General features: G+C 39.0%; 2 protein-coding genes across 3 annotated transcripts; one reads left to right on the plus strand and one right to left on the minus strand.

Moving 5' to 3' along the window:
* The first annotated feature begins 19,725 nt into the window (after positions 1–19,725).
* On the plus strand, positions 19,726–21,156 carry LOC122301714. The gene has a single exon (XM_043113103.1). It carries the CDS (start codon positions 19,726–19,728, stop codon positions 21,154–21,156), a length of 1,431 nt encoding a protein of 476 aa, XP_042969037.1.
* A 5,589-nt stretch (positions 21,157–26,745) lies between these two features.
* Positions 26,746–59,036, minus strand: LOC122300130 (protein SCAI homolog). Of its 2 annotated transcripts, XM_043110556.1 has the most exons (10): positions 58,575–59,035; positions 57,038–57,425; positions 46,715–46,921; positions 43,960–44,181; positions 43,765–43,831; positions 42,074–42,298; positions 35,071–35,162; positions 28,951–29,133; positions 28,737–28,873; positions 26,746–27,244 (listed from the first exon to the last, which is right to left on the minus strand). In XM_043110556.1, the coding sequence occupies exons 1-10, from the start codon at positions 58,715–58,717 to the stop codon at positions 27,004–27,006; spliced, it is 1,905 nt and encodes a 634-aa protein (XP_042966490.1). In that variant the 5' UTR covers positions 58,718–59,035; the 3' UTR covers positions 26,746–27,003. The 2 variants fall into 2 exon arrangements, with proteins under 2 accessions (XP_042966490.1, XP_042966491.1); XM_043110557.1 differs by lacking the exon at positions 46,715–46,921 and having other exon boundaries at positions 58,575–59,036.
* Between the last annotated feature and the right edge of the window lie 85,143 nt (positions 59,037–144,179).

Below are 144,179 nucleotides of genomic sequence, written 5' to 3' on the forward strand. Positions count from 1 at the left end.
GCATTGCATGATATACCTCTTGTATGCTTGTGTTAACTGTGGTATGCTATGTGATTACTAACTGAGATTTATTGAAATCTCACTGTTGCAATTTTTCCACTATCATTCCTCTCTCGGAATGGTAGAAGTAGTTACACGTGCACCCAATAATCTTGAATCATGAATCTAGACGGTACCATGATAGTACACCATTTAGGGACATATATGCTATGCAACGGCTACGTTGGATTGCACTATTCCATTTCTCCAAGAATTATTGAAGGGTCTCCATGACCCTAATTTTGATGTTTTGCATTTGGATTCCTTATGGGTATTGAAGTTTTCATGGAACCTAGACCAAGTAACGCGACTTCTCAAAGAAGCTAGTGAGACCTACGTGGATGGAATGAGGCTCATTATAAAAATAGGACTTCTATTGCTAGAAATGCGGAAGTCCACAGGAACTTGCTTAATTCTATCTCCTGATGGATCCTTAATAATGGGGAGATTGCATAATGAGAACTTAGGAAGATTTAGGTGGCCTGCTCATTTCTATAAAAGAATATTTGGTCCCTTTTTTTGGGAGACACAGAATCGTATTTTGTTAAAAACTCTCTTTGTTTATGGATGACAATGATGGGACAAAGTTGGAAAAAAGTTTTTTTTTTTTTTTTACCATGTATGATGCAATTGCCTGCGGCATTGCTTAGATCTCTTTACCATTTTACTGTTTCTGCTAAACATTTATTACATACTACTAGAATATTAATATGAACCCGCGGGAAGAGAATCCCTTGAACCCACAATCAATTTGAAAACTTACCCAAGAACGCCAAACTCAAGTCTGTGGATGGAGAATTTAGACCCGTTGAGAACTCGTTTCAAGAACCTAGATTATATCAAAATTTAGACCCATTGAAATCCCGTCCCAAGAACCCAAATTACGAGGAGGAACACCGCAAAGGTTGTGATTTACCTTTGATAAGTTCAAGAGTTCAATTAAGAACAAGAGGAGAAAACTTACTCACAATTAAAATTCGAAATAAAATAATGTCTGCCTTGAAATGGCTGGTTACATCCTTTAAATACTCTCCCCAAAACATGATAAAACCCTAGACTAAAATTTGAGACCCTTTCTCTCAAAAATGCCCTTAGTGAACAGTAGCCGCGGTACTGTAGTGTGAACAGTGTCATGCTACAGTACTTCTAAACCCTAGTTCAAATAAGTAAGACATATTTGGGTTAAGCATCCTCAAACCCACTTATTCAAAACTAATAATAAAAATCATTTAAACAAATTGAAAGCCTTAATATCTAAAGGTCATGTTTCTAAGTCAAGTCTTCCACAGCTTGGATCAAGTGGATCAAAGTTGGTTCTTCTTCTTTCAAGCTCATCTTGAGTGTTGGGCTCTTGCTAGCTTCTTCCCAAGTGGTTTGTACTAATCCTTGCATTGCTTCTTTGATCTTCTTGGCTCTCGATCTTGTAATTGGCCCATCTGAAACTTGCAAAGGATCTTTCAGAGTAGGCCTGCCTTGGTTCCCATCAAATATCTAGGAGCATCGTAAATTATCTGTTATGTACAAGGGGTGTGTAGCCTTGTGTTACATGTCCCGGCATCTAAGTCACCGCCAAATCCTAAGTAGGGTCTAGGGGCACCATAGTGGAATTCATTGAGACCTTCCCTTATGTAATCAAATATAAACAAGGTAAGGAAAATATTGTAGCTTATGCATTATCAAGAAGACATACCCTTTTTTTTAAGAGCGGGTAGTCACATGTCCAATAGTAACCCCCTCTAATTTTATTGATAGCACCCTCACCTATGGCGGTGAAATACCGTGGTAACAAGCAAGGCTCATGGAAAAATCAACCATGGACCAAAAGACCAAAAAACTAAAAAAAAAAATAACAAACTAAATTAGCCTATGAAAACTGGCCTATGTAAACATCAAGAGAACCAAAAGCAATAAAAACTACGAACACCTTAAAGAGGGGAGCCCAGAGTAGTCCAAATGGATCAAGCCTCTAAGAGTTAGGGGCATGTTGCAAACATTATTGTAAATCAAATCTGTGCCTGAAGCACCTTTCTTGGCTAACCAATCAACCACCTTATTACCTTCCAGATAAATATGTTGAAAATGGCAATTTATAATATCAGTCAATCCAACAAGCTCTTCCTAGAAATCCTCCAGGTACCAAATGCCACAACGCCCTTTCTTCCACCAAGAAATAACCACCATCGAATCAATCTCTACCATCACAGTTGAAATATTTAAGGTTTTGCAAAGGCTCAAACCTCGAAGAAGAGTGAGAAGCTCAACTTTCTTATTGGATCCAAGACCAATAGAAAAGCCAAAATCCTGAACAAGCGACCTTGATCATTATGAATAAAACCTCCAATGCCACAAGAGCCCAGATTCCCTATGCCATTCCGTCCATATTCAACTTGAACAACCCAGACGGTGGTTTATGCCATTTAACCACTTTGCAACTTTTAGATTTTGGAATCATTAGGGAAATCCGCAAAGTATCAAGGAAGAAGGTATGCCCTTGTATCCACTTTAAATGCAAAGTTATTGGGATTTGAATATATTAATGAATTATATGCTAATGATGATGACTTTGCTAGTGTGTATGGAGCATGTGGGAAAGTAGTGTTTGATAAGTTCTATAGACTCGATGGATACTTGTTTAGAAAGAATAGACTTTCTATGCCTAATAGGTCAAAGCTGGAGTTGCCTGTGCGTGAAGCACATGGAGGTGGTTTGATGGGTCATTTTGGTTTAAGAAAGACTTTAGAAGTATTGCGTGACCATTTTTTTTTTCCAAAGATGAAATGTGATGTGGAGAGAGTTTGTGCTAGATGCGTACATGTAGGCAGGACAAATCTAGAGTCTTACCACATGGATGATACACTCATTTGCCCGTACCTAGTGCGCCTTGGGTAGATATTTCTATGAACTTTGTTTTAGGCTTGCCTAGGTCAAGGAAAGGTAGGGATTCAGTTTTTGTGGTTGTTGATAGGTTTTCTAAGATGGCACATTTCATATCTTGTCATAAAACTGATGATGCAACCCACATCACTGATTTGTTCTTTAGAGAGATAATATATATGGCTCCATAGTGTTTCTAAGAGTATTGTGTCTGATCATGATTTTATGTTCCTTGCCTATTTTTAGAAAGTCTTGTCGGGAAAGTTCGTGTGATAACCCAACATGGTGAAGCATGGGCCATAGCGTATTTTTAGCCTTAGTAATTGAGGGCCCAAGTGATTTAAGGGAAGAAGAGGCTTTATAAGCTTAATTGTGAATTTCAACCCTAAAAACCCTTAGTGTAATTTGGCCATAAGGAAAACCCAAGCCCATTTGGACTTGAGCCCAAGATTCAAGCCCTAACTGCATCTAGTCTTGATATTGGGCTAAGGTGGAGAGAAGAGTGTTCAGAAAGCCCAAAGGAAAGCTTGCACACCTAACCATAGTAGCATTGCCATTTGTCACTCATGCAAAGATGCGTCTAGAAGAATGAAATGATGAGATGCATAGGAAAAACCAAGAGGCACTCGGCCAAGCCATCCCACACACTTAGCGCCTTCTTGATTGGCACCCTTTCAATTTCCAAGAGAGACATGCATAGGGAAGTGGAGCATAGGGAAGACCAAAGGGATTTCCAAGAAGGATTTGTGGGGAAAGCCAAGGGACAAGAAGGATTTCAGTTTTCCTCCTACCACACGCCCATCCATGTGTTTTCTTAAATTTTTGCCAAGTGTCAATCATGCATTGAGCTTATAGAAGAAAAGATGAAATGACAACTACACAAAAGATCATCTTAACCCAAAATTTTCAGCCACCACACTCAAGGGCACACACTCACACTCCACTTGTCAACTAGGGTTAGAAAAGGACTATAAGGCTATAAGAAATGTGTAACGCCCGTCCTTGTGGTGGGTCCTTTAGAAAATGATTGTAAGAAAATAGGCGGGAATTACAGTTCCTTTTGAAATTTTCATTCCTTTCATGCCAGGATACAAAAGACTCCATGCTTATAAATAAAACTTGTTTTCTTAAATAAAAAGTTTACAGCGAAAAACATTAAATTTCATAATTAAAGTCTCTCGTACAAAATATCATGCCTAGGCTTTCGTGCTCTTCCCCTTGAGCTATGTCCATCTTGACGCGTCATGCTCATCTTTTCCCTAGGAGGGCACACATTAAAAATAAATGAGTCGATGACTCGTAAACATTACTTCATACAGTTAAAATATAACAACATAAGTTTTCAATCATGCATTCATCACTCCATACATATCATTACATATCATGCATAGACATTTGATTCATTTTAAAATGTTGTGAGGTGGGGTTTTTCTTTAGAAAAGGTTTTCTTTCATAAAATAGTTCCCCACGCCTCGCTGTCTTCATTTCTTAAAGAGTCTTTTCATGCATACATCTTTTCATACATACATGCATTCTTTCTTAACATGCATACATTCTTTCTTATCGCTTTCATTGGCCGTTGCACACTGTCGCGCCCCGTGTGCTGAGGTTAGAGGTTTTTTGGACCTAATTCATCCTGTGGCCACGGGTTGGGAATCCATTTCATCAGGATGTAGTAGCACTAAGTGCACTACCAGTACTACTTAACTGGCATTGGAATCTGCCTAGTCCATTCCTTCGGTAACTTTTCATTCCATTCATATGGACGTTACATATTTTCATACATTAAGCATTCAGTCCATTCATTCATTTTAGTCCTTTCATTCATTTTCAGTCCTTTATAGTCCTTTACAATTCTTTCATTCCTTTCTTTCAGTTCTTACGGTTCTTCAGTCATTTCATTCATAAAAGTCATTTTAAAAGCATGGGACATTTTAAAACAGTTTTCTTTCATGGCATCATTTAAAACGTCAGTTCATGCATCATTTAAAGCATCAATTCGTTTCATTTCGTGAACATACATACAATACGTACCACATATAACATCTATTTGTGAAGCATCTTAAAGAAAAGCATTTCGTTTTCATCTTCGTTTATTTAGAAAAACTCTAGAAGAGTATGAACACGATACTTACCTGGACTTCATGCCATAATCATTCCATGCAGTCCATTCATGTGCGTGTCAGATGGCAACCTACATGCATACACATAACCTTACGTCATTCTCTATCTAATGCACAAGCAATTATACTAGAAATAGAACTATACTTCACTTGGAACACTCTCCATCCATCCCTGGGCTCTTAAATGCCATTTACTATGCTAAAACCTTTAGGATCTTATTCATTAAAGTGAACCTTCGTGATTCACCTTAGGGTTAAAACACTAAGACTTTCATCTTATTCTTCTATCAACCACATGTCAATGCATGACTCATTCCCATCCATACATATCACATGATTTTAAGCCAACTCTAAGGCTTAAACATCGTGCAACCATGCTGAGGATAGATTACCCTTTACATATGCTAAACCTGTCTGGCACACGTGTCTTGCCAGAGGCACATGTACCTTATCCCTTTTTCACCTAAGATCAACTTATAGTTCAATGCATGCCCGCTTGTATAAACAAGCTCCATACTCCGATACCAACTTGCTTAGATCCGGTCGATAGGACTCTTCCTACTTCCCGACCATGTACAAGTTCATCCCAACATTTAACAAGACAACTATATCCACAAACACACCTCTCTCACATCACGTAGCTCGAGACAAATCTTGAGTCACGTCACGACACTCGTCATGCTTTCGCTGCACTACTCTTATACTTTTCCACCACTTCACACATACTCTCAGCCATAAGTTAACCACAAGGTGACACCCGTCACCTCGTACTACAGGCCATGTCATAGCTACTTCGGGACATTGTTACATAGTTTCCGACACTACACAATACACTCTACGCTCCTCAACTACGCAACCATCCTTTTATTTGCGACACACCATACAGTGCATCGCTACACAACACAGAGCACACTCCACATTTACTCTCTTCACTCTATGCTACACGTCACTACAGCATACACCTCACACCCATACTCATAGCACAGTCCACAACACTACACAATTATGCCCAACACTTTGTTACACAGCCACACTTCACTTCACAACTACGTAGTGAACTCCACAATTACTAACAACACAATCTATAGTCCAACCAACCAACTAACATTAATATAAATAATGAGAGATAGAGAGTTATACCATCGACGGGATAACCCGTGCGTTGCTCGCTACCCGTCACGATTAAGGCGTCGGAGGAGTTGTACATGGCAGTTAACACTGCGTACGGTGGCTGTTTGGGCTACTAGGGGTGGCTACGGGTGTGGATCTGAGCGGGGAAAGGTTTGGTCGTGGTCCTAGAGTGGTGGCCTCATGGCAGTGCTGAGGTGGCACATAGAGGAGGCACGATGGTCCATAGAGGTGTTTTGGGTTGTGTATGGCTAAACTAGGAAATGGAGAGGGAGAGCTAGAGGAGCTTGGCTGGGCATGGAGGAGCTTGAGGGAGGTGTGGTGGAGCTGTGGTGGTGAGGTGGTGGCTAGATGGTGGCTCACGGCAGCGGATCAGCCGTGAGTAGCGTAAACCGTGCATGAGAGAGTGGGGGAGAGTGAGAGCTGTGGGTAACTCGGTTGGACATGAAAATAGCTAGGGAAAGTCGTGGGTGGCTGAGAATCATGGTGGTGGTGGTAAGGTGGAATGGGTATCCGTGCATGGTGGAGAAACCGTGTGTGTGTGTGTGCGCGTGTGTGACCCATTGGAGAGAGAGAGAGAGAGAGAGAGAGAGAGAGAGAGAGAGAGAGAGAGAGAGAGAGGTAGGGGGAAGGAAGACTATAGAAATGAAGCCCATGGAGTGGGGATGCTGTTGGTGGTGATCGGGGGCCAAGCTAGCTATGTATGGTGGCGCTACGGTCGGGAAATGGGCTTGAAACCCATTTTGAATGAGATGCTGTGGGAGGAGGATGAGGTTGCCATGGAGTCCACCGGTGGGAGGAGGGACTTGCCAGTGGGGAGGGAGGTTGCCGGTGGTGGAGGTGGAGCTAGGTGGTTGGCGATGGCCCCGGCTAGGAGGAGAAGCTACATAGGTAAGGGAGAAGAAGAGAGGCATGTCGGGTTGGGAGAGAGAAAGGGGAGAGAGAAAGAGGAAAGGAAAAAGTGAGGAGAAAAATGTAGGGGCTTGTGTATTTAATCCAGGTCCCTCGTTTTAGGATCTTCAAAACGATCTAACGGTGAGTTTAAATACTGATTTGAAAACGCGTAAGTGTTTTAAAATAAAATACTGAGAGGAATTAAAATAGAATATTATTTTATAAACTAAAGTTTATAAAATAATATTCTTTCATCATTAATTAAAATGATGAAGTCACGTTAATCACTCGAAAAGAATAAAACTATTTAAATTAATTTAGAGTTGTTAACATAAATTTAAATCCCATAATACTTTTAAATGACTAAAATATTTAATTTAAATAATTTTTCACAATTATAATATTTTTGGAGCTCTTCAAAATATTATAATTATGTTATTTAAAAACAAGTTTAGTCCAATAACACTGAAAATATCACATATAAATATTTTCAGAATATTTAAAATATTCATAAGCTTTTAAATTATTTATCTTGTTTTGAAATCCGCTTGATATCTTTTAAAGCATGCCATCGAAACTCGGCACGTAGATCAAATCTCATAATTATATAAGCAAGAAGGAGCGGGTTATTACAAAATGTGTAAAATGAAAAGAAGAATAGTGTTTCTCTGAAAAGTCAAGCATGATTTTTTGTCACAAGATTTCTGTAACGTAAATGCATAAGTCAAGTTTTTAGTTCGAGTACAAGTCCATGCATACATTCTCATGGTTTGCCTTTATATGCTGATATTATCTGCTTGTATGTTATTTGAAGTTACTAAGATTTTCAAATATCTCACCATGGTAGTTTCCATTACCATTCCCCATCCAAAATTGTAGAAGTTGTAACACGTCAAGAAATCGAGCATGAGGAAACGCAAGAGGCCAGATCCCCTGGTAGTTAAAGAGGCCTCGAAGAGCCTTGAGATCTCAACGGAGCCATCTTTGGAGGATAGGCTAGAGGGAGCCAATCAGTTCATCTATGAAGTGCTTAAGTTGTTTGAAGACTTGCAAAAGATTATCAACAAGGATAAGGTGAAATAGACTCAAGAGGGAAATGGTTTATCTTGTGAACCCTCTTGTATTTAGCAATTCAAACAAACTTTAACTAATATGGCTGAAAGGTATCTCTTTAGTTCCCTTTCTCGCCATTCTTGACTTTAGAAAGGAAATTATATATATAATAATGTAATAAATAAATAAATAAATAAGAGAGAAAGAATTGGGAGTTGGCGCCTACTTGCTTGCTTACCAAGCCATCCTGGCAAACTCTTCTAGCTACATTAATAAACAATATACAAGTAGAGTCCCGAGGGGAAGCATGAACAAAAATAGTATGTTTTTGGGATCTCTCTCTTTTCCTCCTCCTCCGTTGTTGTTGTTGAGAGAGATATCTCTCTCTTTTCCTCCTCCTCCGTTTGTTGTTGTTGAGAGAGAGAGGGATATCGAGAAAGCTCAGCACGTGATCTCCATTGGGAACTTGAGTCTCCAAGTGCCCTACTAGGTCCTTGGACCTGTCGTAAAGGTCTATTGATGGGACATTAAATTTCGATAGGAGAGGAACTGCCAGTATCTCCCCAATGTATGTCCATCTCCTCATATTTTTCCATAAGGACCCACAGGCTTTTGTGCATCATATTCTTCTCCTCCTGGTCATTTTGGGCTGCCTCTCTTTCATTTTGGAACTCCACATCACACTACTTATCCCAATCTCAACCTCCCCTTCCATTGGATCCCACATCCTTTTGTTTTAGGGCTTCATTCCCCTATGCAAGTCCTTCATTTCCAGCATGATTCTTTGCAACCTTTTCTCTATCTCTGAACCTCCTATCTACTTCGCTCTTTATCTATCCATTCATCGCAGTCATTTCCTAGTCACGAATTGTGTGAGTGTGAAGTAGCAGGTATCCGAATCTCGCCTTACTAGTAAATGGATTAGTATACCATGATGCAATAGATAGTCTCAAATTGTTGATGCAATTTTCAACGATGCCTGCAACACACTCAACCAACCTACAACCAAAATATGAACTTTGTGGAACCCAGTGGGGGTTAATTCTACTGGTTAATTCATAAAGAAATTAACTTCTCTCGGTAAAGATTAAATAATCAGTCAATCATCCCTAGAAAGTATCTGGTTGGCTATTTATAGCTGTTGAGGTGTTCTACTATGGCATGACCCATTTTGGGGACATGATTCTTGGTGCTTAATATGGTATGTTACCTTCCAAAGCATGATTCTGATGTTGGGATATGGTTGGTTGAGTTTCCATGTTGAGCGTGGTGTCTTCCTGTGCTTTATCCCTTCACCCGCATGGTGAGTTTTGTATAGTTTTGTCCTTTAGTTGCCCTCTATCACATGAATCCCTTATGACTTTAGTTTCTACAAGCTAGCCTTTCCTTGCCAATGATAAATGTATTTGTGCCCAACATAAACCATTATTTTTATTCATATGGGCCAATAAATCAAAGAGCACAAGTGATTTTTAGGATGAATTATCAAATAGAGAGACTAAACTTTGAGAGAAAAATGATGAAATCCAGAGGAAATGTTATAAATTGCAAATGAGGAGGTCAAAGAGTATGAGTTACGAAAGAGTCTTGAGCTTCATGATAGGGAAGATGAGCTCCAAAAGCAAAAGTGTGAACAACTTGTAACATTGATGGTTTGATTTAGCTAAATGGCCCATCCAGAAGGCTCTTCCCCTTTAGCTATTACGGGTAATAGGTTGTTGTAAAAGAAGTGTGCTTTGCTTATATAAAGCATTGACTGTTATAAACTAAAGAGAAGTAGCAAAAGATTGAAAGATTGCAGAAGAGAAGAAGGAAGATTGAGAGATTGCAATATACTTGGATCTTCAAGAGCTCAATATCATTCACTACTCTTCTACTCTTGCATCTTACAAATAATCTTCAAGACATCCTTTTATAGGCAATTCCATGTTGGTTTGTTGTGCCAACCAAGTCATATGCACAACAAACCATCACATACACAACAATCAATTCACATGCACAATAACCAATTCACATGCACAACAGACTACACATGCACAACAAACATAATAAGGTGTAGTCTACATGGTTATCCACCAAATACATATATTTATAACACTCTCCCTTGGATGACCATATACAAAGAATATTCCTCGTTAAAACCTTGCCAAAGAAAACCCAGTAAGAAAAACTTGTGGAGAAGAAAACAAAGTACAACATTCTATGTGTCTTTGAATGCTTTAAGATTGCCACATTAAGATCTTGACAAGGAAAACCCAATGGAATAAAACCTTAATGAAGGAAAAAGAGTACAATCCATTTGATTATTTTCTCCCCCTCAAATGTATGTAGAGCTCCAATGTCTTTATAGTGAAAGGTCCTTGCGTTGATGCATCTTAATATTGTGTACCAACTCTTTAAATAATGTAGTTGGTAATGTTTTGGTGAATAGATTCGTCATATTAATTCAAGATCATTTTAACATTAAATTCACTACTCTTCTAGAGTTGTGCTCTTCTGAAGTTCTTGTCTATAACATAGTTTCGGTGAAATATTCACCTTTCTTCTAGAACCGTTTAGGCTAGACAAGCACCACTGGATATTCACTGCTCTTCTGGAACTGTTCAAGCCAGACAGGCGACGCAGGGCTATGAGGCTACCTCTATTGTCTCTTGATTTTTATGTGATTTTTATTACTCTTTTATTTGTGAAAAATGTCAGTTTTCCTTTAATTTTATTGATTTCTATACATTTTCCTTTATTTTCTTGGAATTGAAGGAATGAGAAGATTTAGTGCAAAAAGAGAGAATTTTGGTACAAAAGAAGGGACTACGGAGCCAAGGAGATTTTGTCCCACAAGTAGCAAAGAGATTTATTTGGACCAAAGGGCAAGAAGAATTACCTCTTGAGAGGTGTACATTTGTACTTCTCGTTATGCAAGAAGACTTGGTGACAAGGCTTTGGTGATTACATTGGGTGACCAGTCTAAACAACTAACTTAGGCAACCAGTCTAAACAACACATTTTGGGCGACGACTAGCTTGGCCAAAGAGACTTGTCGCTTGGTAGATTAGTGACAGGAGCCTATCATCCCAATCAAGAGTCTATCATCTCGACCAAGAAGCATTTCATCTGAGTCACAGGCAGTGCACATGGCATTCTACTCAGTGGGATCTTCCAGAGATCCTAGATTCTGCAAATCAAGTTGTTTATCACTGAATCTTCCATTTTTGATAACTCCATTATTTTTGGGATATTTTTCTCTTTTGTTAATATTTATCTTTAGAAATTATTTTCCAGATCTTTAGGGTAGATTGTCACCATAAGTCTCTGATTTTGTTTTTGTAAACTTTAACAGCTATTTAATCCCTGCTTGTGGGATGAATTAGGGGGATCTAAGTTGATTTTATTCTTCACGTTTCTTTCAAAGAGGCAGATCTGGAGAGCTGCATGTTTCATCAACCGACTCTAACATAGAACACTAGTTTTATTCCTTTCAATTTCATTATGAACTAATTTTATTTTCTAGAGCTTTGATGTGGTCAGACATTAAACACACAATTTATATTCCAATTTATTTTATTTTCAATATTTCCATGATTGAGTGTTCATTCCTTATTTTTAATACTTGTAATTTTCTAGCTAATTATTGTTTGATCTATTGAATCGCAATGAGACCGAGAGATGATTTGTGACTAGAGCACTAGGATTAAACACCATTAGTTGAGCGAAAGTAGAGATACTTTACCACGATTAGTGTGATTTTCAAGAAAAATCCAAAGAATTTAATGAGTCTCCAATTAGTTAAATTCACATACAGATATGGAGTTATTAGTTGGAGATATTTTTAATATTATTCGAGAGAAGATATTGAATAGTTAAGGGATTCTTTTTCATCAACTTGGGAAATTTAGAATTTTATAATGAGGAAGAATAAATTGTGTGGGATTTGCTAGGTGAAATCAAACTCTCTAGATCTATTTTTATTATCTTTAAAATCTTAAATTTTCCTTCAATTTAATTTAGATGTTCTATTCTTTAAATTTTAGTTTTCCAAATAGTAATTAGTTTAGTAAATTTCACTACTCAATAGCATAATTAATCTCTGTGGGTTTGACATCCATTTTCTTTAAAACAGTTTACTACCTGTCACAATTCTATACACTTGCAGATATTTTCACGTGAATATCTCTTGTAGATAGATTCAAATATGCCGCAAGGCTATGAGGCTAGCTCTCTGTCTCTTGTAGAGAGATTCAAATTCGTCCGTTGGAGACATTGTGTCAATAAAGACAATCTAAAGATTTTGAAAAGCTTTGGATTTTTATTTAAATGATTATCCTTTCTCATCAAAAACTCATGAGAGAAGGATATTCATGAGAGAAAAAATCCTCACATTGTTTCTTGATTTTGCCTTTGTTTATCCATAACAATATTATGGCTGGACAGTTTCTTTCCATCAATGTTCCAGATTTGAATCAGAAACCATTCATGCCTTAGCCTCCCATTACTCTCCTAAAGATGTTAATCTTATAATAGGAGCATAAATGCATTTTTCTGGAAGGATTGATTTTGATGTTTTTGCAGAATCAAGATTTCTTAGTGCTCAATATGATACCTCTGTTACGACCATGTCTTGGAGGTTATTAGCGAGAGTGAATAAGGTCAACCAACTCAATAATCAAATATCTAGGTTGTGTCAAAAGCTCTCTTTGAAGAGCCGTAAGAACAAGAAGCTAAAGCAGGAGAATAATGAGCTAAAACAGTTTGCAGAATGGTATGCCTATGATCTTCAGCCACATATAGAGAATCTGGAAAGAGAGGGGGCTCAAATACAAAATCAGTGGCGGCGGATATCTGAAGAAGTCCAACGTCTTAGAGAGTAAAGACAAGATGCATTTAATTTCACTACAAATATTTGAAGAAGTCCAACGTCTTAGAGAGTAGGGGCAAGCCGCATTTAATTTCGCCGACCTAGTAAAGAACTACAAGCTATCTGTGTTTAGCGTATCATGTATCAAGATATGTAATTTTGTTTTGCTTTCATGATTTTCTCTTTAAAAGAAGTATTCAACTCATTTTTATTTGCATCCCATCTTCTTTATTTTTTCTGTAATTAGTCTACATTCTTACTCTACAATTTCTCTTTGCATTCTTGCTCTATAATTTCTTTTGCAAATGCTCAGCAATCTTCTCATGATCAATATATGAGGTATTCTTCACCTCGGTTACCCGTTATTTCTACATCTGCCATTGGTGCTATAATGCAACATGAAAATGATTTGACATATAAGTCAAATGATGATGCAATCTACGAGTTTTTGAGTCTTGGTACCCAATACTCATTAACCATTGTTGCATTTTCTCAGCAACTACAATCCAGAGGTCGTGAGGTTGACAAACTCAACAACTTCTTCACGAGTCTAACATGAAGGTAGGAGAAATAAAACAAGAGAATAAGAATTTAAAATTCTTACTTGACTCTTCTTTTCGATTGCCTACTCCTTTAGACAAGGATAGCATACAAATCTATAAATAGCAAGATCGTTTAAAGAATGAGGCAAAGAGCCTCAAATCTTTGTAATTTTGTTTTGAGATAATAAAATAATATTTCACAAATATTCACATTGTGTTTCTATCTTTTGGTATATGTTTTGTGTGCTCCCTTCTATTTCTCTTTTAATCATACACCATTTCCTATAAAACTGTAAGATGAATCTAAAATACTAATTGCATTTAAGAAATAGTATTTTAGGATTAATAATTTCATTCATCTCCCCCTCAAAGCCTAAATGGTTTCTTATTTAGATTTTAAATATGTGCAATTATCATGAGCTTTTCTAGCGTCTCAATGACATTTAAATCATCTACTACAATAAAAGTTAACCTAGATACTGAAAATATATGAAAAACCAGATTATTCTTAAACAATTTGTTCCACTTGCATTTGGATTTCTTTAGATCATATAAGGATTTTTTAAACTTGATAGAATAAATACTTCGAGACTATATGATTCAAGCATTTCATATCTAGTGATCAATATAAATATGCAATTAATCATGCATACCCAATCTCTCTCTAACTATCAAGCTAATAAAAATCTCAATGTAATTTTATCCACTTTAGGAGCATATCAATATATGGTTTCTGCGAGAAGCCGAGTCGTGATTTATATATCATATTTTCATTTCCTTTGTACAAATACCCACTAATATTCAACAAGCATCACCCCTTAGGTGTTTGGACTACATGTCCATATATATCACATTTTACTAGTGATATCAATTATGTAGAAACTGTTTCTTTCTATTTTGGTCAATATTTCTACGTCAGTATTTTTCAATGGTTTCTTTGTTTATTTTTCATTATCACTTCTGGTTACATCAAATAAAAATATATTTTCGACAACAATTCTTATTTCTATCAAATATGTGACGCCCCGAAATCCCCACGCACGGACACGGAGAAATCGAGACGTCCGGATGATGACATCACGGGTCACCACCCTATCGACGAGTGCCAAGTGTGTGTATAAGCAACGAATGTGCACGAAGAAACACGCAGCGGATAACGAAAGTCATAACTAAGTACCAGAATTTGTCTTAGTTTAATACAAAGCTGTTTAAAATATACATAATAAAATATTGCATAACACAAATATTGTTCAAAACCAACAACATGGCATAAACTCCAACATCAGAACTCCGGCAGAGCTGCATCCTCGGGCTCAGCCTCCTCCTCCTCCTCGATCTCTGCATCAAAATCTACGGTACCAAAAATAGTGCCGCAGGTAATTAAAATCCAAACACCACTAGATAAAAATATATTAACTCAAACAACATACATGAAAGAAAAGCCAATGCACATGACCCGTAAAGCCATATTTTTACACGCACACCAAAAACCCATTTGGCCCAAAAACATATCGTTTAAAACCAAGCCTTGCCATTATCCCAAATAATGGCCCAAACCACCATTTTCCCAGAAAATGAATCACAAAGCCTCAAAACGAACCTCGCCATTTTTCCCGAAAAATGGCCCGTATCCGAAAACCATAAAACCAATCCAATTATCCATGCATCATGATCTCCCCTAGGGATCATTCGCACACCCTGGCTCTGTGCCACATCGCAGGTAATGACTACGCGTGTGACACCTAAACGAGTGATGCCCAAACTCGCGCCTAGCGCGTCCCTGGCCAGGCCATCCTCTAGTCCCCGCCACTCTAGGGATCACGGAGTCGACACGATAGCGTTACCGTATTGTGCGATCCAGTCGTCGCAGGGATGTCACTCAGTATTATCCACTCCCAAGTGACCAGAGGAGGTCCACCGAGATAATAACCCATTCCGGCTTGGGCTCGTGAGACACACGCACCCGAAATCCATTTACGCCAACAAATCACGATTTTCTCAATTAAAATAAAATGCACATGAATGCAATATATAAAGCACGCCTCATGGCACAAATAACCAACTAATCACAAACAACCAAAACCAAGCACTCCATCCTCAATCCATCCGACCCCCGAACTCCTCGAACTTAGTCCGGAATTAACCAACCAGCAGATAAATATTTATTGTAAGAGAAAAATACCTTTAAATCTAAAAGTAGAGTTTAGAAAAATACTTACAGCGCTATACGGTATTTTTCAAAAGCTAGCGGCGTTGCAAACGGTGGAGGAAAAGCAACGTAACAGTGTAATTTACACTACGGCCGTGGGTAATAAATTACCCACTTTCGAACGGGGTCAAACCAAGATACGAAATCGATAGGGAATGATCTTGAGATATTTATGAAGCTAAAGGAAGTGAGTTTTGGCCGTGGGTGGTGGTGGAAATGGCGGTGGAAGCGGAAAAAGGCCAAATCGGAGTTGAGCTCATGGGAGCTGCTCCGGCAACGGATCGAGGCCAGAAATGGGTGGTTAGGTCGGCAAGAGGTAGGGGAAGAAGCTATGAAGAGATGGTGGCCGGAGGTGGTGCGACGGCACCGGAATCTGTGAAAACCCGTGTGGCTTGGAGAAACTCGTGGCGGCTGACGGTGGCTCGGATGGAGGTGAAACGGCGGCCGGACGGGGAAGAGAATGGTGGGGATGATCACTGATGGGAGGGGAAGAGAATGGTGGGGGTGGTGCACTACACGACGGCCGGACGACGGAGAACCGGGCGGTCAAAGGGGAGGCGACGGTAAGGAGAAAAGAGAAGGAGCAGCGCGCAGGGAGAGAGGATTCGGGGAAAAAGAAGAAGAAAAAGAAAGAAAGGAAAGAAAAGAAGGAAAAGAAAAAGAAAAAGGGAAAAAGAAAAAGAGAAAAGAAAAGAAATGAGGTCCAATCCTCACTCCGGAAACCAAAAACCGATCCTCCAAAAACGATTTTAAAAACCGTAAAACGACTAAATAAATTAAACACAACATCAATTAAATTAAAATCAATTTAAAATAAAATAATTTAAAATAAATAAACCAATATATTAATTAAGGAACAATATATAAATAAACCAATATATATATTAAAAACCAATATACTCTTCAAGAGTTTCCTCTTCAGGAGTCTCCTATTCAGGAACACCGATTTCTTTTCTTTGTATTTTTCCTTTTTAGGATGTTTTATCATTTGTATCAATCGGTCTCACATGCTTTCAGGCGTGTCTTATGTTCATTCTATTACTAAATTTCTTAATTTTCCTACAGAGACTTCAATCATCGCTGGGATATTAGTAGCTAAAATATGAGACATTTTTATCTTCTTGCATCCGTCAATTAAATTACAAAGAATGATCATAACGTTGAATTATGGAAATACTTTATTGTAAAAGAATCTTTTGGTCTTTTAATGGAAGTCTATATGAAAATTATTCGATTTATCATAATTGATTTCAGATGATCAAGTTAATCATGAAAAAACATAAAAATATTTTGAATCATAGCACTTTTGATGCATCATAATATTTGATTTAATAGTTGTATAATATAATCCCAAAGAAAAAGCTGGCAGTTTTTCTAATAGGAATTTCTTGGCCAAAATCATAGAAGTAATATAAAGATATTCATTATTGCATTCATTGATGGTTTTGAAGAATATCTTTAAAACTTAGTAAATTTCTTCTAGATTTTAAAGAATATAAAACATTGTTAATACAAAATTTTGTTCCTTCTGGTAACATTATATTTGCTCTTCTTGAGTCTTTAGTTAGGTTCGAAGAACCAGATATGGTATTGACATTAGCTCTATTCAATGTTAAACATTGAAAATATTTCATATCTTTAAGAATTGTATGTGTGGTACAATTGTCTACGAGACATACATCTCCATTAATTTTCTTTTAATTGATCAACTCATCAATAAAATCCATGCTTCTTTATAAAAACAAAACACATATAAAACTTAATGAATTTAAAGGGGGAGATTACAATTGATCAATTTACAAAGAAATCAGAATCGTCCAGGTGAGTGAGTTCCATTCCATTTGGAGTATAAGTTGGATCTACTGGATTCTTGTGATCTAGAAAAATTCATTTCAATCCCCTTTCCTTTTTCTTTAATGGAGGTCTGATATAGGTCTACCAAATGTTTTGGTGTACATCAGGTACATGACCAATGTCCATTTATACCACATCTATAACAGTTATCTTCATATTTATTCGCAAGCTTATTCTGTAAGTCTTTATTTTCATTTTTTTTTTGTCTTTGTGTTGTTCCACTTCCGGTGGTATACTGAGTTCTTCTTTGAGTACTATTGAGTGCGGTATCCTTGATTCTTATAGCTTTTCCTACCACGTCCATGCCCCAGGTCACGACCACAATTTCCTTGATGATTATAAAATGAGGTTCCATTCGCTTCAGGGAATGGAGTAGAACCAGTTGGACAGGATTGGTAATTTTTCATTAAAAGCTCATTGTTCTGTTCAGTCACTAATAAACAAGATATTAGTTCAAAATATCTTGTGAATTTGCGCTCTCAATATTATTGCTGTAGGAGCACATTCGAGACATGAAATGTGGTATATGTTTTTTCTAACATATCCTCATCAGTAACTTTCTCTCCACATAATTTCAGCTTTGAGCTTATTTTAAAAAGTGGAGAATTGTATTCAGACACTGTTTTAAAATCTTGCAACCTCAAGTGCATCCAATCAAAGCAAGCCTTTGAAAGGATTACGGTCTTCTGGTGCTCGTATCTCTTTCTCAGACTATTCCATAGAATCAAGGGATTTTTTATAGTAAGGTACTCAGTTTTCAATTCTTCATGTAAATGATAGCAAAGAAAAAATCATTACTTTGGCAAGATTTCGGAGGGACGATTCATTTCCTTCTTGGATAGTATTTCAAAGGTTCATTGCATCAAGATGGATCTCAACAGTCAAGATCCAAAATAAGTAATTGTTGCCATAAACATCAAAAGCAACAAATTCTAATTTTGAAAGATTTGACATTATTTATAAAAAATATATATATATATATATATATTAAATATATAACTGGTATATAAACTATGGGAATAAAAATTCATCACAAATATGACTGGAATGTAAACTATGGGAATATTAATTTGCCATAGATAATAATAATCAGGTGGTATAACTGATCATATGCATAATATAATAAAAATTAAGCATAAAAGTAAAAAGCTGTAATTGAAAATACTTAATTGTATCTTACCAAAGATTAGATATCTGAAAAATACTACAGGTGGCTAGAGTATCGTGCTGATACTGTGTTATAAAACTAAAGAAAAGTAGCAAATGATTGAAAGATTGTAAAAGAGAAGAAGGAAGATTTAGAGATTGCAATATACTTGACTTTTCAAGAGATCATTCACTCACTACTCTCCTACTCTTGTATCTTACAAATGATTCTCAAGACATCATTTTATAGGCAATTCCATGGTAATTTGTTGTGCCAACTAAATCACATGCACAACAAACAATCACATGCACAACAACCAATTCGCATGCATAAAAAACTATCACATGTACAACAAACACAATAAGATGTAAATCTACATGATCATCCACCAAATACATATATTTATAACATTGATTACTCTTTATCGGTTTTGATATTTATGCAAAGTGAAGCTTATGCTAATGGCAATGTAAGACAAGAAGTGACTTTGGCCCACAAATGGGACATGGTTTTCCAAATTTAGGCAGACGAGAGAACTTTTTACATCCCAGGGTAGGAAGTTAGGCTTGGATTTAAGTCAACTCAAGAAGTATTATAAAAACAAGGAAGTAATCCTTCAGAAGGAATAGTGTGCTTGCGACGTTTGAAACTCGGGCACATCACCGGGGCCTACAGGACAACGTTGGCCCAAGACACAAAAGTGAGGGAAAATGAAGGTGACTACGACCAGAATCTGGAACTGTAGTTTGGTTTGATGCAAGAGCAACACATTCATTTATTACTATTTGTTCCGAAGTATAATATTAGGATTGAACTATTGAGTCAAGGTTTAGATGTCTCACCCCTTTCGGTATGTCTAGCTCAAACGAGCATAGGTCCCTCTCTCTCTCTCTCGAGAAAGTGTAGGGTAGCGTGCCACTGTCTTACCACATCCGGCGTGGTCTCACAGTTTGTGTGAGTTTTGTTTTAAAATTGGAGACTTGATTTCTTCTCTCTCAATCTTTGCAACGATGGCTGAAGAGGAGCTTACTAAACGATGGGAACGACTGCACCTGTCAAATGAAGAAACGACTGTTATTAAAATCCAAGCGGAAGACTCGCGCACCAAAGCTGTTCGAGAAAATGTCTGTGTGGTTGGCCGAATCCTATCCGAAAAAGGGGTAAACAATGAAGCGTTTAGAAATACAATGACCCAAGTCTGGCGTTTGGAAGGATGGGTGCGTTTTAAAGATTTAAATGATCAATGCTTCCTAATAGAGTTCCAAAAAATGCAAGACAAAGAAAAGGTGTTGAGCGGGAGGCCATGGTGCTTCGACAGAAACCTACTGACCCTCCAAGAAGTTGATGCAAAAACTTCAATCAATGCTACCCAGTTTCGGTATGAACCCTTTTGGGTGCAATGCCATAATCTTCCACTGGCTGTCATGAATGAAGATATAGGAGAAAAACTGGGCAATTGCATTGGACATGTAATAAGAGTTGACACAGATTCGGATGGCTTAGCATGGGGCAGATGTCTTCGGGTTAGAACTACCATTGACCTGCACAAACCCCTCCTAAGAGGTAAGTGGATGGAATTTGAAGGACTAAGGTATTGGATCTCCTTTAAGTACGAACGGCTGCAAGGTTTCTGCTTTCATTGTGGGGTATTATACCACAAAGGTAAAATATGCTCAAGATACAACCTTGAAGCCCACCCTAAGGAAAACCAATATCAATATGGGTCATGGCTTCGGGCACAGCCTATGAACTCATCTATTTTTTATAGGAGGAAGTATGGAGGCAATCAGGTAAGGGAGGAGATGAAGAACCAGAATCTCTCGACTAGGGAGGACAATGGGGAAAGGGATAGATGGGATTATAAGGAAATGAAGCAGGCCAGATCTAAGGAAGAGAGGGGCTTTAATCATAATAACTACGAAGAACCAGATTCAGTGATAGCAAAAACAGAAACTCTTGAGGGTGTGCTCACGGTGGATGAGGAACAAAGTATATCAGCAGCTATGAAAACCCCGTGTATAGGGGAGGACCATAAAAAGAGGCAACCCGAGGAAGATACAAAGAGGATGGGAAAACAAGAAGAAGAAGTCAATTTTCAAAAAATACCAAGCAATCAAGAGGCTCCACCTACTATGATGGAGTTGGATCTGAGTAGTGCTTCAAAGGATGTCTGTACTAAGCAAGAGGATTTTCCACCTACCAGAATTCTAACACCAACTAGTCAAAAGGGAGAAATAGGGGTCTCTGAACTTACTGGGGGCAACACAGGTACACCCGAACCCAAACACAACCCCTGTACTGTCAAGTTAGAAATGGGCCCAAATAGGACAAGTGGTGGTCTGGATGAGAATCATAAAGGGGGAAGATGGAAAAGGAAAGCACCGCGGGGGGGGGAACCTAGTCCTATTATTTTACAAGATGTCACCAACCTCCAAGTCTAAAAAGGCCCTAAAAAGAGAAGTCTAAGGGGTGACAAAGAGGTGAACCCTCTACAGAAAAAAGCAAAGAATGGTACTCAAGATCCCGAGTCCATAAACCTGAAGGCAGTGGCTGGTCCCCAGCACTGCCCTCCCCAATGAGTCTTTTAGTGTGGAATTGTCGGGGGCTTGGAAACCCTCAATCAATTTGTATCCTTAGGACACTAACTAAGGAGAAGTACCCCATGCTAGTTTTCCTTGTGGAAACGAAATGTAACAAAAGTAGGATGGAGGCCATTAGAAGATCTATAAGATTTGATGCATGTTTTGACGTGGAGAGTGTGGGGCTGAGTGGAGGAATTGCTCTGCTATGGAAGGAGGAGTGGCAGGTCAAAATACTTAATTATACACGATGGCACATTAGTGCAATGATCACTAGCAAGGACACAACAAGGCCCTGGTTATTCACGGGCTTCTATGGCCACCCTGACAAAAGGAAAAGAGATGGCAGCTGGGAACTCCTCAAGATGTTAAAACCTGACCCAAACACCCCCTCGTTGTGTGTAGGAGACTTTAATGAGATCTTACACTAGAGAGAGAAAGTTGGCGGCCCAAGTAGACCATATAAACAGATTGAAAACTTCATAAGGGTGCTAGAACAGTGTGAAATCAGAGATATCCCAAGTGTAGGTCAAAGTTTTTCCTAGTCAAATAATAGAAGAGGGGAAGGGCACACGAAGGAAAAACTAGATAGAGCTATGGCAAATAAACCATGGCTAAACCTCTTTAACGCAGCAAGATGTAATGTACTAGCTGCTGTGAAGTCGGATCACTCTCCAATCCACATCATCTTTCCAATTCAGGTCCAAAGAGAAAGGAGAAGACAGAAAATTTTCAGATATGAAGCCGCATGGGAGGTTAGTGAAGACAGTACGGCAATCATACAAGTTGAATGGACAGGAGTTTGAAGGGAAATAACATAGCTGAATCCATGAGAAAGAAGCTAGAAATGTGCCAATTGGGACTCATGAAGTGGAAAAGAGCAAAAAACCAGCAGGAGAACCAGGGTTTGAACCAAATCTGGGCAAAGATAAGCCATTTGTAAGACAAGGGCGACGGTAATCACGTAAATCAAATGCAAGTCCTGCAGAAACAAGTTGAGGCAGTCCTTGAGGAAAATGACTTAAAGTGGAAACAACGAGCAAAACAGCACTGGCTAAAAAATGGAGATAAAAATACATCATATTTCCACATGCAAACTACTTACCGAAGAAAGATCAACACAATCAAGTCCATCATTGGCCCACAAGGAAACATAGTCGTGGAAATGGAGGAGATTGGGTCAGCTTTCACAGGTTTCTTCTCAACCTTATTCAATTCATCATTGCCTACTAATATTGAGAGTTGTTTGTCTGTCCTTCAACCAAAGATTACAGCTGAGATGGAGGTACAACTATGTAAACAGTTTACTGAAGAGGAAGTAAGAGTGGCCCTTTTCCAAATGAACCCACTCTGGTCACCAGGGCCGGATGGTTTTCATGCACAGTTCTACCAGAGAAACTGGGACCTAGTAGGGAAAGATGTGTGCTAGTTTGCCCTACATTTCTTGAATCACAGTGGCACTCTAAAGGAAGTAAACGACACATATATAGCCCTCATTCCAAATGTCAAAAGTCCAAGAAGAGTAACTGAATATAGGCCAATAAGCCTATGCAATGTGCTGTATAAAGTGGTCTCCAAAACTCTAGCTAACAGATTGAAACAGATTCTACCTCAGCTGATCTCGGTAAACCAAAGCGCCTTCCTTCCTGGACGACTCATATCAGACAATACACTAGTAGCCTACGAGGTTCTCCACTTAATGAGTACAAGAATCAAAGGCAAAAAGGAATTTATGGCCCTCAAACTAGACATGAGCAAGGCGTACGATAGGGTAGAGTGGCCTTTCATGAAAGTCGTAATGACTAAGCTAGGATTCCCCTCTCGGTGGGTCCACCTAATACAAGAGTGCCTTAACTCAGTCTCCTACTCAATATTGGTGAATGGAGAGCCCCAACAAACCTTTAAACCTACTAGAGGTATTTGCCAATGAGACCCAATATCCCCATACATTTTTATACTATGTGCTGAAGCTCTATCAGCCTTACTACACCAAGCTGAAGAGAGAGGAGACATTTCAAACGTGCCTATTGGGAGAGGCCCAACGAAAGTAAGTCACCTGTTTTTCGCAGATGACAGCCTCTTGTTCTGCCAAGCATCCCCGCTGGAACTCACCAAAATAATGACAATTCTGGACATCTATGAGCAGGCTTCGGGACAAGTACTAAATAGAGATAAATCCTCAGTATTCTTCAGCAAGAACACCAAGCAAGAGGTGCAAAACAAAGTACTAAGTCAGATTGGAATGAAGTTCACAGGCAACTTTGAAAAGTATCTTGGTTTACCTGCTATGTTAGGAAGAACCAAAGTCAGAGCTTTCCACACCCTCATTGACAGAACTTGGTCTCGCATTGTAAACTGGAAAACCAACAAGCTCTCATCAGCAGGAAAATAAATACTCCTCAAAGTAGTGCTCCAAGCCATACCCCTTTATTCTATGCGCATGTTCTTACTACCTGAATCTATAACCACTAAACTAAACCAACTCCTTAGAAAGTTTTGGTGGAGATTTAATGAAGACTCATCCAAGATCCAGTGGGTCCCATGGGATTAGCTCAGCTTAGCAAAAGAAAAGGGAGGTCTCGGTTTCAGGGATCTCAAGGTCTTCAACCTGGCAATGCTTGCCAAGCAATGCTGGAGGATTATACAAGAACCTACCTCACTAGTGTCTAGAGTGTTAAAGCAGAAGTACTTCCCCACGGGTGGTTTTTTGGAAGCTAAAACAGGAGTGGGTCCCTCTTTTGTTTGGAGAAGCATCATGGCTGGATTGCAAACACTCAAACCAGGCCTAATGTGGAGAGTGGGTGATGGCTGCAGTATCAACATCTGGACAACAAGATGGGTCCCATCCCTCCCATACTACAGAGTGAGTTCATCAAGAGAGGAGGACTGCTGGTGTGAAAAAGTATCGGACTTGCTACTGCCTGGTCAGAGGAGGTGGAATGAAGATATGCTCAAGGAAATGTTCTCAGATGAGGAATGGAAGGCCATAACTTCCATACTGATTAGTACAAGGGGCAGGGAGGAAAGATTGACGTGCAGTTTGACAAACAATGGGCTATACTCAGTAAGGAGTGGTTACCATTTCCATCAGCAGCTGGAAGCAGACGAATTGGGCGAGAACTCACAAAAACAGGTGGAAAAAGAGATGTGGAAACGTCTATGGTCAATGAAGGTAGCTCCTGCAGTCAAGCACTTTGTGTGGAGAGCTTGTAAAGAAGCTCTACCCACCCTAGCCAACCTGAAAAGAAGGAAAGTAGTTGAAGAGAGTCTATGCCAAATCTGCAATCTGGAACCTGAAACATCTGGTCATGCACTATAGGGCTGTTTAGCAGCAAGAGACGTATGGAACTAGGGAAGTATCAAAACTCAGAAGATGTCCTTTCAACATGAAATGTGGTATATGTTTTTTCTAACATATCCTCATCAGTAACTTTCTCTCCACATAATTTCAGCTTTGAGCTTATTTTAAAAAATGGAGAATTGTATTCAGACACTGTTTTAAAATCTTGCAACCTCAAGTGCATCCAATCATAGCAAGCCTTTGAAAGGATTACGGTCTTCTGGTGCTCGTATCTCTCTCTCAGACTATTCCATGGAATCAAGGGATTTTTTATAGTAAGGTACTCAGTTTTCAATTCTTCATGTAAATGATAGCGAAGAAAAAATCATTACTTTGGCAAGATTCCGGAGGGACGATTCATTTCCTTCTTGGATAGTATTTCAAAGGTTTATTGCATCAAGATGGATCTCAATAGCCAAGATCCAAAATAAGTAATTGTTGCCAGAAACATCAAAAGCAACAAATTCTAATTTTGAAAGATTTGACATTATTTATAAAAAAAATATATATTAAATATATAACTGGTATATAAACTATGGGAATAAAAATTCATCACAGATATAACTGGAATGTAAACTATGGGAATATTAATTTGCCATAGATAATAATAATCAGGTGGTATAACTGACCATATGCATAATATAATAAAAATTAAGCATAAAAGTAAAAAGCTGTAATTGAAAATACTTAATTGTATCTTACCAAGATTAGATATCTGAAAAATACTACAGGTGGCTAGAGTATCGTGCTGATACTGTGTTATAAAACTAAAGAAAAGTAGCAAATGATTGAAAGATTGTAAAAGAGAAGAAGGAATATTGAGAGATTGCAATATACTTGACTTTTCAAGAGATCATTCACTCACTACTCTCCTACTCTTGTATCTTACAAATGATTCTCAAGACATCATTTTATAGGCAACTCCATGGTAATTTGTTGTGCCAACTAAATCACATGCACAACAAACAATCACATGCACAACAACCAATTCGCATGTACAAAAAACTATCACATGTACAACAAACACAATAAGATGTAAATCTACATGATCATCCACCAAATACATATATTTATAACATTGATTACTCTTTATCGGTTTTGATATTTATGCAAAGTGAAGCTTATGCTAATGGCAATGTAAGACAAGAAGTGACTTTGGCCCACAAATGGGACATGGTTTTCCAAATTTAGGCAGATGAAAGAACTTTTTACATCCCCGGGCAGGAAGTCAAACTTGGATTTAAGTCAACTCAAGAAGTATTATAAAAACAAGGAAGTAATCCTTCAGAAGGAATAGTGTGCTTGCGACATTTGAAACTCGGGCACATCACCTGGGCCTACAGGACAGCGTTGGCCCAAGACACAAAAGTGAGGAAAAATGAAGGTGACTACGACCAGAATCTGGAACTGTAGTTCGGTTTGATTCAAGAGCAACACATTCATTTATTACTATTTGTTCCAAAGTATAATATTAGGATTGAACTATTGAGTCAAGGTTTAGATGTCTCACCCCTTTCAGGTCCTATTACATGATGAGATAAAATAATTTGGAGTTGCCATATAATTGATGTAAGGACCATTTAGCTCTTGGAATGGACTTTGTTATCTACACACCTCGCCACCATTGATCATCAAAGGAAGTTAGTGAATCTCAAATGACTTGGAAAACATGTTAGTAAAATTTCTCATTTCTTCTCAATTTACGAAGGTCCTCACCCTTGAATTAAGGTTTTCTTTCTATCTTCTCTGTAAAATTACTCAAAATTTTCATCTCCTATACCCTAACTGTTACAAAAAGTACATCCCTCCTCTTGTAAGAACAAGATGAATGACCACCTTGTGGGTTCAAGATTTACTAAATGTTGTGTACTTTTTCAGATTTATTCTTCATCCAATCAGAAAACTTAGATGACTTCAAAATTTCTTTTGATAACCAATGAAACAACCTGAGCCGCTGACGACTATCATTGTAGGATACAGACTGGAATTCGACACCTCCATATCACAGGAATTAAATTGCAGATTTGGATACGGACTTGTAAGATGCAGTCATGTTGCAGTTTGCTATCTGCACCACCACTATTTGATCATCTACATTCTCTCACTTAAAATGACAAAATTGCTTATATCCTGAAGCATCGCCTTTTTTCTTTTAAATTCTGTTCGAAGTTTCGGAATATATAAACATCTCCCAGTTTTACACAAATCGCCAAATTTACAACCCAGATACTCAGTATTTGAGCAAGTATATCGCGCAGAGACCCAGAAACCCAAGGTACAACAAACATTTTCGTAAAAATATTAGAAACCCAACGAAATAAATACATATTTTTACATATCCAAGCTCATTCTGCCCCCGAGACGTGCTTTCAATAACTTGAAATCACATCCATATCATCACCATGTCTATTTTCAGGAAGCTTCACCCCTTCTGAGAAGATAAAACTGTTCACAGCACCAAAGATGTTTGCTATCTGCATTACTGCTATTTGAGAATTGATGGCTGTCGGCAGAACAGACGAAGGAAGAGGAGGCATACACATAGGATGGAATTCCTTCTTCTTGAAGGTTGGAGCATACAGCATTAGCACTGCCTGACAAAAGAGGAATCTGCACGAAACCCATAGGTTTGTAACCAATCTTATGTATAAAAGCAGTTGAAAAACACCGAGACAGAAAAAGGGGCAACAAAACGAAGGTAAAGAAAGAAAGAAGGAAAATGAAGGAGAAGAAACGACAAAAGCATTGTTCCTTTTAGAAATTCTTCTCAACATTATAAGCTTATACATATTTTGATGCATTAAGAGTTCAAGAATGCAAACATTCGTAACAAGAAGAAACTCATCATTCAAGTCATCAAAGATACTGATGAATCAATAAACTTCAAATCCAACAGGTTTTTTCTTCTATATTTTAGGTTTTCTATAAATGCAAACAATAAAATATGAAAAAGGAACTTTGTTTAATATCTGTTTCCTATGTTTCGGTCTTTTTTAATTTTTTTTTTTTTTTTTTTAATGTCAGGGAACCTCTCCAAGGCCAAGGGTTTTTCGGACCCACTCATGCAGAGTAAACCCTGGGTCCCGTGCACCGTACCCTCGAAACTTTCCCTACACGGAACTAGTTAAATCACTGGATTTTTACTAGGGGGTATGGCCCCAAAAGATTGTTTGCATCGATGAGGTATTGAACCTTGAACCTTGAAGGGAGTGATACCCCAAGACCAAGGCCTTCACCACTTGGGATTAAGGAAAAAATTATAACCTTAACTTTATATGAATACAAATAATATTTTCTTTTATAAGTTACATGCATTCGTTTGGATTTAGTGCACTTGGTTAAAAATACTTGAATTTGGGTATTTTTTGTAAAATGTCTCTTTTTTAAGATAGTTTTCTCTTTCCCCTCCCCTTTTTCCTCCCAAAATTATATTTCTGACCTCATCCCTGGTTGCATATGGATAACACTGAAAAACATGAAGCATCCACTAGAAGACTATTTTTTTTTTTATAAGTTAAGTGTACATAATCTATAAATACTAAAAAGGTTTCATTTAAAGTACCATATCAACTTACAGGCATTTCATTTCGAATGAGAGGTAATTATACCAATAAGCAAGTTTTATATTGATAGTCATGTACCACGAATTAACTTCAAATGAATTCAACTTTACATTAAATTAAAATAGGCATCATTTCCAGGTTGCAAGTAAACATTAGTATTTCTAGAGCTCATTCTTTCAAATATTCTTGCCCAGCATTTATAACCCAAAAGCATATAGTATCTAGTAAGTTCTAATAATACATAATTGGGAAAGCCAGAAATCACTCTTCAACTGAATAGTATTAATTCCTCAATCAGACAATAGTTACTAGAAATTTTCCATTTTGAAAAGTTCAGGGTTTGAGTCAGTTGAAAAAGGGGAAGTCTTAGAAAATCTAGCACCCCAATAAAGGAGAGAGAGAGAGAGAGAGAGAGAGAGAGAGAGAGAGAGAGAGCACAAGGGTCATGACGCTTTCTATTTTGTGCATTCACAAAAAAGATAAAAATGAAATAAATAAATAAATAATTGCAAACAAACATTATGAAAGAAAGAACACACCTTAAGAGAAGTCGTCTTAGGAATGGATCACTTAGTGTCTGCGCCCAAACTGGATTTAGGGTGTCTGACGTTGCCAAAGTCAATCCCCAGTCACTTAACGATAAGGAAAGCAGTTTCTCAGCCTCGTTGAAGGTGTCCTGAAACATTTCTTTCTTTATAAGTTAAAAAAAAAAAAAAATGCCAAACATAAAGGCAGAAAGTTGACAATACAGACCATCTCAATGTCAGAACCAGAAAGACCAAGCAGCAGACCAAAAGCCTGCAATGGAGCAGTGAGAAAAATTGTGAATAGGCTTCCATTTGGGTGATGAGATGAATCAGCGGCAGCAATAGGAGATGAAGAGCTTGGAGATAGAAGCATAGCAACTGGCTCTCCTTTTTCTGCTCCAACTATAGCCTGCACATAATTATGAACACGATGGTTACATTTCATATAGCTCTACCAATTAGTTGAAGGTGTATTCGAGATTCTAAGTATACAACATGAACATTGCTAGCATATAATGAACCACCAAAATGATTACTTTTTAAGGAAAATCATATAAATCATCTTTTAATGTCTTGAACTTCATATCTCATGTATCATCATCAGTCCTTGACTATAATTGCCCACTTGTCACCTGCCAATGATCACTGTTCCCAATAAATCTAGGGGATTGACTTTGGCAACATCATGATATCTACAAGATCCATAAATAACTCTTCTAACAGCCTTCGAGAATTTTCCCTTTAGAACCATTGGAATATCAATGAATAGAGCACCAACAAACCAATGTTTGCCAATAAAATCAAGTTTTTTTCTAGATAAACTAATACCATTCTTAGACCTAACAACTGCATAACATGAAAATTAAACTGCCTGCTTGTGGCCTGAATCAACGCTACAAAATCTTTTCACATCCTGGCAATACCTCCAAAGTCATTCCGGAAAAAAACGTGCAACTGTATACAAATAGAATACCAACTGATCTATCTGAGATTCTGAGATAAAGACAGAACTACAACTACTTAAGAAAATTTCCCAGACCATCTTCTCGATGATTATTTCAGGCCAAACAAAGCCTTCTCTAACTTGCAAACATAATCGCGATGCTTCCATGGAGCAATAACTCAACTAACCTCCTTGTTGAATTCCTCGTACAAGTCAGCGTTAAAGAATGTATTTTTTAACATTCAACTGAAGCAAAGGCCAGCCACAATTAGTGACAACTGATTTTTTTTTTTTGTCAAGTAAACGGTTATATTGATAAGAATAGGCATAATCCAAGTACACCGTATAAAAGACTTAACACCTATTTGGGAAGAAGAAATAGAAACAAGAAATTCATGAAAATCAAGGCCACTAAAATCTACACCTGTGGCCCATAGAAATATAGTGCTGACAAAAAGTAATCTATGTTCTTCTAACGAGCGCTCCTTGTCTTCAAACATCCGGTCATTTCACTCCTTCCGTAGGCACCACAAGATACAGATTGGAACCATTTTCCACACGGCTGTGATTTGTGGAAGAGAATATCTTCCCACAGGTGCATTCGATTTACTCCAAACGACAGCATCCAATGGTGGCCTACCACGTAGACCCCACATCCTCTCAATGGTGGACCGCACTGCAAAGGAAGAAAAAAAAATTCTGTCCCTCACTTCCATCCTCCCACCCTCCCTCTCTCTTTCCCCTTCCAAGGTTCGTATACCATCCACCAAAACCGCCTCCCTCTCGCTCCTGCCCTTTTCCTCTCTACATTTTCTCTCTCCTGGTTTAACCTTGGAGACTGACAGGATATCTTCCAGCATTGACTTTCCCCACTCCAGCTATCGAACTCACCGCCAGATCTATGAGCTCAATGTTTTTTTCTTCCTTACCATTTTTATTTCAGTTTTTAATTCATTCAGGTTTATCAAACCCCATTAAAGTTGTTACACTCCTTCCTTATAGCAAAAAGATTCCCTATAGAATTTGTCAATTTTTCGCCCCACAATCTTGGCCATTTAAAACGGATTAAATCAGCCAATTCAATACTCTCTTTTTTTTATCTCTCAGATGCAAGATAGTTGCTACTGTTTTGATTTTGTTTCCTTAAGTTTCTCATGCTTCCTTCAATGCTTTCCCTCGAGTAAAAGATAAAGCTGGCTTTTCCTGTTGAGAAATATCTGGGAAATGATTTTCCGACATTTATAAAGAAGTTTTTTTTTTTTTTTTTTTTGGGTTGTTTTCTTTCTTTAATCTTCTGTAATATAGATGAATGCCAATGCTTGGTGAAGGTTGTATGAGGGGGAAATGTGTTTGGGTGTTTTGTCAGGGTGGGTTCAGGCAAATCGTTTAACTGTCAAGAAGGGCTTTCAGAAGCCTCAGCTATTTGTCTGTTAGCTCCAAAATCCATTGGCAAAACTGCTGCTGATGCAAAATGTGGCTATTCTGCGGCTTACATTGCCTCTGCAAACAGGAATCCGAACAGAAGCTTGATCATGGCAGCAAATAGACCTCTAATTCCAAATTTGCATTCGCATTCTTAGTCTCAGCCTCAGCCTCAAGTTGATTGTAATCAGAAAGGTTCCATCTTGGGTAACATGTGGTTCGAAAACCAGAATCACTTGTCTGGTTCTAACTCATTGAGCAATTTGGCAAATGGAACTCTGTTTCCGGATATTCATTCTGAAGTTGACAACAATCAAAGAGATTCGGATTTTGCAAGTTTGTTTAATGCTAACCACAATCGGATTTTACGCCAGTCTGGTCTAGAGCTCCTCTTCTGGTGTGACGGTCTTACGGCATACTGCGGTGGGGTGGGTGCAAAGTGCGAAGGTGTCGAAGGGTCTCTATTCACAGGAAGAAAACACATACACGGGTGAGGGAGGGAGTTTTGCTTTTGATATGCTATGATGTAGTGCAAGAGTTTACTATGAGGAAGTCTGATGTGTCAAAACATTATTAGCTGCCGTTAAACCCACAACGTAGGAATTTCCGTTCCAAAGAGGAACTGTTTGTGGAATACCTCGTAAATTTGTCCAGCTGGCCACACGCACTCCCCAAGGTTCTAGAATAATCTTTGTAAGAAGAGGAAGAGAGAGGGTCAGCTATGGGCACAAACACACACACATGCCACTTGCCACATGGCAAGCATGCACACGCCTAACCCTAGGTTTTGGTTTATTTGTAAAAAGACATACATGCCCCAAAGGTTCATTGAACCTAGACACAAAGGGAGGATGCAAAGGGACTTTTAGGGTTTCGGAATTAGGGCAAAAACACGCCACTTGTCATGCATGATGAAGAGTCTTTCGGTTTTCCAAAGAAAAGCAATGATCGTGAGCGAAAGTGGGAAGTTTCAGCCAAGAGAGGAAGGGCATGCAACATGGCGCCCATGCACAGACTCTTGAGTTTCCAATGCACAGACTCTTGAGAAGTATATAAGGACTTCTTTTAGGGGCCACCGCCCTACACCCCACAAAGAAGTCACCCAAAGGTCATTTTGTGATTTTGCAAAGAGCTCCTCACCTCCCTTCTCTCTCAAGCACGTCCACCATACGGGGAAGAACAACTCATTTTTCTTTCACTTTCTCTCCAACCAAACATTACCGACGCCCATACCATCTCCATTGATCCAACCACAGTAGAAAAAGGGAAGCAAGGAGCCCACGTTAGAAGGAAATCCACACGGTAACAACCACTAAGTCTCTACTATGTTCATTTCTTCAAAGCGCACACGTTCACAAGGGTTCTCTTGGGAAGAAAGACCCCACTCTATCTCGAAATTTGAAGAAGATTAGAGTGTTTAAGGTTTTGTTTGGATTGCTGTCAAATCATGGAAAAGGGGGTTTTCGTCAAGAGGATAACCAACCCACCATTAGCAAAGCACAAGTGAACAAGAGACATATAGAAGGAAGAGATTTCCGGCCACCATTTAGGTCCAAACTAGGGTTTCCTTTCTCTATAAGGTTTCGGCCATGAGAGTGATGATCACCACACACAGCAACGCACACCACACACACGTCGGATTAGGGTTTATGATTTCCTTATGTCTAATAAGTTGAACAAACATTTTTCAACTTACTTGATTGTGTTCTTTACGTCGGATTTTGTAAGTTAGCTCTCAACCTACCTTTGTATAATGTTTGTATGTATTGTGTAAACTTTGCATGCTATCGAATAAATTGGGTTGTGGAATTGTTGAATGTCAAATGTTCTACATGCGAGTTCTCATGTCATTGCCATGCTTGCATGTGTTGTTCAGGGATATTGTGATACTCGGCCTAACTAGTTTGCCAAGATCCGAATGTTGTCGCTTATCATGCTAGGCACCAAACGTTGTTTTATATAAAGTATATTGTGTTCGAATGTTTTCAAGTCGTAAATGTGATATGCTTAAAGGTGTTGCATGAAATTGTGTAACTCATGACCATGCATGATCAGGTCTTTCATAAAAGAAGAAGAGTCAAAGTTCATGTCACATGCATTTCGGGTTGTGCATCATTTCTCAAAAGTGTCATTTCATGTTTTGTCACAACCCCAAATACTAGGATGGGGGAAATATCCTAATGGAACTCCTCTGTCTACTCTGGAGTGCATAAATTGGAAGTGGTAACCCCTGGTTCGACAATATATATAGCATTTTATAGCGTAATCCCAATTGCAATCACCCATTTGCTTCCAAAAGGGTAATGGAACAAAATCCCAACTTCCACTATGATGTCAAACATCCATTTTATATATGTTATGAAAGAAGCCTCTTGGTTTATGATACAACTATGAAATTAGGGTTTTCCACAACAATAGCAGCACAGATTTACTTCCACACACTCAATGGCAGCATCAAAAATTGGCAATGGCACACACAACATGCATGATTTTGCAATTACCGAGAATCGAAATGATAGCACACCATAACTAGCATGACAGGGAGGCCTGTCCACCACACTCATCGAACACAACCCTATAACAAACAACAGCGCAAGAATCAACTTCAATCACAGCAACTAAAACAACAGTAGGGCCTACCACACAGACAGGAGCCATGCAATAATGACGATGGTATCTTCAATTATGGTTGTCGACTTTGAGGGAGCAATCTTGGTAAAAGCACATTTAAGCGCATGTGCTTTCCTCACCAAAAGGGAAGCACATTTACAAAAGTGCACAGAGCACACTTTTTTGTCCTTTACTGGTTTCAAACAATTAGATAGAGATGGATAAAAAAAATAAATTGAACCTTCTTATTTGATTAAATAATTTAGTAGGGTGGGGATAAAGATTTGTTCAAGGGAGGATTGAGATTTTTTTTAGTTTTCACGAATCATAACTGAAAGAAAGGAATAGGATATTCCCATATCGATCAGGATCTAAACAAATGTTTTTTAAAGTAATTAAAAACACATCAACTATATTCGCTTCTATGTTAAATGCTTTAAGTTTGGAGATCACAAATTTCATTTCACAAAGACTAATAAATTCTTCAATTACAGAGAACAAGAAACAAGATGTATCCTTCTATTGTTTATAAAATGGTTTACATTATACTCCAGAGCGTTCTCTCTGTGAATTCCTCCCACTGTCAGTGGCCCAAGTCACATATGAGCTCATACTCCAAAAGAACTAGTAAATGTATAAAAGGAGCCCCTTGAAATCATTATAAAAGGCTTGAACTTCATCCTCCCAAGCAATGTCGTCTCAAGTTTCAAGCCAGGTGTTATGCTGAAAAACTCACCCTTGCCCTTCCCCATCCCCAAGCAAGCCAAAACCCTCTCACAACTTCCTCCAATGAACAAGACCAGAGAGATCAAAAACCGACTAACACCCATAGTGTACTGTACATGTAGCCTTCGAAATGTCATTCTCTCTGTTGAACCACCAAACACTACTACCTGCACGACTTTCCTTAAGTGCAACCCCAGCTTATATCCAAATGGGGCTAACCAATATACATGAACAGATAAATAAGTTCAGAAGCTAAACCAAATCCAACCAAAATAAAAGCAAGTTAAAGGCACAGATTTACCGACCACTCAAATCCAGCAAAAGTATCATCAATAGCAAAATATCCAATGGCCAATTTCAAATACAAAAAACCCACACATCAAAACTCATTGTTCCACCACCAAGTACATCCAACGGTATACCAGAACCACCCAAATAGACCAAATATCATCAATAAAAGAATGATAAATAACTGTGTTGTTAAAGAGAAAACCTCATTGGAAGCATGTCCTCAATAGGGTAACCTAAATTGCATCCACACACTTCAAATCAACAATGTAAAACTAGCAACAGACAACTATTAGTTCACTTTTGCAATATACAAGTAAAACTCACAAGCCCAAAAACTAGGAGTATGAGACTTGCCTTGAATGCTTCACTGTTGTCACTATCAATAACCAAAAATAGAGGTCTTCTTGTAAATGGAACAAAGTCACATGGGTAAATGTAGTTTAATCCTGGAATAAAAACAGCTGGTTATTGTAAGAAAATTGGTTGCTACTTTCAGTAAAATCATGAAAAATGCAATTCCATAGTTGGAAGATTTCTCATGCCAGTGACATTGAAAGCTACAATAATATTAATAAACATGGCTGGGAAAGTTAATAAGAATATTCTACTCTACCATTTCAACCTTTCCAGATTTATTCTTCAATTCAGCATAGAGGTATATCATTTTTTACTCATCCCATCAATGTCCTGTTAAATCTGTAGATGTGCAATAAGATTATCTTGTTGTAATTAGCACCATCAACATTATACCCAAGACATGACCAAACATCCAAGTCGAGCCATCTATTTTACAAATGATGTGACATGATACCGAATCCATATCGCTCTTACCCAAGCAGCCTTGCTTATCTATTCTTTATTTGCAAGTCAATAATTTAGGAGTTTCTTACATCCAATTTATCTTGGAGATTGTAACACTCCTAATTATTTTTAATTTCGTTGAACTTAATTAAAAGTGGATGTAGATTTTCTTAGGGCATTATGCGGTAAAATCATATTTAGATGCAATACCATAACAAGTAAAATCAAAGCCATTCTAAACCATTGTGGAATGACAAATTAACAACCAAAAAAATGGAGAACGGGATTAGAAGCTTAAAAGAAACTAGCCATAAGCATGTGGACAAAATTCTGGCCGGGACAGAGTTGACAAAGTAAACAGCCAAATAATACAGGGACAATAAGAGTTGTATCCTATGTATAAAACATAATTGCAGCCCTTGAACACGAGTGTGGACAGCTCAACATACAAGATAATTCAAGGAAAGGGTCCTTGGTAGAGTTTGGAAAAAAACTTGGCAATTACATCCCTCATAATTGCTGGGAAACATTCAAAACCGACGTAGATTCAATAAAATGGATCCAACAGTCGGTTATGTGGAGTGCTGGCATATTATCCCTTTTCTCTCCGTACACATTTAAGATGGAAAGTCTGTTCCAGTGACTCTTCGCCGGAATCAACCCTTATTAGTCTTTACGTTTATTTTACAGTTTTTGTGATAGGCATGTGTTTCCTCAAACATCTCTTAATAGAAACAAAAGTATTCCTTTTGTCAATGGAGGGTGGAAACTATTGTTGCATCACGGAGAGGGGTAGAAAGGTAACCAAGGAGATGATGCTCAACTATGCCAGTGCCTGCTGGCTGGCGAACACATTAGAAGAATGTTTATTTTTGGGGGGAAGGAAAGTTTTTACAAGACTTATCGGGATGGAACCAAAGCTTTGTTTGCTCATAGGCGCTCTAACGCGTATGGGCATTTCTTGGAAGTAACAGATTATGGTGGTGGCAGCGGAGGTCAATTAAAGATCTCATTCCTGTCCAGCACCTCAGAATATCCCTTACTCTTCCAGGCACAACCCATGCCACCCTGGTCCGATTAAAGATCTCATTCCATAAACACCAGGCCACCTCGCAATGTAACAAAAGATTATCCACTGATTTCCCATCTCTCTTGCACATAAAGCACCAATCTAACATGATGAGACCACATAAAGCACATAACTCCAAAGAAAGTTGCAAAAAGTTTTCTCAATACGAGAAGCCACACTTACAGGTAGCAGAAATAGGGATAGAAAATAGTTAGAGAGGTTAGATAAAGTGCTCTTGATGAGATTTAATCTACCACCCTTGGAGAAATCTATCCGTTTCCACCCAAACAATCTTCTTTTAACTTTTTCTAACACACCATTCCAAATAGATTTTTTCTTGAAAGCAGCCCCCAACCAAAGCCTGAGGTATTTCAAAGGCAGCAAAGCGACCTTACAGCCCAAGATATTAGCCAAGCCCTGCATATTGTTCACACCACCCACAGGAACCATTTCAGACTTCGAGAGATTTACCTCCAGGCCTGAAACCGCTTCAAAGCAAAGTAATACAACCCTCAAGTACTGCATATGATCACTGTCTGGCTCACAAAACAGTAGCATGTCATCAGCAAAGAGATTGTGAGCTATAGTAACACGTCCCACAGAAAATCCAGCAAGGAAGCCTCCATTAACCGCTGTTCTTAACATATGACTCAATGCTTCCATAGCAATGACAAACAGCAAAGGGGAGAGGGGATCCCCTTGTCTTAATCCCCTAGAGCTGTTAAAGAATCCTTCCGGTGCTCCATTCACCAAAACCAAATAACAAACTGTAGTTATACAATGTCTAATCCATGAAATCCATCTATCCCCAAAACCACACCTCCCAAGTAAATAACACAGAAAAACCCAATTAACATGGTCATAAGCCTTTTCCTTGTCTAGCCTGCACAGGTGTACCCTCCTTGATTCTACAATCGAGGCAATCATTGGCAATCAACACGGAATCCAAAATTTGTCCCTCCTTCACAAACACATTTTGAGATTTTGAAATAATACTACTCATACAAGTACTTACGCGATTGGCAAGCACCTCTGAGATAATCTTATACACTTCATTAATGAGACTAATAGGCCAAAAATTTTCGCCTCCACAACCCCAACTTTCTTAGGGATAAGAGCAATAAAAGACGCATTAATGCTTTTTTCAAATGTACCAAAGGTGTATAGCTCCTGAAAATCCTGCATACCATCAAGTTTGGGTCTCTAAGGGGATTTTTCAGCAACATCTTTGTAAAAATTGACAATATGTTCTTTGTAGCATAATAATTAGAGTAAACCTGTCCCTCAACCTGAAGCACCTCGATAGCATTATTCCTGCGATGAGAATGAGCCACCCAGTGGAAAAATATAGTACATCGGTCCCCTTCCTTTAGCCAAAGGGCTCATGACTTTTGTCTCCACGAGATTTCCTCCATAAGTAGCACCTTCTCCAGCTCCAAAGTGATGGCTAATTTCCTGCAGGAGTCCTTAGAAAGAGGAGCACTCACCTCCCTTTCCTCCAAATCCTTTAATTCCTTCATAAGAGGCCTTTTTTACTATTAATGTGTCCAAAGACTTCAGCATTCCACCTCTTCAAAGCTTTCAATTTCCCAGCCAATATAAAGCTTGGCGAACCCTCAAAAGAATAGGAGGACCACCACGACCTCCCTTTCTCCACAAAACCCTCAACTTTCAGCCACATATTTTCAAACTTAAAGTATCTTTCACCCTCATGAATGCCACCACAATCTAGTACAATGGGAAAATGATCCGAGCAAACTCTATCCAATCTCTTCTGTAGCAAGGTAGAGTAATGTGCACACCAAAAATCTGTCCAAAAGAGACCAAGGCCGATTATTAGACCAAGTGTACACGCCACCTACAAGTGGTAAATCCACCAGGTCCATATCAAAGATAAATTGAGAAAACTCATTCATTTCTTGGCTATACTGGCTTTCTCCCAATCTTTCACTAGGGAACTGAGTGATGTTAAAGTCACCACCAATACACCACAGTAAAATTCCACCAGCTGCCCAAACCCGCAAACTCCTCCCACAAAACCTTCCTATGTGTGTCCACATTTGGCCCATACACACCAGCAAAAGCCCAACAAAAACCATCCTCCACATTTTTGAACGAACACGCCCCAATATAATTTCCAGCACACACCTCGATAGATTCAAGCACCCTCGAGTCCCACATAATAAGAATAGCCCCGAATGCTCACTTAGAAGCAAGGTACACCCATCACACAAATTGACAGCCCCAAATGCTAGTGATGATGCTACAATCCATGAATTCCATCTTGGTTTCCTGCAAACACACAATATCCAACTTCCAATGGCATAAAATATTCTTCAACCGCCAACGCTTATTGGAATCATTAAGACCCCGAACGTTCCAAGAAAGAATTTTCGGCTTCATGGGAAGAAACAGCCTTTCCCTTGGATCTACCTTTGCTAGTGCTCCCCTCCCATCCGTCATAATTGACGCTTCAACTCCCTCTTTTTCCTAGAAGCAGATCTAGGGGATTGAAACTGACCCTCCTCAATAGTGATAAACAATGCCCTGAATTGCTCCCCAAACCCATCACAAGAAATCCCCATAAAAGATCAAGGTATCATCTAGAAACAATAGAGGAGAAATGTTAAACACACCAAGATCACTTGCCCCCACAGAAAAGCCAAAGTGAAAACCCTCATTGACTGGAGCTGCTAAAATCTTTCTAGAGTCTCCCTATCTCAAACCATGAGAGCTGTTGAAGAAGCTAGTGAGTGCCATTCACTAATATAGAACAGCTCTTAAGCTTGCGAGTTCCATTCACCAATATAGAAAAGTTCAGCATAGAAATATAATTTGCCATCCAAGAAAGAAATGGTTCGTAAACTAAAAAGATTGTTGTGAGTTTAACCCCTTAGGTTTCCATCCAACACAGAATGGAAACGCCAACGTGGAATGCCACCAAGTCCATGGTGAACATGTGACATGCCACATATTAAAAAGAAAAAAGATGAAAAAATAAAAATATATAAACAAAACTAAAGCACACAGAGAAAACCATCCCTTTGAGTTCCCATCACCCCTTCCCCTTGCCACCTTACTTGTGCAGGAGAGATGGAGGTGTTGCCAGCTCCACCCTACACACCACCCTACCAGGGAAAACCCCACTCCCGCTGCACAAGTGGGGTTAAAACTAGGGGAATGAGTTTTTTAAAAGAAGGTTAAACAAAGGGATTATTTAATTATTTTGTCAGTTTAGGGACCATTTTTTTTCAAAACCCAGAGACTATTTTTATTTTTTTTCATTTTTTTCAAGCTCCATTAGTAGTTTTCTATTTTAATTATATTTCTATATTATTTAATTATCTTAGGATTTGTAGGACTAGCAATAGCCTACAAAAAAAGCTTTCATGTATTATAGCAAAATAAATGATAAAGTATTTCTATGAAAATTTGACAGCAAGAACTTTGAGAGATATAATTCTTCCCAAATGGGTAATGCTACAGAAAGCTAGATGTGATGCTTCTGAAAACTACGTGTCACTCATAAAATCGTTCTTCTTGTTAGTCCTTTTTCCAGCAATTAGAATCCTTTCCAGCAAACCCATATATGAATCACTTTCCCCATCTGTCCTGAAAGCCCAAATATAGTAAACCCCCGGAACAATTCATCAATCAAAAAGCTCCCCCAACAACCCAAAAATTTCAATGGTCCAAGAATCCAAAATTTTACTGGTACTATTCACAACACCCATATCAACTACCTGGAAACTTAAATTCTCTTCTTTGTATTGCCCCCACAGCAAATGCACTGTTTTACTCCATGGTAAAAACCAAAATCCTTAAGTTTTCCTACATTTATCATCACAAACCTTAACTCTATTAGCTCTTCCTAAACCCCAAAAAATTGCTGTCAATAAATTTCGCCATTAGATTTGGTATCACAATCTTTATACTGCATCAAACTATCGGGTTTGCTACCTATCAAGTTCTTGAGAATCCACATAACACTATAAAATCTCATTTGGGAGGACGTAAATTGCAACTGTTAGAAGGGAGGGGGGTGAAAGGGATATACACAAACTAAACAGAAAAAATAATAAAATAAATTAGCTTCTCTGAGTTTTTAATTAAATTTCAATCAAATATGTAAAAGTAAAGCAACCAATCAGTGCTATCTGAATAATCTGATGGAATGATCTTAGTCACTAATGCTTCAAATCCATTAATGAATTTTCATGATCCTCAAAAATTGTTTCCTTTCCCCTCCCATAATAAACACTGCTTAAGCATACGTGGGAACACCTTACAACCCAAGACTATATAATGCTTGCTGAAGATCCCATCCCAACAGACCAATGTGTCAACCAATACTGGACATAACCCACATAACCCCATGTGAGAACATACAACAGGCCATATTCCCAGGCAACCAAACAATGAAGGAAAAACTAATTTACTAGCTCCACTATTTCACATACAACACCTCTTCCCACTAAGCTTAGATGCAAACTGATTTTTCTTCTGGTAATGAATAAATTCAAATTGGCAAGTTAAATCAGAATTTCCAAACCCAAAAAACTAAAACAAAATGAAGGACAGCTCATCTAATGAATTATCTTCTGTTTTGTATGATGGAGATTTTGAAAACGCTACAAAATGGAGCTCTGGTTGATATAGGTGATACTGCCAAGTTTCACTAAGAAAAACGGATATGTTTTTTTGCTAGGTAATTGAAGTTTTTATTAAAACTCTAAAATCAGAGCCCAAGTAGACAGGTAGCATACAAGAGGAACACCCAACTAGCAATGGAGAAGGAGACAAGATAATCATAGAAGCTCAGTCCATTACAACGTACATTCAAGTTTCACTAATAGAAAAGGATATATTAGGGTTTCTAACTGAACAAATTGGCAAGGTTTCAAGTTAATAAGTAAATGGAATTTTAGAAATCAAGCTGCTATTATGCCTCAACACCAGGAAACAAGCTTTAAGACACAAATGGTGTGACAAAGAATTGATAAAAAATAATTAAAAGATTACAAAAGAACAAAATTTTAATAAACTATGTGAATGAAGAACTATTTCTCTTCCTATAAATGATAAGCCTTTAAAATAGGGGAAGCCCAAAAACCCAATTTAAGAAGAGGGTTTGGCTGACTGTAAGAAATTCTGAAATGCTCAAATCTAATCTACAACTACATATTGACATTGAACATGAATGCCCATCATCCACCATGAAGATTCCCCAATTTCTCTTTTTAATTACATCAAAAATAATAAAGTCTAATGTTTTCCCTGCTTCTAGCATTAATCCATTATATGTCTCAATAATCAAATGTCATGCGCAAAAAGTTTGTGTGGAAGTTTCAAGGCTTTACAAAATATCACTTACACGACCTCCTAGATTTCCACCAAAGGCATGGTTTTTTTAAAATAATGCAAGGTTGAGAATGCATTTCGATAAATGGGATGTGATCTGGCATTCATTAAAGATCCAAGAAGTACCTCCATTTCCACGAGCTCCAAATTGTAAGCAGCCAGGGGAGTTCGTATAATCTCCTTGACTTCGCAGGGAAGAAGGGTTCAAGCTATCACAATTGAGGCTGAAAGGTGAAATAGAGTTTTCATCAGTATAGATAGCATCCGACTGAAACTTCCTGGCACAATTCCCTTTTGCGTCTACATAAGTTTCAGCACCCCTTGGAGATGAAATAGCAAGTCCACCACTTCCTGAAGCAACTCGAACAACATGAGAAGCATGTAGACTTTAAAGGCTTAAAGTGCAAATAAATAAAAAAGTGGAAACCATGAGTTAAGAAACAAGTTGAATTTAGGGTAAAATCCACCTGCACACAAATGGTTTGGGTCAATTCTATCAACACTCCTGGATTTTCTTATTTAACATCCTACAATATCAACTTTTCTTGCCAATTTACTCCATCCAACTTCTGTTTAATTATTAAGATCATTTTTTTCTATTCTAATTATCCTCACATCCAAATCCAACATTTCTACGTTTCATTCATTTTAAAGTTTAGGACCTCTCGAGGGGCATTAAATTGAGCAGATATTGGTAATGAAGGGCTCTTTTGATTCCTTTTCTGAGTTTGTGACATCACACCACAAAAGGCCCTCACAAAAAGGAACATGCAGGACACAGGCCACAAAGCTCACCAATTGTTCCATTCCACCAAAACTCTACAGCACACCCCACATCTCTCTCCTCTTTGCTCTCTCTTCTTTCATTCACAGTGTTGCTTTCTCATTACATAATACTAACTGGATTAACCCCCACCCCCCCAGGCGGCGATTAGCAATTTCTATTCAGTCTTTCCTTGGCTTGCCTCTGTTTTGTTGTGGCTAGATGTGTGCAAGTCATTTGTGGTCAAGGTGGGATATTGAGGGCTGGTTTGGTTATACAAAACCAAACTATCTCATCTCATCTCATCTTATATGATCATTAGAACTTTCCCAAATTCAATTCAACTTTCTCAAATCCCAAAACAAAACTAATATTAAAAAATTATATTATAACAATATTTTATTCAACTTTCAACAAAACATCTCATCTCATCTCATCTGAACTGTGTAACCAAACGAGCCAGGTTTATTTGCTGTAGATTTTCTGTGGTTTGATAATAAATTTGTTGCTTTATGGATCAGAAAGGAATGTGAGGATTAGGCTTGGGTTATTTTGGCTTCGATTTGTGCAGATTGTCACATGCAAATCTTTTCTTGGGTTTAGTTTCTGTGCATTTAATCCACATGATGTTGCTATCCCTTGGTTGTGTATTCGCTTGTCATGACCTTTGTTGTGGCTATAATTTCATTTCTGTGTGGTATGTTGGTGGGTGGAGTCAAGCTCTGTTTAGAGTGTTCTTTAGTGTTTTTGAGAACAAGGCAAAAAGTTGGTGATAATGCTGCCTTGGAAGTAAAAGATCATCCATTTTGATACGGTGGATAATTGAAAATTTGATACTTGGTGTGAGAATAACTGTAATGCAAAAACAAATGTTGCTACTAATATAACTTTTATAAGTATTGTTGCTAATAACAAAATGAAATGGGAATGGAAGTGGATCATTAGGAAAAGTTGATATCAAAACGGTGGAATTTGAAAAATTGAAAAGTTGGGAGGTGTTGATAGAATCGACCCAAACCATAGGAATTGTAATTTATCCTAAAATTTCAATAACCTGAAGCTGACAAATATACTAAGAGAATCCCATCAAGGGGGAGCTCCTCACAAACCGTGGCCAAAACCTGTCCAAAGAAAGCATAATCACATGAAACATTCTAAATGCTGGAAAAAGCATTAAACCTAAGCCTCCCAAAGCTCCTAAGCTAATATTTTTATCATTGTGCTAGATTGCATATAGCGTACTACTTACCGCAATGAAATGTGTCACAGATGGGCGGTACAAAACGGCTTTCCGTGGGTTAGGTGGCAAAGTAGGATCGGTGATATTCTGGGAATAGTTCATACGACAAGACCCTGGGGCACCATTTTGGCCCATTCTTGTACAACTCGGCTGGTATAAAGAGCCACTAGGCTCCCACTCCAGACACTGAAGCATCCTAAAAGTGTCGAGAGTAAGTTCTGAAAACTTGACCTGAGGAAGAACAAATACAATAAGAGAGAAATTAGAGCATAGCTTAGAATGCTCTATGGAGCGATAGTAGGAAAATTAATTTACTGAAAGGCATACATTATAAACTGGGGAAAATTATATCCCACTTTGTGAGGGGCCATTTCTAAGGACAACTACATAATACTTGATTGTTCATTTTTTTTATCAGTAACATAATATTTGATTGTTCCAATCACTGAAATGTGATAGCCAGACTATTTAATCCAACATACATTAATGAAATTGGTTGTTTCTATTATAATTACGGCCACAAGCCCCAAAAACTCCCATGGCCCAAACAACCCTCCAAAGTACTACAGCACATTGTTCTCCAGTTCCTACGGAAATGAGGGATGAACCCTACTCCCGCCTAACAACTTTCTCTTAACAGAAAGAATCCATTCATTTCAGAGGGGCACATCCCCCCGAGCCCCCTCCGAACCGACTTTACTGTGACACAATAAACAAAGCAGCAAGCCGGAGAGAAAGCAGCGAAGCATTTGCAGAGCGAATGGCAGGCAAAAGACTGAGTGAAACAAAGGCTTACGGGTAAACCGGAAGTTGATAGCATTGAAAAGCCCAAAATTCTAAAATCCACCATGGTCAGCACAAATCACTAACAAGAATCCCCATACACATAACTAATGCCACAAGCCATCCTTCTACCTTAAAAATATCAAATCTCCCCCATACAATATTGTAAATCCCCATATCACCCCCACCTAAATGTTGGTACCTAACCGAACCCACACTATCCAACAGCCAAGAGAAGCCACCCATACTTCTTGGACTCACACCCAAGGCCACTCCAACCTGCTATAGCCTGCAACAGCCACTATCCAGAATTTCAAAACATTCATATCCAAACATGGAAAACCCATTTAATTCCTAGCCACCAACCATTCATCCATCATTAACTGCTACAAAAGCCTCACAACATCCAAGCAAAGATGGAACCAAGATTTCTTATCATGGAAAGTTTTTTTTATTAGGGGACCAAGCCTCCTTAATTGTTGCTACCCCTTTAAGTTATTTCAAATGATTAAGAGTTACTAAAAAAATTATGGCTCATTTGGACAAAGATGAGACACAAAATCCTCAAAACTTCTCATAGTTTCATTCCCAAAAATACTCAAACATGAAACACTTTTCAATTTCAAATCTTCAAAACAAAACACAAAAACTAATACAACTTTTACAAACTTCAAAATAAAAATTATATTCAAACAATTTTTTAACTCTAGTAATTTTATTCAACTTTTTTCTCTCTTTTCCCAAAACCCAATAAAATATCTTAACTCAAACCATTTCACTACTATTCATAGAATTTTGGGATACTCCAAGTGGCCAAACGAGCCCTTAATTTTCAATTATTCAAATGAGTTGTGGGTATAAATGCAAATGGGTTCATTGAAGTCAAGTGTGGGACTGGGCTTAGCCGAAACTCTCCTCGTAGTTTGGCAACCTATTAGGACCAAAGAACCCGCATTAGGAAGACCGGGACTGAGAATGCTACAATACCGGAGGTACATACTAACAATCCTTCACTTACTTCTTTAGAGTCAACAATACCACTTTATTCGCATGGAGAGAGCATATCTGGCCAATATAAGTATTAAGATAAAAAATTTAAAACAACGGGTAAATGGCCCCGTGTTCTGTCTCTGCATTCGCGGCCACACATGAATCAAACATCACCCGTTTAACATCAGTAACAACTCCAGAAATCTCACACCCATCAAAGTTGACAACATGAATTGGGCTACCTTGGCAACCGAGAACACCACTGGCCCTTACCTCATCACACCTTTGGTGGGCATCTTTGCATCCATATACATGGTCCAATACTAACAAGAGTGTAGTTTTATAAGTTGCATTAATCAAATCAGTTTTTCTCGTTCTGCATCAACCCAAATTCCATCTGTACTTGTAAGGATTGGGCTATCATTGTCAACTGAAAACAACATTGTCCCACCCACACAAAAAGCCAATGTGCCAACATATAGCTAAACCCAAAAGCTAGCAAAAGCCATCACCTATGTAATCATTTCATAGAAAATGCAACACAGTGAATCAAGTAACGCAGATAAAGAAAATCTTTTTAGATTGGAATCACAATGACGAATCATGTTAGATCCACATCTTTGCGAGGACAAATGGACCTTCCATTTGTGGATCCTGCTATAATGGAGCAAAGGCCTGCTCTAAAGTCCTAGTCCATGGTAGCCTATATGCTAACAAAGCATTAGTATTTGACCTTTGCATATGCCATCCAAGGGAAATTTGGAAATGTAGTGGGTATGGGTAAAATAAAAAAGTTGGCAGTTAGTAAATTAGATTGAAGTGGGATGAATTGTTGGATTGGAACAGTTGGTAACCCACCTGGGAGTCATTAGGAAAATTAAAGAACCAAGTGAGTCCGTTAAAGAATAGGGGATGTAAACACAATTAACCTCCAAAATATACCTGATTTCTTTAGTGGAGAAAACCAAAAGAAAAACCTCAATAGGAATACCTCATTAGTATGGTAGCTGCTCAATATCGCATCTCGTAATCTTAAGTTTCTCCTTGCAATAGATGGTAGAAGATGCGGTATTGAATCAGGATGAGGGTCCACAAAAAGACTATATCTCAAGGGCCTGATGTTCATGAAAGCTGTGTCAGCTTTCAAAAATCTAACTATTTCTTGAACCACCAGCCTCCATTCTTTAAAGTCGGTTTCCTGGAAACAAAATGATGCAAATACAGTCAAATCTATCTGTAAACAAACAAATGTAAGTTGCCCAATTGTGGAAATTTAAAACATACTAGGCTGTGTTGCTAAACTACAATAAAAGTGACTGGTTTTTGGCTTCCCTTGTATTCTTTTTTTTTATAAGTATTCTAATAGCATTTGAAGACATAAATCCATCATCTACATTTGGATCAACTGAAATTCAAAAACAAATCCAATGGTTTAGGATCTGTTCCAGTATCATAAACGATGTTGTTTTGTCATTCAGGAGCATATTTTTTTATATGTAAGAAGTAATTTTATTACAAACAAATGTATAGGTGAAGCCCATGTACAGAGAAAGTATACAACAGAAAACACAAAAACAGAAAGCGACACTAGAAAATCATGAACAGAAGCTCCATTAATCACTAAAGCAGAAAACCAAAACAACAAAGAGGGCACAAAGAAAGTTCAAAGTTGCTCCAAAGTACACTCCTTATCATTTTTTTTTTTTTTTTGATAGGTAAAGTACACTCCTTATCATTAAAACACCACTCATTCATTTCCATCCAAATGCACCACATAAGACACAAAGGAACCATCTTCCAAGCCGCATCCACTTGAGAACAACCATGGAGCCCAGTCCAACACGCAAAAAGATCATTCACTCTCAAAGGCATCACCCAAGCCAAGCTCGATTCTACAAAAAATGCCATCTTACCAAGCCCTTGCCACCTCACAATGCAAAAGTACATAATCCACTGTTTCTCATTCCTTTTACACATGAAACACCAATCATAACTATAATACCCCGCTTCCTTAAATTATCTATCGTCAAAATTTTCCCAAGAGAGGCAGTCCAAATGAAAAAAGCAACTGAAGGCACATGAAACCTCCAAATACACTTCCAAGGATAAGCTATCTGAAAAGTCAACAAAGTGAGCTTTTTCTACACCCCTGGGACTTCCAATAACATCTTATCCTTATCATTACCACAAAAAGCTGAAGAAAGCTTAAACTTCGTCGATCTCCCAATCCTGAACAACTCTAGTTAAACAAATATCCCACTGAATCGAGCCATTAGAAGGACACAAAAAATCAGATACAGCAGCAAACTGATCTGAAGCCAATCGAAAGATAGCCAAAAACACACTATTGAGGGCTCGATCAGCACACCAAATGTCAAACCAGAAACGGATCCTAGATCCCTATCCAACAGCATAACTAACATGACTAACAAAACTCTCCTTGCCCTTTCTAATGAACTTCCAAAGACTCCCACCATAAAACCCCCGAACTTCATTAGAACACCAACCCCCCCCCCCCCCCCCCCAAAAAAAACAACAAAAAAAAAAAAAAGTACTTCTATACTTCCAACCAATGACCTCCCTCCAAAGCGACTCTCCTTCCGATTGATATCTCCATAGACACTTCCCCACTAAAGCTTTATTAAAGATCCTCAAATTACATAACCCCAACCCTCCAACCAAACTAGGAGAACAAACTTTATCCCAGCTAACAAGATAATTTAGTTTCCTCTCCCATACCACCCCATAAAAAAGCATGAAACAACTTCTCAATCCAGTTGGCCACCCCTACAAGCAATGGAGACAAGGATAGAAAGTAAGTGAGGAGATTGGAAAGGGTATTCTTGCTAAGAGTAAGTTTGCCCCACTTTAGATAAATATAGCCACTTTCAACCAGATAGCCTGGTCTCAACTCCATCCCAAATAGCACTAGCCTTAAAAGGCGCCCCCAACTATTTCAGGGGTAAAGAAGCAATTTTACAACCCAACAAACGTGCCAAACTATTAATGTAACAATGTTACACAGCGCCCCCACCAGAACCATCTCTAACTTTCCAAAATTCACCTTCAAGCCTGATATAGCTCCAAAACATAATAACACAGTCCCTAAGGCTTGAGTCTAACCACGATCCACATCACAAAAAATGAGTGTCATCTGCAAAAAGAAGATGCGGAAGTGTAATACCCATTAATAGCATTACTAACCAAGAAACCTGAAAGAAACCCTCCCCCAATAGCAGCCTCCACCATCCGACCCAAAGCCTCCATAATAATGACAAAAAGGAAAGGAGGCATAGGGTCTCAAACCACGTGAGCTACGGAAAAAACCAGCAGGGTTACCATTAACCAACACCAAGAGTCAAGCACTAGAAACACAATGCCTAATCCACGAACATCACCTTTCCCCAAAACTGCATCTCCCAAGCATGTAGAGAAGGAATTCTCAATTCACATGATCAAATGTTTTTTCCAAATCGAGCTTACAAGGAACACCAGGAACACCCTCCTTCATTTGATTGTCTAGGCATTCATTAGCGATAAGCACCAAATCAAGAATTTGTCTCTCCCAAAAAAAGGCATTTTGAGACTTTGTAACACCCCGCTCCCCATAGTAAAGAAAGATTTTTTTTTAGAAAATCACAGGTGCCAAAGTGCTACTACTAAACTTGACTTAAAAATATATTTGTTTTGTTATTCTAAAGGAAGCACCAAGTACAAAGATTCCTTATAATAAATAGAGTCAGTTTGTATTAAAATACTGAAATCATAAATGAGTGCGCGGAAGCATTTATTAAAATTTCTCAAAGTTCATGTCTTAAAATCATAACTTAAAATCTTTGTAAATGATCTAGGCCACTGTCATATCTCACTGGACTAAGTCCCGCCCTACAGCTCTACCATCATAAATATTCTGAACTAAGGTGGTTTGAAAATATAAAACAACTAAAATAAGTTGATGACTCGGTAAGAAACCCATCATAACATAAACACACTTAACATAAGATTTTTTATAAAATATTTCATTATGAGAACTTAAAATCATGATTGTTTATACGTATGCTAAGACATATGCATGACTTATCTCACTTATCATACTAGCCCACACACTTAACCCTATGTGCAAGGTTGTGCACTAGCCCCATATATCGCAACTGCAAGGAGAGTCGCTAATAGTTTTCTAGCATACTATGGTAGACCACGCTTAGCTATGTAGCTTGCATATCCACCCATAAATAGCATTGGTATCATGCATCTAAATGGTCATCTTCTCAAACTGTTCTGATCTTACATTTGATCTTATGAAAACTTATGTGTCATATGCAACGTAAGATGCATGAGATGTATAATACATACACAACTATAATATGCATAATAAAACATGATGAATGACGTGCTTGCAAATATCATGACATACACGATACGTAAACACTGAATTTCAAAGAACTGGCTTTAATAATAATATATATAACTACCTAACGTATGCTAATTCTAATTTATGATCAATCTACTCACCTCGTAGTGTTAATCCGATATTTCCACCATGAAATCGATCCCTTGAACTAGAAGGAGAGAGAAAACATGAGGGATGCTATGAGAGGAATGAGGCAGTCGACTATTGGCGGGGTGAACGTGGGACACACAAGGTGCTGGACTGGGGATCTTGGGTTCGGCCGCTGTACTTATAGAGGTTTATGATTTTTTTCCAAATAACACACACAAAAGAGATATTTATAGAGAGATTTGAGAGGGTGTCGATAAGTTTGAATTGGACTCGGTTAATACATGTAGTGACACTAATCTATTGAACATTCAGTCATGATCATCTAAAAAAAGAGTTTGAATTTAAAAACATGATCTAACGTTTCATTTAATGTAGGATTGACAGTGATTGAGACTGTATAAGAGACTTTAATCAGTGATAATTTTAAATTGAAATAAATTTCTAATGGCTTATCTTTAAATTCTCAAAGGAGTTTAACTAATTCAATAATAAATGAGATTTTTACTTATAAAAAAAAATAATAAATGAGATTTAACCTAGTTATTGAGCCTAATTAAAACTCCTAATTAACCTCAATAATTTATCACTCGTGGGCTTATCCAATATGATCTATTTAATATAATTTAGGCCCAATAAAAATTATCAATATTCTAACCTTAGAATTATTGGGCCGGGTCGTTACAAGCTTAGAGATAATTTGCTCCATCAACTTTCTAATAAGATTAGCAAGAACCTTTGATATTATCTTGTAGACCCCACTCACAAGACTAATAGGACGAAAATCCTTTTAACTCCAAAGTCCCAGGTTCTTGGCAATGAGAGCAATGAAAGTAATTGTGACGCCCCTAGCAAGGGTTTGGGATTGGATGGTAACTGAAGCATTGGGACATATAATTCAAGACTACATACCTCTTGTACATGATAGATAAGATGCAATGTATCTAATAATCTAGCAGTATGCAGTAAATCGCAGCGGAAAAATTTTCTTTACTACATAAGACTGGTGATAATGTAATAACATGGTACCGAAGTGTAAACATCCCAAAAGTTTTAAACTTCATTAAAATACTCCAAAATAGATATTGCTTTCAAAAGTCTCCCAAAACAAGGAACCATCAAAAGTTAATTCACAAAAACTTAAGAAACCGAAAACCTCACTATTACCAAGGTCCCGTCATTAGCCAAACTTAAAAACATTAGCCGCAGAGGCTTCAACTCTAGAAGTCCCAAGTTGGCAACGACTTCCTTCGCCTCAATCGAAAAGGGGGAGGAGGAGGCTCAATCCTAAACCCACATATGCACTGGCAAACAGGTGGTGACTCTCCCAGAAGAGGATGAGGCGACGGCGGCGGCGCCGCCGTCAGTCTCTAATAAAATTGGGGTGGATTTCAAGGCAAAAAATGCCGGCGATTTAGGTCCAATAGTCACAAAACCACTCCAGACCGTGCCAGCAATTGAAATGACGCCTCTCTCGAGTTTGGAAAAGGACCCTACAGAGGAGAGGGGTGGTGATGCCAACACAGAGGCAGTGGGAAGCCCTTTGGCGTTGGTTCCTTTTGATGTCTCTGGGATTGAAGGAGAGTTAGATAGCGTGGGGACAGCAGATGCAAGTCAGTGTGAGGATTTTATGCGAGGGTTTTGAGGACCAGCTCATTGCCCTCTTCGCAGCTATAGAAACTAGAAAGAACAGTTTGGGATCACCTAGGGAGAAGCGAGCAAGAGAACTCCAAAGACTTGACTGGATAGTAAATAATGGAGCAAGTGGAAAGAGCTCTAACCGGGGAAGAGCGAGGGGAAAGCAAAGGACGTGGATTTATGAAACCAAAGATTATTTCTTGGAACGTAAGGGGGCTGAATGAAAAAGATAAATGCCTTATAGTTAGAAATCAACTTCGTATATGGAAGGTCGATATTGTATGTTTGTAAGAAACGAAATTGGCGGTTATTTCCCTTCATATCATTAGAAGTTTGTGGGGTTGTAGTCAAGTGGGATGGCATTATTTACCATCCATTGGAGCTTCTGGGGGAATTTTAGTAATGTGGAACAGGAGAGTGGTGGAGAAAATGGAAGATTTTTTGGTAGATTACATAGCAGCATGTTCCTTTAAGAATGTCATGGATGGGTATCAGTGGGCTTTCGCCAGAGTTTACGGGCCTAATGTTGATTGGTCCAAAAGTTTACTATGGGATGAGTTGGCTGGTATTGGCAGCGTCTGGAACCTACCATGGTGTATCAGAGAGGACTTCAACGTCACTCGTTTTCCAAGTGAGAGATCGGGTGGTTTGGGCTTCAACCCACCAATGGTAGATTTCTCTAATTTCATCTCTAAACAAAATTTACAAGATATTCCTCTTGTAGGTGGCTCTTTCACTTGGTCTAGCAACCGAGATCATCCATCTTAGTTAAGGCTAGACAGATTTCCAATCTCACCGGATTGGGAGACTTATTATCCGAACCTCATTCAAAAGAGATTCCCTAGGTTATGTTCGAACCACTTTCCCATCCTTTTGAATTGCGGAGGCATTCGAAGAGGTCCAAGGTACTTCAAATTTGAGAACATGTGGTTGAAGAGCGATGGCTTTGAGGACAGAATATGACAACGGTGGTCATCTTACCATTTTCAAGGCTGTTCTAGTTATATTCTGGCTTGTAAATTAAAGTCTTTGAAAAAAGATTTGAAGGAGTGGAATGCGCAAGAGTTTGGTAATGTTGAAAGCCAAAAAGTTGTCCTCTTGGAGGAGCTTAAAGGTTTGGAGGGGGTGGAAGAGGAGAGGGTACTATCTGAAACTGAGCGGGCTTGTAAAACTCAAGTGATTGCGGATATTGAACGAATCTATCTTTTGGAAGAAATATATTGGCGACAAAAATCACGAGCTTTATGGTTGAAGAAAGGGGATAGGAGCATTAAGTTCTTCCACCAACTAGCCAACTCACATAGGCGGAACAATGCTATAGAAACTTTGATGATAGACGGGGCAGCCTCATCCAACCAAACCGAAATCTCGGACCACATTGTCTATTACTATGATAAGTTGTTTTTGGAACAGTTTTTGTGGAGGCCGAAACTTGATGGACTGGTTTTTTATGTTCTTGATCCGCAAGCTTTGGAACAACTTGAAATTCCGTTTGAGGAGGTAGAGGTCAGATGGGTAGTTAAAGGTATGGTGGGTACAAAGCTCCAGGCCCTGATGGCTTTTCCATGGCCTTTTTTTCAGACTTGTTAGGATGTACTGAAAGCAGATATCATGGGGGTTTTCCATGAATTTCATGAAAGTGGACGATTCGAGAAAAGTCTCAATGCAACCTTTTTAGCACTCATTCCTAAAAGCTTGGAGCAGTAGAGGTTAAAGATTTTCGTCCCATTAGCCTAGTGAGTGGGTTATACAAAATTTTATCCTAAGTATTGGCGAACAGGTTGAGCAAGGTGATGGCAAGCTTGATTTCAAAGTCTCAAAATGCCTTTGTTCAAGGTAGGCAAATCCTTGACTCAGTTCTTATTGCCAATGAATAACTGGATAGTCAGATTAAGTCAGGAGAGCCAGGACTTCTATGCAAGTTTGATATGGAGAAAGCTTATGATCACATCAATTGGGGGATTCTTACTGTATACACTTGAGATATGTGGCTTTGGTACAAAATGGCGTACTTGGATCCATCACTGTATCTCTACGGTTCGTTTTTCTGTACTGGTGAATGGCACGTCAAAAGGCTTTTTCAAAAGCTACCGAGGTCTGCGACAAGGCGATCCCCTTTCTCCACTTCTCTTTGTTTTTGTGAGGGAAGCCTTTAGTAAGATGATTTCAAGGGCAATGGCGGGTGGATTCCTATCAAGATTCTTAGTGGGTGAGGTAGCCTCAGGTTCGCTCAACATCTCTCATTTATTGTTTGCTGATGATACTCTCATTTTTTGCGAGGCCATACATGAGCAAATTCGAGCTTTGAGGGCTCTCTTATTATGCTTCGAGGCTGTATTAGGGTTGAAGGTGAATTTGGCCAAATCTAAGGTAGTGCCAATGGGGCTTATACCCAATGTGGAGAGTTTGGCGTCCATCTTAGACTGCAAGATATCTCAGCTACCCATGAAATATCTTGGCCTTCCATTGGGCGCAGCTTTTAAATCAAAATCCATTTGGGATGAGGAGCTACAAAAAATGGAGAGGAAATTATCCAGTTGGAAGTAGATGTACTTATCCAAAGGGGGCCGAGTGATGCTCATCAAGAGCACTCTTTCTAACTTACCAACGTACTTCCTCTCATTACTCCTACTCCCCTCCCCACCAAGGTGGCTCATCGCATGGAGAAACTTCAACATGATTTCCTATGGGGAGGGTTAAAGAACGAGTTTAAATTTCACTTAGTGAAATGGGTCACAATTTGTTCTCCCATTAAAGAAGGAGGCTTGGGAATTTGGAATATGAAATCTTTCAATAATGCTTTGTTGGGCAAATGGTTATGGAGATATCACCATGAACGGGAGGTCTTGTGGCGAACCATCATTGCTTTGAAGCACGGAAAATCATGAGGAGGTTGGCGTTCCAATGAGGTGAGTGGGCCTCATGGATTTGGGCTTTGGAAAAATATTAGAAGAGGTTGGGACACATATGCCGCACATACTTGCTTCAAAGTTGGAAATGGAGTAAAGGTAAAATTTTGGCATGATTTATGGTGTGGTGAACGGGCATTCAAGGAGGTTTTTCCTCAAGTCTATGGCGTAGATAGAAGGAAAGAGGCATCAATAGCGGATCTAGTTATCATCTCCAATGGCATTCCTCAATGGAACATTTCCTTCCTTAGAGATGCACAAGACTGGGAAATGGATGAATTTTCGGTGTTTTTTGACCAAGTGTACTCCACTCGGGTGTCCGGGGTAGGTGTCTTTTGGTGCCCTTCTAAGAAGGGAGTTTTCACAACCCGTTCTTTCTATCATTCTTTGACCATGCAAAACTCAAATTTTTTCCCATGGAAGAGCATCTGGAGGACAAAGGCACCTCCAAAGGCAGCCTTTTTTGTTTGGACAGCCTCTTTGGGGAAGATTCTGACTATAGACAACTTGAGGAAACGTGGCATCATAGTTATGGACTGGTGTTAAATGTGCAAGAAGAGTGGTGAGTCCACTGACCATCTATTACTACATTGTGAGGTTGCTATGACCTTGTGGAATGAAGTTTTTGCTCGACTGGGTTTAGCTTGGGTGATACCGGAAAAGGTATGTGACTTTCTAGCCTCTTGGAGAGGTATTCGGGGCAACTCTCAAATTGCATCCATATGGAAGATCATACTTGTATGTCTATGATGGTGCATTTGGAGGGAGCGGAATGCAAGAAGCTTTGAATATCAAGAGCGATCAATGGAAGAGTTTAGAAATTTGTTTTTCATTACATTGCTTCATTGGTCGATTGTAATTGATTTCCATGGCTTGTCTTTTCACGAATTCCTTGTATCTCTAAATTAGCACGCCTAGGCATTGCTCTTGTATATGTCCCATATACTTGGGCATTTGCCTCCTTTTGATCAATGTAATTTTTTTATCGATCAAATAAAAAAAAATGTCTTAATTTTATTGAACTAAGATTTTTGAGAAGGCCTTGTATTTTCGGTCAAGGGCTTATTGGAAAAGTTATTTTATTAACTAAGGTTTTCAAGAGAACTTTTTATGTAAGGAATAAGGGGGGTGCCAGCTATAAGGGAATTATTTATGTGATTTTCGGTCTAGGGTTTATTAGAGGGGGGTACCCATCTAAGGGTATTTTGTTAGAGTTTGTTTTGGGGAGAAATATTTAAGTTACTGTAGCTTCACTATTCACAGTTCATGAAATTTAATGAATATTTTTCATTGTGAGTTGAGTTTTACTCATCTTGTTCTTTAATAAACTTTTGAACTTATCAAAGACAAATTACAACTTTCGTAGCGTTCCTCCTTGTAATGTAGGTTTATGAAATAAGTTCTTCAACAAGTCTAGATTTTCCATTGGCTTGATTTGGCTTTCTTGGGTGAGTTTTCAAATTGAATGTGGAATCAAGAGATTTCATTCATACGGGTTCATATCATAGGACCTCCTCAGAAGGAACTTCATGCTGCTCCTCAGACTCCAAAACCTGTAACACCTCCTACATAAGAGAACTTTTTTGATCATTGATATTACCAAAACTTTCGCATTCCACTTCTTTAAGTCGCACTTCAATGCTCTAAGCTTACTAGCAAGAATGAAACTTGGAGAACCCATGAACTCATAAGAAGACTACCAGCTCCTAACCTTATCGACAAAACCATCAAGTCCTAACTACATGTTTTCAAACATAAAATACCTCCAACCCCCACAAATACAACCACTGTCAAGCAAAATAGGGAAATGGTCCGTAAACACACAAGGCAGTCACTTTTGACACAACTCCGGATAATGTAGTTCTCATTCATGAATATTCTTGATAATGCCCTCACTTCCTAGAATAATCTCATTCACCAAGACGTGTTTGTGCAAATGAAGTTTAAAAACCAAAAACAGAACAAAGAGCTTTAAGAATTCCAATTTCCATGGGAGAACCAAACGTAAAATTAACAATGTTAGCATTTCCCATGGTTTAGCAACATTTGTAAACATAACTCTCTCATTGTTAAATGTTCAAATTTTCAATGCTTAGAATAGAATCATAAGAAAAATAGTCTACATGAAACAAAACGAACACTTAAATTTCATGAGTTGTCAATACAAATCACAATGAGAGTAATCAATAAAATAATAAAGCTAAAAACCACAAAAGGCATGGAAGTTGACAAAGATGGCATGCAAAAGGAAGTGAACAAGTTAAAAGACCTGGAATGTCCTCTTGCACTCATCAACCAACAATTTCAGCTGGTTAACCAGCTGGTGAACCATTTCTCGCCGGTTCAAGACTAAACACACCACAAGAAATCTAGCAAGAAACCTCAATTGCTTGTTCGCAAGATTGACATCCTGGAACAATCCCTCCTTGAAGTACTCCCGAGTCAATATTGCCTCATAGAATATATATGACTCTGACAAGTAACTCGCATCACTTGTCCGCATATACTGCCCAAAATAAAGTTGTGCAATCCGAGATGCAATCTCACCAATCTCCCATCTCTTGAGCCCCGCCTCCACTAGCTTCTGCCGATTCTCCTGTTGAAATTTCCACAACTGCGTGTAGACCTTAAATACCTTATAGAAGTACACATCATACCTACCACAAAGCAAGAGACACATGACAAGTACTTCGTAAATTAAGGGCAAAAAAAGGCACAAACTTTCAAAATGCTGGATGTTACTTATAGGAATAAATTGATATTTTCTAGAGAAAGACTTATTCCAAATCACAAAATATGGGCCGGTATTTTATCTTTTTTTATTTTGATTCCAGGACACAAGACATGATCTATTTATATTTTATATATATACATATATATAATTTATATGATTTCTAATTTATCAAATCATGGATCTAGTTGCAACTTAGTAGATTGTTCACACATTGTATGTTGACCTCTCGCACAGTCTTTTGGCACACTTTTGGATGGTAAAAACAATTGGCTTGTAGAAAATTAGAGAGTACGCCTTTGTAAATTTTGCAAACTAAAACTTTATCTTGTGTAGCTAGGATCAGCCAAAAAGCCTCCCACTCGACTAGGCCTAACGCAACATTAGAGCAGTGGTCTTCAAAAACATACCGCTACGATTTGATTCTAAGGCCTTGTTTGATTACACATATGAGATGAGATGAAAAATTTGTAAATAATAGTAAAATAGTTTGAATTAAGATATTTTATAAGATTTTGAAAAACGAGAGATAAAAAGTTGAATAAAAATATTATAAAATTAAAATATTGTTATAATATTATTTTTGTTTTGAAATTTGAAAAAATTTAATTGTTTTGTGTTTTGTTTGGAAGTTTGAAAAAATTGTAATGATTATGGATTAAATGAAAATTTGAAATTGAAAAATGTTTGTATTTGAATGATATTTGAATGTTAAGATGAGATAAAATGCGCTGAGATGGGTTGAGATCATATGTGAAATCAAACTGGGTCTAAGTTCATATTAGTTTGTGAAGACTACAGATATAGCAGATTACTGCAATGAGTTGCTTCTAGATATTGAAAGAGTGACTTGCGTATCGTTTTCCGTCCGAAGAAATATTCAAATTAAACAAGATGTGAAAACACGAGAACAAAAAAGGGCGTAATAATTTCCAAATTGAGGTACTGTTCCCTATCTCCGGTATAAGAAATCAGAGTCGCAAATCACAGTTGCATTCATATTATTTGATCGAATTGAAATAAAAAGAGGTTTCTGTTTGACCACTGAGAAAAAAAGAAGGTAAAGTAAAAGAACCTGTTGCGTTGGTAATGGGGCAAATCCCTGATCTTGGAGAACTTCTTGTCGGCCTTTTCCACCAGAGACCAGTATACTTCGGTCACCGGAATAACGTTGCTGTTGCTGTTACTGTTACAGTTCGAATTCGTCGAATGCGACATTTTGTGGAGCTCTGAAAATTCTTCCTCCTTTTTTTCTTTTATAATGCTCGTCGCATCATGGGGACCGCTTCGATCAATATCAATGTGATTTTGACCCCATAGAATAGCGAATAGGAGCAAAAGGAAAAAGATGTAGGTTTGCAGGATGATTTCCGGTCGATTCGAACGGAGAAAACGAGTCGGATGCGGACGAACCGACCAATTTCCTCCACTGGAGGATCCGTACGTACAGGGTTTACCGCGTAAGAAATATAACCTAGAGAAGTTCAGTGTGTACTGTCAACTTGTTTGAAAACACTCGTATGGCTTTCATTTTCGTTTTGTAAAATGGGCAGTGTGCTGCATCCAACGTACCACGAGCTCGGTTCCGAGAGAGATTTTTATTTTTTTATTATTTTTTTATTTTTTATATTTTTAAATATTTTTTAAAAAAATTTATAAAATTATTAAAAAATACTTTCTTAATCATTAAATAAAAAGAAATAAAAAAATCAGAATCCAATTAAAACCCATAACTGTATAAGCAAAGCATTTTTGTTGTAAAATAATTTAGTATACTCATTAATAGTAATGAAATTTTTTTAATTAAAATATTTTGTTAGATTTTAAAAAAATAAGAAAAAGTTGAATAAAAGAAGTTGAATAAAAAAAAGAAATATTATAAAAAAAGTTGAATAAAGAAAGAAATAAAGAAATAAAGTTGAATAGAAAAAGTTGAATAAAATAAATAAATAAAGAAAAAGTTGAATAAAAATATTATAAACTTAAAAAAATATAATTTTTTAATATAATTTTTGTTTTAAAATTTAAAAAAGTAGTTTTTATTTGAAAGTTTAGAAAATTTATCATTATTAAGTAATAATTTGGTAAAAAAGTTAAAATTTTAAAATTAAAAAGTATTTTATCTTTGAGTGATGTTTAAAATAAATATTTGAAAATATTTAAAAATAATTGTATTGCCAAAGAGACCCTAAGGTTGGATTTGGATGTTTGATTGAGTTGAGTTGAATAAAATATTATTAGAATATTAGTTCTAAATATTATGAGTGTGTTGTGATTTGAAAAAGTTAAATTTTTTATTATATTTTATATAGAAATTTGAAAAGTATATGGGGATTTGAAAAATGTGTAATAATGAGATGAAGTGAGTTGATGAGGGTTTGGTAACCATTAGACCATCCATTACCCTTAGCTACACCCAATAGTACCTTGATGTGGTGAAGAAACTCACCTTATCAACTTTCATACCTCACAGCTTCTGCAGACAGTCCTTTCTCGTCACTATTCTCCACTTTATGTCACATAGTCACATCCAATCAATGGTCATTCAAGCTCATATCTTCCCCCTCTAGAAGTCTAAAGTCGTGCAAGATATACTTATTTCCCTTTAATCACTTCTTCATCCCCGTTCTTAGAGAGAAACCCAAAAGAGCTCTCTCAGGTAGATTTCTAGGTCTTTTTACATGAAGATTTTTTACCCTTTGTAAGTATTTTCACACGATGACTCCTCATAAAAGTTGTTCATCTTTGAGTATAGTTTCTATAGATATATTATTCGTATCATTCCATGGTCATTTGGTTGGTCAAAAGTATTTTAAATTATGGAAAGGTCATTTTGAGCGTGAAATTGGAGAGTATGTTATGTTTTGGAATTTTTAACCAAGCTATTGGACATATCTTGATCCGAACCTTTTATGGAGTATTGTTAGCATGTGTTTAAGAGTGTTCATTGAGGTTTTGTTGCATGACTAAAGCTTTTGATGATAGATTTTCTTAGATCTAGAAACTTGAAAACTGGAAGTGGAAAAATAGTTTTTATTTGGAGAAAGTTTGAATATTTCGTGATTTGATCTTACTCTAAAGGTTTTGATATTTTTATATGATAATCCTAAGTCTCTTATTTTCATGTTTGAATATTATTTTGAAAATATTTAGTATTAATTTCAAAGATATGGTTTTTCTATGCAAGAAGATTATGGAGTTTTGATGTTTTTGGGTTATATCCATGTTTTATTGATTTTTAGCCATGTGATTTTAATTTTGATGGTTAGATCTTCTTTAGAACATATTTTTAAACCATGTGATATTTTAGTTTGAAGATTGCATCTTTTTAAGTCATGGATCAAGAGGTTGATCAAAACTAGTTAAGAAAAAAGTTTATGTTTTTGGACTAAGTGTAAAACCAAATCTCCAAAAGTTATTTTGTGATTTTGGTGACTTTAGTTTAATGATTTAAAGCATGGTTGGTCTTAGAATGTTGTTATGAATATGTTAGAAGTAAGACTTGATTTTTTGGAATTATTGGAAATATTTTGATTCAAGGTCAAAACTTGTAATTCAAATGTTTGGATATTTTTACAAAAAAATTTGGTGTTGATTATTAACTTTTTATAAATGGATATTTTAAATATGGTTTTAAACTTAGGATATGAAGATTTATTTTGCAAAAATTTGGTTTAAGTATGTAACTAAACAAAGTGCACTTTTAGTGATTGTGTTGAAGAAAGAGAGGTTGCAAATTATGTGGTCAGTTACACCCATGTCCAGAATCCAAGGAACATTAGAAAAACTTGGGGGTTTCTGTGTATAGGCTAAGAGGCAAGAGAAAATATCAGACATCTTGGAAGTATTTGCTGTGTTTGTTGTAGTGGGAAAAGTGGTATGATGTTGCCCTGCAAGAGATTTGACTTAGTGATCCTTCTGTTGCAGCAAGGCAAGAAGCTGTTGGTATTGCCCTTAGGTGAGTGCCATTTTATCATCACCCCTTTCTCCTTGATCCACTTCAACTTGGATGTTTGATTGAGCAACAAAGGCACTCGACCCCTTTCCTTTATTATGCATTTTATGCCCTGGTGGATACCCATGCAGCTTGTAGCATCTGTCTACCACGTGTCCACTCAAATTATAGTGGCTACACACAGGGGTTTTGGCATTTCCAGCCTTAAAATAGGTATCTAAAGTGTGTTCCTACATCTTACAATGTGTACAATAAGGCCTTTCACGCCTATTTGTAGACTTGAAGTTGCCAAAATTCCCTTTAGTGAACATGGCCATAAGGTTTACCAGAAATCAACTAGTGTTGTTTCTCCTGTTGTTGAGTCATGGAGAAGACTCTGTTCAATGCAGGCATAGGTTCGATTAGCATGATGTGGTCCCTAGTATTGGAGTAGCAATCAATTAATCCCATAAGGAACTGGATGACACAGTCCCTTTGGTACCTCTCCATTAGGATCTTTAGTTGACCACAGCTACATTCAGGCATAAGGTCATATAGAGCTAGCTCATCCCAAATGGTCTTGAGTTTTCCAAAGTAAATGCTCACTGAATCATCTCCTTGTGAGAGGCTTGCCAAAGATTTCTTTAGCTGAAAAATACGTGGCCCATTTTGTTGTGAAAGTCTATCTTGCAACTCATTCCAAATAGCATAAGCATCATTAACAAAGACCAAACTGGTTCTCACAGAGTTGCTTACTGAGTTGTGAATCTAGGATACCACTACATCATTGCAGCGTTCCCAAGCCTCCATGAGAGGATCATCCTGACTTGCAGATCTTTTGGTGTCTCCATTAATGAAGCCAATCTTGTTCTTGGCCCTGAGTGCTCTTCTCATAGCTCTAGACCAAGTAACATAGTTTTCTATGGTTAGGAGGTCAGTGACCAAACTGGTTGCTATGTTATCTTCGTGTTCTATCTGGTATGGATTATTTTGGTCAGAGAAGTTGAGGAAGCATGAAACATGTTGATTATTTTGGTCGACTGATTCTTCTTCCATTGTTCACAACAACTACTGCTCTGGTACCATGTAAGAAAATAAGGTACAGAGTAGCACTTGTGAAACAAAAGATAGAAGGGAGATATGAGAAATGGAGATAGCTTCAGATGGAAGAGAAAGCTATTGAAAATCTCATTCACTCATAACCACAGAATACAGGTTCTATTACAAGGATCATGTGCGGCAATGCTAATTGAGGGAGTTTTACATGCATAAAATGATATATATAGATATATATAGGTGGTTGAAACCCTTGGAAAAAGAAGGAGAAAGAAGTGCATAGGAGACTTGCATGGGTGGAACAAGGAATGTGCTTGGCGGTGGAAACTGATCCTTGGCTTCATGGGCTTGGATTTGAGCATTGTTTGGGCTCTGATTCCACCTCTTAAAGAAAATATCTTATTGTCCCATGAATTTTTTTTGATCCAAAACAAATTCTATCTATCGAAAAACATTTACTGATTTTAACTCACTTAGTAAGCCTAATAAAAAAATAAACCTGATATCCATTTGTTGAATCCAAAGTTTCAAGTTTTGTGTAATTATATATCTACACATGGATTTTGATGATAATAAATGAATTCAAAGAATAAAGAAGTCTCAAGTTCAAGTTGTCTACACAATGAAGTCAAGCACATTAAGGAAACAAGTATGAGTAAGAAGGGAATAAGTTCACATTAAAGTGATAAAATAATATTGTAAATCTCTTAAAAATTCGAAATTAGAATTAAGGCTTAAAATTAATATTTTATCATAAAACATTAAAATACATTTTTCACATTTGTATGAATATTTTGAAAATTAAATTTAAAAATTTTGAAAGATGATTGATTGTCATCTTTCACATGTGCATACCTTGATTAAATGGTTGAATTTTGAAAATATTAAAGATGATTGATTGTCATCTTTCACATGTGCATGTTTTATTTGAATATTTTCAAAAGTGATTAATACTTTTTTTGACTTATGTAAAAGGTAGATGATTTTGTTTGAAAATTTTGAAAAGTAAAGTGTGCTCCTTTTGTCATATGCTAAAAGTAAAAGATTAGATTTGAATTTTTTGAAAAGTAAAGTATGCTCCTTTTGTCATATGCTAAAAGTAAGAGATTAGGTTTGAAGATTTTGAAAAATGAATGATGTTGTCTTTGACAATTAAAAAAGAAGAACCTTTTATTTGAATTTTTTGAAAAAGTGAATGATATTGTCTTTGACATGTGAATCTTTTTAAATTTGAATATGAAGTCTCATATGCCTATAAATAGATCATTTGAGAGCTTCACATTTACAACATCCAGAGCATACAACATTCATTCAAAACTTTCATTCTTTCTTTTCTAAGCGTTGAGCCTTAATCCTTGTTCATTTTGAATGAGATATAGTTTGCACTGTATTGTTTTTATTCCACTCATTGAGGAGTGTTTTCTGATAACCTACCCACTATCAGCTCTTGTATCAGTAAAAGGGTGTGCATAACCCTTGTGCATGTAGAAAGTGTTCTACACAAGGAATAGTCGAATCCCTACGTGTAAGGTGATTGTAAGTGTAGAGGGTGTTCTACACGGATCCTTTGTAGCGGTGTTGTTCAAAGGTGTAAAAGGTTTCTATCTCCACCTGAAGGAGGTTGCATAGTGAATTTGGGAATCCTCAAGGGGTAGCTTGAGGCGAGGACTTAGGCAGTGGGGCCGAACCTCGTTAACATACTGAGTTTGCTTCTCTTTTATCCCTACTCTTTATATTTATTGCTATTTCGTATTTTGTTTATATTTTATATTATATATTTGATTTATAATTGTTATTTTTTTAATACAACTCAATTCACCTCCCTCTTATGTTAGTCATCTGGGCAATACCACCAAAACAAAATATTTGGCCCCTAGTCCATAAAAAAAAAATAAATAAATAAATACTAGTTAAATTTCAAATGCGCTTATTGTGGGACCAGGATGTTACATACATTGTCTTTAACTTCCTCCAAAAAATTCCATAGGAACCAATACTTGCACACCCTTGATGCCTACCATCCAACTATAACAGTTGAATCCGACTCTACCAATATATCCCACAAACCCAATTGCCTACACAACCAAAGTCCATCAAGAAGAGCTCTACATTCGGCAATGATATTGGTGGCATGATCATATGAATGAGCAAAACCCGCCAGTACTCTTCCTTTAGAATCCAGAATAATACCACCCCCACCTAACTCTCCCGGGTTACCACAAGAACCTCCATACACATTCAGCTTTACCCTCTCTCTCTTTGGAGGTATCCAAGCAATTAATTTTAGTTTCTTTATGGAAACAGGAATAATCGAACATGCTAACATCTCCATTACCGCTTGATCATTTCCGCCCATAAAATGAAATTTTTTAAGTTTACTCGAGATATCTCTAATTAAGACTTTAATAGATCAAATAACATCATCAGGTATGACTTTAACACCTTCCATTCTAGCTGCACATCTTGCTCTCCATAATGCCCAAGAAATTGCAATAGGAAGAACCCCTCGAAGCCACCCAACCTGAGTAGGCATTGAGGTCCTTTGCCACCAAAAACTCATCATCCCCTCCCAATTCTAGGTTTGTGATATTCTCATGCAATAGGTGTCAGCAAAAAACTTCCAAACCTTTTGAGCTCCTCTACCCTCACATAAGATATGATGCCTAGTCTCCATCTGAGGTTGAACACAACACTCGCACTTACAAACTAGAGGAATGCCTATATTCTAATAATATCATCAACCGGGATAGCACTTCTCTTAGCTCTCTAAACTGACATATTCTTTGGTAAACAATTCTACAAAAGCCATTTCTTCTAGGTACATAAATCACCGCATTGAAGAAGTAATTGCCAGGCGGATTTTGTGGTGAACTCTCCATCAATCGATGGCTTCCACACGCACATCTCATGACCCTACCGTAACCTCATGCCAAAGTCGCAGATCTTCTTGAGCACATTGTCCAGAACCATCTCTCACAAAGTAAGTAAATTCGGACCCATATCAGTGAAAACTTCAGCCACATTCAGATTAACACTTCCTATTACAGGTATAGAAGCAATCAACGGACCATCTCTTAACCAATTATCCAACCAAAACTTAGATTGACCCCCCCTCCCGGCGGGAATGAGCCACTTCAAATTGCCTAGTACCTTCGGAATGAGAGCCATGACTCCCTTCCAAAAACAAGTCTCTTTCCTTAAATGCATCATTGAATCGATATGAGAGCTTCCAACATATTTGGTAGAAAAGAAATCTGACCACATCAAACTTCCTTTAATTAGCTTCCAAGCAAATTTCATAAGGATTCTTGAACCTCATGAAAATCCCAAATGCAGAGTCCACCCTCTTCCACTAGAAAACAAATTTTCCTCCATGATATCCACTTCCTTTTTTTTTTATTCTCCATCGAAGTGCCCTAGAGAAAATCTAAAAAATTTTTCTTAAGGTCCGAGATCACACCTTTTGGTAAATTCAAGACAAAGAGCATGTGAATAGGCATATATTCAAAACATGTTTGATTAAAACAATTTTACCCCCAAAATATAGGAGTTTACTTTTCCACTTAGCCAATTTCTTTTGAACTTTTGCCAAGAGTGAATCAAACATTCAGATTTTCATGCACCCCACAAATAAAGGAATGCCTAAGTACGTGCATGGCCATCCATCTTCCTCAAAACCCAAAATAATCTTCAATCCATTTTTACGATCAATCGAAATAGAGATAGAAAAAAAATTGAGGACTTACTCAAATTAATCATCTGATTAGACATCGATTCATACCTATGCAACACCACCATAAGATTTCATATAGATGACTTCCCACCATTAGCAAAAATCAGAAGATCATTTGCATAAAACAAATGAGAAATTAGAGTACCTCCACTAGGATGGAAAGGTTTAATATGACCGAAACTGAAATCTTTATTTAGCATCCGGGAAAACCTCACGGGACAAAATAAATAAATAAGGGGAAAGAGGGTCACCTTGTCGTAGTCCACGTGAAGCCTTGAAAAATCTTTTAGTGCACCCATTTAGCATCACCGAATAAAAAGGGGATGAGATAGCATTAAAAACAATATTTCGCCAATTTTCAAAAAATCCCAATCGACATAGAATCTCTAACATAAAGCTCCAATTAACTCGATCATAAGCTTTGGCCATATTAATTTTCAACATCACATTTTCACCTCTCACTTTCATGTTAATGCCTTGTACCAATTCTTGGGCCAACGACATATTTTCAAAAATACTTCTTCCTCAAATGAATGCTGCCTGCTTAGGGGATATAATTTTATCCAGAACCAGAGTCGATCGAAAGACCATAATCTTTGACATAATTTTATATACAACCGAGTAAAGATTGATCGGCCGAAATTGGCCAAAACCCAAAGGCTCATCCACCTTCGGAATCAAAACCAAATTGGTAGCTCTAAAGAAAGTAGAAATCGGTTGTCCCTCAAAAAAATCTTTAGTCATCTCCAAAAGGTCATCTTTAACAATATTCCAAACCAAAATGAAAAAACTAGCAGAAAATCCATTCGGACCCGGGCTACTATCTATAGGAATAGACCATAAAGAATTCTTGACCTCATCCATAGAAGGGATAGCACACAAAGCCTCATTATCTGCCATGGATACCACCAGACCTAGCAAATCCAGACCAGCTGAATCCCTCTCTATAGGCGACGCCGAAAGAAGTTGCTGGAAAAATAACACCGCACCCTTATGCACCTCATCCACCGAATCAAGAGTTCTTCCGTCATCAAGCCTCATCTTCTCTATTTTTTTTTCTTGAGTCTCATAGAAGCATGAAAGAAACTCGTATTAGAATCCCCTTTGGTGAGCTACTTAATCTGAGATTTTTGACATGCCAAAATTTCCTCTCGATGAACCCACTGCAAATGGTCTTGCTTATATTGCAACAATTCATTTTCAACCTAAACCAAGTAATTACTGGACATATCTATTACCAACCCAATAATACAGTCTTCCAATTTTTTTAATTCAATATCTACTCGACCAAAGACCTCCTTGTTCCAATTCCTCAAAGCAACTTTGAGCAGCTTTAACTTCCTACTAATAAGTACCATAGCACACCCTTCCACTCTGTTATTCCAGACCACCTGCACTAAAGGAGTAAACCCCTCATGAGAACCCACATACGAAGAAATCTGAATGGCCGCACAATTGTCTCCTGTTCTTTGAGTAGCCGAACAAGCATTGATGCATGATTTGAAGAGGTCTAATGCAAATAAGTAACATGAATATCCCCAAAGTAATTTGAGAAGTGCATATTAACGAGCACCCTATTCAATCGTGCCCATATTCTTCTACCCCTTAACCTTCCATTACACCACGACTTACAAGGGAGATCCACCAATGCATAATCATGAATACACTCATTGAATTCCCTTTTTGCCTGATAAGCCTGCAAGAGACCACCCACCTTTTCACTCTCACTTTGAATAATATTAAAATCCCCCTAATGAACCATGGAAGGCCACAAGAATTTTGCGCTTACAAAAAATTCCAAAGCTCCACTCACTTAGCCTAAAAACATCTAGCATAAACAAAGGTTGCAAGCACCCAGTAATTACCATGAATAAACCAACCACTAATAACTTGATCCGATATTGAAATCAACTAAAACTCAAAATCAATAGCCCATAAATTCTAAATTTTTCCACCCACCTCAGCATTATTGAAATAAGACTGCAAATTCGTCCATCTTGCCTATCTGATGCATTTATTAGAATTTAAAAATGGTTCTAAAATGGCCACTATTGAAGGTTAACTTTTATTCAAAATGCACCAAAGTCAACTCTTCGACAAAAGAATTCCCCTAATATTCCAAGTAAGAGTATTCATCAAAAAATTAAAGTAATTTTTTTGAGTGAGTGCAATGTTCCAACACAACAATATATTTTTCTTTCCTTACCCCCTTAGCTTTTTTCAATGGAACATGCATGTTGGGATCTCAGTCGAAACACTTAGCCATTAACTCATTCAGATCCACCTTGGAATCACCGTCAGAACCAGCCCTACACAAAAGCTCCACATTTTCCAAGTCTTCCACAGCAAAAATTCCCTATCACCCAAACATCCTAACTCGATTTCCAAGGCTTCATCCACCAGTCTCAAAGAGCTCCTCGGTTCAAATTTTTCAGGGAGCTCCTGGGCATCACCATCAGATTCTTCCTCTTTTACTTTTATTTCAAATCAACTTTCTTTCTATTTAGAGTGTTGTCCCTTCAAGTGTTCTTGATCCTCCACAACACCTGTATGCTGATTAGAAGAATCACCAATTTTCTGAGCATCAACATCCTCAATATGCAATACATTGGAAATATTGTCTTTATACTTGGCCATACGCGAATCGTATATCTCTCCCACCGACAAAACAAACCACACTATCTTTGATTCCTCATTGTTCGCTCTAGAACAATATCTCATCTTGACTTTGAGGATTCCCCAACAACCGTTTTGGCAACTGGAATGGTGTTCTCACTCTTACTGCTACCCACTACCTTCCAAATATTTTCATGGGAGTCTTTCTTCCTTCATCTTGCACAATAGCCTTCTTTTCTTTTTCGCCTACTGCAATAAGTTTGTGCCTTAAACAATTGGCCTCATATGTCCTTGCTTCCTATAGAATACACAGAGTTGGGATTGAATCAAAGATGAACTCCTGATAATGGCTCATTGCAAGACCCACAGGACCCAACCAAAAAGAATTATGCAGGGATTGAGAAACATCTAATTCAACACATATGCGTACGACCTCAGGACGAGACACACACGCCATTGCATTGTCTCTCTTCAATTAGCAGCCAAAACCATTACCAATACTACGTAACATCAATTCCTGAAAATAATTGGAAGGCAAACCCGGCTTCCACATATTCCGGAGTCTAGCGAAAAACAGAAAATGAACCCCATAAACCTTTGAATTTCCTCTCACCATCACACAAAAATCCTCTTCCTTTGCCATCCATCTCATTACACAGATTGTGCAATTGACCAATCATTGGTAATGATTTCAAGCCCTATCAATTTTTGATAAAACCACATATATGAACGAGTGAAGGTCGACAACGAAGGAATTTTAGAACCACTGAGAATCGAAAAGGCTCTGCAGATTGTTGAATTTCAGCCTTCGAAAACAAAAAGAACATCTAAAACTGAGGTTCACGCAAAGGTATATCAACATTGGAAGAAGTTCTAGTTTCGTAGCCATCACATCTGTAAAAACAAGCTCATACAGTGAGCAAAGGCAGTGTTGTCTTTTACCCCTGCTCCGATCGATCGGATATCATCTCTTCAGCACCCTGCCCTGCCCTGACATCAGAGCCAAGGGGCCGATGGCTTGCCCCATACAAAACCCTGGTCACCCCTCCAAAGTTGAGAGAAAAATTTCACCTATGCCATGTCACCCCAACACTATTGAACATCTAAAAAATAAATAAAAATTTCTCTAACCTAATTTGTTGGGACTATCATCGTTACTATACTTTGAGAAAGTGAATAATAAAATTTGCATCGTAAAATCCTAAATATTCATACAAACCTAAATGTACAATTCTAGTATCGAAATTCAACCCCCAAGTGCCTTAAAATAACAAAAACGTAGTTTCAAACAAGCATTTTGTTTGAAAATTGAAAATATGATTATTAAGCCATAAAATCCTAGATAATCAATTGAGTCTAATGGTATAGACCATATTGCATTTTGACATTTCTAACTAGCTCTAATAAATAAAATCGTGTTTTTGACACTATAGTGAGTAATAACATCGACTATGCTAACAGACTAAAATTTATGCGATTGGTCAATTTGTGAAAATTTTCGAGATTTTCACTAGGTTCCTAAAGCCTAAAGAGATTCCACCATTGAATTTCTAACAGGCTATTACATTGATGACTACCTAAGGGGTTCCAATCACCTTTTTGCCAAGTTTCAATCATGCAAGGGACTTTCTAGAATATGGATATGATTGGAACTGGAAGAGGCACATGGGATAAAACAAAACCCTAGTCCCTAGGTTTCAGCCACTACACCACTCTCCCTCACACATGCCACATGTCACTCACTTAGGATTCCTAGAAGAAAGTTCATGGGGAAGAGGAAGGGTTGCCTAGGAAAGGTGCACCACACGTGTGACGACAAGGATTTAAGCTAAGCCTCTTAGTTTATTTTTAGTGTATTATTTTGGGCCAAGCATCGTGGTGTAACCCAATTAGAAATTAGGTTTGGTGCACTGAGCATCTAAGGTCTTGAGGAAGGTCCAAGCCCATGAGTGATTCAGCCTATATAGGAGAATTGGGGTTTGAAGCCCAATAAAACTAGGGCACATGCCAAACCCAATTCTTTGGACGCCACATGTCATCCAATGGAACCTACAACTAGAACTTGATGAATCTAGATTGAATTGAGGGAAGAAAGGTGAAAGATTTTAGGGTTTTGGTCTTACACGCCTACCCTAGAGGATCACCCACCTTTTTACCATGTGTCATGCATACAAGAAGGTTTGCTTGTAAGAAGAGGTATAATGACAAAGTAGAGAAAGGTTTCTAGAAGGGAAATGGTGCGGTTATGGAAAGTGAAGCCAAGGGAAGGCCAAGGGACAAGGCAATTCAACCATGGAAGAGAGAGGGTTTCGATTTCTAGGAGAAGTTGCCATGTGTCATACATGCAAGATAGAAGATGAAGGGTTTTGCTTTGGGAAGAGGTGGAATCTGCATGGGAGATGGAGAGCCACATGCCTAAGGGTTCTAAAAGAATTTTGGTGAGAAACTCATGAGATGGACTGCACTAGTTAAGGGTGCATGCCACCCACATTGCCCAATCACATTTCTCCAAGACTTTGGGATGATGAAGGATCACCTTGGGAGTTGTAGGGTTTCGGCAGCCACCTACGCTCACACACACTTCACTTGCCACTTGGTAAGCATGCACACATGTAGAGCTTCAAGAAGGATCTAGGGTTTCAAAATTTACCCTTTTACCACTAGATTCAATGGACATAGACACTTAAAGAAGGGCAAAGAAGGAGCTATGGTTTCGCTTTGGAGGGGCTTACACGCCACTTGTCCAAAAGATTGGCTTTTGTTCCCAACACAATCTAATGATGGGGAAAGGGGAAGAGTCACATGGTGGTGATGCCATTTGGCATCCATGCACCAAGTTTCAGTTTTTCTAAAGGGGAGATCACGCCTATAAGAAAAGGGAGATGAAAGACCAAGAGTCTTTTTAGGTCTTTTTGAAGATAAGCTTAGAAATTTCGGTCACTCTCTACCATTTTCTCTTCACCCAAACACCATTCACGCCACCCTCCATCCACTCAAGGTTTGTTCTAAGTGTTTGCAAGATTAGAAGTCATCTTTCACCAAGGGAAAGCCACGAGGTAAGGGAAGAACCAAATGTTTCTTTTCTTGTTTCTCACGCACGGTCAAGAGAGGGAATGCTTCGGTTTTCCACATGTTCTTCATGAACAAGTGATCAACATACACATGACCAAGGGAAGAGGAATACTTTCAATTTTGATTAAGAAAATTCCACATGAGCAAACACACATACACTCTGATACTTAGGGTTTTCTTCTTCAAAGAGTGAAGATCCAAACCATCTTTTGGTTAAGTTTCAAGGATGATTATTTTAAAAGGAAGGAAGGCCATGATCTAAGCACTCATTTGAAAAACTAGGATTTTTTTTCTTTGGAGTTTCAGACATATGGAAGAACCTTGAAGATTAGGGTTTTTCTTGTCTTGAAGAAAAACCTAGAGCACTCACTCACTCACTCATGCACGGATTAAGGTTTATGAGGAGTTGATTCTTATGAATATGTTACTATATTTTTTTAGCTTGCTTCTTTTATTGGACGTTGGAGTTTTGCAAGTAGACCTCTAGCTTACTTTCGGATATCCTATGTATATGTTATGTAAACTTGTTTGTTTGTTTGTATGTGTTTGAGGTGATGATACTTTATCATGTCCTATATTTGGTTTCTTAAGTGTTTGTTTACCATGTTATTGGATTGGTTTATTGTTATTGGATTTACATCATGAAAAGGAGATGTGATGCCACATCTAGGGTTCAGACTTGCATGCTTTAATATGTTTAAGAATACTTGATACCTAACCGAATCCATTAGAGGTTCAAGTCCATGAAATACTTGATTTTCCATATGTATATTTACATGCATGATTCGACTATATATGTATGTTTATTGGTAATATTCCACTGAATGCATTAGAAGATTCTGAATTCATGAAAAGATTGTGTATTGTGCGTTTCAATTGTTGACATGTTTCGACCATGACTATGAATGATGTGTTATCAATATGTGTTTGAAGTTCTAAGTGTATAAAACAAATATCCATGCATATTATGGTTTGCATGTTTTGGCCATAGTACATGTGAAGATATAAATGTTTTGTTCTCTATTTGTTGTTCAAATACTTTGGAATTATTGATTAAGAATATGGTTGCATGTTCTAATATTTTCAAGCCGTAACACGGAATGTATGGTTGTGCATGATTACATGATGTGTGGTTTGTGTTAAGTCTCGACATGCATTAGTACATGTCTCATGAAAATACAAGGTGTCATAGTCCATGTTACATGCATTGACTTTGTAAAATTATTTCTAAAAAAGAGTCATTTAAAGCTTTGTCATGACCCTAAATGCTAGGACGAGGGAATTTCCTAGTGGAACTCTTCTGTTCACTCAGGAGTGATTAAAATTGAGTGGTAACCCCTGCGTCGATGAAGTTGACGAAACTTGAATGGTTCCTAAAAGGAAGGGATGCTAGAGCAGAGTTGCACCTAAAGTTAGTGGGTGCCATACGATGAAGGTAAAAAGGCAAACTACCATATTAAATATGATTAAGAATAAGACATAGTCACCTTAGTCAAAGTGGGCCAACGGTTGATGCGGTAACTAGTAGGGAACACACAGTGCATAGGGGAGCCGTGAGGTATCCAATCACATGTTTAAAGTCAAGAATAAGGCCTTGACCTAAAAGACATGCTATGCTATGATATATAAATAAGAACCCGAGCTCATATGTATGTTTAATGTTCAAGAACGAAATGACGAAAAGATGCTTTATCAAAAGTTATAAAAGCTCTGTTACACATTATGTTTTCAAAAGTCAAAGTGCATAAATAACAATTCATGTCCATGCATTCATTTTGGTTTGCTCTTATGTGCTTATGATATCTATTGTATGTTATTTCTTTACTTACTGAGATTTCTCGAAATCTCACTGTGGTAGTGTCCACTACCATTCCCTCACACAGAATGGTAGAAGTTGTAACTGGTATGGAGGCTCTTAGGTTTATGGATGGGATTAATGAGTTAGTAGAAGATGAGTTCACTATAGAAGCTTGTTACCACGTCACTTTAGACATGCTAAAGGCTATAGCGTAGTGACTCAAGGAAATTCAAGACACTTAATGAGTCTAATGATGGGACTTTGCTTTTTGATCCTAAGAAGGCTTGGCAATTTAAGGATGATATGAACTTCATGACGGGATATCTCAAGCAAGCCCAAGATTCCTCAATTGAAGCAAAAAAGGTCGTTGCAGAGTTAGGACTATTGGAGCCAGATCCCTGACAGACAATGGGAGTCCTTTTAAGTTCAATTGAAGATGAAACTTTAGTATTGGTACACATGACTTTATGAAAAGGAGAATATTTTGCTGACTTAAAAATGATGGTCTCGTGTTTTGGGAGTTTTAAAAAACAATTTTGTTCTTTTGGAAGATTTTATGAAATCTGATCTTTTGGGACTTGTACTTCGATACCATGATATTTATTTTACCATTTGACCTAAGTAGAATTTTCCGTTGTGATTTAATGCATACTGCTAGATTAATAGGTGCATTACATCTTAACTGTCATGTACGAGGGGTATGTAGCCTTGTGTTATATGTTCTGCTGCTTCAATCACCATCCAATCCCAAACGGAGGCTGGGGCTGTCAAAACATGCCACCCTAAGTATCTAGAGAAGAGGAAAGGTCTTGTGGGAAAAAGAGATGGGTGGCACCACACACACACACACACACATATTCACCGAGGTTCTAGAAGAATCCTTGTAAGGAAGAGCAAGAGCTGGAGGGCAAAGAGGCACTAACATACACATCCCTATATGCCATTTGTCACTTGGCAAGCATGCATACGCCTAAGAAGCAAGAGTCTAGGATTAGGGTTGTGTCAAATGACCAACACACCCCAAAAGGTTCAATAAACCTAGATCACTTTGTGTCACACACCTAAGGGCACTTAGGGAATTCAGATTTCTTAAACTAGAAGGAGAGCCACTTGTCACTCAAGCTATAGAAATCACTTAGACTTCCCAAGGAAGAAAAATCTTGAAATGAAGGGGAATGGTTTCGTTGGAAGCTAAAGGACTAATGACACATGGCATACATGCAACCAACTTTTGAGATTCCCTACGTCATGGGAAGGTGGGAACTCTGTGGTCTATATAAGAGGTAGCCCAAGGGCTAGTGCGAAAAGGAGAAACACACTAAGGGGACACTTTGCCTATTTCATTTTTAGACTCTCTCTCTCTCTCTCTCTCTCTCTCTCTCTCTCTCTCTCTCTCTCTCTCTCTCTCTCTCTCTCCCACCCTAGATAGAAGCTCATCTCTCCACTTTCTCACCATTTCTCTCCATCCAAATGCCGCATTATCATATCCACCCATCCAACCACATGGAGGAAAAAAGGAGAAAAAGAACCCACGTTGGGAGAAGACCTGCATGGTTACTCCCACTACATCTCTACACATTCCTTTTCATTGAAACACACACATTCATGGGGATTTGCTTGGAAAGAAAAGGGTTCGATTTGAGTGAAGGAACACACTCTCCATCCTGAGGCTTGAAGGGGATTTGAGGATGTTGTTTGGTTGTTTCTAAAATTGTGAAGAACTAGGGTTTTTGCTCAAGAGGAAGACTGAACCACCACTAGCATATACATGTGAGTATGAGACCTTTGAAGGGAAGAAAGACCACGACCACCATTTTGAGTTGAACTAGGGTTCCATTCTCTATAGAGTTTCAGCCTTAAGTGTGAAGTCAAAATACATGGAGAGCCTTTCTAGCTGTGGAATGGGTTTCATAAGCCATGAGGGAGTAATAGACATGACACATATGATTGAGTTGAAATATTGCATATTTTAGCTATTTAAAACCAATGTATTTTAAATTCATCATGACATTATTATTGGTTTTAAATGGAAAAATGGTTAAAGTGAATAAATCAAAGTTGTGATTTTAATTAATTAAAAGCATGAATTTCTACTTGAATTCTACCAACTATTGATTACTGTGCATTCTAGTCCATAATTTTTCTTGCTTTCTATTATCATTTGTGTTTGTACCATTGTTCTCCTTGTTCTTCATGTTCATAAGGTTTCTTGAGCTATCTTTCCATCTTTAAAAGATAGAAGCACTTCTTGCCAACCCATTTTCCAATAAATATATCACATTCCTTGTGAAATCCTATGCTTCTCAAACCTTGGAAATTTAACTTAGGAGGATTCTGCGAGTTGTATATTTGATTGAATATTGCAACTACAAGAATTCCCTCTCCACGTTTGCACCAGCATTATAACTATGGCCCACTTGTGTTAGAATTTTGAAGAGTGTTGAAGTTTGCACATTTCACATTTCTTGGGTGGCTATATATCTTTGAATTGAGTCATTTGTCATTTACATTGGTTCAATCTGAACTGGGGTGCTGTGAATTAAGTGGCTAGGAGATCTTTAAATGAGATTTGAACTTCCTGAGGTGGATCTGAGATTGTTGAAAGGTTTGAGTTGTTTACAAAATCATTCTGCAAGTTTCATTATGGATGCGAGATCAAGAAAGGTTCCTGGCCCTTGGTTGAAGGAAAGAAGATAGAATATCATCATCAAGGAAAGAAGATTGAATACCAACGCAGCCTATCACATGGGAAGGGGAGCAGCAGAAGATTGTTGGCTTCAAGTTACTTCAGCTTAGAGTCATTGCTTTTGCTTACCACACGAACACCATGCAGCAACCACTCATTCGGACCATGCATGGGACCAACTTACACATGGACAGCAACCTGAACGTGCAGCAGCAGCAAGCTTCTGAGTTATTTATTCCTTCTTTTCCAAGTAGCTGGACGTGCAGCAGCAGCAAGTTTCTGAGTTATTTATCCCTTCTTTTCCGAGCAGCTCACATGCAATAAACCACACCAGCTCACACAGCAGATAGCAGCTTTCGGACAGCACACATGCAGACATGAAACATCATTCGGACAGCACTTAAACAAACCATGCACATGCAGACAACAACTCATTCGGACCACATGGACAGCAACCTGAACGTGCAGCAACCTGGACAGAAAGCATACAGCACATTGCAGACAAACACAGTAGCAAAGACACTCACACACCCTTCGGACAACACTCACACATGCATGCACACATGTACACAACAGAAAACAGACCAGCCTCATTCGGACAGCACACAGCTGGACCCACAGCAACTCACACATGCAGACCACTCGGACGTGCAGCAGGAGATCAATAGCATCACCATAGCAATTCACACATGCAAACCAACAGAGCACTCATTCAGACAACACACTCGGAAAGCAGCAGCAGCAGATTTTATTCCTCTCTTTCTTTCGTTTAAACTGGACAGCAGGAGTGAGTATTTAATCAGCTGGAGGCAGCAACACATGGGCAGTTTTTACTTACTTCTTTCCGTTTAGAAGCTAGAGAGAGTTATTGTTTTTTTGGTTTCTCATTCAGCTACAGTTGAGCAACTGAGTTCTTGAAGTTGCACTTGTTTTCCCATTTGAGTTTTTCTTTCCGTATATAGCAGTAGGGCAACCTTGAGTTTATTTTCCTTCTCTTCCGTTTAAGTAGCAGAATTTTCATTTCATTTTCTTTGACTTTTCTTTCTTAATATAGATTGGTATTCGGCAGTTTTTGCTTTTGCCTACAATGCTTTGTTGTTTTAAGAATTTTTATTAAGTATTAAGAATTGTTTTAGAATTTTATCTCATTAATTGTAATACCTTAATTTCTTTCAAGTGTGCTAGTTGGTTTCATGCAACAAGAGAATTGTTTTAGAAGTTTTTAATCAAATATGCTAGTTTGTTTCATGAAATAAAGGAATTGTTTTAGAAGTTTTTAATTAAGTGTACTAGTTTAATTTATTGCAAGAAGGGTTTGGTAGAGAGCTTTTGTTTTTGTTTTAGTTGGGTAATTTAATTGTTGTTTACTTATTTCATGTTATTTATTTTTATTGTTTCATTAAGCTTTCATTTTAATAGTGATTACAATTGTTATGGTTTAATTTGAGAATTTGTGAATTAGATACAATGATAAACCCTAGAATATTGATTTTAAGGCTTTTCAATTTTCAATGCATGTTTTGTCAATTACTTTCTAATCTAGTTTAATTCTTAATTTAGTTTTATTAATCTCTGAATTTAATCTGTTAGTCATTTACATTCCAATCCGACAATCAAAATTCTAAAAATATGAATCTAGTCCATGACTAGTAACCTCTTCCATCCATTGCACATATCATCCTCTTGTTTTCTCTTTGTGAAGTTTTTCACATTTTTTCAACGAGTTTAATTTTAAGTAACTTTCCATGAGGAGACGATCTAGGAATTTATTCCTAATTATTACACGACATCCTCCTGCACTTGGGATAGCATTAGTGCTACTCATTTTTGAGTGAGCCAAGTTTTTGGCGCGGTTGCTGGGGAAAATAGTTTAACTTAAATTTAAACTTGTTATTTTATTTTATTTTATTTTTCTCTACCATATTGTCTCTGGTTACTCATCTCATCTGCATCAACCACTCATTTTTACCATATTAAATTGATGTTTCATGTCATGGGTGAGAGATAGTTCAAATAGGTTGCTTAGAGTCACACCGAGTGTTGAAAGTAGTATACACAGCTTGGAGATAAATAGCTCGTCTATCTTTTCTTCAAGTGAGCCAGGTGACAAAATTGAAATCGAATAAAAAAACATGGCTGCACCTGCACCACACACTCTTAAGGACTATTTGCAACCCACTCGTACCACTACACCTTCATGCATTGTTTTACCAGAAAATGCACCTAATTTCTCTATCAAGCATGGCATGATGTTAGTGATACCTCAGTTCCACGGGATGGATTCTGAGAGTCCTTACCAACACTTGACAGATTTTGAGTTGGCTTGTGCTACTTTTATCACTAGGGCTGTTACTGATGAATTCATTAGACTTCGTTTATTTCCTTTCTCTTTAAAGGATAAAGCGAAGATTTGGTTTAACTCTTTGAGACCTAATTCCATTTCTAGTTGGTCTGACATGTAGCGTGAATTCTTACAGAAATTTTTTCCTTTTCAAAGAACTCAGTTTTTGCAAGAGCAAATCAGCCAGTTCAATCAGAGACCTGATGAGACATTTCAGGCCAGTTGGGAAAAGTTTAAGGATTTGGTGAACATTTGTCCACATCATGGTTTTGAATCTTGGAGGCTGGTGAGCTATTTTTACACTGGTCTCACTCCGGAATGCAAGCAGTTTGTTCAGACAATGTGCAATGGGGAGTTCTTTAGCAAAGAACCTGATGAAGCATTATCATTTTTTGACTACCTTGCTGAGAGCGCACAACAGTGGAACACTCGTGCTAATCAAGTTCCATTAGCAGCACAGACACTGAGGGCTATTTCTAGAGGGGGGCATATATGAGCTTAAAGAAGATACTGATGTTCAAACCCGAATAGCTGCATTGACTAGACGACTAGAAGTCATGGAAATAGAAAAAGTGAAGGCTGCGAAAGTAGTAGAGGCATGTTCTATATGTGCTGATTCAAACCATAAGACCTAAGACTACCCGATTATGCCAGTATTTCAAGAAGGTGGGTCTGAGCCAATGCAATCAGCTAACTGGGTTAATAAAGCACAAAATCAGCCTTTCTCCAACACATATAATCCGGGGTGGAGGAATCACCCAAATTTCTCATGGAGGAATGATCAGCCTGGTCGATCCCCACCACCTCAGCAGCAGCCATTTAATCAGGGTGCTCCTCAGCACCAGTATCCGCCATATCAGAATCCTCAGAGCTATCCTTATGTAGCTCCTCCTGGATTTCAGCCTCATGTAGCTGCACAAAGTTCTCAGCCTTCATCATCTGCAAAGAAAACTCTAGATGACAGTATGGCACAGATGGCCAATATACTTCAGCAATTCATGCAGATTCAGGCCACCACAAATAATCAGAACACTCAGGCCATAAATGAGTTGCGTGGCACTATTAATAAGATGAGCACAACCGTGAGCACCCTAGAGAAAGGGAAATTTCCAGCACAACCTCAGTCTAATCCTCAAGTATACAGACAACAACAACATCAAGTGCATAATGTCTCAGGAGACGTTATTGAGACAGCAAAAGCTGTTCTTACCTTGAGAAGTGGGAAGGAAGTTCCCCGACCTGAGATGACCATAGACACATAGGTAGTTGCTCCAAAGCCTAAAGATGTAGCAGAGACGGATGAAGTTGAAAAAGAACCAGAGGTAGTGAGACCAGAACTGAAAAAGCCTGTGAGTGCAGATGCTGAAACTAGTAAGGGATACCAACCTGTGGTTCCCTATCCTCAGAGATTGGCAGCTGGCCAAAAGAACAAGTATCACACGGAGATTCAAGAGATTTTCAAGCAAGTGAAGATCAATATTCCACTCTTGGATGCCATACAACAAGTGTCTTCATATGCAAAGTTTTTGAAGGACTTGTGCACGGTGAAGAGGAAGCTGAATGTAAAGAAGAAAGCTTTCCTAACAGAGCAAGTTAGTGCATTGATACTGAGCGAGACTCCTCAGAAGTTTGGAGATCCCGGCTCTCCCAACATTTCCATTATGATTGGTGAATCAAGGATTGGGAGAGCTTTACTTGATTTGGGGAGTAGTGTGAACTTGCTACCGTTCTCAGTATATGAGCAGTTGGGATTGGGTGAGCTTAAAAAGACCTCCATCATGCTACAGTTGGCTGATAGATCAGTTAAGGTACCGAGGGGTATTGTAGAGGACGTGTTGGTCCAGGTGGACAAATTCTACTACCCAATAGATTTTGTGGTTCTTGACATGCAGCAGCCGGTCTCCACTATTTACCAAGCTCCTGTCATCTTAGGAAGACCATTTCTAGCTACATAAAATGCATTGATCAATTGCAGAAGTGGGGTTTTGAAGCTTACCTTTGGGAACATGGCACTGGAGTTGAACGTTTTCAACGCTTGCAAGATGCCAGCACATTTTGATGACACAAGCGATTTGAATGCTGTGGAAAGTTTGACACCAATAGATTTTATTTGCTCAACTTCTCCTTTCTCTGATGATGACTATATTTTTCAGACACCTGAATTTTTACTTGATGAAAAAATTGATCATATCAATGAAGATGACTTTGATTTTTTTGATTGTTTTGCAGATTTTTCATTACCACTTGAAGTACAGTTTGCGGGAGCAAGATGGAAACCCCAGTTTGAAGCTCTACCACCACCAGACATGCTTAAATCTTCAAAGGAAGAAGTTCCCCAGTTGGAGCTGAAACCGCTTCCTCAAGATTTAAAGTATGTGTTCCTTGGTCTTGAAGAAGGCACTTTTCCGGTGGTGATTTCCTCAAAGCTAAATCAGAAGGATGAAGCCCAGTTGATTGAAGTATTAAGGAAGCATCGAGGCGCAATTGGTTGGACAATAGCTGACATCAAAGGCATTGATGCCACTGTATGTACCCACAGAATCCATCTTGAAGACGATGCTAGACCAGTTCGTGATGCTCAACGTAGGCTCAATCCTACCACGAAGGAAGTTGTGAAAGAGGAGGTGCTTAAGCTACTCGCAGTGGGTATCATTTATCCCATCTCAGACAGTAAGTGGGTAAGTCCAACTCAAGTGGTACCAAAGAAATCTGGTTTGACTGTCATAAAAAATGATAAAAATGAGTTGATTCCAACTAGAATGGTTACTGGCTGGAGAATGTGCATTGACTATAGAAAACTTAACTCAGCCAGTAGGAAGGATCATTTTCCTTTACCATTCTTGGATCAAATTTTGGAAAGAGTAGCTGGTAATGCATATTATTGTTTCTTGGATGGCTATTCTGGTTATTATCAAATTGCTGTAGCACCTGAGGATCAGGAGAAAACCACTTTCACCTGTCCTTTTGGCACTTTTGCTTTTACTAGAATGCCTTTTGGTCTGTGTAATGCTCCAGCTACTTTTCAGAGATGCATGATGAGTATTTTTTCTGATATGATTGATGACATTTGTGAAATATTCATGGATGATTTCTCTGTTTTTGGAAAATCCTTTGAGAGTTGTTTGCATAATTTGGCACGTATTCTCTAGAGATGTGAGGAAAAAAATCTTTTACTTAATTGGGAGAAATGCCAATTTATGGTTACTCAGGGCATTGTATTGGGGCATATTGTTTCTTCTGAGGGTATAAAGGTTGACAAGGCAAAGATTGAATTAATATCTAAACTTCCTATACCTAGGACAGTTAGGGATATTCGTTCTTTTCTTGGTCATGCTGGCTTTTATAGGCGGTTTATTCAAGGGTTTAGTTCTATTGCAAAACCTTTGTGCACTCTTCTACAAAATGATATTGAATTTGTTTGGACTGATGAGTGCCAAAAAGCCTTTGATACCTTGAAAAAATCGCTTACCACTGCCTCTATTGTGCAACCCCCGCAGTGGGACCTTCCCTTTGAGATTATGACAAATGCTAGTGACTATGCCTTAGGAGCTGTTTTGGGGCAGCGAGTGGATAACAGACCTTTTGTGATTTATTATGCCAGTAGAACTTTGAATGATGCCCAAAAAAATTATACCACTACTGAAAAAGAATTGCTTGCAGTGGTTTTTGCACTTGATAAATTCCGGGCTTATGTTCTTGGTTCTCCTGTTACTATTTTCACTGACCACTCTGCTCTTAAGTATTTGTTGGCTAAGAAAGATGTAAAACCACGCTTGATTCGCTGGATTCTATTACTTCAAGAGTTCAACATCAACATTAAGGACAAGAAAGGAGTTGAAAATGTGGTAGCTGACCACCTCTCTAGATTGTGCAAGGGACTCTCTCTCTCTCTCTCTCTCTCTCTCTCTCTCTCTCTCTCTCTCTCTCTCTCTCCCCTTCTCCCCCACCCTAGATAGAAGCTCATCTCTCCACTTTCTCACCATTTCTCTCCATCCAAATTCCGCATTATCATATCCACCCATCCAACCACATGGAGGAAAAAAGGAGAAAAAGAACCCACGTTGGGAGAAGACCTGCATGGTTACTCCCACTACATCTCTACACATTCCTTTTCATTGAAACACACACATTCATGGGGATTTGCTTGGAAAGAAAGGGGTTCGATTTGAGTGAAGGAGCACACTCTCCATCCTGAGGCTTGAAGGGGATTTGAGGATGTTGTTTGGTTGTTTCTAAAATTGTGAAGAACTAGGGTTTTTGCTCAAGAGGAAGACTAAACCACCACTAGCATATACATGTGAGTATGAGACCTTTGAAGGGAAGAAAGACCACGACCACCATTTTGAGTTGAACTAGGGTTCCATTCTCTATAGAGTTTCAGCCTTAAGTGTGAAGTCAAAATACATGGAGAGCCTTTCTAGCTGTGGAATGGGTTTCATAAGCCATGAGGGAGTAATAGACATGACACATACACACCTACACCTACTCGAATTAGGGATTGTGTCGTTACTACGTCTAATAGTTCAAATTATATTTTTAGCTTGCTTGATCATGAAACTTATATTGGTTAGGATATTTATAAGTAGACTCTTAACCTACTTTGGATACTATTTGTATATGTCATGTGAACTTTGGATTCTTATGTGCTATGACATGAATTATTTGATTGATTATAATCTTTTGCTATGTGATGCTTTGTAATTGGATTTGCATGATGTTCTTACTATGTCTACTTGTTCATGATATTTTGGGTATGCTTAATGATGCTAGCTCAAGCTGCTTGTTATACCATGTTTGTATAGCTCTCAAATGATTCAGCCATGCATATTGTTATCGTCATGTGTACTCCCTTGGGCCAGGTTTCAGGAACTTGAGTCTTCAGTAATGGGCTTATAAAACTCAGTGAAGATTGAGCTAGAGGAGGGCGGCCTGGGGGTCGGGGAGCCTTTGATGCCAAAGTTAGTAATAATTCTGAGAAGGTGGCAAATAAACACTGAAGTAAAAGAGTAGAGAGAACCAGAGAGCTTTTCTCGTACCTGGAGACTAGTATTTATATTGGTGTCTGAGCAGGGGGCAGATCCTATCTATCTCTGTGGGTCCCTTGTCCACATCATGACTCCTAGTCCAATCTCATTAATGCAGTGTGCCTCAACGATGACACTATTAATGCAGCGCTTGGCTTAGGTTGGGTTGCCATAAATGAGGCATGCTTCGGCAGAGGCATCATTAATGCGGTGCGGTTCCCCGTTTGATATGGCCATTTTGGTATCTCTCTTGATCTGTTAATGAAGCAGTGTCAGAGATTGAAGGGCTTCTCATTGCTTCACGTTCACCCATACAGATAAGTACTCGAGGGCTGGGGGGCACCTGAGGTGCTGGATGGCCGTTGCATCCTTCCCGGGTCTTGCCCTTGGGTGTAACGCTCATCCTTATGGTGGGACCTTTAGAAAATGATTTTAAGAAAGACGATGGGAATTACTGTTTGTTTAAAAATTTTTCCTTTTATGCCAAGATATGAAAGATTTCATGTTTATAAAAAAAATGTAATTCTTAATTTGAAGAGAGTTACGGCAGTAAATATTAAATTTTATAATTAAAAGTCTTTCGCAGAAAACATTGTGCCTAGGCTTCCGTGCTCTTCCCCTTGGGCCGTGTCTGTCCTGACGCGTAGCATTCATCTTGTCCCTGAGAGAGCACACATAAAAACTAAAATAAGTCGAAGACTTGTAAGCATTACTTCATACAGTTAAAATATAATAACGTAGGTTTTTAGTCATGCATTCATCACTCCATACATACTGTACATAAGACATTCGTTCATTTAAGACATTTCGAGGTGGGGTTTTTCTCGAAAAGGATTTTCTTTAGTAAAACGTTTCTTCTCTTTCGCAAAACATTTCCCCATGCCTCATGCCTTCATTTCTTAAAAAGCTTGAGCTTACATGCAATCTTTATTAACATGCATACATTCTTTCTTATCACTTTCATTGATTGTTGCACACTGTTACGCCCTGTGTGCAAGGGTTAGCGGTATTTTGGACCTTGATTTCTCCTGTGGCCATGGGTTAGGAATCCCTTTCCATCATGGTGTAGCACTGGGTGCACTACCAGTACTATTTACCTAGCATTGCAGTCTGCCCATTCATTCAGTACCCATTCATTCATTCATGTGGCCGTTATATATTTTCATGCATTAAAGCATTCAGTCCTTCTGTTCATTCAGTCATTTTCATTATTTTTTTTAGTCCATTCAATTCATAAGCATTATTTAAAAGCATAGGCTTAAACCTCAACATTTAAAAGTAGTCTTTGAAATCATAACATAAGCATCATTTAAAACATCAATTTGTGGCATCCTTAAACATCATCTTTCAAGGCATCATTTAAAACATCATCTTTCATAGAAACATTTTAAAATACTTACTTCACGTCCTTTAAAGTGTCGTTTAAAGCATGAGGCATCAGCCTTGTATTTCATTTCATGAAAATACATCCAATACTTACTACGTATAACATCCATACACTTGCATACACTTAATACTTTGGGGTGCATAAAAAGGGGCTGCCAAGGAGGGCCGTTATATATATACTTGAAAACTTATACTTAGCATTCTTTCTCAAAATATCGTCTGTGTCATTTTGTAAAGCATCGTAAAGGAAAACATTTCATTTCCATTTTCATATCTTTAGAAAACTCTAGAAGAGTATGAACATAATACTTACCAGGACTCTATGCCATACTCATTTCATGCAGTCCATTTATGTGTGTGTTAGATGGAAACCCACATGCATACACATGACCTTAACGTCATTCTCAATCTAGTACATAAGCAACTAAACTAGAAATAGAACTACACTTCACTTGGAACACTCTCCTTCTATACCATGCTCTTACGTGCCACTTACTATGCTAAAACCTTCGGGATCCATTTACAGTCACTACCTTCGTCTTCTATGTCTTCTTTATCACGTTTCCTCTTTCTGGGACCCACTTAGATCATCTTTTCCAAATTCAGCATTCTACTTCAAAGTCTTATCCTTTAAAATGAACCTTCCTGATTCACCTTAGGGTGCGTTCCTATTAACCACATTCCAATGCATGACTCAGATTGACTAAGTCACGCACCCAAATCCTAGACAACATACCCATTACTACCTTTATTCATCCTAGCCCATACTAAATCATCATTCTCATCCATACATGCTACATGACTTTAAGCCAACTCTGAGGCTTAAATATCATGTAACTATGCTTAGGACAGATTACCCATTATATATGGTAAATCCGTCCAGCACATGTGTTTCACCAGATGCATATGTACCTTACCCCTTTATCACCTAAGATCAACTTATAATCCATTAAACGACCGCTTATATAAACAAGCTTCATACTCTGATACCAACTTCTATTCAAACCCCGTTAGTAGGATATTCCTATTTCCCAACCCTTTACAAGTTCATCCCAACACTTACACGATGAGACCCCATCCACACTACACCTCCGTCTTATCATGTAGCTCGAGAATAAACTCAAGCTACACTATGACATCTATCACTATGACAAGGTCACGTCACAATTATTTCAAGACACTATTCTATAGTTCCTGACACTACACAATACGCTCCTCAACTACTCCATCTAAACCTTTGTGACACACCATTTGGGACATCACCACACCACACAGAGTACACTCCATGTAAACTCTCTTCCATCCACACTATGCCACACATAACTACGTTGCACACCACACGGTACATCGCTGCACCTCCCTTCACACTATGCCACACTACATCACTACTACAACACATACTTTACACCCTGATGAAGTATTAAAACTGTATGATTAAGTTGCTTAGGTGAATAAATTGTTTAACTAAAAATGATTTAAGCACTTAAATAATGTAATAGATTATGATACTTGAGTTAATTGATAAATTTTGATTTTTTTGTACTTAAAAAAAGATTTATAATGCAATTGTTTTACATGAAAATAAATATTCTAATTTTATTCCTCTTATATCATGTTTATATGTTGCATGAAATTTATTTTTTTGAAAAGAAATACATGAGTTGCTGACATCCTTTTTGAGAATAGAGAAATATTACAACAAATAGGTATTCTTAGAAAGTAAAACTTACGTGGGTGGTCTCAGGTGAGAGAAATGAGGTGGCTGTAGGGGCAACAGTAGGAGCACGCCTACACGGGCTGAGATTGGACGGAAAGGCAAAGGGAAGCACGCGGACTTGCGATGGGGCGTGGAGCTGCAGTTGGACGAACATGCAAGCGTGAAGCTCTTGGACAGAAGTGGGCTGAAACGGAAATGTGAGGCCTGGAATATAAGAAAAAAAAAAAAAAGAAAGAAAAATCATGCTGGAGAGGAGGGGGAGTTTTTATTTTTGCTAAGTTTTTCGTTGTCCGGGGGTCTGGCTCTCTCCATTATTTTTTTTCTTAGTTTTTTTCGTTTCTTTTGGGGGCTGCGACTTTTCTTTCTTTGAGTTGGCATTTTTTGGTTCGTCTCTTTTCAGGTTGTATTTTTCTTTTTGGAGTTACTTTTTTCTTTACATTAGACAGTGGCTGGATTTTATTTATTTTTAGTTCTTTGTATTTTCGTTTCCTCTCTTAGACTTTTCTAGTTTCAGTTTTCGTTTTGCATTGGAGAAATGGTGCTTTTTATTTCCTTGGCTTTTTTATTTTTTTTCAGTTTTAGTTGGATTTTCGGGAACGAGGCGTCTTCTTCCTCTTCAAAATTTTTTTTTTTCTTTTGCAGTTTTTACTTCGGGGGACGGCGGCTTGGTCTGGGTTTTCTTTTCTTAGTTTTGGTTTTACTTTTTCTTAAGGTTTTGATTTACCAGTAGTTGTTGTGTTGTTCTTCTTTTTGAGTTTAGTTTCACTGGACAGAGGTGTTCTTTCATTTTTCTTTTCCGTTCACCATTTATTTTTTTAAGCTTCATTTTATGTTTGGCTGGGACGGTGGACTCTCTCCCATTTTTATTTTTTTCTTAGTTTCATTTCTGACGGCGGCATTTCTTTTCATTTTCTTTTTTTTCTTTGCTCTGCGGATGTCGGCTTGTTTCTTTTACTTTTACTTTTAGTTCTTTTTCATTTCGTGGGTAGAGTTGTTCGTTCACACTTCACTTGGGTCTCTTCAGTTTTATTCTTGCTCTTCTCTCTTTCGACTGGACAGCATTAGTTTTCATCTCATTTAAGTATTTTCTATTAGATTTTATCATGACTCAACTTAAATTAATTTTTATTGCTATAAATACTATATGTAGCTAATTTCTGAAGTTTAGATTGTGGAATGAGACTTGATTTATTTTAAACTTTAGTTTAATGTAATATTTTGTTGATAAATAATGATTTCACTATATTACTAGTTGGATTGGAACATCAGTCTCAACGAGTCTCCTGCACGAGCTGAGGAGGATTTCTTGCTAAAGGCAAGGATAGTCCCCTGGTTTCTTGAAACCGAGGGGTTCAGTTTGTCGTCCTTTGATCTACCTTTTTAGTGTGGATCTCTTTCCACCCATCGTCGCTCTCCCCAGATCAAGCCAGGAGCAACTAGAAAAGTATTACAGAAGCTCCCCCTAGGAAACTCTGTACTGGCGAGAGATGGAAGAAACCTTAATAGAAACTTGGGGAAAGCTCAAGCTGACTGAACGCGAACAAGCAGATGTCCACTTCGATTTAACCACGGAAGAGGCAACTCTCAGACGAGGTAATATGAGCTTACTTGGGCTTGTCATAACGGAAAAAGTGATTAATAGTGAAGCTTTCAAAATTTCAATGGGAAGGATCTGGAAGCTACGAGGAGGCTTAAAAATCAAAGGTGTGGGCAAAAACCTTTTCTTATTTGAGTTTGACGAAGCCACTACATGCAAAAAGTTAAGCTTGGAAGGCCGTGGACCTTTGACCGCCAGCTTCTTTGCCTTAAAGACTATAATGGACGGATCTCCCCAAAGGAGATGGTTTTTGATAAAGAACCATTATGGGTGCAAGTGCACAATATCCCATTGGGTGGTATGACAAGGAAAGTGGGAGAACAAACTGGTAGACAGGTGGGAGAGGTCTTAGATGTGGATGTAGATGAGCAAGACGTTGGCTGGGGGCCTTACCTTCGTATAAAAATCTTAATCGACATTACAAAGCCTCTAATGCGGGGAGTCATGGGTTCTTTTAATGGTACGAGAGTATGGCTTCCATTTCAGTACGAGAGGTTACCCTCTTTTTGTTTCAACTGTGGTATTATCAAACACAGTCCAGAGGGATGTCAAAACCAAGAGTCAGCGAGATCAATGCACGGAAAGAAAGGGGAACAGTATGGCGTGTGGCTACGTGCTGTTAATCAGAAGGAACTTCCTAAGGACTCGAAGGCAGGAAAAGGAGGGGCCAAAGTAAACCCAGAAAAAGTTTCAGTTCATGAGGAAGAAGATGGTGACGTGGACAAGGCTTCTAGTCATCCAGCAAAAGAGTCAAATCTGGCTGACAAGTTGGTAGAAGAAGTCTGCCCAACCATGCCTATGTCAGGATTGCTACTGGAAACGCCACTCCACAGAGGAGCAGGTTCCTCGAGCCCACAATCAGGTATGGTTCCTGAACCATGTACTGCTAAAAATCCAGTTGCTTCAGTTACCCTTAGTAAACTAAAAGGACCCGTACTAGCAAGTCATGGTCAATGTTATGTAACTAAGCAAACTGGAAGCAATCTAGTTGAAACCTTGTCATCATATCGTGGGGGCATGACAGGGCTACAAAGCCACAATAAGTCAGGGGGGACAGCCACAGAAATAACCCAAGATACACAAAAGAAGGACAGTACATTGCCCAACATCCTCCAGGAAATAGATCCAAATCAACCTACCCCTATCCAGCCCAAAACATGGAAGAGGAGGGCGAGGAGGGAGGGACCTATGGAAATTGAAAATAACATAGTCGTGGAGGGGGAAAAGATTCAGTATAGTGCAAGTGAAAACCAACAAGACAATACTACAAAAAGGAAGGCTGTTCACAAGGCATCAAGTAGAAAGAGAGGGAAGCAGTTAATGGAGCTGCTAGATGAGAACTTAACTGTTTTGGCAGAGGCTGGGGACCAGCCCTGCCATCCCAAATGAGTCTAATAAGCTGGAACTGCCGAGGGCTTGGGAACCCTCGGACAGTTAGAGTTCTTAACATGTTAGTTAAGGATAAGAGCCCAGGATTAGTTTTCTTAATGGAGACTAAATGTAATAAAAAGAAAATGGAAGCTATTAGAGTGAAACTAAAGTTTGAAGGGTGTTTTACAGTAGAAAGCCATGGAAGTGGTGGGGGTCTTGCACTACTATGGGGTCAAGATCTTGAGGTACAGATCCAGAATTTTACAAGGTGGCACATCAGTGCAATTGTGAAGGAGAAGAATTGCCAACAGCTATGGACTTTCACTGGTTTTTATGGTAACCCCGACACCTCAAAAAGAGATAGCAGCTGGGGTTTATTAAAGGCTATTAAGGACCAAACCACCTTGCCTTGGATATGTATCGGTGATTTTAATGAGATAAAAAGCCAAGAGGAGAAGTGGGGAGCAGCACCAAGGCCATATAGGCAGATGGAGAATTTTAGAAATGCTCTCAGGTCTTGCTCACTTCATGATCTAGTCACCAATGGCCTTTTTTTCACATGGTCTAATAACAGAACTGGCCCCACCTTCACAAAAGAAAAACTTGACAGAGCTATGGCCACACTAGAATGGATGTCCTTTTTTCCAAACAGAATCTGTCAAGCTCTTCCAGCAATAAATTCAGATCACTCTCCCCTCCATTTGAGATTGAACTGTCCAATACTGAGCAGCAGGAACAGAAAATTCGTGTTTAGATATGAAGCAGCATGGTCTTTGAGGGATGAATGCCAAACATTGATTAAAGAAGCATGGAAAACACCAACGAAAGGGCAGCATCTGGACACAAAATTTAGAGAAAAGCTTACAAACTGTCAAAGATCACTGCAGCAATGGGAAGCAAAAAACAGAAAACCAGTACCTCACAGCATCCAGAAACAGTTACAGCAGCTATCAAAAGTGCAACAGTCAGGATCAGGTGACCACATCAGCAGCATGCAACACCAGCAGGAAGAGATAAATCAGATCTTAGCAGAAGAGGAATTAAGATGGAAACAACGAGCGAAACAACATTGGCTAAAACTAGGGGATAGGAATACAACCTTCTACCATAAATATGCATCCCAAAGAAGGAAAACCAATAGCATCAGGCTCCTACAGGACCAGAATGGAACTGAAATAATCGACCAAGGGAAGATAGGAGCAATGTTTTCTGATTTCTTTGCCAACTTATTCACCTCTTCTAAGCCTACAACAGCAGAGGCATGTATCTCAGGTTTGACTTCCAAAGTAAATGAAGACATGAACAGAAATCTCCTACTGGACTTCACCCCACAAGAAGTAAAAGATGCAGTTTTTTATATGAACCCTTTAAGCTCTCCGGGGCCAGATGGTTTCCCTGCTCTTTTTTATCAATCCAACTGGGAACACATTCAGCAGGAAGTAATAGAATTTTCCCTACAATTTCTAAACAAAGGAGGTCCCCTAAAGGAAGTAAACGACACCTTCATCTCTTTGATCCCAAAGAAAAAAGAGCCAAAGGAAGTGAGTGATTATAGACCCATAAGTTTGTGCAATGTCATCTATAAGGTCATAGCTAAGGTGCTTGCTAGTAGGCTTAAAGCTGTTCTGCCTAAGGTGATCTCCCAAAACCAAAGTGCATTTGTACCCGGTAGGTTAATAACAGACAACATCCTTATAGCCTATGAAACTATCCATGGGATGAACACTCGGGTAAGGGGCAAAGAGGGCTTTATGGCACTTAAGTTGGACATGAGCAAGGCTTATGACCGAGTAGAGTGGTGCTTTCTAGAAAGAGTTATGCTGAGGATGGGTTTTGAAGCAAAATGGGTCACTCTAATTATGAAATGTATTTCTTCTGTCACTTATTCCATCCTGATTAATGGAAAGGCTCAGGAATCCTTTGTTCCCTCTAGAGGATTAAGGCAGGGGGATCCCCTCTCCCCCTACTTATTCATCCTCTGTGCTGAAGCTCTAACCTCTATGCTGAATGAGGCAGCTGAGACAGGCAGTATAACAAGTGTGCAAGTTGGGAAACAACCTGTTTTTATCAACCATTTGTTCTTTGCTGACGATAGCTTGCTTTTTTGCAAGGCTAATTCACTAGAGTGGAGCAGGATTCTTTTCATTCTAGAAACTTATGAAAGGGGTTCAGGCCAAGTGTTAAACAAGGAGAAGACTTCTATTTTTTTCAATAGAAACACCCCTCTAGAAAACCAGCAAATGATTCTTCAGTTGGCCGGAGTAAAATCTCAGGGATCCTTTGAGAAATACTTGGGCCTCCCATCTATGGTGGGTAGGAAGAAGGTGGCAGCCTTCCACTCTATTATTGATAGAACCTGGGCTAAGGTAACTAATTGGAGGACAAAATTTCTGTCTGCAGCAGGTAAAGAGATATTACTTAAAGCTGTACTTCAAGCAATTCCAACTTACTCCATGGGCATTTTCCTCCTTCCTCAGTCTATCATTCAAAGACTTAATGTTATTTTGAGAAAATTCTGGTGGGGGTATAACGAAGACCACACAAAGATTCAATGGGTTAAATGGAGTCTTATGGGGAAAGCAAAGGAACATGGTGGGCTGGGATTTAGGGATCTTAACAGCTTTAACATTGCAATGCTAACAAAGCAAAGCTGGCGCTTATTAAAGTTCCCTGATTCTCTAATTGCACAAGTTTTCAAGAGCAAGTACTTCCCTCATTCAGACTTATTGGAGGCAAGACTGGGCAGCAGGCCTTCTTTTGCTTGGAGGAGCATAATGAAAGGCAATAAACTACTAAAGGAAGGGCTAATATGGAGAATAGGGAATGGTAGGAGAACCAGAATATGGGAGGACCATTGGATCCCCTCTTCACAACCCAACAGAAACAATACAAGAGGAGAAGAGAGTAATCTGAAGTGGGTCTCTGAGCTGATCGATCTTGTACTGAAGCAGTGGAAGGAAAACTCTCTTAGGTCCCTTTTTAATTCAGAGGAGATTGAGAAGATAAAAGCAATTCCCATAAGCTTGGGAAGTAGGGAAGATCAGCAGGTGTGGGAAAGCTCATCGAATGGCGTTTTCAATGTAAGAAGTGCTTACCTCCTGCATAAGGAGATAATCAGTCAAATGGAAGGTGAATCCTCAAAAAATAGGGAACACACTGCTGAGTGGAAAGCTATATGGCAACTAAAAGTCCCAAACACAGTCAAAATGTTCATCTGGAAAGCTTGCCAAGATGCCCTTCCCACGTTGGCAAATCTGTACAAGAGGAAGGTAGTAGAGAGAATGGAGTGCCCAGTATGCAAGCAGAAATCTGAAACAGGGATTCACGTGCTATGGAACTGTGAAGCAGCCAAGGATGTGTGGGGACAGGGATGTATCAAAGTTCAGAAAATGGCAGGAAATAGAATCTCTTTCAGTGAGGTTTGGAAACAAATGATAGAGATATTAAGCAAAGAGGAACTAGCAGAAGCAGCTCTCATAGTTAGATTAATCTGGTTCAGAAGAAACAATTTGCTCCATGAAAACTCCTACTCTCCTCCTGGGCTATTAATTCAAGCGGCTAAAAAGGAAATGAAGGATTTTAAGGAAGCTACGGGTAAGCCACAAATCAACCCTGTCCACAACTCAGATCAAACACTCAGTTTATGGAAGAAGCCACCAGAGAACTTCTATAAGCTTAACTGGGGTACAGCCACTGATAAAGGAGCAGCAAAAGTGGGAATTGGAGCTATTATAAGAGACTCAAATGGCCAGGTGATCGGATCTCTGCAAGCTACAAGACAATTGACATCTGATCAATTTACTGCTGAATCATATGCTTTATTGATAGCTACAACTTTCAGCAAAGAAATTGGTACCACAGCAGTGATAGTGGAGGGAGAAACTCAAAAAGTACTAAACCTCTTAGGAAGTGGAGCCACTGATTGGAGTCAAGGAGGACTTCTTGTTGAAGAAGCAAAAGCCATCCTCAACTCATGTCTATCATGGTCGGCCAACTTAGTCAACAAGGAGGCCAATAAAGCAGCCAGTTCTTTAGCTAGAAATGCTCTCGTGTTGTATGAGGATCTATGTGAGTTGGAAGAAATTCCTAACTGTATCTTATCCACTGTTCTCAGTGAGATGATGTAATTCTATTTGAAGATCAATAAACTAGCAAGTTTATTTCAAAAAAAAAAAATAGTTGGATTGGAATTGAAAATATATTATGGCTCTTGCTCTTGATTTATTGTCGATGTAAGGCACAACAAAAATTTGAAAATTATCAATACTTTTCTCAGTTGATTATAAATGTGTGTTTGACTAGTAAAGTAGAGAATCCCTTAAGGAGATATTGTAAAACTTGAGCATAACTTTTTATCTTTCGTTTTTCAATGCCTTGATTGGATTGTTAATTGAGAAAATTATCTAGGAACCAAAACAAAGAGAGTCCCATATCCAACCCAAGTGTTTGTTAATTTGCCATTTTGTTTAGAAACTCTAATTCCAGTTTTGATTAAATTTTTACGGAAATTGAATTCATACTTTTTTTTCTTAAAAAATCTTTAATATTTTTCACATTGCATTTCACTTTATTTTATTTTATTTTCATCTCTCATAGTCGATATATTAATTTTTTATAAAAAAAATTTCACAAATGCTTTGATAACCCTTTGTCCCTGTGGAATACGATCCTGGATACAACTTGACACTTCTACACTTGGAAGCACATTCAAGAGTGAGTCACACCCATACTCCACAGCACAGTCTACAACACTACACAGCACACCCCACAATTACACCCAACACTTCACTAAGCAACAAACTCCACAACAACCAACTAACATCTAACACAAATAACAAGGGAGAGAGGGTTATACCATCTTCAAGATTAACCTGTGCGTTACTCGCTGTTCAGCACAGCCAATGGCTTTGGAAACCACTAGCTTGGGCAGTAGCGATCACCGTCATGACCTTAGAATGGGCTACCTCGTGGATTAGACCTAGGGTTTTGGCTACTAGATCTAGGTTGTATAAGGCTGGTCGACATGGAGGGAGTTCATAGGTGGCGGCTAACACCACGTACGGTGGTATCCAGCCACGTACAATGGTTTTTAGGGCCACTAGAGGTGGCTAGGGATACAAATTTGGAAGGGGCAGAGCATGGAGGGATTTGGGAGAACCCTGGTGTGGTCATGGTGGCGTCAGTCAAGTGGTGCAGCAGCTCTATGGCGGCAGATCTAGCCATGGGTGGTGAAACCCGTGTGTGAGAATGTGAGGATACGTGTGGGAGTTAGGGGCTACAGTGGGGCAAAAGGAGGCTAGAGGGATGTTACTGGAGGAGGGATAACTCAGAGGTGGTGGTGCGGTGGCCTGGGCGGCAATGCGCAGCGGTGCAAGGGAAGAAACCCATAGGTTTCATGTGTGTGTGCGTGAGATGATCCAATGGAGAGGGAGAGAGTTACGGGGAAGGGAGGCCATGCGGGTGGGTTGTTGGTGAGAGGAGGAGGTTGTGGTGGTTAGTGATGGCTTGGGTAGCCGCTTACGGCGACGTAAGGGGGGAAGAAATGGGTAAAACCCATTTCGGTTAGGCTACCGTAGGAGGAGAGAGAGGGTTACGTGGAGTTCACCGATGGAGAAGGAGCTCGCCGGCATGAGAGGGAGACGCCATTGGTGGCGGTAAGGCTGTGCAGCGCACGACGATGCCTGGCTGGAGAAGAAGAGGCCACAATGGAGAGGAGAGTTGCTGCCCGTTGAGCTCAAAGGGAGAGGGGGGAGAGAGAGAGGAAAGGGAAAAGTAAGGGGAAAAAGGCTAGGGCTTGGGCATTTAACCCAGACTCTTCGTCTTGGGATCTTCAAAACGATCTATTGGTGAACTTTAAATACTGATTTGAAAATGCGTAAACATTGATTTAACTTAAAACACTTAGAGGAATTAAGATAGAATATTATTAAACTAAATTATAGTTTTTTTTGAAATAGACTTCATTCCATCCATTGAAACCGAAGCTACAACTGCAACTAATCAATACAGGAAAAATCCAGATTACTAGCCAAACTGCTAAACTGTGAGGGGCTCCCCCGCTCATAATTTTTTTTTTTTTTTGCGGACATTGTCTTAACTTCTATATACTCTCAATTGACAACAATCAATTGAGAAAGCGCTCTGTTAAAAAACAGAACTGAAACGACCTCTCTTCCAAAAAAGAGAGATACTAACACGCTCCACCCTCCCAAGGAGGAGGAGTACAAACACCGACCTTCCTCCAAAGGAGAAGTGAGACAGCTACCCACCTTCCTCCAAAGGAGTGAGACTCCACTGCTATGGACCTCAAGTCCAATAGCCTATTTCTTATTATTTATAAAGTAAAACAATCAAAGTACCTAAAAAACAAAATACATGATCCAGTCTAAAAAAGAAACATATGGGCCCAGTCTAAACAGATGGGCCCATTAAACAACAAAGCCCATGGACCAAGTCTGATTGCAAGAGGGAGCTAGGGTTTCATCATAAAATTTTGCCGCCGCCTCCCTTTCTTCAACGGGTTCACCAGCGCACGGACACCGGCTTCCACAGGCGGTTCACTGGAGCTGCACTTCGGCAAGAGCACCGGCTTTTGCACATCCACGAGTCAACCATTTCCACACCTATCCTGCACACAGGTCCCCCCCCCTCCCCCAGCCGAGGACCCATACCACCCAGCACTGCATTCCGCCACTTCAGAGATCGTCGTTACCTTTCGATAATGTCCACCGTGGGGTTGCGGTGTACTGGGAAGACCATCCACATCTGCAACCAGAGCATTTTCAAGAACTTGAGCTTTTTATGCTCTATAATATACTCTATTTTATGCTCTAAAACCAGAGCATTTCCAAAAAACCAATTGACAAGGAGCAACCAACCGAGAACCTCCTTCCCTTTCTTTCTCCGTTCACTTCTCCGACCACTTCTCGTGCGTGGCCATAACTACTTTTCAACTCTTTTGTCAACCGGAAAAGGGAGAGAGAGGGGAATGAGCCACCAGGAATTTGGGCTATGCGCATGAGCCACGACATCACCATAGTCCTCCACCGAGCAATCTTATTCCAAAAACCAGAAAAGCAGAAAATAAACTAGCTAGAAAACAGAAAATAAACCAGAGAACAAGAGAGAGGGGGGGGAGGGGGAAGGGAGGAGGGAGCCGAGGCTCCCACCTCCCTGTTGGACGGCGCTGGCTTTTCCTTAGAGAGTGGGGGGAGCTTCTCTCTCTAGAATTTCAGTTGTCTCTTTACTTTCCCTCGTCGAAGTATACTACAAGCTGAGAAATGCTCTTTTTAATACTCTAATTTATTAAATGATGAAGTGTTGCTAATTATTTTTAAGAGAATAGAACCATTTAAATAAATTAGAGTTTTCAACATAATTTAAATCTCATAATATTTTTAAATGACTGAAATCATTTAAATAAAAATGATTTATCACAATTATAATATTTTTGGAGCTCTTCAAAGATATTATAATTGTCTTATTTAAAATCAAGCTTGGTCCAGTAACACTGGAAATATCCCATATAAATATTTTTAGGATATTTAAAATATTCAACAACTTTAAAACACTAGCTTGCTTTAAAAATCACTTGATATCTTTAAAAATACGCCATCAAGGCTCGGCACGCCGAATGAAGGAGCCAGATGTTACAATGGGTCAGTCTGACATGGCTCCTTTCTGTTGGGCCTTGGGCTTTACTTCTTGCCCCCACGGTCACCCCATCTTGGGCCCAAAGGTAGATAGGAAAAGCCCCCTTATAGTTACCCTGCTAATTTCCATCGGATGAGGCCGATGAGAATTCAATACAGTGCCCACTCTAGCTATCACACCTCTAGCTTTGTGCCAAGGAGTGGGTACTGACTTTATGGCTGGGAAAGACTCCTCGATATTTCCCAAATCATGACCTATCTAACCTTCGTAGGCGTGCTTCACAAAGGTGGTGATGGTTGGTATCCCCTCAATTGCATCAGATGACTCTTTACTTTCCTGCTTCCTCATAGTACTCACTTCCTGGAAATTGAACTGCCCCCTTTCATCTTCTCACCACGTGTCTCTTCAAAATGGTTGCTCTTCCCCTGGTTTATAAGCTGGAAGGGGTTACTGCCCGCCTTCATAGCACATTTTCTTGCTGGTCCTTCTTCTTGTTGATACCTCTGCCATTTTCTGTACATTGTCCCTCTCACTTACTCCAATGGCTCTAGAAAGAACTGTACAATCTATGACTCTGGCAAAAAGCAACTGCATTGTTCCTCCTTTTGTTGGCAGTGATTGGCGCTTGATTGTTGACTGCCGGACGTTAGAGCACATACTCGCCACCTACCAAGTTCCCGACACTGTAACCTTTGAGATTCCAAGTTGGAATGAAGTGGCTGTTGATCCCAAGGTCATGCCTCTAAGGTGGCCCTCCTCCCTGCCATGTTCACCAATGGCTTGAGGTTGCCTTTCTCTCGACTAGTCCATGAGGTGCTGGATCTCCTTGGCCTGGCTCCATCGTAACTTCACCCTAATTTATGGAGGCCCTTGATGGGCTGTTGTGTTCTTTGGTGCCTGGCCCTGCAAAGTACACATCCCAAAAGCACCAATCTCACATGCCTTGAGTTCCTTCTTACCAACAATGTACTGGACATACATGGTCACCGCTGCAGCTTTAAAGCGAAGCAACCCCTGGCTCCCAAGTTTTTCTTAGCATCTGGCCTCGGGTTGGGGTCCTTTGAGGGCCATGTGGACTATTGCGAGCTCTCCATTCAGTCTATTTGGGGAAAAGTACCTAAAGACTGGGCCATTGGCTTCTCACCCTCCTTGGCCAAGCACATTGCCATTGTGGCAGAGTGGGTGAAGAGTCATGCTGGCAACGTTCGGTCGAAGATTCTCCTTTCAAAGGAGAACATATAGATCTTCCTCTCCCTCTACTTGGGAGCTAGCCCCGGCCCACGCAAGCACTACCACCATTCAGAAGAGGCCTCCGCACCTTTTGGTTGCCACTAAAGGAAAGAAGCCTTGTCTAGAGGAAATAGGGGCGGATGGTCATCCCACGCAAGAGGTTCAAGTTTCTAAGGGGCAGGCATTGGTTACGGCCAAGATTGTTTGTCCAACTGATTTGCCATTCTCAGTAGGAGTACTTCGCCAAAATTTTCCTGTTGAAATGGCTACGGACTCTTCTTCCTTTGGTCTTTAGGAATCGCTGGAGAGGAGCACTCCATCCGAAGTTTTTGCTAAGCCACCACAGGGTCATGTGGATCATGGTCTAGTATCGAGGACTGGGGGCTGGCTGCTTTACTACAAAGTGCTTTGGCAGCTGGGGGCCTTAGAGGCGCCGACAAGGGTAGGTGCCCTCCTAGTTCTGGATCGGCGGTTGCACCCATCTTGATTGCCCTTTTAGCCATGGGAGGTCATGTTCATGAGGATGAGGTTGATGTTACAGGCACGCCTTCCGTGGTTCCTCTGCCCGAGGCTAGGCGATCAGTGTATGAAAGTGCACTCTAAATACCCTTTATTGGACTAAAATACTAAAATGTGAATAAAAATTATATGAATTAATGTGTATTCTTGAATTAAGTTTGTATTTACTTTGGGATACTCCTAAGCAGATTTTTATGTTTAATTTCAGAGTCTATGAAAGTGCAAGTCAAAATCTAGTCAAATTCAAAGGAGGATTTTTATGGGGTTTGAGTGCAATTTGGATTAAGAAAAAAAGAAAACAAATTAGAAAAGGAAACTGCAAGAAATTCAAGTCCGAAATCTGTTAGGAGACAGCCTGGACATATTTTATTATTTTGATTGTAACTTTCTATTCACATATCAAATTTATGCAATTCTTAATTCTTTGGAAAGCTATCTTTAAGGGCTACAAATTTGTGTCTAATAAATATTTCTAAATTCGGACTCCTAAAGCATGAACAGGGCTACCAAACTGAGTTGTAAAAGTTAGGCGAACTTTCAGATGGGAATCAGGAAAACATAAGGGTTTCTTTTCTATCCTATATAATCATAGCATTGGCATGAATTTTTTTGTTTTTTTTTTGTTTGGGGGGGGGGGGGGGGGACCCAACAGGTAGATTTAAAGAGAAAAACATTTTATTTTTGTACTTTTTGAGTTCTCCAAGTCTTGGGTAAAGTGTAGGGCAGAAATTGATTGGTGAAAATACTTTGACTTTATTTCAATTCATAGATTAAGCTTTATTGTATAAGATTCTAGGATTCAATTCTCTATCTGTTTTGGATATTATAGGTTTTAGATAATTATATTAAATCTTACTATAGTTTAATTTGGTTAAGCTATAGGATTATGAATATATATTTGTGACTTAAACATGTTTTTGATGCCTTTGATGTGATCTTCTACTGCACTATTGTTTATGACCATAGGGTCGTCTTTAGATCTGATATTTCTTTTTATACATGAAAACTTTGGTTTGCTAAGGGGGAATAGATTTTAGAATTAAGTTTGAGAAAATAGATGCATATAATGTCATATCTTCCGATTAGGAATTTGGTGCTATAATTCTTGATTGTGTATATAATTTGGATTGAAAAAGTCAGAGTATTGCATTCAATTGAGGGAAGCCCAAAGCTTTACTTGCCTTTTTATCCATGCCCTAATCTTATTTTAATTACGTGCTTTAGGTTGGATTTCCATATTATTGTCATTTAATCTTTTCCCTTAAGCTTACATCTTGTAGTGTTTCTTCCAACTCCCTATGGATCGACACCCTGAACTATACTATACAACGATGTAATAGTTTAGGTGTAATCAAATTTTGGCACCATTGCTAAGGAGTACGGTGCAAGAATCGATACAAGGCATAATTTTTACTCCAGCAGTTTGGAAGGGCAGTAACTTTGTTCCCTCTTTTAGCTTGCTGCATTATTTATTTTCTCTTTCTTTTCGTAGTATTTTTTTTAGTTTTTAGCATTTTTTTTACCTTGCATGCATAGATATAGAGACATCTTAGGTAGGTTTGCTTGTAGGCCTGTACTAGAGTCAAAATCAAAATTTTTAAATCCTTTATTGACAATCCATCTAGTCCCGAAGAAATGAGTAAACATGAATATCAACCCACTAGAACTCTTCAAGATTACCTCCACCCTACACACACAGCCACACCATCATGCATCATGTTTCCAGCCAACACTTGCCAACTTGCTTTTAAAAAAGGGATGATACTGTTACTTCCTACCTTTCATGGTTTAGAAAATGAAAATCCTTATTTGCACATTAGGGAGTTTGAGGAAGTAGTTGCAACTTTCCATAGTCATATTGCTACAGATGATGTTGTGAGACTTAAGTTCTTTCCTTTTTCTTTGAAGGATAGAGCAAAGAACTGGTTGTACTCACTAAGGCCACGATCAATAGGATCATGGAATGAGATGACACAGGTTTTCTTTAACAAATACTTTTCTCAACATAAGACTAATGCTTTGAAGAGGCAGATCTCCACCTTTGCAGAAAAGGATAGTGCGACTTTGTATTAGGCTTGGGAGATGTTTAAGTAATTGTTGAGTATGTGTCCTCACCGTGGGTATGAGAACTAGTGCTTAATTATTTCTATAAGGGACTTACACCTAGGGAGCATCAATTCATAGAGATGATGTGTAATGGTGAGTTTTTGTAGAAAAATCCAGTTGAGGCCATAGAATATCTCAATGAGCTTGCTAAAAAAGCTCACACTTGGACCAGACCTAATGCTATTGAGCGTACAAATAGGTCACAGCCTACTGGAAATACAAATTGTGCTGGAATTTACCATCTTAGGGAAGAGGATAATTTAAAAGCTAAAGTGGAGATGCTTACTAAGGAGTTAGAGGTGTTAAAAACCAAGGATTTAAAGCCAACACACATGGCTACTTGTGTAGAGTCCTTTGGACCGTGTTTTGTGTGTGGTGGGGTAGATCACCTAGTTCAAGAGTGCCCCACATATACTGAAATGGGGGGGAATGCATAAGGAACAATGTAATGCCTTAGGTATGTACATGAAGCATGTTGCACCTTTCTTTGATACCTACAATCCTGGGTGGCATAATCACCCTAATTTTAGCTAGAAATCTGAAAACCAAAAGCATGCACAACCACCTAGAGTTTATCCTGCACCGTATCATGAATCACTTCTTCTAGGAACTCCGTAGAAGATGCTTTACATGCTTTTATTGAGGCATAGGGTAAAACTGATCAAATATTTAAATATTTGATTATGCAGGTTGTTGAAGAAAACAAAGAGATAAGAGTCATATTCTAAGATGATGAGCTCCTTGAGTGTGAATGAGCATGGCAAGTTTCCTACTCAAGCTCAATTCACACCCCAAGGTCAACGTATGGCATAAGAAAATTTGAAGGATGTCAAAGGATGTCAATGCCATTATGACATGAAGTGGCAAATCCCTACACATCCCAGCAAGTGATAAATCAGAGGATGTTGAAGAGGATCAAAACAGTAGTGGTGCTGAGTTGTCCAAGGAAGCCGAGGTAATAAAGAGACCAATCAAGGTACCATTTCCTCAAGCTTTAAAATTGAATAAGCAAACTTTGGATCCTAGCAATGAAATCCTAGAGAACGTCAAGCAAGTAGAAATTAACCTTCCCTTACTGCATGTTAGTAAACAAGTTCCTAATTATGCAAAAGTTCTTAAAGATTTGTGTACAGTTAAGAGAAAGCACCATATTAAGAAGACAACATTTCTAACTGAGCAAGTTAGTACTCAAATTGAACAGCGAATTCCTCCTAAGTACAAGGACCCTATTTGTCCAACCATTGCATGTAATATTGGGAATTATGAGTTTGGACAACCATTGCTAAATTTAGGAGCTAGTGTAAATTTGATGCCTTATTCTATTTATTTGTAGCTTGGTTTGGGTGAAATTAAGCCTACTTCTGTTGTGTTTCAATTGGCTGATCGTTCATTTAAGAAATTGAGAGGGATGATTGAGGATGTTTTAATCCAAATCAACAACTTTTATTATCCTGTTGATTTCTTAATTTTAGACACTCAGTTGGTTGTTGACTCTAGTTCTAAAATCCATTTAATTTTAGGTAGACATTTCCTTGCTACTGCTAATGCTCTTATTAATTGTAGGAATGGTCTAATGAAACTCTCATTTGGGAATATGACTCTTGAGGTGAACATTTTCCATATTGAGAAACAACCAAAAGAGGTTAACGAGCGCCACCAAAACTATATGATTGACGCACTCATAGACAAGGGAGTTTACACAACTCATGATTCTAATTCCCTTGAATATTCTCTTATTAATTTTGAGTTTGATACTATTAATGATTCATCTGATGTTGTTGATATTTATGCTATTTTTTATAGAACTCGAGATTATGGCACACAGGCCTGGCAACCAAAATTTAAGGAGTTGTCTAAGAAAGGTAGAAAACAAATTCCTTCAAGTATGGAAGCACCAAGAGTTAAATTGAAACTTTTGCCTAAGTCTAAGATCTATAAGGTTAAAATAAAAGCATTTCATGATAAAAATATTTTTTGGAAGACATTTAAGCTTAATGACTGAGTACGCTTATATGATTCTGGACTCCACATGCATTTAGGAAAACTTCGGTCTAAGTGGATTGGCCCCTTTGTAGTGAAGCATGTTTTTGAAAATGGGACAGTAGAAATAGAGGACCCTAGGCCGAGTTTTTAAAGTAAATGGTCAACGCCTCAAAATCCTTATTGATAGAAAAGTTTATGAAGTGGAAGAGATTCCACTTGTAGACACGGTCTATCCAGCTTGACCCCACCTTGTAGGTATGTATTTTCTTTTTCTTTTCTTTTCTTTTCTTTCCATTCTTTTTATTTATTTTTCTTTTGTTGCTATTTTCTTTGTTTTATGTTTGCAAGATAGTGTTATTTCGCCATTTCAGTTTGCTATCTCTTATGCTTGTCGGGCTGCCCACGTCATACATGAGGTGTATTCTACCATCTTTAGTTACTATCTATTTAGTTTTGATTCTTAAACATTGAGGACAATGTTTCATTTAAGTTGGGATGTTAGGCTTGGTGCAAATTTGTGTTGTCACGCTTATTGGAACTTTGTGGCACTATCACATGTACATCTTTTCACAATTGTACTCATTCTCATACATAGCCATCTTAGTGAATTCAACAAACCCCATCTTGATCAATATGCTAAGGTATTCACATAATTTCTAATGCACTCATCCAAGCTTTGTGGTAAGATGGTGGTTTGACAAATGTATGTAGAGAACTCTTTTGCATAAGTCTTTACATGTGAGTTTTAGAGAGGATTGAGAGCCAATAAATGCTGAAAATTGTGATAAGCGTTCATTGATTTTTTGAATTCGGCACTTCTTTTGAGAATATCATTGTATGGTTTGTGGTATGATGACAGATATACTTGGAATACGTGAAGGTCAATTTAGGATTGACGTTTGAGCCTTTCATGCCTACCATTTGAATTATAGACCTCTAGTTGCCAACTTTGAGCAAAGAAACACATATAGCATTTTTTTTCTTCAAATACCTACATTATCCATACCTCTCCACATTGGAGTATAACCTATACACTGATTTTCCCTACCCTTGTTACTTGGGATACAATGAAGGTCAATTTAGAATTAACGTTTGAGCCTTTCAAGCCAACCATTTGAATTATAGACCCCTAGTTGCCAACTTTGAGCAAAGAAATACATATAGCCTTTTTTTCTTCAAATACCTACATTATCCATACCTCTCCACATTGGAGTATAACCTATACACTGATTTTCCCTACCCTTGTTACTTCTAAGTGTGTACTAGATTTGGAATTCCTTTTTGTGAAAAGTACATCAAGTGAGGAATATGCTTTATTGAGATGTTTAATAAGATTCCATAGGTATATACTTGGAAGTTTTTGAATCCTTTTCTTTTTTTCTTTATATAGCCTAACCTAAGCCACATTACAACCTTTTGTTTTGACCATTCTGATCCCAAGTAAGCCTGTGGAAAGAATGGTTGAATTCTCATTTGTTAGTGTTTCTATTATAAGATCAATGCTTGCTTGTTACTTGTTCATAATTACCTAAATCTCAATGTGATTGTGTGTAGACCACTTGTCAACTTCATAGAGAAAACCCTTACATGAAACACTATTATACCCGTGAGTTATGGAGTTGAACCTTTTACTTGAGAAGTTCTTGATGTTGCATGTGTCAAAACTTGTGGTAAGATGGTTATGGTTTGGAGAACACACACATACTTTGTGAATTGCTATAGGTGGATTGATCTTTATGGCTATTGGATTCCTTATATTGTTTTGATATATGAATCTGGAAAATGAGAATTGATGGGCTATTTAGTATTTTCTTTAGTCTCTTTCATCTCTTTTGCATAGAAATTGTTAAGGACTAGCAATAAACAAGTTGGGGGGGGGGGGTGATGAGTGTACGAAAGTGCACTCTAAATACTCTATTATTGGACTAAAATGATAAAATGTAAATAGAAATCATAGAAATTAATGTGTATTCTTGAAGTGAGTTTCTATTTACTTTGTGATACCACTAAGCAGTTTTTTTATGTTTAATTTCAGAGTCTATAAAAGAGTAAGTCAAAATCTAGTCAAATTCAAATGAGGACTTTCATGGGGTTTGAGAGAAATTTGGATCAAGAAAAAAAAGAAAAAAATCATCAAAGGAAACTGCAAGAAATCCAAGTCCGAAATTTGCTAGGAGACAGTCTAGATATAATTTAGTATTTTGATGGTAACTTTCTACTCACATATCACATTGATGCAATTCTTAATTCGTTGGAAATCTATCTTAAAGGGCTACAAATTTGTGTCTAATAATAATTTCTAAACTCAGACTCCTAAAGTATGTATAGGGCTTCCAAACTAAGTCATAAAAGTTAAGCGATTTTTTAGACGAGAATCAGGAAAACATTAGGGTTTCTTTTCTATCCATAAGCATAGTGTTCGCATGAAATTGGGGGGAGGAGAGGCACTAGAGGTATATTTGAAGAGAAAAAAAATTTATTTTTGTACTTTTTTAGTTCTCCCATGGAGAACTAAATCTTGGGTAAAGCCTAGGGCGGAAATTGATTGGTGAAAATACTTTGACTTTATTTCAATTAATAGATTAAGCTTTATTGTATAAGATTCTAGGATTCAATTCTCAAATTTTTTTGGATATTATAAGTTTGAGACAATTATATTAAATCTTACAATGGTTTAATTTGGTTGATCTATAGGATTATGAATATATATTTGTGACTTAAATATGTTTTTCATACCTTTGATGTGATCTTCTGTTGTACTATTGCTTGTGAACATAGGGTCATCTTTAGATCTAATATTTTTTTTATACATGAAAGCTTTGGTTTGTTAAGGTGGAATGGATTCTAAAATTAAATTTGAGAAAATAGATGCATATAATGTCATATCTTTCGATTAGGAATTTGGTGCTATAATTCTTAATTGTATATATAGTTTGAATTGAAAAAGTCAGAGTATTGGATCCGATTGATGGAAGTCCAAAACTTTACTTACATTTTTATCCGTGCCCTAATCTCCTTTTAATTACGTGCTTTAGGTAGAATTTCTATATTATTGTCATTTAATCTTTTCCCTTAAGTTTACATCTTGTAGTGTTTCTTCCGACTCCCTATGGATCAACACCCTGAATAATACTATATGACCGCGTAATAGTTTGGGCGTAATTACCGGGGAATGAAGCAGCAAGGCCACCAACATTGGCATGTAGATTCTTGAGTTGTTGGGGAGCTCTGACCTAGTCGCTGAAGAGGTTACCACCGCTAACCATAACACCCAGAAGGAGGTTGATTTTCTGCCGACGAGTGGGCTCCTTTTGGATGTTGTAGTCAGCAGTGACCCAAAAGGTCTGGGTTTGCCAACTGAGGGGGGAGGGTGGTCAGATGCAGCCGAATTCGGGGATCGATCCCTTGGTCCTTTAATTGAGGATAATGCCGATGATGCTTGTTGGGTTGAGGTGGTTGTTCATCCAGCCTAGAAAGCTCAGTCGAGGTCATCCCTCCTTTAAGCCAATTGCCCATGGAAGGGTGTCACGAAGAAGTGATAGGCTAGGTGGTCAAGTACTTGTCCGGGATATTCTGCGAGGCACACCATCTCATTTTCTCTTCCACTTTTTCTTCTGTTGTTGGCTCTTCAAGTACTACAGCTTACCTTGCTTTTATTTTCTGCTAGCAGGGTTGCTCTTCCTTGGAATCTTTCATCGTGGATATTTAGGAGGCAATAGTGGAGGAAAATCTGACCCTTTATGCGATGAGCCAGATGGCCCTACAGTGTGCTGGAGGCGAGAGGGAGGAGCAAGAGCTACTAGAGCAGGAGTTGGATGCTGTTCATTCAGCTCTAGAGGCAACCAATAAGAAGTCGGCCAAGCTTAAAACCCGCCAGAAGGAACTGAAGAAGAGGGCAAAGAAGGATGCCAGGCTGATAAAGGAGCTAAAGGGGCACGCTGCAGATCTTCAAACGAACCTCTCAGCTTGTTACGAACCTTCAAAGGGGTCTCACTCACGTTCGGGGGGTTGTCTCCCAGTTGGATAACTAGTTGAAAATGGTCACACATGTCCACGACTCTGCCTAGGCCGAGGGGTGTGTAAAGGGCCTTAAGTCCTTGCGAGACTATCTTTTGGAGAATCTATAGCCATTCCTGCAGGAGTGCAAGAAGTTATTGCGGCAATGTCCCAGTTGATGAAGACGCTTTCAACTGTGGTTGCCAACTGGGGATGAATATGATGCTGGATGCTTTTACGAGTCTTGTCGACTAGGATCCACCTGTTTCTTCAGCCCACACTTCAGATGATGGGAGTCCTGAGCTGGAACCCTATGCGGCCGGGCCTTAACTTCTTCTTCTTCTTCTTTTCTACCCAGCCATTACGCACTTTGTATGTACACACTCGAAGATTAATGAACACATTTCTTCACTCTTCACTTTGCTTTATCTATCTGTTTGCTTTGGATTGATCTCATGTTTATTCTTGATTGATCTCTTGATCGATCTCTTGACTGATTTCTAACAACGGCTTTACTGATTCCTAACACTTGCTTTAATTTAATTTCTCCCCCACCAATTCTTATCGAGTGCTCACAATCAGAATTTATCTACACTCTTGCCTTTCTGCTATGTTCTATTTGGCCAACCTACGGGAAGTGTCGTACCCTGCCAAGCACCTCGGTCTTCTTTCCCAGCTAGCCCTTAGGCAGATTTTCACCCCGCTGAGCTTTCAAGCTTTCCTTTCTTGTCGAATATGCAATCATGCCTTCAATGCCTTCCACGTGTTGCCTCCCCAAATCTTAATGGTGATAACTGAGTCCCTCGTTTCCCATGCACTCTTGGTTAACTGTTCAACTTTTGTAATCATAACAAAATCTGACGGTTTTACTTCATGTTTAAAGCGCCTCTTGATTCTCCTACCATTAATTTTTTCTGTCAGTTACTTCTTCCCATGTATTTTCATTGCTTGAACTACGTGAATCATTGGGGTTGGACACGGCAAGTAGGCACTAGCTGATCTGGATTCCCTTCCTCATTTTTTCCCTCTTCCTCTCTGTGCTAGTTCCTTTGCTCCTTCTTGTCTTCCCTGGGCCATTGAACTTGGGTTCTCTGGATATCGCCATGCTTTATCTTTTTTTGTGCCAAAATGCTTCACTGTTGTCCCTGTTCTCGACCTTGTAGGCTTGGTTTGCAAATGGTTGTAGTCTATTCCTCTTCAACTTTGCAGAAATGCAATCTCTTTCTTTATTTCCCTTGTCTCGGGCGACATGTTCATACATAAATGCATTCTCTTTCTTCACGCTTCGAGACATTGATGGAGCTCTCTTCAACTCAGTCGAACTACCTCCCCTTCCTGCACACTTTCAACATAGAAATCAACTCCGAGATGTGCTGATTCTTGGTGTTTTCTTCTGTCAGTGTTGCTTTTTTGTTGGTTTTCTTTCAAGTAGCTCGGGTAAGGGGTAGTAGAAGACTTCCTCACAGCTGTTGTTGGCTCGTTATAGTGATAGAGATCTTTATCCGCCGCCTTCCCCATTGAGTGTTGTTTGCCAATGTCACCTCCCAGTGACGTGTCCTCTAATCGGTTCAGTCATAAGGAACAACTAATAGAGCCGCCAGCTTTTAGTGAGATATGACCTAGTTTGGCTCCCACCCTGCTAGCTGATGCTCTCGGTTAGTCGCCCTTGGTGCCGGGACTTTGAGTTATATCCTGTTCTTTGTTTTAGGAGCTTCACTTTGTATTTTGTTGCTTTGTCCTAGAACTTTACATTGTATCTTGTCACTCTGGAGCTTTATGTTGTATCTTGTCGCTTTGCCTTGGAGCTTTACGTTGTATCTTATCGCTCTACCTTGGAGCTTTATGTTGTATCTTGTCGCTTTGCCTTAATACAATGTCTTTGTTCTTGTGTTGCCGGCTTTACACATTCTTTCGCATTCTCTTCCTTGTGTTTCTGTTGTTTTTTTTTTATTTTTCTTGCGCGGTACTGAAAACTTGTGACTTACCGTGATTTTGTTGGTTGTCAGCTCTTTGTTTGTAGGATCTTTATTCGTCGGGCATTCTTCCGCCACAGTCCTCTGTCTTGTTGCTAAGGCCGATGCTTTACTTCGGGTGGTCATCGAACCTACTTGCACTCCATTGGGGAGAGTTGAGGTGCCTCAAGCTAGCCTGCCTCTTTGATTCTCCTGGGGAGGTAATTTCTTCGGGCGACATTGTAAGCTCGTTCGCTCTCTTACTGCGATGTGAGCCAGGGTAGGTATTCAAGCTGCCCGGGGTGGGGACCCGCTCTCTATCGTGGGAGAGGCTAGGTGGCCTTCGGCTTAGCCCTTCCTCTTGACCCATGAAGAGGTAGGTGATTCGGGCAGTTTGGGCTTGGACTCATTCCCACTTGTTGACATCACAGGAAAAGGTAAGATTTGGGCTAGACTGGAGCTTTGCCCACTCTTCGTTTGCAGCTAAGGTCAGGGTAGGTATTCAGGCTGCCTGGGGGCTGAACTCGCTCTCTACCGCGGAAGGGCATAGTGGGTTTTGGCCCAACTCTTCCTCTATGCCCCATGGAGAGGTAGGTTATCTAGGCAGTTTGAGAATGGACCCGCTCCCGCCTGTAAATGCTTGCGAGAAAGGTAACTCTAGCTTCATCTTTGGGCAGCTAAGGACTGACTTGCACTTTACTGTAGGAAGGATAAAGTTACCTTAGGCATTGCACCCATCCTTATGGTACCCAGCAGGAAGGTCAATTCAGACATCAACATGGTTGACTGCTCTTCGCCCTGATGGGAGTCGAGGTAGGTATTTTGGCCGTCGGGGGGGCAGGACCTGCTCTCTACAGTGGGAGGTCCTATGAAGAGTTAAGTTATTCGAGAAGTTTGAGACTGGACCTGTTCCCGCTAGTCGAAATCACAAGAAAGGTAAGATTTGAGTCAAGCTGGTGCTTGATCCACTTTTCTTTGTGGCAGAGGTCAGGGTAAGTATTTGGGCCGCTTGTGGGCTAGACCAGCTCTCTACCATGAGGCCCTGCTTAGAGATAAGTATTTAGGAAGTTTGAGACTGGACTCGATCCCTCATGTTGACGTACACAAGAAAGGTAATCTTTGTCTTCGGGTGGCCAATGACCAACCAGCACTCCACCATGGGAAAGGGTTTAAGCAACCTTCGTTGTTGTGCTCACCCTTTTGCGACCCATGGGGAGGTAACTTCTTTGGACCACAATGCTACTGGTCCGCTCAAACTGCGATGGGGGCCGGGATAGGTTATTCAGGCTCTCGGGGGGGAGGGGGGGCAGGACCTGCTCTCTACCGCAGGATGGGTAGAGTGGCTTTTAGCTCAACTCTCCCCTTTCGCTCGGAGAAGAGGTAGGTATTCGGGCAGTTTGAGACTGAACCCGCTCCCGCCCGTTGGCATCGCAGGAAAGGTAAATGTTGGGTGACGAAGTGGTTGTTCGTTGCTAACTTTGTTGAACAGGTCATCCTGTTTTTCTGAGGTGAATGTGGCATGGTTTTCTAAAACACAATGAAAACACAACGACATCGTTTCATTAATCAGTGCAAATTTACAGTATTTGACAAAGTTCAAAAAATGAAACTGGAAATTGGAATAAGATCCTCGGAGTCTCTTCCCACGATGTCTGTCTTTGGCATCTTGCATCTCCTTCATGTACTCCCTTACTCCCCCAAGAACCCAGCAGAGTGAGCCACAGGCTAAGGCTTGCATGGGCTTTTGAGCTTCTGAATGTAACATTCGGCAATCGTGACTTACTCCCCTTGGACTTCTCCTACATCTTGCAGGGTTGGGAACTTCATTTTGAGGTGGTAGGTCGAGGTGACTCCCTGCAAATTGTTGAGGGCGGGTCTACCAATGATGGCATTGTAGGATGACGGGGCCTTCACTACAAGGAAATCAACCATGATGGCAGCGGAGCAGGGTACAGTCCCTGTAAGGACTGACAATGTGATAGTTCCCTCAGGATGCACCATAGCCCAGAGAATCCCTTCAATGGTGTCGAGGCTGGTTGTAGTCGTGCAACATTAATTCCCATCCTGGTGAAAGCCACATAGAACAAAATATTAATATTGCATATTTCATACATTTAGAACTAATACATTTTAATTATTCTATTGACATTATTATTGGTTTTAGATGAAAAAAATGGTTAATAGGCATAAATCTGAGTTGTGACTTAAATCGGTTAATATCATGATTTATGCTTACTTTTATAACCAGTGATTTAATTGGATAATATTCCCCCACACAACACATTTACGATATTTCTTTCCTTTCAATTTATTTTGGTTTACTACTGTGTTATTTGCAGGCTTCTAAATAAATAAAGATGCTCGTTGGGACAAACATTGCTGAGTGGAACCACATACAAACCAAGAGGCTACACTCCTCAAACAAGAAAGAAAAAGCACATTGAGAACTGAATGAAGAAAGGCAACATAGAAGGACTTTTCAGGGCTATAATGCATAATGAGGCACTCTGCATTTCATTTGGGGAAAAAGGCTAGGGAGCTTTCAAACTTTAGCATTTCAGTTGTCTCTTTTTCACTTTTGGAACGTGGAGACGCACACTAGAAATGGACTAGACTTATGGGAGTTGCAACTTTGGCAGGACTTCATGGGAAGGACTGAAGGATGCTTGCTAGTTTTTTGGAACTTTTTGGTTTGGTCCATAGAATAGCTTTTGACTTGGAGAAGATGTGAAGCCAGGAGGGAAAACTTGAACATGAAAGGGATTTTTTTTTTCGTCTGGGTTTGACTTACGAACACAAGAGAGGACTGGTTCTGTAGGAGGGAACTTCAAAAAAAGAAAAAAAATTGTAGAGATTATTTTTTTTCTTCCATGGACTCCAACTAAAGAAAAGGGAGTTGTTGGAGGATGTAGATGCGGGCGGACATAAATTATTAGGGGGAGGAGGCACAGCTGAGACCAAACAGAGAGGGGCTCTGTTTTAGAGGGAGGAGGTTTTGTGGTGAATTTTTCTGGCTAAAACTCAACTTTGGTGAGAGAAAATAACAGAGCACGTACACAAAGGGAGGAGGAGTTTTTGGCTGGGATGAAACAGAGAGGGAGTTTTACCTTTTTTTTTTTTTTTTTTTTTTTTTTTTTTTTTTCCGTGGACTTGGGTAAGACCTTCAGCTGGTAACAGGTTGTGAAAAAGACGCTGTCAATGGAAGGGAGTTTTACGGAAGGTTGGTTTTCTTTTTTTACGTTGGTTGTGCGAGCTTGAGGAAAGAAAGAAAGAGGATTTCTTATTGGCTGGTTTTTAAGAAGAATGGAACCAAGGAGTTCTGTGGTCTAGATTATTTTTTTAGTGTTAACCGATGTGTTTTATTTTAGTTCTTTTTTTTTTTTTTTATGGAGAATATTTTTGAGATTTTCATAGCACTTGTGATGAACATGGTTGGCTAAATTCTCATACTAAGGTTAGAGGTAAAGTTTAATGATTTAAACATTATTTTTGGATCAACGTAGAATTTATTTTATGAGCTTGATCGATTGAAGGATTTTATTATTGGATATTTTGACTGTCTATATATTTATCTTGATTCATTGTGATTTTTGAATACAGTGAATGCTTAAAAAAATCCTGTGATATTCAAATGAGTTTGTGAATATTATAATCATTAATCGTTCATGGTTAATCATTAGTGATTATTTTTCTTGACCTTAAATGTTAAATTTTCCAATTAAATGGAATAATTATTCGAGTTTAATTTAAGTAATTCAATCAGAAACAATATTCTAGACAGATCCTCGAAACCTTAGTCTTTCTCCATATCAATTTATTTTATCATTTTAGTTTTACTCTGAGACTTTAAAAAATTTTCATCCCGAAATAGCTATGAAGTGGCTTGTAGTCCGAGGTGACAGGTGTCACCTTGTGGTTGACTTATGGCTGAGAGTATGTGTGAAGTGGTAGAAAGATATCAGAGTAGTGCAATGGAAGCATGATGGGCGTCTTGCTGTAACTCGGGTTTAGTCTCGAGCTATGTGAAGTGACAGAGGTGCATTTGTAGATGCAGTCCTCTTGTTAAGTGTCGGGATGAACTTGTACAGGGCCGAGAAGTAGGAAGAGTTCTATCAACTGGGTCTGAGCAAGTTGGTATTTGAGTATGGAGCTTGTTTATACAAGTGGGTGCTCATTGGAATTATAAATTGGTCTTAGATGATAAAAGGGATAGGATACATGTGCCTCTGGTGAGACACGTTGATGAGTGTGTAAAAGTGCACTTTAAATACCCTATTATTGGACTAAAATACTAAAATGTGAATAGAAATCATAGGAATTAATGTGTATTCTTAAATTAAGTTTCTATTTATGTTGGGATACTCCTAAGCAATATTTTTATGTTTAATTTCAGAGTTTATAAAATAGCAAGTCAAGCCCAGTCAGATTCAAAGGAGGACATTCATGGAGTTTGAGAGCAATTTGGAAGAAAAGAAAAAGAAAAAGAAATCACAAAATGAAACCACAAGAAGTCCAAGTCCGAAATTTGCCAAGAGATAGTTTGGACATATTTTAGTCTTTTGACCGTATCTTTTTCCTCACATATCAGATTGATACAATTATTGATGCATTAGAAAGCTATCTTAAAGGGCTATAACTTTGTCTCTAATAAGGATTTCCAAATTCGAACTCCTTAAGGGCTTACGTGGCTGCCAAGATAAGTCCTAAAATTTAGGCGATTTTTTTATGCGAAAATTAAGAGGACATTAGGGTTTCTTTCCTACCCTATATAAGTATATCATTAGCACGAAATAGAGGGAGGTGGAGGCACAAGAGGCAGATTTGAAGAGAGGAGAAAATCACTTCCATGGCTGCAGTTCACTTCAATTTTCTCTGAAAATTTTTGTCGTCCATTATGTTTATAGGTAACTAAATTTTCAAGTAGGGTTAGGGATGAACTTGCACATTAGATGGTATTTCTAATTTATTTTTAATTCATGTATTTGATTTTCAATTGCTAAAACTCTTTTGTTTTATCATTCTCAATTCATCTTGATGTTTTCTTCTCCGAATAATCATAGAATTTATTCTGTTTATGGATTCAGTCATGCCTTTTCTATTGAATAGATTAGTTCTTTGATTATGTTTGGATCAATTATTTATCTATATTGATTTAGTTTTTTGCTGCGATGTCGCTCCTTGAGTATATTGTCGTCATTGGATTTTTTAATAGGGATAGTAATTTACGTATTTTAAAAGTGGTGATTGATTTTTCAAAGGGTTACATTTGATTTAATTTTGGTTTATAAATATATACCTTCAGATTAGGAATTTCGTAAATTGAGTTCCTAATTGAGTTATCCAATGAATTAAGAATAATTAAAATACCAGATTTGTGCAAGGGATTCTCGACACTCTACTGTTCGTCAAATTTGAGTACTTTCTCCGTTAATCACTTTGCTTCACTATTATTTTGCAGTTAAAATTAATCTTTGTTCTCCATAACTTATTTAATATTTTTCCTTTAGTTTCTTTGTTACTTCTGCTATTCTTTTAAATTGTCTCCCTGTGGAATTGACACCCCAAAGCTGTGCTACAACTACCGCGTTATTCTTTGGGCGTAATCAAATTTTGGCGCTGTTGCCGGGGAGACGGTAGAAGAATTGTGAGATAGTTTTTCTTTTCAGCAGTTTGTAAAGGTGGTAACTTCGTTCCCTTTTTTAGCTTACTGCATCTTTATTTTATTTTCGTTATCCTTTTATAGTTTTATTTTTTTTAATGTTGCATTTTTCTCTACCTTGCATGCACAGGTATAGAGACGCCTTGGGTCAGTTTGCTTGTAGACCTTTGTTAGAGTTAGAGTCAAAGCCTAATTTTTCTAATAATTTCTTTGATAATTTTTCTAATTTTGAGGAAATGAGTGAACACGAAGATCAACCCAATAGGACCCTTCAGGATTACCTCCACCTTACACGCACAGCCACACCATCATGCATCATATTTCTAGCTAATACTCGCCAATTGGATTTTAAAACAAGGATGATACAGTTACTCCCTACTTTTCATGGTTTGGAAAATGAAAATCCATATGTGCACATTAGGGAGTTTGAGGAAGTAGTTGCGACTTTTCATAGTCAAAATGTAACTGTTGATATTGTGAGACTTAAGTTCTTTCCTTTCTCTTTGAAGGATAGAGCTAAGAGTTAGCTATACTCATTGAGACCACAATCTATTGGGTCATGGAATGAGATGACTCAGGTCTTCTTTAATAAATACTTTCCCCAACATAAGATCAATGTTTTAAAAAGGCAAATCTCCACCTTTGCACAAAAGGATAGTGAGACTTTGTATCAGTCTTGGGAGAGATTTAAGGATCGAGTATGTATCCTCACCATGGGTATGAGAATTGGCGCTTATTGAGCTATTTTTATGAGGGACTTACACCTACAGAGCGTCAATTTGTGGAGATGATGTGTAATGGTGAGTTCTTACAGAAAGATCCTGATGAGGCCATAGAATACCTCAATGAGCTTGCTAAAAAAGCTCACACTTGGACTGGACCTAGTGCTACAGAGAGCACAAATAGGTCACGACATGTACGAAACCTAAATAGTGGTGGAATTTACTATTTCAGGGAAGAGGATAACCTAAAGGCTAAAAGGTTGAGATGCTCACTAGGGACCTAGAGGTGTTGAAGAATGAAGGCTTAAAGCCAAAACACGTGGCTAATCATGCAGAGTCTTTTGGACCATGTTTTGTGTGTGGCGGGATAGATCATCTTGCCCAAGAGTGTCCCACATTTGCTGAGATGAGAGGGATGTATGAGGAACAATGTAATGCCTTAGGTATGTACATGAAGCCTGTTGCACCTTTCTCTTTTACCTACAATCCTGGGTGGCGTATCACTCCAATTTTAGTTGGAAATCTGAAAACCAGAAACCTGCACAACCCCCTAGATCATATCCTACACCTTCATCTTCTAGGAGCCCCTTAGAAGATACTTTACATGCTTTTATTGAGGCACAAAGTAAAACTAATCAAAAGTTTGAATATTTGATTACGCAGGTTGTTGAAGAAAACAAAGAGATAAAGAGTCATATATCGAAGATAATGAGCTCCTTGAGTGTGAATGAGCGTGACAAGTTTCCTTCTCAAGCTCAATCCGCACCCCAAGGTTAGCATATGGCTCAAAAAAAATTTGAAAGAGGTCAATACCATTGTGACAAGAAGTGGTAAGTCCTTACACATCCCAACAACTGATAAGCCAGAGGATGTTGAAGAGAAACAAAACAATGATAGTACCGAGTTCCCCAAAGGAAGCCGAGGTAATCAAGAGTCCAGTTAAGGTACCATTTCCTCAAGCTTTAAAATCTGGTATGCAAACTTTGGATTCTAGTAATAAAATCTTGGAGAACCTCAAGCAAGTAAAGATTAACCTTTCTCTTTTGCATGTTATTAAACAAGTTCCCACTTATGCAAAAGTTCTCAATGATTTGTGTACAATTAAGAGGAAGCACCATGTTAAGAAGACAGCATTTCTGATAGAGCAAGTTAGTGCTCTAATTGAGCAATGAATTCCTCCTAAGTATAAGGATCCTGGTTGTCCAACGATTGCATGTAGTATTGGGAATCATGAGTTTGGACAAGCCTTGCTAGATTTAGGAGCTAGTGTTAATTTGATGCCTTATTCCATTTATTTACAGCTTGGTTTGGGTGGAATTAAGCCTACTTCTGTTGTGCTTCAATTGGCTGATCGTTCAGTTAAGAAACTGAGAGAGACAGTTGAGGATGTTTTGATCTAAATTGACAAGTTTTATTATCCTGTTGATTTCTTAATTTTGGACACTCAATCAGTTGTTGAGTCTAACGCTAAGGTTCCTCTCATATTAGGTAGACCTTTCCTTGCTACGGCTAATGCACTTATAAATTGCAGGAATGGGTTGATGAAGCTTGTGACGCCCCCAGATTCCGATTGGGATCGAACGAATATCTGAAGTGTTGGGACATGCAACACAAGGTTACCTGCCCCCGTTCATAACATATAAGATGCAATATTCCTAACATGCATCTAGCATTATGCAATATTCGCAGCGGATAATTTTTTTTTGAGCAATACTATGCACAAAACTTATAATATCCCAAATAGTTAAATCATAATCCAAGCATACTTAACAAAATAAACATCCACGATTTTAGTACGAGTCTCAGAAGACTATAATCTCAAAAACATAGGAGGTCAGACTCCATATTTACATTACCAAAATACACTATTGAGGAAGTTCGTTGAGTAACTTGTGTAACTCGACTAACGAGGCTAGAATATAGTCCAAAAACTAACTAGGAAAGCTGTAAGCTCCGCGTCATGTTTGTGACGTGTAGTCAACCTCCTTCAGTCTACAAATGTCCGCTCCCTGCTCTGATCCTGACACATCGCCTACCATTCGGGGGGAATGGTAGTTGGGACTAGCACGGTGAGATTTGATTACAAATCTTAATAAGTTAACAGAAAACTCCCACACAGGTTAAAGATGCATGCATGGCAGTAAAAGTATGAATGCATAATTAAAGTCGTAAGTAAGCATAGCATAACTTGACATATAGCATGGCATAACTGACATAAACTGAACTGAAACGTGAACTGAACTTGACATGACATGACATGAACTTGAACTTAAAATATAATATGGCCTAGCAACATAACATGAACGTGAACTTGAAACATAACATAGACTTAAATCATAGCATGAACGTGAACATATATAACATAAACATGAACTTGAATTTAACATAAACCTGAGCATAGCATGACATAAACGTCAACTTGAGAAATAATGTAAACATGAACATAACATAACATGAACGTGAACTTGAACATACCATGTATGTGAATATAACATGACATGAACATGAACTTGAAACATAACGTGAACATGAACATAACATAATATGAACGTGAGCTTGAACATAACATAAATGTGAACATAAAATGATATGAACATGAACTTGAAACTTAACGTGAACATGAACATAACGTGAACTTGATCTGAAACTTATTCTTATCTCATAGGGTCTCCATGATTGCTTATTCTTATCTCATGGGGTTACCATGATTGCTTATTTTTAACTTCTTGACATGAATTTGGAATCTTGTTCAATAGTCTTAATTAATAACGTGACCATATGGGTGCTACACGGGTCCCCTTGAGCCGTGTGACTCTACCGATTATCGCATCACAACACAGGTATCTACACCAGCTGTGAATGCGTTAATACTTACTCCATAGTTGTTGTGGCCCCATGTATTCTACGTGTCACAATTGCTGTATCTCATATAGTGTATGCTCCACAGTTGTTATGGCCCCATACTTCATGTTCCACAATTGTTGTGGCCCCATAAATTATTTGTGCCACACTTGCTGTGAACACACGTAAAATCAAATATGGCTCCATCGGCATTAGTGCCTGGCATGCTCCAGTGACCAGCTAGTTAGGCCCCATTCGCAACCTGTTGACTGTACTTTGTCAACCCAGGGAATTTCACACCTATTTAGACACTCCAGCGTGAACAAAAGAGTTCCACTAGGATATTACCCCATCCTAGCACTTAGAGTCGTGATTGACGTGAATAACTTAACATGAACGTGATCTAAAACTTGACTTAACATAAACTTGATCTGACTTTTTTTTTTTGAAACAAAGACTATATTGATAATACTTAAACCAAGTCTTTAATACAATAAGGAATGAAATCAAAAGATGTGGTATAACCATTGTTGCTTAGAGCATCCTTACTTAAGGCATGAGCAACAGAATTAGTTGCTCTCACAGTGTGCCTTGCTGACCAAATTGAAAAGGAATTAAGAGTTGTTCTTGTGTCTGTAATGAGTTGGTCTGTGTATGTTTGGACATTGGTTGATGAGTTGAGGCCTAACACCACCTGTAGTGAATCCCCTTCTACGATGATATCTCTATGACCGATAGCCTTGCAAAATAAGGAAGCTTGCAGTACAGCAAACACTTCTGCCATGAGTGGATCAGGGAATAGATCATGCTGCATTCTGAGGGTGGCCAACACTTTTCCTTCCCAATCCCTTATGACTGCTCCCACTCCCACTTTACAGGTGGCTTTAGAAATTGATGCATCCCAATTCAGTTTGATTTTGCCTTTAGGTGGTGCTTCCCAGCTTGTATGACACTGATTGGAGTTTGTTTGAGTCTTTCCTTGTTGAGATAACTGGTGAATTTCCTCAATTAGATAAGATGAAAGCCGGGACACCTTAGAAGGGTGTTGGAAGGTTTCCTTAAACACCATGTCATTTCTCCTCTTCCATATGAACCATGAGGTAACAGCAAAAACCTTTAGATCCTCTGTGTCCAAGTCCTCTATGAAGCCTTGTACCAGATCTTGGAAATAATGGAAAAGAGGGCTAGCTTTCTGAAGCTTCCTTGTACTAAGTGCCCACACGTCCCTGGCTGAAGGACAGTTCCATAGGATGTGCTCTACAGTTTCTGGTTGTAGGCTGCAGATTGGGCAAGCAGGATCTTCTATGGCTTTTCTTCTCAGTAGGTTGTCTCGGGTAGGAAGTCCATTGAGGCAGGCTCTCCAGAGGAAGGTTTTGGTAGCATTTGGGACGTTCAGGTTCCAAACTTTGGTCTAGGGAGGCTGAGATGAACTTGAGGTGAAGGATTGGCCATTCATTTGTTCATCCCTCTCAGTTAGTAGATGGTAGGCACTTTTGACACTGAAGTCACCCGAGGTGGTGCATTTCCAAATTCTTCTGTCTGGTTTGGGGTATGGACTGAGGGGTATGGCAATGATACACTCAGCTTCTTCGTTTGAAAACATAGCATAGACTAGGTCTCTCTTCCATTGTTTAGTGGTTCCATTGACGAGGTAGGAGACTTTGGTGTCAGCCTGCAAGAACTTGATTGAATTGGGAGGTTTGAAGATCGATTGCCTTGGAATCCATTTGTCATTCCAAATCTCAGTAGAAGCTCCATCACCAATTCTCCATATCAAACCTTCTTTGAGTAGGGATCTTGCTGCTAGAAAACTTTGCCAAAGGTAAGATGAGTTCTGGCCTAGATTAGTGGATAGGAAGGAACTGTTGTTGAAATATTTTTCCTTAAGAACCTTTGCAGCAAGGGAATCTGGGTTGTTGACAATTCTCCATCTTTGTTTGGCTAGAAGGGCTAAGTTGAAATTGGAAAAATCCCTTAGACCCAAGCCTTCATGGCTCTTTGCTTTTTTCAGTTGATTCCAATGTATCCAGGTTCCTGTGGGTTATGGCCCCACCAAAAGCTCCTCACCAACTTGTTGAGTTCCTGTAACAAAAGTTTTGGGAGCTTGAAGATCCCCATGCTGTAGGTGGGGATGGCTTGGATGATGGATTTAATGAGGATTTCTTTCCCAGCTTGGGCAAGAAACTTGGTCTTCTAGTTAGAGATTCTTCCCTACACCTTGTCCAGAATTTCTTTGAAAGATTGAGCTCGGGACCTACCTATGAGAGCAGGGAGGCCTAAGTATTTTTCATATGTGGAAGTGCCCCTTATCCCTGCTATACTGGTGATGAAAACTTTGGCTTCCTCTTTGGTGTTCTTACTGAAGTATATTGAGGTTTTTTCCTTATTGAGCCTTTGGCCAGAGGCAAGTTCATCGGTTTCCAGCAAGTTGTAAAGCCTGCTCCATTCTAAGGGGTTTGCTTTGCAGAACAATAGACTGTCGTCTGCAAAAAATAGGTGATTAATTGAGAGTACGTTCCTTCTGATTGGTAGACCAGTGATAAGTCTAGAGCCTTTAGCCTTATTTAGCATGCAACTTAGAACTTCTGAGCACATGATGAAAAGGTATGGGGATAGGGGATCCCCTTGCCTCAGCCCTCTTGTTGGATGGAAGTTGTCTTGGGGTGTACCATTGAGGATGAGGGAGTATGAGACTAATTCTACACATTTCATAATCAGGTTCACCCATTTCTGGTCTAGGCCAACTTGCTGCAAATTAGATTTTAGAAAGGGCCACTCAATTCTGTCATAAGCTTTGCTCATATCGAGTTTGAGGGCCATGAATCCCTCTCTACCTTTCAACCTTGCCTTCATTGTATGTAGTGACTTGAATGCCACTATAATTGTGATGACCCGCTTTTATGTCTATTTTTATTGAAGGGTTATTTTTAATTTAATTAATATATTAGTTTATTTATTTTAAATTATTGTATTTTAAATTGGTTTTTAATTTATTTGATGCAGTGTTTAATTTATTTAGTCGTTTTACGGTTTTTAATCTCGTTTTCGGCGGATCTGTTTTGTTTTCCGGAGTGAGGATTGGACCTCATTTCTTCCCTCCATCTTTTCGTTTCCCTTTTTCCTTTTTCCCTTTTTCCTCTTTTATTTTTTTTCTTCCTTTTCCCTCCCCTCCCGCGTGATTCCCCCCATCCGTCTCTCTCTCTCTCTCTCTCTCTCTCTCTCTCTCTCTCTCTCTCTCTCCTCTCTCTCACTCCGTCCACGTTCAACCTCCTAGCACCACCGCTGCCGGCCGAAGTGGCCCACACCACCCCCACCAAAATCTTCCCCTCCCTCTGGTGAACCAGCCCACAAAATTCCACCACCAACGGAGCCGCCGTTTAGCCGGAAAAAGCCCATCAAGCTACACGGTTTTTGCTTCGATTTGCCGCCGTCGCTCCACCTCTGGCCACTAGCTCTTCACCACTTCATCACCGACTCCTTGCCGTCCTAAGCCACCCATTTCCGGCCTCTAACAGTCACTGGAACAGTTCCCACGAGCTAGTTTCTGTTTTGGGCATTTTGGCCCTTCCTTCGCCGTTTCCGCTGCCACCCACAGCCAAACTCCACTTCCTTTAGCTTCATAAATATCCTTAGACCATTCCCTATCAATCCCGAGCCTTGGTTTGTCCCCGTTCAAAAGTGGGTATTTTACAACCACGGCCACAGTGAAATTTCACTGTTACGTTGCTTTCCTTCCGCTGTTTGCAACGCCGCGAGCTTTCAAAAAATATCGTATAGCGCTGTAAGTATTTTCCAAACTGTACTTTTAGATTTAAATATATTTTGCTCATTCAATAAATATTTATCTGTTGGTTGGCTTATTCCGGACTGAGTTCGAGGAGTTCTGGGGTTGGATGGATGGAGGACGGAGTTGCTTGTTGATTGCGACTAAACTCTGACTCAAATTACTGAATCAAAAATCTAGTGCAGTTTTACCTGCAAGTATACAGGCGTTGTAGTATCTTACAGGATCGAATCCACAGGGAAAGGTTACTTAAAATTAAACTTGTTGAAAAAATGTGAAAAACTTCACAAAGAGAAAACAATAGGATGATATGTACAATGGATGGAAGAGGTTACTAGTCATGGACTAGATTCATATTTTTAGATGTTTGATTGTCGGATTGAAATGTAAATGACTAACAAATTAATTAAAATGCAATGCAAAAGGATAATCGAAATTGAAATTAGAGTTTCTAAAAGAAAACAAATTAACGAACACTTGGGTTGGGTTTGAGACTCTCTTTATTTTGGATTCTAGATCATTTTCTCGATTAACAACCCAATCAAGGCATTGATAATCAGAAGATAAAAGGGTTAAGCTCAAGTTTTGCAATATTTTCCTAAGGGATTTTCTATTTTACTAGTCGAACACACATTAACAAACAAACGAGAGAAGCCTTGATAATTTTCAAGCTTTTAATGTGCCTTACGTCAACAACAAAACAAGAGCAAGAGCTTCAATCTATTTTCAATTTAAATCCAACTAGTAACTTAGTGAAATCAACATTCAACCATAAAATATTGCATCGATCTAGAACCTAAAATAAATTAAGTCTCATTCCACAACCCAAGTTTTAGAATTTAGCTACACATGATGTTTCTAACAACAAAAATTAATCTTAACAAAGCCATATTAAAATCTGTGAGAACGTATTCAAATGAGATGAAAACTAATATTAACCGGACGAAAGATAAAGGAACAAGTATAAAAACTACAATAAGCAACGTAAACGAAAAGGTAAAGGTAACAGAAAATAAATTCCAGCCATCTCTTAAACTCTAAACTAACAAGAACGAAAAGAAAACATAACCAAAGCTAAGAACAAAATTCTGCTGCTGCCACTAGCTTCCTAAACGAAAAAATAATCAATGCATAGAATTCAAACAGCTCCTTCAGTCAAACGGAAAGGAAGATAAAATGAAACTTCAAGCTACTGCAAGGTCCAAACGAAAAGTAAAGGAAAAAAAATAACAAGCTACTACTGCTAGAGCTAAACGAAAACAAGCAGGAAATAAAAGAAAATCTGCTCCTATCGCCGTCTAAACCACCCAGCGTCTGAACGAAAAATAATAAACAAACTAACTCAGCTGCTTCTGAATTAAACGAAGAAGAACGAAAAATAAAAAAAATAAGCTGCTGCCTTCTGCAACGAAAATGACCAGCTATTCGAAAGAAAAAAAAAAAACTGTCTGGAACAAAAATAAAAATAAGTAAGCTCCGAACTCCTCCCCCAGCTACACGAAAAACCCCTCCTACAAATAAGTCTCCCTCCGGTCTCAAAGTAAAGCAAGAAGTCCAACCAAAACCACCAGCCGCCCCTCTCCACTCAAACGAAAAAGAATTCATTCTGCTGTCCTCTCTCCACTCCACTCCAACGAGGGAAGCATCTCACGGGACCACTCTCTCCACTCAAGTAAAAGCTAAGCACTCCACTCAAGTAAAAGCTAAGCACTCCCAGCCGTAGCCCCCTGCATGTCCGAATGAGTTGCTTGTGAGCTGGTTGCATCGTGTGATTCTTGTTGCAGCATGTGTGAAGTGAGTGGGCCATGCATGGTGTGAGTGGCTTTGTGTTCATTGCATGTGTAATGTGTTGCTGCAGTAGTTTCCCAGTCCAAGCTGAAAAAGCCGTGACTCCCCTTCCTTTCTCAATTTAAATAATCGGTTCTCCTCTCTACCAAACTGATTTCTTCAATCTCGGCTGCACCATCAAATTAATACTTTTAATAAAATTCCAGCAATTAGTTGACTACACGGTTGCTCACCCACTCTCCTTCAATCACGGCACAACATATAATTCTGTCCCCTTGAGCACTTCGGCTGGTTCCTTTCTTTTCTTTAATGATTTTAGCACTTCTACTTTTCCCTTTTCTTCTCCTGTGCCTCTCCGTGAAGTCTGCCATCGGTCTGGAAAGAAAAGCAAGCCGCACCTCACCTTTCTCTTTTCTTTAATGACCACGTTCAGCTGTGCAGCTTCCACTCATCACTCTCCCACGTTCAGTCCACTCATTACTCTCCTTTCCGTGCTCCAGCAGTGGCTGAATGATGAATGTCTGCTGTCATGCATGTGTGTGGTTTGTTGGCATGTTTCCGAATGATGTGAGTCGAATGAAGCTGTGAATGAGGCAGATTGCATGTGTATTACATGTTGTCCGAATGATCAATGACTGCCAGCTGTGTTGAGTGAGTGCTGCTTTTATGTGTGAGTAATGATGCTCCTGCTGTCACGTGTGAGTGCTGCAGCAGCTTCCGTTGAGGCATGTGAGCATGAGCATGTGTGCTTTGTATGTTTGCCGATTTTCAACACTACTTTAATAAGCACAAGTTTGAATATAGGGCCATTTAGTTTGTTTATTTTGGTTTGAGTCCAGCCCTATTTGTTACCACGTACCCACTGCCCACATTTACATTTCAAAGGACATCAAGCAAGCACAATGAAAAACATTTTCCTTTTGCACATTTGTCTCAGCCCTTGCCTATTCTCAATCCAGCTTTGGGCCCATACCTTCTTCACCATCATCCTCTATCTTTCTTCCAACTCAATATCACCACCTACACTGCATCATGCACATATGGTTGTCATTTGTTCACAAACAATAAAAATAACACTCAAAAATAAATTAAAAGAAAAATAGACTATCACAAATAAACTATATATGTGAGGAAATATTGTCTCATTAAATCATAGTTATAAAATTAAGCATAAACATGATATTAATCAATTAAAAATCGCAACTCGTATTTATGCTTATTAACCATTTTTCCATCTAAAACCAATAATAATGTCATGATGAATTTAAAATACATTGGTTTTAAATAGCTAAAATATGCAATATTTCAGCTCAATCACTTGTTTTATTGATTTATGGATGGTTGATTGTTTTGTGCATTGATATCGCATTTACATGGTGGATGCACGTGCGTTTTATTTAAATTGAGAAAATCCTGTTTTATTGGCGTAAGTAGATTTTCGGGTGCGTGTGTATCACGACCCCAAGTCGGGATGGGGTATTATCCCGGTGGAGCTCCTCTACTCACTCGGGAGTGAAATAAACTGAGTGACGTCCCCTGAGTTGTCGCTGGACGACGACGGGAGCGGGGGCTAGAGGATGCTTGGCTACGAACGCGCCAGGCTTGGAACCGGGCATCGCTCTACGCACCGACTCCATGGCCCTTCGTTGGCGAGGGCTAGAGGATGCTTGGCTAAGAACGGGCGGGGCACGGAACTGGGCATTGCTCGTTTAGGTGTCACATGCATGGTCGTTACCTGCGGTGTGGCACTGATGACCCCTAGGGGAGGTCATGGTGCATATGGATTAATTGGTTAACAGATTGAATTTGATATGGGCCAAATGGGAATTTTGGCGTGATATTTGGGAAAGGTTATGCTTTTGGGCCAAATGGGATTTTTGGCGTGTGTGGTAAAATATGATTTTATGGGTTTTGTGCATTGGCATCATTTCATGCATATTGTTTGAGTTCTATATGTTTTTATTTGGTGGTATTTGGATTTTACTTACCTGTGGCACCATTTTTGGTACCGTAGATTTTGGTGCAGAGATCAAGGATAAGGAGGAGGAGGCTGAGCCCGAGGATGCGGTTCCGCCGGGGTGCTGAAGTTTAGGATTTGTATTTGGTTTAAAATTATGTTTGTGTTTTATAATATTTATTTATGTATGTTTTGAACAGTTTTGTATTAAACAAGAAAACTTCTGGTACTTAGTTATTGACTTTGCTTTTCGCTGCGTATTTCTCGTGCACATTCGTCGCTTATACATACACTTGGCACACGTCGATAGGGTGATGACCCGTGATGTCATCATCCGGATGTCTCAATTTTCCTGTGTTCGTGCGTGGGGATTTGGGGGCGTCACAGGTGGTATCAGAGCGGTTTGGCTCTGAGTAAAACCACATGTCCCGTAGGTAGTACCAGAATGTTTTTTTTAAGGTTGTGTTTTAAAAATTATGTTAAGTAAAGTTGTTATTTGATTAGTTGTGATTTGTTTTATTTGTTTGAGCTTGTTTGCTTGTTTTTATTTATTTAGTTATGTTTTTACAAGCTAGTTTCTTTTTGTTTCTTGTTATGTGGTGTTGGTCTTTGGTTTTTGTTTTGTTTGTTGTTGGTTTTATTTGTTTTTGTTTTCTTAAAGGGGGTCAAAGGTTGTGGTGGCAGAAAAATGGTGAGACAAAGGAAATCTACTCAGGAGCCACGGGACAATACATCAAGAGATGAATCCATAGCCCAAGCAATACGGCAGATGACGGAGTTTATGCAGCAGAATTTTAGGCCACAGCAGACAGGGCCTTGGCCACAACAAGGAGGACCTTGGCCACAACAAGGGGGTCCCTGTCCGCCACAAGGAGGGCCTTGTCCGCAACAAGGAGGACTTTGGCCGCAACCAGGAGGTCCTTGGCCACATCAGGGAGGGCCTTGGCTATACCCAGGAGGATCTAGTAGCATGGTGCAAGCCGGATGCACCTATGAGTGCTTTCTGGCGCATAGGACTCCACACTTCACTGGAGAAGAGGATCCACTTCAAGCTGGAAAGTGGATCAAGGACTTGGAAAGAACTTTTGAGGTGTGTGGTTGCACTGAGGCGCAACAAGTACTCTACGCTAGCTATCTGTTGCAAGGCACCGCTTCTGATTGGTGGGATACCAAGAGGGTGATGCTGGAATCAGAATTGGGATCTTTCGCCGCTGTGACCTGGCAGCGCTTCAAGAAAGAATTTAACGACCGCTTCTTTCCCGCTTCTGTAAGGAAGCAAAAGGCAAGAGAGTTCTCAAATTTGGTTCAAGGGAGCACGACAATGGAACAGTATGCCTGGAGATTTATAGAACTTGGGCGGTTTGCTCCCCACCTCATCGCCACAAAGGAGATGCGAGCTGAGCGTTTCCAGGAGGGACTACGCCCTGATATACACCGTATGGTGGTCAGTCACCGGATATCCACTTTTCAGGACTTAGTGGATGTGGCCATCCTTATAGAGCGAGAGAATAATCTATGTATGGGCTCCCCTTCGGGTCATAAGAGGCGGAGTTTTTCTGGTGAAAGAAGCAGCTCGGGTTCGCCTCAGAAATTCATTCAGCGAACCGGAACTCGACCTCAAGCGTCCTCAGGTGTTCGTATGGGAGGACGAGTGCCGATTTGTGGAGCATGTAATAGAGCTCATGAGGGCGAGTGTCGGCTGAGTGGTGGTCCCTAGTGTTACCGATGCGGCCAAGTGGGACATATTGCTTGTGAGTGGCCCGTCAGAGTTAAAGGAAGCCGTGGAGGTAGACACGGAGGAAGAACAAATCCAAGACAAGCAGTGCAATCCCAGGTTTATGCTGTCACACCTGGAGATGTGGATGATGAGGCGCTAGTGACCCATGATGCTGGAGTAATTACAGGTACAGATTAATTTAATTTAATTTTATGTTGGATTTAATTTTTGGTGTATTTGGTTTCTCCTTTGTTTTTGGATTTCATGGGTTAATGTGTTTGGTTCAGGGAGAGTCCGTTTATATGAGTTTTATGCTTTCACTTTGTTTGATTCGGGTGCTTCACAGTCATTTGTATCTTCCACGTTTGCGCGGATGTGTAATTTGGTCACAGAACCTTTGCCAAAGCAATTGTTAGTGGCTTTACCCGATGGTGAAATGGTGTGGTGTTCCAAGGTTGCGTTGGGATGCCCATTAAATTTTGATGGAAGGTTCTTGGATACTGATTTGGTGGTGTTTAAGCTGTTGGGTTTTGATATCATTCTCGGGATGGATTGGCTATACCGATATTCTGCGAGTATTAATTGCAGAAGTCGGGTAATTACCTTTCAGCTTCCAGATGGTGATTGTCTGGAATTTGTGGGGAGTAAGTTAAAAGAAAAGCCGGTAATTATATCGGCAATGCAAGCAAGAACAGAGATTGCATGGGGAGCGGATGCATTCTTAGTCCAGATGGTGTCTACGCCATCTGAGAAGAAGTCTTTGGTAGACATTCCAGTTTTAGAAGAATTTCCCGATGTGTTTGTGGATGACTTGCCTGGACTACCCCCTGTTCGAGAAATGGAGTTTGTTATAGACTTAGAACCTGGAGCGGTTCCCGTACATAAATCTCCTTATCGCATGGCACCAGCTGAATTAAGAGAGTTGAAGACTCAGTTGCAAGAGCTAGTAGATAAGGGATTTATTCAGCCTAGTACTTCGCCGTGGGGTGCGCCAGTGCTGTTCGTTAAAAAGAAAGATGGAACCCGCCGTATGTGCATCGATTATCGGGAATTAAATAAGGTGACCATCAACAATAAATATCCTCTTCCGCGGATAGATGATTTATTTGATCAGCTTCAAGGAGCAGTTGTGTTCTCGAAGATTGATTTGAGGTCAGGATACTACCAGCTGAGGATCAGAGACAAGGATGTGCCCAAAACTACTTTCAGGTCGAGATATGGGCATTATAAATTTTAGGTGATGCCGTTTGGATTAGCCAATGCCCCTGCTGCTTTCATGGATCTAATGAATCGAGTATTTCGACCTTATCTGGATTCCTTTGTGGTAGTATTCATTGATGATATTCTGATTTATTCTCGAGATGTCGAAGAGCATGTGTATCATCTTCGTTTGGTACTTGGGAAATTAAGAGAACACCAGTTGTATGCCAAGCTCAGTAGGTGTGAATTCTGGTTGGAGGAAGTCAGATTTCTTAGGCATGTGATTTCCCGAGATGGAGTGGCTGTTGATCCTAATAAGGTGGAAGCCATTTTGTCATGGCAGCGTCCGACTACAGTGCGCGAGATCTGGAGTTTCTTGGGACTTGCCGGATACTACCGAAGATTTGTGGAGGGATTTGCTCGCCTATCTGGACCTCTCACAGCTTTGACTTGGAAGAATGCAGAATTTGTTTGGTCAGATAAGTGTGAGAGAAGCTTCCAAGAATTGAAGCGAAGGTTGACGACGGCACCAGTGTTAGCGCTTCCAGAACCACATAAGCCAATTTGTAGTCTTCAGTGATGCGTCTAAATTTGGATTGGGTTGTGTCCTTATGCAGGAAGGACGGGTTGTTACTTATGCATCTCGTTAGCTCAAGGACCATGAGAAGAATTATCCGACGCACGATTTGGAATTGGCTGCGATTGTTTTTGCTCTCAAGATCTGGCGGCACTTTTTGTATGGGGAAGCTTGTGAAGTATACACTGATCACAAGAGCTTGAAGCACTTGTTTTCCCAGAAAAATCTGAACATGAGGCAGAGGCGATGGCTAGAGCTAATCAGCGATTACCAGTGTGAGATCAAGTATCATCCAGGGAAGGCAAATATAGTTGCTGATGCTTTGAGCCGAAAAAAAACTTGGAAGATGAAGTCGAGCCATCGGAATTGGATTCTTTGCTTTGTGGGATGAGAAGGCTCCTTATGGAAAGTTCACAGCAAGAAGAGATTTTATCTTCAGTTCTTGATATTCGGGTAACTGATTTTGAAGAATTGAAGACTCTTCAAAGGAAGGATCTGAAGCTGCTGAATATCAGGAAAAGAGTCAAAAAATCTCGAGGGCCGTTGCACTATAGTATGGATAAAGATGAAATACTTCAGTTCCGAGATCGCAGAGTGGTTCCCAAAGATTCAGAATTCAAGGAGCGGATCATGGCAGAAGCTCATGCGGCCCCTTATTCAGTTCATCCCGGCAATACGAAGATGTACTGGGACTTGAAGAAAAATTATTGGTGGGACGGAATGAAGAGGGATATTGCCTTGTATGTTGAGAAATGCCACACATGCTGTCAAGTTAAGGCCGAGCATCAAAGACCCGCAGGTATGCTCCAACCCCTTCTTATTCCTGAGTGGAAATGGGATGACATCACGATGGACTTTGTAGTGGGTTTGCCGAGAATGCCTAGTGGGAAAAATTCTGTTTGGGTGATTGTTGACCGGTTAACGAAGAGTGCTCATTTCTTGCCTGTTAATAACACCGATTTCTTGGGTAAGTTGACACGCTTGTATGTGAAAGAAATAGTGCGGCTGCATGGCATACCAAAGAGTATAGTGTCGGATCGAGACCCAAGGTTCACGTCGCAGTTCTGGAAGAGTTTGCAGGCAGCTTTGGGTACTAAGTTGAAGTTCAGTACTGCGTATCACCCGCAGACAGACGGCCAATTAGAGCGCACCATTCAGACCCTTGAAGACATGTTGCGAGCATGTGTCATGGAATTTCAAGGGAGTTGGGAAAACCATTTGCCTCTCATAGAGTTTGCATATAATAATAGCTTCCATGCAACCATTCAGATGGCTCCCTATAAAGCTCTTTACGGGAGGAAGTGCAGATCGCCCTTGTGTTGGGATGAAGTAGGGGAGAGTAAGGTTATTGGACCCGAAATAATTTAAGAGATGCAAAGCCAAGTTTGGATCATCAGGGATAAAATGGCGGCAACTCAGAGTCGTCAGAAAAGCTACGCTCATACCAGGAGGAGAGAGTTATCTTTTGAAGAAGGTGATTGGGTTTATCTCAAAGTCTCTCCTATGAGAGGTGTTAAGCGTTTTGGTAAGAAGATGAAACTGGATCCGAGGTATGTCGGCCCTTTTCAGATTCTAGAGAAAGTAGGGTCCGTCGCCTATAGAGTTGCTTTGCTAGAGTATTTTGGGGATATTCATGATGTCTTCCACGTATCGTCCTTGAAGAAGAGCTTTGGACAACAAGAGCCACGCTTTGTCGACCCAGAGAGTATTCAGTTGCAACCGGATCTCACTTATGAGGTTCTTCCGTCGCAGATCATGGATTGAAAGGAGCAACAGTTGAGGTCCAAGACGATACCTTTGGTTAAGGTAGCATGGGGAGATCCGTTAGCTCAAGACTTCTCTTTGGAGCGAGTAGCGGACATGAGGGAACAATACCCATACTTGTTTGAGTAATGAAGGTACGTATCTTAATCTTGGTCACAGGTGGTTTATGTGATGTTATGTGGCTTATTTTAAGTTGGTAGTTGATCTTGCAAATTTCAAGGACGAAATTTGTTTTAAGGGGGGAGGATGTGATGACCCGCTTTTACGTGTATTTTCACTGAAGGGTTGTTTTTAATTTAATTAATATATTGGTTTATTTATTTTAAATTATTGTGTTTTAAATTGGTTTTTAATTTATTTGATGTGGTGTTTAATTTATTTAGTCGTTTTACGGTTTTTAATCTCGTTTTTGGGGGATCTGTTTTGTTTTCTGGAGTGAGGATTGGACCTCATTTCTTCCCTCCATCTTTTCTTTTCCTTTTTTCCTTTTTCTCTTTTTTCTCTTTTCTTTTTTTTCTTCCTTTTCCCTCCCCTCCCGTGTGATTCCCCCCCCATCCGTTTCTCTCTCTCTCTCTCCTCTCCCTCATGCCGTCCACGTTCAACCTCCCAGCACCACCGCCGCGGGCCAAAGTGGCCCACACCAGCCCCACCAAAATCTTCCCCTCCTTCTGGTGAACCAGCCCACAAAATTCCACCACCAACGGAGCCGTTGTTTAGCCAGAAAAAGCCCATCAAGCTACACGGTTTTTGCTCCGATCTGCTGCCGTCGCTCCACCTCTGGCCACCACCTCTTCACCACTTCATCACCGACTCCTTGCCATCCTAACCCACCCATTTCCGGCCTCTAACAGTCACCGGAACAGCTCTCACGAGCTAGTTTCTGTTTTGGGCATTTTGGCCCTTCCTCCGCTGTTTCCGCCGCCACTCACTGCCAAACTCCACTTCCTTTAGCTTCATAAACATCCTTAGACCATTCCCTATCAATCCCGAGCCTTGGTTTGTCCCCGTTCAAAAGTGAGTATTTTACAACCCACGGCCACAGTGAAATTTCATTGTTACGTTGCTTTCCTTTTGCTGTTTGCAACGCCGCGAGCTTTCAAAAAATATCGTATAACGCTGTAAGTATTTTCCAAACTCTACTTTTAGATTTAAATATATTTTGCTCATTCAATAAATATTTATCTGTTGGTTGGCTTATTTCGGACTGAGTTCGAGGAGTTCGGGGGTCGGATGGATGGAGGACGGAGTTGCTTGTTTTATTGATTTATGGATGGTTGATTGTTTTGTGCATTGATATCGCATTTACATGGTGCATGCACGTGCGTTTTATTTAAATTGAGAAAATCCTATTTTATTGGCGTAAGTGGATTTTCGGGTGCGTGTGTATCACGACCCCAAGCCGGGATGGGGTATTATCCCGGTGGAGCTCCTCTACTCACTCGGAAGCGAAATAAACTGAGTGACGTCCCCTGAGTTGTCGCTGGACGACGACGGGAGCGGGGGCTAGAGGATGCTTGGCTACGAACGCGCCGGGCTTGGAATCGGGCATCGCTCTACGCACCGACTCCATGGCCCTTCGCTGGCGAGGGCTAGAGGATGCTTGGCTAAGAACGCGCGGGGCGCGGAACTGGGCATCGCTCGTTTAGGTGTCACATGCATGGTCGTTACTTGCGGTGTGGCATTGGAGCCAGGGTGTGCGGATGACCCCTAGGGGAGGTCATGGTGCATATGGATTAATTGGTTAATAGATTGAGTTTGATATGGGCCAAATGGGACTTTTGGCGTGATATTTGGGAAAGGTTATGCTTTTGGGCCAAATGGGATTTTTGGCGTGTGTGGTAAAATATGATTTTATGGGTTTTGTGCATTGGCATCATTTCATGCATAGTGTTTGAGTTCTATATATTTTTATCTAGTGGTATTTGGATTTTACTTACCTGCGGCACCATTTTTGGTACCGTAGATTTTGGTGCAGAGATCAAGGATGAGGAGGAGGAGGCTGAGCTCGAGGATGCGGCTCCGCCGGGGTGCTAAAGTTTATGATTTGTATTTGGTTTAAAATTATGTTTGTGTTTTGTAATATTTATTTATGTATGTTTTGAACAGTTTTGTATTAAACAAGAAAAATTCTGGTACTTAGTTATTGACTTTGCTTTTCGCTGCATATTTCTCGTGCACATTCGTCGCTTATACACACACTTGGTACACGTCGATAGGGTGATGACCAGTGATGTCATCATTCGGACATCTCGATTTCCCCGTGTTCGTGCGTGGGGATTTGGGGGCATCACAATAATGTTATCTATTATCAGCCTGCCTGGGACAAAGGTTGTCTGTGTTGGGGAAATTATGTTTGGAAGCACTAATTTCAGCCTGTTTGCCAAGGTCTTTGCTATGATCTTGTAGAGAACATTGCAGAGACTGATGAGCCTAAAGTCAGTCACTAGGGAAGGGTAAGATTTCTTAGGGATTAGGGCAAGGAGGGTATCATTCAGGCCCTTTGACCATTGGCCTTTGTTCAGAGCTTCTAGAACTGCAGAGGAGACTCGTGTTCCTATAATGGACCAGTGATCTTGGTAGAAACAAGCTGGAAACCCATCTGGTCCAGGTGAGCCCAGAGGGTTCATGCTAAACAAGGCTTCTTTTACTTCAATTGCAGTAAAGAGTCTAGCTAGGATAGAGTTCATTTCTGTGGATAATTTCCTTGGCATGGCAGCTGTGCATTCAGTAATGCTTGTTGGGCTAGATGAAGTGAAGAGCCCTTGGAATAAAAACCTGAAAGATTTGGCTGATCCCCTTCTGACAAGTGATCTCATTTCCTGCTTCATCTTTAATGTTGCAGATGAGGTTTTGTTTTCTTCTTTGACTGGCACATTTATGGAAGAATGAGGTGTTCCTGTCCCCTCCTTTCAACCAGTTTTGCTTGGCCCTTTGCTGCCACTTAGTGTTTTCTGCCTCTAGCATCAAGTTGACCTCCTTTTATAGCTTTTTAATGTCTGTGTAGAGGTGCCCCTCATTAGCTTCTTTGAGAGAGTTGAGAGTAGTCAATTTTTCCTTAATAAGTGCCACTTGACTTCTCCTCATTTCCTTACTCCAGCTATTCAATCCCTTTTGGCAAAACCTTAGCCCAGTGAGAGAGTCTGTTGAGGGCTTGACTGACCTGTTGCCTTATCCCAGTATTGTTTGATCAGGGCCTCACAACCCTCTTTTTTGCTCCAAGATGCTTCATACCTGAAGGGCCTTACTCTTTTTGTTATTTCAGGGTTGGTCTGTATTTGAATTAATAGGGGTCTGTGGTCTGAGGAGGCTGCTGTCAGGTGATAGACTGAGTGGTCTTCAAAGTTTGCTATCCATGAGGTGTTCCTGAGTGCCCTGTCTAATATTTCTTTTGTAATCACCATCCCTATTGTTTGCCCATGTGAACTTGTCCCCTTGGAATCCTAAATCATTTAGGTCACACTGATCTAGGACTGTTCTAAACTCCCTAATTTGTCTATAGGGTCTGAAAGCAGCCCCGAGTTTTTCATCAATGTTGATGATCTCATTGAAGTCACCAAAACAAAGCCAATGGACATTAGTTCTAGGGATTAGCTCTCTAAGCAAGTGCCAAGATTCTCTCCTTTTGGCTATGTTTGGGTGGCCATAAAAACCTGTGATCATCCAGGGTGCTTTGTCACTAGGTAATTTGATGGTAGCTGAGATGTGCTAGTTGGTGTATGTAGAAATATTAAGCTCGATTTTAGAGTGCCAAAGGAAGGCCAAACCACCACTTCTATCCCTACTATTTACTGTGAAGCAATTGTTAAAGCCCAATTTATGTTGAATGGTCTCCATCTTGTTGCTACTACACTTGATCTCAATGAGAAAGACCAATTGTGGGGACTTAGACTTCACCAGCAGGTGAAGCTCTTGAATTGTCCGGGGGTTCCCAAGCCCCCGACAATTCCAACTCAGGCAATTCATTTAGTATGGTAGGGCTGCTGAGTAGCCTCCACCTCAGGTCCCTGGTTCTGACTCCTATCAGGGATAAGCTTGGTTTTGTGTCTTTTAGTGCCATGGGTGTGGGACCTTGTCTCAATCAGTGATGTAGGTCTTTTTGCTTTGGTAAGGGAGGGAATGACATTTTGGTTGTTGGTGATGTCTGAGAGGGTTGAGCTTTGGTTTCTTGCCTTCCTTTTCCAGGTACTGCCTTTGGTAAGAGGGGTATGAATTGGGCGGGTATCCTTGGTAGGGTTGCCGGGAATGGAAAGTTTTGGTTTCAAGGGGGAAAGATCCTTGCCCGGGATAGACTCTACACTTGGCTTGCAGTTGTCATATGCATTCGAAGGAAAAGGGTGTCTTGAGAGACAAACCTGTGTAGTTTCCTGGGTGGGCCTGAGTTGGTCCTCTATTGGTTCTGCAAGTATCCCAGGTTTTAAGGGATCTACAAGCAGTCTCAGGTTGTTGGAAAGTAGCTCAACTGACATGTCCATGCTTTGGCTTGGTTGACTAGGGATGGCTCGGGTGCTTTTTGAGGCGTTGACACAGGTAGGGATGTCCTGCCATGCCTCCTCAACCGCTTCTTCTGATTGTGACATCCCTTGGCCCTCTCTCTCTTCATCTTATTTCTCTGTCTGCTTTCGATGAGGTGGTCCCTGAGATGGGTTTTTCGGTGTCCCTCCATACTTCTTCACAGAAACTTGAGGTGGGAATGAGTTGGGAGCTCTCATCCATTGCCCGTACTGGTCTTGGGATTGTTTAGACAGACCAAAGTTGGGACATTTTCCATTAACATGTTTCAGTAGACCACATTTGAAACAAAAATTGGGCAGCCATTCATATTTGAAATGTGACCAAGATTGTTTTCCTCCCAAGTTTACCATCCTGCCATGCACTAGTGGCTTGGTAACATCCACGTCTACTTTGAATCTTAGGTAGCTCCCCCACCCATGGCCCTGGTCATCTACTTCCATCCTAGGAACCTTGCCAATTGCTACCCCTATCCTTTCCCCCAGTTGTCTATTCATGCCTGCGAAGGGGAGATTGTGAGCTTGTACCCAGAAGGGCTCTGAGTTGAACTGCACTTCGATGGGAGACAAGTCACTCTCGAACTCCTTAAGGCATATAAGATGATGGTCGAATGACCAGAGCCTGCCATGCAGGACTTTCTTTTTGTCGAACAGAAGTTGGAACTCCAGTAGGAACTTGTTGGGACCAAATTCTTTAAAATTTATCCAACCGGAAGTGTTTCATACCTTGGCCATTGTGTTTTTGAATGCTTCCTGGTTTGATGTTCTGTCATTTAGTATAGAAGCAAGGAGGCATAAATTGCCTCTCAGCTTGGAAGACAGTATGTCTTCCTCCGGTAAGAATAGCTCCTGCTATTCTGCTTATGTGAGTTTCAAGGAGCTCCATCGTTGTGTGAGCTCTTCTTCCACGGTCACCCTCTCAAGATCGACGTCCAAGAGACTAGAGCTTTGTCGCGCGACAAAGCAGAGAAACCTCACTCGAACGAGGAGGATGATAAAGTGTTAGAATTGCATAATTAAGTTGCTTAAATGAATGATTTATTTTATCAAATGAGAATTGAGCACTTAACTATGTATCAAATTCTAGTACTTGATGTTAAACTAATTGATGCTAATATTTTATACATAAAATTCTATAATTGTTGTAGGACATTTATGAAAATAATAAAAGAGCATATAGTGCTACGAGCTGGGTGAGGAGTCAGCTGGCATTTCATTTTATCTTTGGGTTTTTACGTCTTGTGGAACATGGAGAGGAGAGCATCACGCATAGACAGGAGGGGCGGTTGTTTTTTGTTCTTTTCCTCACTTTTTTTTTTCGTTCCAGACCTAGCAGCAGACTAGAGCTTTAGTCTTATTTTTTTTCTTTCCTTTTTGTTTTGGAGCTGGCCGCCGCGGTAGAATGGTCTGCATTTTATTTTTTTGGTTCCTCTCTTTTCGTTTAGAACTTTGGGGCAGTTGGCTTTTGGCCTTACACACATTTTCATTATTGCCGTGCTTTCATATAGAGACTTAGCGGTAGAGTAGCTGGGATTTTATTTTCTTTTCTTTCCGAATAGAACAGCAATCGGCTGAAAGATATTATTTACTCACTCTGTTTTTGAGTCTTTTCGTTCATAGCACTAGGGTAGAGCAGTTTACTTTTCGTTTTACCTTTGGACGGCTAGAGCAGAAAACTCACATATGCAGACCCTTGGACGGCTGGAGTAGAAAACTTACACATGCAGCAGACCAAACCCACATGGACAGCACACATGCAGCATCATTCGGACCACAACATCACACATGCAGAAAAAACCTAACAGCAGACAGCAGCCTCAAACGTGGACCAGCAGCACACCAATGCAGAAAACATGTTGCTGGAAGGCAAGCTTTTCTTGTTTCTGCACATGGAAGGTCAATGACAGCTCACACTCTGCATGCTGGAGCAAATCACGTTGATCAAATGACTGAACGTGCAGCAGCAGATGGAGGATAGCTGGACCGAAAGCAGCAGCAAGAGATGACTCTTTACTTCTCAACTTGTTTTATACGGCTGGGAGTCTTCGTTTGGCAGCAGCAGGAGTCAAGTTTTTGGGCTGTTTTTCTTGACCTTTTTCCTTCATTCATTTTTCTTGCTTTTGGTTTAGAGAGTAGTAGCAAGAGTAGGAGGGTAGCTTTTGCATTTTATTTTGAGAGCTTTACTTTCTTTCTTTTTATCTTCCAGACGGAGGCGGCTGGTTGGCGCTATTTTTTTCTTGTAGTTTGATTTCTTTACAGAGACGGACGGAAGGGAGGCTCTCTCTTATTCGGATTTCATATTTTTTTTCGTTCTTAGTTTGCCTCAACTTTTGGTTCCAGATTTTTGTTGGCAGTGTTTTAGTTTATTTTATTTTTCGTTTCTTGCTTCAGTTCTTCATGTAGTCGGGCGGCTTATTTTATTTTTTTTTCTTATTCTTTTCGTTTCCGTTCGGGTAGCAGAGGGGGAACTCTCTCTCTCGTTCTTCTATTATTCTTTGTTTTGTTTCCGAGCTTTACTTCTTAGTTGTTTTTAGATTAGCTTCTTTCAGTTTGTTTGATTTATTTTTCTGTATTTATTTTCATACAATAATTTGAAATGTTAGAATTTATCATTTTAAGCATTTTATTAATTTAGAGATGATAGGATAGATTTTGGACTTGGGATTCAATGAGTAACCTATGACTGTTTTGGAGTGAATTTTCTTCCATGATTATTTGATTTCAATGATTAACTTGTTGGATAATATTTCAATTTACATATAGAAAGTATTGAAGTTCTTTGTTCTTGGTTTAGATTAGTTGTAGACGTTAAGGCACAATTAATACTTGAACAAGTAACAAGACTTTGATGGCTTTCTTCCACTATTTTGCAATTGTTATATAATTTGTCAAGTAGTTTTATTAGGCTAAGAATTGAGATTCATTGCTATATTATCCGACCATGATTTCTAGGAATGAGAGCATGGTTGAGAGAAGATGAAAAGAGAAGTAAATCCATCTCCAAATCAGTGGGTGAAAATTGTGTCCCAAGTGTTTGTTTTATTGTTTCTTACAAGTTTAATTCATTTGCTACACATTTTCTCTAAACTTCTTAGTTTTGGTAATTTTAGAAACATAGATTCACATTTATTTTCATCTTCCATAATCGATACATTTTTTTTACACAAAGGAAATCTCACGAACGCTTTGATAACTCTTTGTCCCTGTGGAATACGATCCTGGACTCATCCTTGATACAACTTGACACTTCTACACTTGGAAGCACATTCGAGACCGAGTCAGAGGACTATTAAGCCATCTTGATCTGACTTCTTTACTTAACATGACATATTTGCAATGGTGAATATTACCTGATATGACATACATGTAACAAATGGCATATTTAACATGACATCCTTATAACATATAGCAATACGTGACAGAATAGATTGTGTAACAGATAAATATTCATGACAGAATAAATCATGCATAATAGATAAACATGTAATAACGTGGCATGGCATGGCATATATGATAACATACATACACAAATTGTAGTTTCCTTACCCATCATACATACATAGTAAACTGATAGTAAGTTAGAAGCTAACTTACCTTGATCATCGCGTTCTACGAGAATAAAGCGTGAAACACGAGGAACTGTAAGAAATTATTCTAAAAGTTATACATTTAATTACTAACGATTAGAAATGTGTAAAAGAGACAACTTAGAGTAAAATGACCATTTTACCCCTAACTTAAGGATTTCACATCCTAAAACCAAAAATCTTCAAAATTTACATTCCTCATATAAAATTTGTCCTAAAGTCAAATATCAACTCAGAAAAATTTAAAATAAATCACAACTATGGAAAACACACTATGGCCGAAACATCCATAGGCCATTTCTCTTGGTTTTTGTTGCAATTCCTTCCAACTTCAAAACTCATGCTTAACCCAAAATTTTGCAACAAGGATCTTCCTATCCTAAGTTTAACACCATACTTAAAACATTCATTTAGGAAAAGCTAATAGTCAGCACCAAACGTTTTGTAAAAAGATCCAAACACTTGAATTACAAGCTTTGACCCTAAATCAAAACATCCAAGAATTCCAAAAAAACAAATCTTACTTTTAACATATTCATAACATCATTCTAAGATCAACCATGCTTTAAATCATCAAACTAAAGTCACCAAAATCACAAAATAACACTTGGAGTTTTTGGTTTTACATTTAGTCCAAAAACAGAAACTTTTTCCTCAACTAGTTTTGATAAATCTCTTGATCAATGGCTTAAGAAGGTGAGATCTTCGAAATAAAGCATCACATGGTTTAAAAATATGTCCTAAAGAATATCCAACCATAAAAATTAAAATCACATGGCTAAAATCAATAAAACATGGATCTAAACCAAAAACATCAAATCTTAGGCCTAACCGAAATTCTCTTGCATAGAAAAATCATATTTTTGAAACTAACACTAAATATCTTCAAAATAACATCCTAACATGAAAATAAGAGACTTAGGATCATCATATAAAAATATCAAAGCCTTTAGAGTAAGGTCAAACCTCGAAATATTGAAACTTTCTCCAAATAAAAAAGGTTTTTCCACTTCCAGTTTTCAAGTTTCTAGATCTAAGAAAATCTATCATCAAAAGCTTTAGTCATGCAACAAAAACTTAATCAACAATCTTAAACACATGCTAAAAACACTCCATAAAATTTTCGGACCAAGATATGTCCATTAGCTTGGTCAAAAACTCCAAAACATAACATACTCTCCAGTTTCACGCCCAGAATGACCTTTCTATGGTTAAAAATACTTTTGACTGAACAAATAACCATGGAATTATACTAATAATATATATACGGAAACTATACTCAAAGAGGAACAACTTTTATGAAGGAGTTATCGTGTGAAAATACTTACAAATGGTAGAAAAGCTCCACGCAAAAAGACCCATAAATCTGCACGAGAGAGCTCTTTTGGGTTTCTCTCTAAGAACGGGGTGAAGAAGTGATTAAAGGGAAATAAGTGTGTCTTGCACGACTCTATTCTTCTGGAAGGGGAAGATATGGACTTGAATGACCATTGATTGGAGGTGGCTATGTGACATAAAGTGGAGAATAGTGAGGGGAATGGACTGCCTGCAGAAGCTATGAGGTATGGAGGTTGATGTGGTGGGTTTCTCTATCTCATCAAGGCACTATTGGGTGCAGCCAAGGGTAGTGGATGGTCTGCCATGTGGGAGAGCAAACTTCTTCAAGAAACTTTGCCAAGGTGGCTAAATTGGTGGGCCTCAACCAAGTGGACTTCAATTTGGGGTTTAAAAGGGGTTTGGTTAGGGTTTGAGATGCTATCAAGACAAAATCTAAATTTTCATAACAATAATTGAAGAAATTAATATCATATAGAAGTGATTTAATCAAGTGATTAAACACAAGGCTAGAAATTGGATCAAAAAGGGTTTGGAGGCCAATTTAGGGTTTGGGGAAACCGTTTAGGGTTTCGGTTTCAACCAAACTTTTGGGATTTCAATTGGATTCCAACCATTTAGGATTTCACTAGGGTTGAAACCCTCTTTGATCTGGCTCAATTTGGTTGATCAAATGAAAAAGGTTTTGCTTAGGCAGCATGATCTTACACCTTGATTTCCTTCACAAATCCATCTAATAGTTCCTCTTTATGCCAAGTGTCTAATACTATTCACTATGTGTGGCTAAGATCTTGTCAAGTGTCCAAATAAAACTTCTCTAACCTAATTTAGACATTCCACATTGTGATTTTGAAAACACTACACTTAGTACGCTTATCGATGTTACTATTCACTCCAAAAAAATGCATAATAAACTTAGTACTAAAAAATCCTAAATATTCATATTAACCTACAGTGAAAATTGTTTACCAAAACTCAACTCTGAAGTACCCCTAAAAATAATTTTACAGTTTCTAACAAGCATTTCGTCCGAAATTATGAAAATGAGTTATTGCACTATAAAATCCAAAATATTTAACTGAGTCTAGTGGCACAGAACATAACATATTTTGACACTTCTAACTACCTCAAATAATTAAAATCGCATTTTTGGCACCAAAGTGAGTGATAACACTGACTATGTTGACAAACTAAAACTTTTGCGATTAGTCGATTTGTGAAAACTTATAGAGTTTTCACGAGATTTCTAAAGTCTATAGAAATTCTACCATTGAATTTCTAGCGGACTGTTACAATGCTATCTTTTGGAAACATGACCATGGAGGTCAACATTTTCCATATTGAGAAACAACCAACAGATGACGAGTGCCACCAAACATACATGATTGACGCACTCAAAGACAAGGGAGTTCACACAACTCATGATTTTGATCCCCTTGAATATTCCCTTGTGAATTCTGAGTTTGATTCATCTGAAGTTATTGATATTTGTGCTATTTTTGATGAAACTCAAGATTATGGCACACATGCTTGGCAACAGAAATTTGAGGAGTTGCCTAAGAAAGGTGGAAAACAGATTCCTGTAAGTATGAAAGCACCAAGAGTTAAATTGAAACCTTTGCCTAAGTCTAAAGTCTATAAGGTTAAAATGAAAACGTTTCATGATAAAAATATTCTTAGGAAGATGTTTGAATCTAATGACCGAATATACTTATATGATTTTGGATTTCACAAGCACCAAGGAAAACTTCGGTTTAGGTGGACTGACCCATTTGGAGTGAAAAATATTTTTGAAAATGGGGCGGTAGAAATAGAAGATCCTAAGGATGTTCGGATTTTTAAAGTAAATGGTTAACACCTTAAAGTATTAATTGATAGGAAAGTTTCGGAAGTGGAAGACATTCCATTTGTGGATTCGGTCTATCAACCTTGACCACACTACCCAGGTATGTTTTTCTTTATTTATTTTGTTTTGTTTTTATTTTCTCTTATTTTCTTTCTTTTCCTTTTTGTTTGCTGTTGTTTTCTTTGTCTTTGTTTGTAGGTTAGTTTTATTTTTTCATTTCAAGTTACCATCTTTGGTGCTTAGCGAGCTACCCACGTCACTCATCAAGTGTATTCTACTATTTTCAGTTACTCCCCATTCAATTTTGATTCTTAAATATTGAGGACAATGTTTCATTTAAGTTGTGGGGTGGTGGTGCAAATTCAGTATTTAAAATGCTTGTTGAAACTCTGCGGCATATTTTCATGTGTCAATTTTTTTTAATTTGCATCACATGTGCATCATTTTCATATGTGTACTCATTTTTATTCATAGCCATCTTTGTGAATTCACCAAACCCACCATAATCATTTTTTCTGAAGCAGTCATAGAACCCTTAATGCACTTATCCAATCTTTGTGGTAAGATGGTGGTTTGACACATGTAGCTAGAGAACTCTTTTGCTTAAGTATTCATGTGAGTTTGAAAAGGATTGAGAGCATACAAATGCAGTAAATTGTGATAAGCATTTATTGATCTGTTGAATTGGGCACTTCTTTTGAGAATATATGGTTTGTGGTATGATGGTGGATATACTTGGGATATGACGAAGGTCAACTTAGGCTTAACGTTTGAGCCTTTCAAGCTATCCCTTTCCATCATAGACCCCTAGTAGCCAACTTTGAGCCAATAAACACATGTAGCTTTTTCTTTTCATATGCCCATATCATACATGCCTCTCTACATTGGAGTATAACCTATACGCTGATTTTCTTACCCTTTTTACTTCCAAGTGTATACTAGGTGTGGAATTTTTATTTTCTTTCTTTTATTTTATCATTTTCAATTAAAAAAGAAGAAGAAGAAGATGACAGAAAAAAAAGAGCAGTACAAGTTACAAAGTGTTCAATTGAGTGAGCTCCGACAAAAAAAAAGTTGGTAGAAATGGAAAGAATACAAAAGTGGCATGTATTTGTCCATCAAATTGTTGAAAAAAAAAAGGAGAAGAGGAAGAAGAAGGAAAAACATTATTATTTGATGATCTAAAAAGTTGAAGAGTACATCAAGGGAGAAGTGTGGTCTATTGAGATATTTAATAAAATTCCCTTTGTATGTACTTGAAAGTTTTTGAATCCCTTTCATCCTTTTTTTTCATATAGCCCCGAATCCAAGCCACATTACAACCTTTTGTGTTGACCGTTCTGATCCTAAGTAAGCTGTTGGAAAGACTAGTGGAAGTCTCATTTGTTAGTGTTCCTATCATAAGATCAATGTTTGCTTGTTGCTTGTACATAATTGCCTAATTTTCCATGAGAGTGTGTGTACACCCATTGTCAACTCCATAGAGAGAGCCCTTACACGAAACACTATTATACCCGTGAGTTATGGAGTTGAACATTTTGCTTAAGACGTTCTTGATGTTGCATGTGTCAAGGTTAGTGGTAAGATGGTTATGGCTTGGAGAACACTCTGTGGATTGCTGTAGG

This window comes from Carya illinoinensis, chromosome 2 (genome assembly GCF_018687715.1).
Source record: "Carya illinoinensis cultivar Pawnee chromosome 2, C.illinoinensisPawnee_v1, whole genome shotgun sequence".
Lineage (NCBI taxonomy): Eukaryota > Viridiplantae > Streptophyta > Magnoliopsida > Fagales > Juglandaceae > Carya > Carya illinoinensis.

Excerpts from the sequence above, each read along its gene's own strand:
- LOC122300130 (XM_043110556.1), bottom strand. The coding sequence starts at position 58,717 with ATGTCGCATTCGACGAATTCGAACTGTAACAGTAACAGCAACAGCAAC. Across the intron at positions 42,299-43,764 it reads AGTATATTTGTCAGCTTCAG|GAAGTGGTGGACTTGCTATT; the intron begins GTTATTGAAATT and ends GAGTTGCTTCAG. Across the intron at positions 27,245-28,736 it reads CTAAGACGACTTCTCTTAAG|ATTCCTCTTTTGTCAGGCAG; the intron begins GTGTGTTCTTTC and ends GGTTTCGTGCAG.
- LOC122301714 (XM_043113103.1), top strand. The coding sequence starts at position 19,726 with ATGGCTGAAGAGGAGCTTACTAAACGATGGGAACGACTGCACCTGTCA.